The 102,483-nt window shown below is 37.5% G+C and overlaps 1 protein-coding gene across 1 annotated transcript; it reads right to left on the minus strand.

The window, feature by feature from the left end:
* Positions 1-501: 501 nt before the first annotated feature.
* Positions 502-88,208, minus strand: LOC114135329 (plexin-A2-like). The gene is made up of 32 exons (XM_028002540.1): positions 87,818-88,208; positions 73,316-74,663; positions 70,559-70,741; positions 58,678-58,812; positions 45,584-45,684; positions 42,135-42,258; positions 41,501-41,654; positions 39,193-39,289; positions 35,077-35,191; positions 33,453-33,653; positions 32,727-32,823; positions 31,293-31,492; positions 29,843-29,994; positions 27,637-27,754; positions 27,108-27,244; positions 26,428-26,595; positions 23,160-23,253; positions 20,685-20,924; positions 19,648-19,791; positions 18,713-18,947; positions 18,068-18,210; positions 17,125-17,393; positions 14,800-14,866; positions 14,317-14,463; positions 12,124-12,283; positions 11,281-11,384; positions 9,088-9,184; positions 8,508-8,707; positions 7,424-7,593; positions 6,255-6,467; positions 4,619-4,769; positions 502-3,727 (listed from the first exon to the last, which is right to left on the minus strand). The coding sequence occupies exons 2-32, from the start codon at positions 74,537-74,539 to the stop codon at positions 3,632-3,634; spliced, it is 5,736 nt and encodes a 1,911-aa protein (XP_027858341.1). The 5' UTR covers positions 74,540-74,663; positions 87,818-88,208; the 3' UTR covers positions 502-3,631.
* Positions 88,209-102,483: the final 14,275 nt, after the last annotated feature.

Genomic DNA, 102,483 nt, shown 5'->3' on the forward strand with positions numbered 1-102,483 from the left:
GCAGAACCTTGACCAGAAAAGTGTTTTTTATTTTTAACAAATAATTTTTTTGATTTACACATGGCTTGCACTACATATGTTTCACAAAAAATAAGAATCTTCTGACTCTTTGCTTGTTTTAAACAAAGGCAAAAAATAAATCTCTACAGGTTTATTTGGGAATAGCACACGAAAGAATATCCTTTCTTGTGCTATTCCCAAATTTATGCCAGTTGGCAAAAACATCTGGTTTCCATTTATATGCTATATGTTGCATCTTTCAACCATGAACTAGCAACTAAAATCTTTATCACAGTGTTACTGTAATGAAGAAGTGATTATTATTATTATTATTATTTTTTTTTTTTACAAATTTCACTATTTCAATCATTGGTAAAGTTGTGAGCATTAAAAAAAGAAAGAAACAAAAAGTGTTATGAGCCTCTTGAAGGGAAACAAAATGTCACCCGTCCCCCCATTGAAACACAGACTGCAATAATAACTGAAGCAATGAAACAGAAAGAATTTTCATCAGCTGCGCATTTAATGTATAACAACAGTAAAAAGTGAATCTTTTACTTGCAAAATAGGAGTGTTTTTATGTACAGTATTTATACAGTTATAGATTGTTTAAAAAAAATTACAGTTTAAACATGACAGTTTATTGCACAACACATTTATAAATTATCGCTGTCAAACCACACATGAAACAGATGGATTCCATAATATTTTAACACTTAACATGAAATGTATTTGTTTTTTTTTTGTTTTTGTTTATCTTTAACACATTTTTCCATGAATCAAGGTCCTGTGAGGAGTGTAAAATCTCCTCTAAATACTGAGATGGTAAAACTGGCAGCAAAAGACTGAGCGTGCTTCTTAATGAAAAGCATCAAAAGGTCTTCATCTAGCATCATCACAATGGGTGAAACAATCAAAAGTAAAACTCAGAATCAGAGTGATGGCCAAGTAGACTTTTTTTCCTTCATGATGGTAATTGGCTGAAAGCTTAGAAATGTGTGCTGTAGCAACACCAGCGCTGAAACTAAAGTAGCCAGGTCAAATGTATGTATACTGGAAAGCAAAATGAAATTGTTGCCTTAAAAAACGCATTTGCCCCTTACAGATTTACACTGTTTTTTACACTTAATTTTTTTTTATATCAATCAACAGATTTTAACAGAAGAAAAAGACAAAGTGATTAAATACAAAACACAGTTTGTAAATGAATTTATTTATTTAACCAACCTTGCCATATGTGAAAAACTAATTGCTCCGCAAAGTTCATAGTTGGTTATATTAGCATTTGGGATAACTTGTAGTGAATCTTTAAGTTGTTGAGAAAATATGACCTACTCTTTGGAGAATTGATTTACTTCAGACATATTAGAGGATTTTTGAGCATGAATAGGTTTCCACCATGGCACGGCATTTTAATTGGATTTGAATAGAGCCTCTGACCAGGCCACTCCAGAAGGTGGACTCAGAGGTGGACTTGCTGGTTTGCTTTGAATTATTCCGCTGCACAACCCAAGTAGGCTTGAGCTTAACGTCAATAATTGATGGCAGCACATTCTCTGTCAGGATTTTCTGCTGGAGACCATCCTTGGTCCATCATTTGTACAGTGAAAATAATGTGTTTTCTTTTTTCATTTGTTTCTTCTTAAATAATGTATCAGTTTTATGTCCGAAATCTTCATAAAAGTACTACCTTTCGCTTACCAGTCTGAATGATAAGAAGTGCTTTGTGCCTGGGAAACACCTCATTTATGCCATTTTGGTCCAGTCTCTTTCTCATATTTGTTTTATAATAAATACCCACCCTTTATTGGGGCAGGCAATAAAACTGGGCATTATGAATTTTAGTTCTTTTTGAGATCTTTTACTCTACTTCATGTTGCCAGAAAGGTTTTGTTTGAGTGATTTCATGATCTCAACTGTAGGCAAGAATGTGGCTTGTAAAAATGAACCAACAAACAGGTACAGTAATTCATAATGTAACCAGAGGCTAACTATATTTTCACAGAGCTAGGGTTTTATTCTAACAAATGCAATTTATATTTTTTTTTGTTTCATTTTTCATTTTAATTTGATTATTTGAAACAATTAAGTGTTATATAGAAGCAAACACAGAAGAAAATGTAAAGGGCAAATACTTTTTCAAGGCACTGTGGGTTGAAACACAGAAACACATTGTGACGCAACAAACAGACTTGAAACGGATCAAAAGCTGATCCAAACACAGATTTAATTAATTAAATATTCACTCTGTTTACAAAATATAAGCACACCTGCTTTGCACAAATCTACAGCTCCTTTTCAGCTTTTCACCCACAATTCAGTTCGACGTCAAGCTCAAGTTGGACACCATATTGGAAAAAATCAATAACGCATCAACGGCTTTATCTACCTTAATCTATCCAAGTTACTTGACAAGAGCTGCAGGTGTTCTTAATATCCTGTACACCGGGTGCATTTCAAGTATTACGCTTCATGTAAACAATAACTGATGAGAAGGGAAGGGTGGAGGGTAGGGTGCTATGGGCCAAATTTAGGCTAATCTGATCCACGATCACGCTTAAAACATCATTAATCATGCTTTCTGCAACAGTACAATTCGGCCTCCACTTATCTTTGAATGGCTGAATTAGTGCCCTATAGATCACTGTAAAAATGTCCTATCTCAAATGAGATCTCTTCCGTACAATGTCATGTTTTATTAATAGCTTTGACAGGAGCATTTAACTCAAATGAATCACGGGGTGCAGTAAAATCCAGGAAGAGGACCCAAAATATCTCCATATATATTAAAAATTGTAGCGTTGAGATGTCTGAGTCTGGGACTCTTAGGAGATTTTACTCGCTTCAGAGTTTAGAAGTTCAGACAATCGTCACAGAGTGAAACATAACACTGCACTTCTTTTAAAAGCCCCTAGCAAAGGCTTAACAACACATAGTCACACATCTCTGCTCAGAATGGCTACAAATAGCAATGTCACTCCAAGTCAGTCACATGAATAACTGTCCTTCAACTTTGACATAAAATGTACTTTGAGTTGCGTCTCAACAGACGTGTCGTCCCATTAAATTGGGTTCTGTCTTTGTCGAGCTCCTCCGCTGGCTTAAGCGTTGAGTCATTCTCTTATTAAGTCCTGTTCTCTTCAGAGCTCACGCTGGTGCTTCGCACAGTTAGTACAAGCACCGTCTACAGAGGCAAACCATTTTCCCAGTGGATAGGAATTGGCAGTTAAATCTGCAATTGATGATGGCCTAAATCCTTTTGCTCTCCGTTTGAGTGTTTTAGAAGCCGAATGTTTTCTTGTTGGAGTTTCTTCAGGAAAAAAAGTGACACTGGTAGTAAAAGTCTTTGCTTTGGGATGCACTGCTGTGGTTTGTGTATGTACATTTGTATTTATGTGTGTGTATGTTTACACAGTAAGTTAGATAAATCTTTCTGTGTATGCTGTATCTGTATGTGTGATTATGATTACACATCCACATATGGAAGTGCTGATGTCCACATCTGAGGAACTTGGATGTTAAATATTTAATCTCCTCCATTACACTTTGATTTGTGGTATTAAACGCTAAAGTTTGGACACACCATATGTGTATTTATCTTGGGAATTCTTTATGTTTTGGTGTGTATATCTCAGCTTTCTGGGGACATGGCAAATATGATCTGCTCCACTTTGTATGCCAGCTTCTGCTTCTGGGCTTGTTCATCTTGCTCCAGTGCCTCAATGATCTAGAACAGACAAAAAAACAACACACAAACACACAAGATGAAATAGCCAGGTAACCAAGGACACAATGTGTGTTGTCAGTCAGCTGAAGGAATCTGATTTGCACATGCAGGGTTTGAAATGAAAATATTTTGCAGCAGCAAATTTATCTTTAGGTACATATGTGCTTAAATTATTTATTCCAGTTTTATTTATTTGGATTCAATACAAATGTAGTAACTTGTAAAGTCCTAGGGTTGGACTGATGAGCTGATTTAGGTTGTAATTTTGAGCATATCTAAGTATGAAAACCAATACATTAAGCACTGATTAAATAATTTCATTACAGTTTATGGGATCTGATGACCACATACAAAAGTCTTCATCTTATTATTTCTGACTTTTTCAAGAGAAAAAATAATAAGCTAATTGCCACAATTAACTGTAATGTCTTTTCTAGCTGGCAAATGGAGAGTTGTTTTTGAGATATTTAAGTTTCACATCAATTCTCTAATCAAGTTTCATCAACTTGTGATGGGAAATAAGGAAATAATTGGCTCCTCAGATGCTAAATGATTCAGGTTCAGCTGGCGCAGCTCATTTATTTTTTCTTTCTAAATCTAAAGCCTGTTTTGACTGGAAACAACACTATGAGCGCCAAGTGAATCAGCAAAAACACTAAAGGTTCCAAGTTGTATACCCAAATTAATTACAAAAACAAAATGACCAGAAAAAGCTGCAGAGAAAAAGAATTGGGCAAAAACTCCACAGTTCCATAAACAGTAAGCAAAACAAAACAATCCACTCTCCATACAAAATGTTTATCATATAAATCAGTAGAGCAAATTGTACTTTCAGTCAACCAACTACTAACTGAAGCCAGTTTCCACTTTGTGATGTGTTGAGGGCCTCACCTCTTGGCTGTACTTGCTGACGTAAGCGTAGATCTCATGCAGGGCACTGAGTACGTTGAACTCACTGGAGTGGAGGCGAGCCTGTTCAGCCAGATAGGCATTCATATCCTGATCACTGATGGCAGGTAGGCGGTTGATGTCAGCGTAGTACCTGAGAGGACACACACACACACACACACACACACACACCCACACACACACACACACGCATGGACTCGGTGTCAAGGACACAGCCATGCATACTGGAGCTTTTCTCCTAATTTGAATTCAGACTGATGTGAAAATCCAGAGAATGTTCAAGGATAAAGGATTATGTACATCAGAGACGTTTGTGCAGAAAAATAAAGAAATGCGTCAGTCAGAGGTTTGGACTTTCAGTTTATATAGATGATGAATTAAAAGAAAATTCAAATTTTTTAGAGCGTTCAAAATAGATGCCCTTACACTGTAGGAATTAGTAGCTTAGCTGATTCCCATACATTGTTATTGTTGCATTTAACTGCATCTAAAGTTGCAGAAAGACATATAAAAATTGTCTTGACACCAAACAGGAAATAAATAAATCTGTAGATTTAGAGAAATTCTGGTTCTGCAGGTCAACATTTTATTAATGTCAACAACTGAACTTGTTTAATTTGATTACTAGCTCGAAAGTGAAACCAAGTTATTGTAAAGGTAATCTAATTTACTTAGTTTTTATAACGGTTCTGATATTGAGACTTACTAAAACTTGACATGAGTCTATTAGAAGTATCAAGGAGCATTTTAAAAAATTACATTTTAAAAACCATAACACTTTTTGTCATACTGTTCCTACTGTTTAAGGCTATTTTAATTTTAATGTGCCAGAGTGCGGATTTATTTTGTCAATATGAAGTAGTGGTGTCAGCACCTTTTGCCACAAGGCCGTCAAATTGCCAGGTTCAGAGTATTCAATAAAAAATAGACGTTTTTTTTAAATGAAAATACAAAACAATATCAGAATGTTTTTACTGGCTGGTTTATCTGCTCTGACTCAAAATAGTATACAATATTTTGATAACGTGAAATCTGATTAGGGATTTGTAAAATATAGTAGACCTGAAACATAAAACTTATCATACACAATTTATTACTGGCACTGAGATATAATCGACTTTCCCGTTTTTGGAAAGTCAATTTCTTTATTTCCTTTGTCTTTTCTAAGCAACAAGAATGGCTGCTGATGTTGCTCAGCATTTATTGGATGCTGAGCAGTCATTAGCTTATCCTTCTAGCTAAATGTTAATCTGTTTTACTCTATAAGGAGCATGATCAAAAAATACTTTGTTCTCTAAAACGTTTAATTATTGATCAAAAACTGCTACTAAATTTAGATTGTTTTCATACTATATTTTTATGTGTTTGTAGCAAAATAAAAATATCAAATAGTTTAGATAACATTATTGTAAATGTTTTAATGAATATGTTAGATCATTTCAACAGCAGTATATAGAATAGTTTCTTTCCCGTTTAAAGTAAAAGCAAGTAGATCATGTTGTAGATTTGTTAAAAATTGTTGGTTACATTCTTGTTATTGTGAAATTGGTAAATTTATTCCACCTTGAACATTTCATGCTTAATTGTAACACAAATTACTTTTTTGATTTATATTTACCTTTCCACCCAGCTCTTATAGTGTGGAATATCCTTGGCATAGAGCAGCTTGGTGGAGGGCGAATCTTTACCCAAACGATGTTCAGATGTTGAGCAAGAGTCCATAAAGGTCTGTGCCACCACTGACAGGCAGGCGTCTGTGATGCTGCTTTTATGGATGTCAAACACAAACTGGGGATTTTTGATTACATTCACCCAGAACCGCAGCGGGAGACTGGAAATATGGAAAGATATTGACAGAGTAAAATGAAAGAAATAGTGTAAACACTGCAAGACATGTTTGCAAAGAGAAATTAAATACTTTCCAAACATCAAAAGCTCCTTTTGAATCTGAGTTTAATTAATCCCATGTTGACTTTTATGCTTGACGTTAGTTATGAAAACTAGATGGATATTTGAGCTCTGGTAAAGTCCCACATCTACAAAATATTTCCAAGAACAACATAAAGCTAGGAAAATCCTTGAAGCATGAGGTAAATAATAAATTCCTCTTAAATTAGTTATTCTAAAATTATAATTAATGCTATCAGGAAATGTGTAAACAGGTACATTCATATTGGAGGTTGGAATGTGCTCTGAAGGCAGACAGTCTTAATTATAGGTCTTCGTTTAGGAACAATGGATGTTTTTTTATTTTTTGTTTGACCCAAACCTAGTTGGAAATCAGTAAATTATTTCTCAGAAAGACTTTAGTTTCTACATTTTTTAACATATTGCATGTTGTAGCCCATCAGCATTTATTAAACCATCACTAAATCAATGTCTTCAAACTTGAAAAATATTTTGTGCCAACATCAGACCAATTTGTGTTGTGTAGCTGCTATATTCTTGCATTTAGCCAGCAAGTTTTGATCATTATTCCCTTCTAACACAGAGCTTATATCCTTTAATAAAATTTAATTAAAATTTTCAGAAAGACTTTTCCAAACATGGGTCTAGGTTATAATTAGTTAATAATGTGTCTTTAAGTTGATAAAATGACTAATTAGATTTATAGCAAATCACTGTTGTAAATCAAAATGATGGACAGTATCCAAACACAGCAAAACATCTGGTAACATATATAAGTATTAGTTCATAAATGAGGGAAGCATTGAAAGAGAGTTGGTGAATATATTCCTGGCTGTTTAATAAACTTTTAATATGTCTTAAGTGGGAAATTTTTCTCACCAGTTACTCTTCCATGTGTGGCGAACGTCCATGTCATGGATGCCATGTCTGTCTGCCTGCTCATCGAGGAAGTCAAACATATATTTGATGGCGAGAGGCAGAGCAGTGCCTCGACATACGGTGCTGAACAAAGTCTCAAAGAGATCATCCACAAACTTCTGTAACGTGCCCTGTAAAAAAACACGAAGAGAAACTTAATGAAGCAGTTCAGTAGTTTTGCTTCTGCTGGTAATATGTTTATCTTACAGAATAGGTGCACGATAAGTTCAAATTCACACATGGATAAGAAAAACAAAGTAACGGGAAACGTACGAGAAGCTGAAAAAATGTAATCCATTCCAGTTTGCTCTTTCCATAGATACCACGCTATCCCAACAGAACACGTAATTGCTGTATTGGTCTACAGCAAAAAATGTTGCACAGTAAATGACTTAAAAATTGTACATTGCGCTTTTGCTACTGATTATAGCTCTTTTTTTTAAAGCAAAGGGTGTACATCCTATTAGCTGCATGAAAGTATAGCAGGTTTAACTGTGAGCAATATATTTAATCACAGTTTTCCCTGTTATTGCTATGATGATATAAGTGAAGATGAATATATGTTTTTTTATTTTACATAACATTTTTATCTTTAAATCTACCACTGAATACCATCAAATGCAGGGATGGAAAATTATTTTCCCACAAGGGCCACAGAAGTAACTATGAATGTTTCAAAAATAAGTCCAGTCACAAAATAAGTATGATTTGCAACAGGAATCATTGCAACGAAAAATGTAACATGCCATACTAACAACTTAAATGTTTTTTGTATCTGGAAGTAAACATCATTTAGACAAAACTATTTAAAAAAAATCTGCTTGTTCTTGCATTTCCTCTACACCAAATGACAGTCATCAGCTTCAAAATAAAAGCCCTTTATGCAGATTTCATGCAGAAATACGGTAGATCTTCAAGTGGGTTTAATATCAGCTGTTCTATTTACCATTATGGCCAAAATGTTCCGGACTTTACAAATAAATAAGAGATTAAATCACATGCTTAGGAGAAAATGAACATGGTATCTTTATCTTTTGAGTGTCACCTTAGTTGCTAGGAGTCTCGTTAGGTAGATCTCAGACACCATCTTGCTTCCGCGTTCGCCCTCTTTCTGGTCACCGTGGTCGTGGTTCTTGACTAAATGCCAAACTTTGACACCACTCTCCAGGTCAGGGGTGAGCATAGGCACACGGGAGTGAGGGCTGTCAGGGCTGGTGGGGGTGGAGCGGAATGGGACGTCCATACCTAGGTTGGCAATATGGCAAAAGATATGTTCCAAAATAAACTTAAAATAAACCAGCTAAGCAGGTGGGATATGCATTGAGACTGTATAATCACATAAAAGCATATTTGTTAAAGAAAGTGTCCCTACCCTGCAAGTAATAATGCAAATTAAAAAAACAAAAAAAAAACAAAAACAAAAGAAGCAAACAAAAAGAAACACAAACTAAATTTTAAGGTTTATTTACCTTTAAATCACAAAAATTAAGCATATTTGACCCTTTTGAGGCATCTTATTGTTTATGAAATCTGCAAAAGTAACAGTGGTTTGTCCATCTTTAAAAAAACACGCTTCTATAAGATGGATGAACATTAGGTAGTTGTATTTGTTTCACATTGCTGACCGTATCTGCTGATACTGCGTGGGAAGCTGGCTGAGGAGGGAATGATGAAAGAGGACATCTGTTTGGGCACCAAGGCCACCACACAGCGATCAGATACCTGAGAAACAAAGGTGCAGCTTCATGAAATGTTTGCCTCGCAAATATTGGTCAAAAGCAGCAAGAAAAATTCAAAGTATCATCAGTGCAATAAAACCAAGGAGCCGAATTTTTTTAATTTATTTATTTTTTGACAATTATGATTCAAAGGAGCAAATAGCATAGCCATCCGTGGGTTTTAAGAGAACTGGCCTTCAGTGACAATGACCACACCACATTCACAAGCTATTGAAGAGACCAAATATTGTGTGAATGGGATACATTTTGTGCATCCCGTTAAGTACAGCTGCAAAAAATTTATGTAATATTATGTAATACAGTATTGTCAATAATACACAGTACTGCAGTCTGACTCAGCTGGGCGAGAAGCAATGTTCCTTCAAGTCTAGCATGAAGCACTAAAATAGGACTTTACCTGAATAAACCGATAAATGTTGTGCTGCGTGCTATCCTAACGTTTTTTCTTTAAGTTAAATTAATCTGGCAACAACAGCACTAATATTTAATTTGCGTATGCAAGAGTTCCAGGAACGTCTTAAAATGTCTGCCAGAAAAAATGCTGTTCTGCATGTGTTACAGATTTGGCTCACGTCGCAAAAAGCTTAGCAACACGTCAAACACTTCTACACCTCACCTGAGTATTGAAAATGAAGGAATTCTTTTCTCCTCTTCCTCTCTTAGGAGTATATAACTTTAAAACCCCTTGAAGAAAAAGTTTCATTGTTTTTGTTTGTCTATATTATAATAAATAACTTGCTGAAATGTCAGCTGTGTGAAAAGGCCTGAAGGTGAATCATACCACTGGCAAGGAAGAATGAATTGGCATTTGAAGTCAGTGACCTGTGTGTTAACATTCAAGACCTAGGAAAAAATGGAGGCTAAAAATGACACACAAGTCCACGTTTCTTGTATGAATCAGCTGGTTTACTTGTTTTGTATTAACCCAGATTGCTTAGATTGTGATGCTGCTACAGTTGCAGCTAAAATTCCTTGAGTCCCACTGCAAATTTGGTTCATTGGCAAAATGTACTGTACAAACTAGCAGCTGTGCAATACACATATTAACTAAGAACTAATATTAAGTCTGGAAATGTAAGAAATCTTAGGAAGATTATCTGTTTGCTGATATAACCTGCTAGTGTGATACATCAACTCGTCTCATTTTATCCCAGGATTTTCTGACACTTGATTGAATCCCTCTTGGTGTTCACATGGTGCAGATTTCAGCACCAAAGGAAGCAAAGCAGGTTCTGAGGATCACTGACCCTCAGCCATGCTTTACTGCACGCATGTTGTTCTTTTCAGTGTATGCCTCAGTCTTCCTGCAGACGTATCACAGATCCATTGACCTGAAAAATTCTAGTTTTGATTCATTGCTCCACAGAACAAATCCCTAAGCCTCTTTGACTCATTTTTATAGTTTTGAGCAAATTGAAGCTGACTTTACTTTTGCTTTTGGGTCAGCAGTAGTATATTCCTCAGTGTTCAGACAAGGAGTCCTTCTTTGTTTACTACGTGACTTCAAGTAGTAACAAAGCATCAGTAGCTGTTCCTCCCAAGTCTTGGTTCAAATGTATTTTGCCAACAGCTGAGGATTTTTCACCACCTGCCTCCTCAGAAATCTGGTGTTTGGAGAGCTTCCAATCCTGCAAAGTGCAGATAATGTGTCCAAATTCCTTTAAACTTGCAACCTCGACTTTCAATTGCATCTCTTGGAACCATTACGGTTGTTGTTATTGTGTACTCTTTTCCTTCCTTTTACAAGGCAATGGACTACTTTCTGAATTTTGTTGGCAATTATCTTGGCTTGGTTTTGTCATGCAATGAAAATTACATTCAACAGTTTAGTTATTTAAAGTGTTGTACCTTACGCACGCAACCATAGGTTTTGTTGCATCAATTGCTTCCAGAGACTATTCAGGAATTGAAAAATTTGGAGCCGTTGAACAATTTCAAGTGCAGAAAACAAATGTCACTTTAACTGGTGCTTTTGATGAGCATCCTTCACTCAATTTAGGAACGTAATGATTTAAGAAAAAGAATAATCAGGAGAAGATGACCAATTTTGTAATGTTGGTATTAATTTTATTCCCTCACCTGGTAGTGCATGAGTGTATTGAGTCTCTTCCAGTCGCCTTCTATCTTTGTTGTAATGTCTTCATCCTGCAGGACCACACGAGCTGTTCTGCCCTGCCGCCATTCTGTTGGAAAACACATTTAAAAGCAACAAATTGCTGTTATTTTGTGTAATGTTTACAGTATTTCTCACATGTCTCAAACCTATGTTCTCCCTGTCTGACATGAATTGTTAGCCTGCACTACCCCTAAGGTTATATTATCCTTGTGTGTTATGTTTATTCTTTACAATGTGCAGGCTGTCAAGCGAAACAGGCAAAATGTCAACGAGACTGCTTCTTGTCCCTGACAATTACAAGTCAGGGGGAGTGAGAACAAAATGAAAGGACACAGTATCTTTCTTTGAGCCACCTGGGGCAATGAGACACATCCTCCCTAAATCCCTAACCTGTAAAAGCCCCTGAAGGTGTAAAGCTACATGCCCAAAGCACTATCAGGCGATACCAAGACGGTGTTTTATTTACTCTGTGTGAAGGTGCATGCCACCTAAATTTGTGCCGCATCACTCAGTATCAGATGACATGCCGTGGGTGTAAGCCTTCCTGGAGTAGTCCTGTCAAAAAAGTTTAATGTCACTGTTGGGGTGTTGCTGTGATTGCAACTGCAAGCAGGTTTGGGGAGTATGCGGAAACAATGGAGGAGCTGATGTCAAACATTCTCTGTAATTTGTGTTAACATGGCCACTGTCAGGTGAATCTTTGCCACTGTGACATTATTCCAACAGGTTGTTATGCAGTTGATTTTCTGCCAGAATATAATGCATGAGACAGCTACTATGATCAAAAGATTGTCTGACTCGCTCACCCAGGTCCATGTCTGTAGCTCGAGGTCGGGCGGAGTATGGCATATTTTTGTACACAGCATCCAGGATCTTTTCCTTCACCTGGGTAATTGTGTCACAGTTGAGAGCCTTGACTGGGATCTCTGGGCTGTTCTCATTGTCGGGGTTCACACAGCTCAGCGTCTGGAGATCCAGGACAGAGAGAGAGAGAGAGAAACCCAGAAAAGGAGAGAGAGAGAGGTGTTGCTTGGGAGGTCCTTTCATTACCTGCTCTTCACCAAGATGTCCTGGTGGAGAGCATCTTGGCTTGAAATGTAATTTCACACCTCCAGGATGTGACTGTGCAGCTCTGGCAACAGCATTAAACACGTAATGAGACAGAGCCTCTCACACTCTCCGACGTGGCGATCAGAGAGGTGTCATCTTGTCGCTGGCTGGCTCTGCTCTGCAGCTGAAGCCAGAGGGGAAACGGATTCTGATGGGCTGCTGGAGCATCCCAGCCAGCTCCGTTTGAATAGAAATGTAAAGGACAGAGACGTGTAGTTGGCCCAAATGCTTGACTTTAGTAATTAGGATAGACAAAATTAGCAATTTGGCAAAGTCTCTGCTCCTAATTATATTTAACAGTTTGAATGTATAAAGCTGCCTTTTTGATTTTTCATTCGCATATGAGTGGACACGTGAAACAAGGAAAAGCCTGTATGCAGGATGAAAGCGGGGTATTAAGAGGCTCTGTTGTCCTGCTGTGGACTTTCTGCTGGTGTGGTTGGTTGATTTGTCTTAGAGGAACATGATTTCTACAGATCAGTGTCCTTCTGATTGATAATCCTCATTTCACATTAGTCATGCCAACATCCTCATCTGTAGGACACAAATACATTCATATACCAGTTTGATTTTATTCTGTATCCCCTTCACACATTACAGTGCCTGCCACATTGTTTCGTTTCCCTGCTAAAGAATTAAACAAAAACATGGCTATGGAAAGACCATAGGTTTTTGAAATGGCCATAGGATATGTTTTGTGTCAAGTGAAATATCTCCATATTAATTTAGTCATGTTTTTTTAGATGATTATCATTCTGAAATATACATTTTTAGTTTTTGGGTGAATTTTATTCAATATTTTCTGGTATTTTATAAAGGGAGCTTTACGTCTTTGAACAGAAGTATGCCCAAAGCATAACTGATTCTTCACCGTAACTAACAATTCTCTTGAAGTGCTTTTCACTGTATTATTTTTCCTATGTTTAACACCACATCCTTCTGGAATGTTTCCTGATGAAAAGCTAAATCTTTGTATTATCTGACCAAAGGAAATGGTTCCAGGCAAAAACCCATCAGGGCTGCATAAACTCCACATATTTATGTTTGTGAGGACTTTTCTTGGCAAGTCTCCCAGAAGTCTGGTTGGTATATTGATAGTATCTTATGGAGACTTGGTCATCCCAAGAGAAAATCTTAGCAGCATTTATCCAACAGACAACTTTGGACGTTTCTCTTCCATCCCTAGAAACTTTCCTTTGTAAAGATAAACTTGAGCATTTATCATTTTGGTTTTGACTGTAGAAATGAAACATTTTCTACAAACAGTTATTTTTTTGCAGATATTTCATGATTTTTAAACATCAGCACATATTTTTCACTTAAAATTACATGTTTTGCTGTGTTACACATTTTGAACAAGTAAAGGTGTGAACAAGTAATTATTTATAATTGAAAAACAGGAATTTGTGGATTGCAGTTTACAGTTTAGGTCCTGGATTTACTGATCAGCTTGTGCTCAAGTTTAAGGAATGACTTTTCTTCAAATACTTTGAAAGAACAATCAAGGGCAGATCAAATTTAAGGTGTTTTAGTTATGAAAATAATTGTGGAGTGCTTCATGATTCCAGTCAGTAGCTCTCAGTTTGGTAAAAGGACTTCTCTTTGTATATAATAAATGTTTGCTTATGAAGATTAGAGTTCAGTTCATTCATCTTTCAGCTTGAAGAAAACATCAGAATGTGTGTTTAGACTGTAGATGCTCATAGAGCCCCAAACATTGTGTTTGCATCCAAGTGCATTCCATATTTTTCCTTTAATTTGTCATGTGTTGAGACATTTTCATTTAAAACTGCGTATGAAACTGTGAGGGTTCTCTTCTAATAGCACAACATATTAATACTGACTAAATAGAGGACTTTTTTTCCTTTATGGATGCTTTTCTTACTCACCAGCATTTTGTATTCAATCTGCTGCCGGATGAGTTTGTCTTCACTTAGGGAATAGCGAGCCTCCCCTGTGATGGAGTCTATGGGTCCCTTTTCCATTTGCTGTTTGATGGCACAGAACAGCATGAACAGAGGCTCCCCAGCACACTCCTTTGTTTTGGAAGGAATCCAAGCAATTGGATTGAAAAATGAGAGAAAGAAGGGATGAGAAAGAAAACAGATTTCTATGAATGGGTAGATGACACGTGACCTGCTAATGTGAACATTATGAATCAAGAAAACTATAGAGACGTTCAACCTCACTGGTAACATAACCCTTCAATAGTGTGGAAAAGCACATCAATATCAGGAATTCATAAACTCAGCCACAACAAGAATTTAGAGGAGGCTATTTAGGAAAAAAATCTATACAAAACATTTTAAGGAGCCTGTAGTACATCACTGTGATACCTGTAGCAAAAAGAACAGAGAATGACTTTGTTTTACCTTGAGAAATTTGTGAAGCAAGAAGGCAAACCAATTTGTCAGCATCTTCTCTGCCACCGACTCTGTTCTGCAAGACGAGAAAGAGGCACACTCATTCATTATCAGGAGGCGTCCTGCAGAGAGCTGGAGTGCTCTGATTATTTTTTCATTATTTTAAGACTGCCTGTGTTGCGACTACAAGACCTAGACAGAACAGTTTAAGAAATTTGCGCTTGGCCGTTTATCCTCAGTGGACACACACTACACTGTAATGTCAGGTAAGTGCTGCCAGTGCACAGCACTTGTAGATTATGACATAATTGTCCAGACTAAATGGCTACTTTAGATATCTCACACTGTTTTTCAATGACTGCACTTTACATGAGTTCAGATTGAAAGATGTCTCGATTTTCAGACACTGGAAAAAAAGCTAGAAATTTTTCCTTCAATACCAGGCCTAAAGCTTGCTGCATTATAGCCATGCTTTTTCTCCACAACTTTTGGCCCTTACCTGCATTACAACCTTAACCTGCAGTGACGCAACTGTCGATGAGACCTTGTTCAACATTTTGAATGTGTGCAGAAGATTAATAGGTTTGGGCAAACAGCTTCTTCTACTGGCTCCTATTTGAACTTAGCCTTATATATAATGAGTGTCAGAACACAAGTTTTCTCCCCACAAACGTCTCATGAAACATTCAGCAGGCTGGTGTCAGCACAGCAAAAAAAGAAAAGAAAAAAGAAAAAAAAAACAATCGCCAGATAACTCGAGGTGGAGGGAAGAGGGAAAGAGGGAAAGAGGAGAGAGAAAGGAGAGGAGGAGAGGTGACAGGAGAAGAAACGTGAGCTACAGTTGAATGTTTCATGAGGGGGCATACAGAAGATAAGTCAGACTGACAACAACTCTGCTACCACTGCACTCACTCTTCCCCATTAGGGTCTCTTCCTCTGCCAGTCCCCCCACTCTCTATCACTTTTAACACTCCTGTCTTTCACCTGTCTGCTCAGTCACCCTGTTCCTCAGACTTGCAACCAGTGTTTCACACGGCTGCACAAAACGAAGCTGAAGAGAGGTGGGCTTCCCTTCACTGGCCTAGTTACTCAACCATCAGAAGGGTGGTAACTGGGCTGGAAAGAACAATGCACTGAGGAATTAGCTATGCTAAAAGATAAACAGCGCTGATCAGGACAGGTTGGCTTTCTGTCAGAAAGGTTTTCTAGTCACTGCAGTGGAGCATTCGTGCAATTCTACCAAGAAAGAACACAATCCTGGTGAACTTTCTTTCATATTTTTCTTTGCATTTTTGCAAATAGACTTAAGTGATTTCTTTGACTAATGTGAGAACAGATTACATGAAGAATAAACTGCAAGTTACAAAGAAAAAGGGATTCATTTTTCTGCATATGCATGTATGTGAACTTTAACCAACACCTCTGGAGGTCAATCCCAACCAAAGAAATACTATTAATTCTGTCGAAGAAGTTTCTTATTCACGCCAATGGATTTCAAAACATTATAAGTATATGACCTTGCTAGTTGTACTACCAAGCCATTTATGTAAACGTCTTACACAACATGTGAATATTTCTTATAGATTGGACTGGATAAAAGCTTTCATAAAAGGCTGGCAATATTATTTTAACTGTTTCTGAAATCCAGAGCTTTAAAATAATTCATACCTAACGGTACATTTAAATACTCATTACTAATTGGGCTGGGCTTGGAATACTTTATAATTCAATGACAGGATTACATATTTTGAGATACAAACTTATATAAACGCACTTGTTAGAGCTGGAGTGATAGAATGTTGTACTATTAGGAGCTTAGAATAGGCTTTTTTATGTCATAAGGGAATCATTTTTAAGTTGTAAAGATAGATTAGTCTTCAGTTTTCCTTAGTCAGTTTAAGTTCCCCTAAATATACACTTGATGAGTCAATCAACTATCATCTGACTCATCTACCCTGAATTGATGTCTTATGAGGAAAGACATCTAGTTTTCCAGTTTGACTGTGTTAAATGTATTTATTAGCCTTTTATATGTTGCTTTGTCTAACCTCTGTGCAATGTTAAGTTTCTTTTGAGTAATTTAACATTTTTATAACAAATGAAGCATTGAGTAGATATTGGTTAATCAAAAAATAATTTGATTGCTGAATTTTCTGGTTTTCAGCTCTTATTAATTTATATGTTTTAAATTAAAATATTAATGGTGCAGTCAGTGGGAGATTTTCAATAAATGTATTGTGGAGAATACACAAACTCTTCCTGATTATTTTTAGTGTAATAGAAATTGTTCAATGATTTTTGAACAAAGCATCTTGATTTAAGACAAAATAATACCTCCGGAGGAGCAATTTGGGGTGGTTCTTGCTCTCCAGGTTGCGCTCTATAAGGTCGGAGAGCAGGTGTTTGAGGATGTCTGTGGCATACTCCAACCGTCCTTGCAGGGAGGTCATGATGAGTGAAGCGACGTAGCCACGGTCTCGCATGGAGAAGGAGCGCTGCGTCTCCAGTGTGCGGATGAATGTCAGCAGGAAAACCTTGTTATTCACCAGCTGAGCAAATTGCTTCAAGGCTTTCTCCACATTCGCCTGTCCACTCCCAGGAACCTGCATGCATCACGCACAGTTGCACACACACAAAGATGCGTACACTTATTAAATAGCACTTGCAGAAGGATGAGTCAGAATGTATGAAAAACAAAAGGAAATTGACACGACAGTTCTCACAGACCACCTCCAAGGGCAAAGTGAAAACCAGAACAACTCATGTGTCTGCAGTCTTTGCACGATGTGCTACTCTTGGACTCATCTGTTCTTCCCTTGAAAAGAAGGGTCATATTTTTTCTTTCGATGTATAAATTCAAATTTTTACACTAATTAAGGGGCTTCGCTTTAAACAAAATGAGATGCAATCAGTGAGTTCCTAGAGAGTGCATGTCATTGTGAACGTAATATTGACTGATTAAGGCAATTGTAATTTAAGCAACTTACTAATTTTGACCTTGTGGACGTTTTCCCGCAAAAATATTAAGTGGCATTTGATTTGTCATCAGGGTTTATTCAAAAATGGATATCTAGTGCATTCAAATTAAACCCTGAGATGTTGATAGCAATAAAAAGTAAAATTTTTCAACATATCACTATGACTACAGAGATGCAGGGTGGCAGAAAAATATTTAAGATGTTGTACAAAATGATCTAAAACTTTCATTATTTTGACTTGTATTGAAGGCAAGAGGTCAACATATTTAAGTTGCAGCAGTGCTTTAAAGTCTCCTCACCTCCAGCTCCCTCAGTACTGGATGATCATCAATGCCAGGAAACAGAACCCTCATTGCATAAGTGCGATAGTCCAGGAAGGGGATACCAGCTCTATCCAGATCGCTGGTTAACTCATTGATGTCCGTCTGTAGCTCAGCGAAAGCTGTACATGACAGATGACAGAGGTGTTAAAAAATTCTGCAATAATTTCAGAAGAAGTTGCTCTAATTCAAAGATCCAGCATGCACGATGTGTGGACACCAGTAGTTTGAATTGTGGCTTGCAAACAACTGAATATTCTCCACTATTACTTTTGCCTTCTATGGAAAAAAGCTAACGCTAGCTGCTTGTTAGTTTATGGTTTCTCTTCCTTCTGTATAAAAGACACACAATAGCTGCAGGTTGGGGGTTGTTAGTGCGCTATTTACCTGGAATTTTCAAACTGCTAACCAATGATGTTTAGTTCTACACTAGCTAAGAGCTATGCAGTTGAGTTATATTGCATTTCTACCAATACTGTACTTTCAGAAGTCTTTACAATTACACTACTTTCAAAATATTGAAACATTGTTGGTGCAATAGAGGAATTGCAAATAAAAATTTTGTTAGGAAACTGACCAAATTAACCTTTGCGAAAAAGGTTTTACATCTCAGACATCACTGACCCTCTTTACACTCCAGAGCTACTCTGGATTCCAGATTGTCCATCTGCATCTGCAGGCGCTTCAGAGTGAGATCATTCTCATGAGACTTTCGTCTGTAGGCGAGCAGGACGATGACGACGATGATGAGGAGCAATCCTCCGCCAGCCGCAATGCTGAGAATAGCTGGCATGGTGAGCAGGCTGTCCGACCGGATGTGAACTTCTCCAGGAGAGATATGCAGTCCACCTACCTGCACCTGATATAATAATACAAAACAACAACAAAAAAAAATCATCTTAAAGGGGTGCTAAAAAATGGAAAAAATATTTTTAAATGACTAGTCAAACTGTAGTTTAGTTTTTCATCAGTCAAATTATAATCTTTTCAAAAAGCATTCCAAACCGTTTTGAGTTCTTGGACATCCTTATCAGCAAGCTGACATCTCTATATTAGAGACTTTAAAAAAAAATTATCTTATACATTTATTTTCTGATTAAATTTAGTACATTTAGCATTTTGTTAGCTGTAATCAAAATGAACAGATGAAAAAATGACACACTGTGTGCAATATGAGTTTCACTATTTGAATAAATTAGTTGTGTGACATTCTAACTTTTTGAAGTGCACCTGTATAGTAAAAAATTATCTTGTCATTTTTCGTTTGTCCTTTTTTTAAAGGGCAGAACAGCTTGCTCTTCTCTTTTCAGCTCTTTTGTCATTATTTGCTCATTTGTCAATAATTCCAGAGGACAATGTGCCGTAATGGGGAACCTACCAGACCATGAGTGACAGACAATGACAGAAAGCCAGCAACTAACTGAAAGCCAGCCGTTGACCCAAAAACAAAGTGACGTAAAGAAGACCACTGACCTACAGACAGCAGCCCACATTCAGGCATGCCGACAAACAGAAAAATAAAAATAAAATGGTCGTATGAGGATGACATTAAGACTCACCAGGACTTTATGTTGCCCAGTGAGGTTTGGTGGCTCACAGAGTAACTGAGTGTCTGACACAGTAAGAGAACATGGGGTATCTCCGATCAGCACGGTGTAATTCAACCTGGCTCCCCCGGAGGCAGATGGCACCAGGTTACGGCCCTGTTAAAACAAAGAATCAACCAACACTTGATCGCAATTATTTGAAACATTTTGTATTTTAAGAACTACTTTTAACAATGAGGCTATTTTGATCAAAGTTAATTTCCTTATTGGAATCGAAAAGTATGTTTAATGTTCACTAAGTGACAGAGATGTATAGTGACTAATTACCTTTACTTGAGTAACACTTATGAAATTTTTATTTTCAGGAGTAGGCTTCCTACACCATAATTTTTTACTTTTACTTGTGTACAATTACTATGAAGTATCATTACTCTTTCTGGAAACTCTAGCTACTATGAGTAACTTAACTCACAGTGAAGAACAAGCTTTTTTTAAAAACCAAAAAAGTGTCACTCACAAACACACACCTGCATAATTAAAGTTTCAGAATTGATCTAGAGGACACTAGCACCCAAAATTCACATTTTAAATTGTAAACTGACACAGAGTCAAAATGCGCAGGGAAGATTAGCTTGTTTACACTGAAACTCATATTCTATGCTGTTCCTTCAGCCCAAGCAGAGCTAACAATTGCTAACAATCTATTAAAAGTGTAAAAAACACAAATCAGAGAGACATCTCTGACAAAATATAGGATTGGTCTTCCATATTTAACTGGAATTGTTGCATCACAGAAGATATGCTGTTTTATAGACTTAGACTTAGACTTGTACTTTATTGATCCCTTGGGAAGACTCCCTCAGGAAATTGAAGATTTATATCAGCAATGGTGATGTTAAGAAGAGCCAAGAGCTCAGTTTAAGAACTTCAAGATACTCTATGTTGTGTGCCTTTCTTAAAGTAAGTAGTGTGTTAGATCAGTTGTTTTACAATGGCATTGAAAACAAAGTTCTGTAAGTCTATGATAACCCAGAACGTCTCCGACTTACTTTGAGAATGATGGGAGCGCCAGGTTTTTGCTCCAGAACACCTGAGAGGCTGAGGGGCTCCAGGTAAGGGTTTGGGTAGTAGACAAATCCTGTGTTGTTGTATGTGAGAAGAGCTTGGACGTTGTTGAAGACAAAGCCAAACTCCTCCACATGTTTTATTGTCTCCTGGTCGGCAGTGTAATCCGCCTTCAGAGAAGGGGCGAAGCAGCTGATGGTTGTTGTGTTCAGAACTTTGCAAACCTGCAGAAGGATGAAATCTACGTTTCCATCTTAAACTCTCCACAACATATCAACCTGATCTAGAATGTGTGTTATAGAAACTAGTCATTCGCTGAAATGACCTTACATCTACTAACTGATCTACCCCAGGTCATTTCAAAATGTCATCGCTGGGCATGGATAAACAACTTCATATCCTCACCGACAGGATCCCGAGGTCAAAAACATGATTAGTATAATCCTCAAAGGTTGACGTGCTCAGGTATGAAGGCTGGAGCGGCTGGTAGAAATGCATTCAAATTTCATCTGATGTTGCTGTTTGTAAAATTCAGCAAGTTTTGAAATAAATTGGATAAAATAATTTTTAGCTGTAAGTTTTGTAAATGATGGTGTCAATCGATGTGAATTTGATTTTGTTCAAGGTGAAAAAAGTTTGAATCTTAAGACAACAGATAAGCTTGATGTCTAAAGTCGTATCATTCTTTGAGGAGCTTGGAGGATTTGCTGATGCCTAAAAAAGATTTTACGCACCTAGTGAGACACTTGTGCCAAAGGTCAACAGCACCTTCTCATCTGTTATTGCCTTTGAAGATCATAATGTTACATTACATTTTCTGACTTTCTAACCGGGTTTATATAAATTTCAGGTTCCATAGGACAAACGGTTCAAAGATAGTTAAGTGTTTTTCTTTTATTCTACACATTTTGAAGCTTTCAAAGTTATGCTTTCGAGAGGTATGCAAAAAAGAGGCAATCAACTTTTTTTTTTCTCCCAGTGGCTATTTTCTGCAGGTTATTTGCTTAAAAGTTCAGCTTTAATCCCTTTATATCTCCTTTTTGCCAATGACACAACAGAACATGCAATTTTAATTGACTGGCTCAAATTCTGGGCTGGCATCAATACCACACCACTTAATTAGCTCAGGGCATATCTCTAACACACAACATTTTCTGCATTCTGGCAAGAAAAGAAAAATCGTTTTTACTCGCATATCACCGCCAGCTCCAACATTCCTGTTTTGAAATTGTAAAAAAAAGAAAATACTTCCTTTGTTGTTTTTCAGGCAGTCTCATCAGATACCTGTTCTAGTATTGATTTTTGAGTTTTTCGCCTTCAGACCTCTCTGGCAAATCCCTGAGTGGTCAAAAACTACAAGCTGAGGGTGCCTGAAATTTTGCCATCAGGACTGCAACAGTATAAAAACAATCAATCACTTTGAGCAGCTCAGACAAGTAATCTTAACACCATATATAACCTTCCAAAACTTCATTTTTCCAAGTCAGTTTTCAGAATTGAATTTTATGTGAACAGCTCCAATCTCTGACTCTTTTCTTAGATGTCTTTTGCTATGTTTGATCTTATATTTTGCAAGGTCTCTGCTATGTAGCAGAGCAACATGCCATCAAAGACAACAAACCATCAGTTAAATTCAGTTACAATTAAATTAACGACATGGAGTTTCAAATATATTTATATACCTTGAATTTAATTATGCAAAGAGCAGCACAAAACTGTCAAGAGAACCTTTTAATAACAGAAATCTGAAAAATATCTTTACTCTGAAACCCATGACAAATTCCACCACTGCGAACTGACTTCAGAGGTAATTAGAAAACAGAATCCTTATGTGTGCAATTTAATAAAAGCAGCCAAAACGCCCATGGTAACATTTGAGGCGCAAGATAGATCAACAGCCCAGGTAGATCAGAAAATAATCTGAAAATAAAGTTGATAAAAAAAAGAATCTGAGCTAGATTAAAAAAAACAACAAAAAAAAAACACTTCAAAGATCACAACTGAATGATTTATGGCCCAGTCAAAGTTCCTGCCAAACTACTGCAGTGTCTGTAGCTGGACTTGCTGTTCACAGATGCTCTCTATCCAGTCTGCCTGAGCTTGAATTTTGTTGAATTTTGTCGCAAAGAAAAACATACAAAATGTTCAGTCAAGATGTGCAAAGCTAGTAGAGCCTTGCTGCTGGGAGAGTAAAAGCTGATTCAATCAGTAGGGATGGATTCTAAGTGTATTCCACACTTTTCAGACTTTGTACATCGTACATATGCACTACGTGGGTTGATCTATTACATATAATCCTAATAAAACATGTTGACGCTTTTGATTGTAACACGCAAAAGAATGAAAATGTAAAAGGAGCATGAGTGTTTTTGCATGGCACTGTGCAAATCTACTGTGCATTTGTGTAGATGCAACATCAATTTGTATAGATACGGTGTGCTAGAAGTTATCTTACTCACATTGACAGATTCATGACCAGCATATTTGACTCGGACCCGAGGTTCTTGAACCACATCCAGGTTTGTTCCAGTCACCGTCAGGGTGGTGTGCCCGCTGTTTGGATGAAAGACATGCAGTTAAAGCACTCTGCACAAGATATGAGCTGCTGCCCATTTCTTCATGTGTTGCTTCAAAGGAAAATGAAATTCTTGTAATTTTGTCAGAGTGCTCTTTTGCTGTAGCTGTCCAGGCTTTCTGAAGGTCTTCTACATTTTTTTTTCTTTGAACATTGTTGAATTTTTCATTTCATTTCAGTCTTGTTCTTGTACCTTACCATTTTGAGAGTACTTTTGTATTTGGTCATACCACTCAACGTAGACCTACGAATCCTTCAAAGAACAGGGATGAAATGTAAAAGATGACCCAATGCTTACAGAACCCACAAAAACCCATTTTAAATTGCACCAGTTGTCACTTTGAAAGCAGCTGTCGGGGACGATGGCACAAAATGTTCCAATTTCTCTGGATGCATCTGCAAAACTTACCAAAGTTAACAGAGTTTTACAGGAATAAAACAGTATTTTTTAAGCTATTAAATGATAACCTGGGACATAGAGGATGAATAAACTGAACAGGTAGTTCTTTTTATAAAGAAATTCTCTCCTTAGGATTCATCTACATTTTCAAACATTTTCAACAAAAAATATTTAAACTATCTTGAGCAGAAAAATGGTTCATTCTTAAATTTGTATTTTCTCCCCTGGATACTTGAAAATACAAGCATCCAACACCAATTACACTGCAAATAGTAAAGTATTAGACTGATAAAAAAAACATGTTTATTAAATAATTTAGTTTCAAGACCTTCAAAAAGCCAGAAAAAAAAACTACTTTACCTTAGGACATGTTTAGAACACACGAAACTCAGTTACTTGGAAGGAAAACATAAAAAAATAACAAGATTGGGGGGGTTTTACACACCACTGAATGTCAAAGGAATTATTGCTTAAACATGTATGCATACACCAAACTCCAGGTAGCCTGCACATGAACACAAGCTGCTTTTTCTTCAGTGATTTGATTAGAGCGGCAACCACAGAGAGACCAATCTTTTTCATCAACATTTCCCAGATAATTTGCATTAATGCATGTTTGAGGAGGTATAGCTGGTAGCTCGCCCTTTGTTATTGGGCAGAAAAAGAAGATCAAACGGAGAACCAGCTGGCTGCTATTTTATATTCAGCATTGAGTGTGAGACTGGCATAGCATGAATACAGGTGCTACTTGTTTACATATCTGAGTTGGATTGGATTAAATTAAAAAAACACGCTCTAATCTTTGCACAACATGTGCTGCAGTGCAAACTTAGAAAACGTTTGGAGCTAGGGCGTACACAAGCTGAAAAGGATGGATAAATACAGGGAGAGAAATTGGACAAAAATGCTGTTAAACCGTCCAGCATGGTGAAACCAATAGAGTCCAAGCCCTTCTCTTCTCACACTTCAAAGGCCACCTAAGCTTGTAGGGCCTCATAGTGGGAATGCACATTATGATGAGAGCTCTTGATTGCAGCTCCACAAAGCTCCTCCTGTCACCAGGCTGTGGGCCAGGGTGACTCTCTGAAGCCTAATCTGCAGGGACGTAGTGCTGCGTAATTCCGCCCAAACCCAAATTAAGTGCAATTTACTGTTGGTCCTATGAAGGCAATACAATCTTCATTTGTGTTAGAAATGTTTGTCTGAAAGATTTTTACGTTTGCTTTTGCTGTTTTCTGCTTTTGTCTGTCCATCCATTACCAATGTCAAAAGTTGCTTATCATCTACTACGTTGACAGCATTTAAGGTTTAAAGGCTTTATCATTCTTTCAAACTTATCTGTTCTGCTTGGACTATAGATGATTGTTTTGACTTTTTGAATTCTTGTTGCCTGTTGGACACATAAAAAAAAGACACCAAGTGGCAAAATTTTACCTGTTCCCAAAATAATTGATGTCTATGATAAAACATATTACTCTATTTGTTTATGGTCACTTGAAGAAAAACTGCATCTTCCCAAAATTACAAAATAGATTAATAAAAAACACTGCAATAAAATATCAAAGCAGCAGCATTACCCAGTAATGAAGATTTATTTCCAATTTTTGTCATTATGGAACAATTATGGAAAAAGAACAATTGAAACCAACCTGGGCTCATGCCAAAGCATAACTGCTTCCCTTGTTAAATTACAACTTAATTTTGATTAACTACATATTTTGCAACGCTGGGTTAAATTTGACAAACCAGACTGCCAGACATTTTTGACAACATGAATCAGGCTAAAATATTTTTGAAAGCAGAACATTACTATGAAGTTCTAGAACTGATAAGAGTCCAAGTTATAAACATCTGTAAGTCTGTGAAAAGGTGTACACAGCCATTTCTGAGGCTTTGAGATGCCATTGAACCAGTGGGAGTCAGTAAGAATTTTATATTCTCTAGATTAACAAGAAAAAAGTGATGTGCAACGAGTCACAAATGGCGTATATCTAACAGCATTACAGAAAAAGAAACATCATCTTGACAACGAAACATGATGGAGAAAATGTGATGGTTTTGGGTTGCTTTGCTGCTTTAGGAAACTTAGACATCTTGCTGTAGAAACTTGATCTCTGGCAGAAAACCCAGAGGTAGAATACACAACAACAATATTTTGTGTGTAAATAATGTAGTTTGGAATGATGAGTGATCAAAGATTCTAAACATCAGATCATTCCTCTGTTTCAATGGATAATCAGTTCAAAATGATTCAGATTAGTATCTGATCAGTTCAGTTCACAACTCTTTGCATGCTGCAACTCCTGCACAGAACTTTGCGGTATCTACTGTACATATGTCCAAGTTATTGTATTTTTAGTGAAGCGTCTTTGTACCTCGCACTGCCTTTTGGTTTCTGATGGTTTACTTCATCTCCTGCCTTGATGACTGCAGCTGACAACATCTTAGCTAATGTTGAAACCATAGACATAAATATGTAAATGCCTCATTCATGTCTATGGCTAATACAGCAAGACAACTACAGGTAACCGTGACAACTAGTGAAAGTTTAAAGGCAGGCTGGTTTTTTTGCAGTCAAGTTGCACGTTCCTCTGCTGTGTTTACAAACAAAAAATTCCCTCTATAGTACATAAACTGTAGTTAAACAGCTCTGAATAATTTACTTTAAAATAATATCTAACTTGACCGGTCAGATGACTTCATTAAGTGTCAATATAACATATAGAGAAAGCAAATGTTCCCAGTGTGGTACCTCGCAATGCTCCACAGTGGTTCAATGCGTTGGACTGTGGGGTCTTCAATGTACTCAAAGGTCAGACTTCCAGGAGCTCTGGTCCAGTCGACACTCAAACTGACTTGAACCGGTCCCGCGCCCATCAGTGATGGAGCCACAAAGCACACAATCTCTGACATGCTCCTCCTGGTGAGAGAAACAAAAGAGAGAATTATTCATGCTTTCGATTGTGTCTGCCCAAATCCCTGACTTCATATAGTTATGAGCCACGCATGAAGGGAGAGGATTCATTATAACCTGTCCCATCTCCTGCTTGTTGCAGTCATATTGGGGATGGAAACTGTAATTAGAGGGTGCTCTTGCTAATGGCTCTTTTGCTTCACCTACCTGACTGCTAAAATGTGCAAAATTTTAACTTAAAATAGATTTCTATAAATACATGGAGAAAGAAATATCTTATGCGAGTTTCATCACTTCCTCACCAGTCATTACTTATTCCTAATTTAACATGCAAGCACACACTTGTATCTAATGTGCACGTTTTTGAATAAATTGACTCATCCTGCGTTTGATTAAAACAAGAGAAGGCTAATTCGTTAATACTGTGCAGAGGCAATCTTACTCAAGTGCCTCTCCATCTGGGCTCCAATAGAAAGAAAGATTACCATAACATCAGGGGATATTATCGTTAGGCTCACCTGTACAGTTCGCAGGTTTGATTCCCAAAGTACACAGTGACAGTGCTTCCTGCGCTCAGATTCTCTCCAACAATGGTAACCTTAGTGCCCCCAGACTCAGGTCCTCTGCCTGGGGTCAGAGCCAAAATGGTGGGTATCTATGGACAAACAAAATCTGTTAATGTTTATGGCAAAAATGTATTCTCAAAAAGCCTTTTTGCTTTGGACTTTGTCTTTTTCACCATTTGTTTAGCTTTATAAGAAGAACAACGAAACCCAAATAGTTGAATTACGTATAAAGCTGCCTTTTTGCAGAGAACAAAATATATTGTTAGAATATAAATATGAAATAAATATATCATGAATTATACATTTCCCCTGTGAAAAATCTCCTTGATATCTATTAAATCCACAAATCAAGCTGACCTGCTTTCTGTGATATCTGCAGTCACTAGCAAGATGTTCAGATCTTGTTTTCTCAATGCACAGGATTACAAAGAATGTTTTAGTCAGAGCAAACTGACAAGTGTCTCTCTCTTTTGTGAATTACCACAAATGTGTAGATCTGTGAGGACTGTGCGCTCAACTCTGGTCTGCATTCACCGACACATAGCTTGACTGGACCTGGGGCGCTTCCTTCCAGAGCCGCATCCATCTCACATACAATCCTGTCAAAAGCAAAACATATAATGATACAACGATATCCACTCCAAACCATTGCCTTCCGAATTTGGCTAATAATAATAACACAATCCTGACGCACAAACACACAAGTGTGACTGCACTATGCCATACTCATCATGAGTCTCACTGGTAAAAGATGCTCTCTTTTGGTCAATGTGATTGAAGCAGACGTTCATAGAAGTTGCGGGTCAATACAGAGGCTCATCTTTCTTCCTAATAGGAAACCTATAACAGCAATATAACTCAAATGATAAACTACACCCCTCCCCATCACAGGCATGACCGCCATCAGCCATTACCTCCCGTTGCCATGACAACATGGGGGTTTCTCCAATAAATCAGTATTGCCTGTCAGGCCAATAAGATAAAGCATGTTATGTATAAGTCATTACAGCAACTGACCCGTTGGTGAAATTAATGGTTGTAACATCTGTAATGTCATGTTTTAAAGCGCTGTGTGAGCTGAATGAATGGCCCTGCTAAATCTGCTGCTTTGCAAAAGAAACCATAAGTCGTCCGCACAATGGGAGCACTCAATGAATCGTCCCGGCCCATCTCTTCTTCTCGTAGATCACGTGGGGATTCCTATTTACAGCTGGCATGCTCCTTTCTTTTTCTGGGGTTTTTTCTCTCTCTTTTTTTTTTTTACAAGGGTATAAATAAAGTCGCTGCAGCTTGGTCCCAATCGCATTACATGCCTGTGAGAGAAACACATGGCTAACAGATTGTCCCTCCAGTCAGCGACATGCAGCGCATTTCAATTACAGCTGTACCGACAGCCTCATAACACCAACGACACAAAGACTGTCTGCCTCCTTCTTTGGCTGTGACAGCACCAGAGCAAAGCGAAGCCCCCTACAGCCTGAGGAGGCGTGTCGACTTTTTACTTACACATCAGCCATGATTCATGATCTTAGAGTCATGGAAAAAAAACCTAACTATGTACAGTATACTAGTATGAAAGAAATTGCATGAGTTAATTTAATTTTCATTGAGTTTTTGGATTTGTGCAGTATTGCATTGCATTCAGTGCTTTGTGGAAGTATTCATACCAACCATCCATCCATCAATCCATTTTCTAACACCCTTGTCCCTAGTGAGGTCGGGAGGTGTGCTGGTGCCTTTCTCCAGCTAACGTTCCGGGCGAGAGGCGGGGTTCACAGTGGACAGGTCGCCAGTCTGTCGCAGATGTATTCATACCCCTTTAACATTTTAATATTAAGTCCCATTAAGACTACAAACATCACATTGGATTGTAAGTGATAAACCAGCACAGAGTAGCACAACATAGTGAGTTAGAAGAATGACGTTTTAGTGGCCATTTAGTTTTTGTAACAGACAGATACTGATGATTAAATATATATTTCATTCCTAATTTGATGTTTAATTAAACTCTAAGTTTACTGAAGTCAAACATTTTTTTACAAAATAGCTCAAGCTCAGCCACACTGGATACCCCGCATATTATGGCCATCATCAATTACAGCACGTTTTGCAGTTCTACAGAACTTTTATTCAGCAAGAGCTAAGTCAAGAATGTCACAGATTCATACAGCGATACACTACTTGGAGTTAAGTGCTTAGGTAACTTCCAGAAAGCTGGAATTGAACCTCCAACCTTCTGATTGCAAGACAACTATGATGCCCACTGAGACACATTTGTCCCATGTCTTGGTTTGATTGTAGTTGTGCCTTATTCCTCCTATTGTGCGATGATGGGTTGAAAGATACTGTCTGAGGTAACAGCTGTATTGATACTGCAATTAAATTACACAAAGCCGTGCTCTACTTACCAGTCAGATGCAGTCTAATGACAATTAGTTGTACTGGATTCTACTTAAGAGTATCAGTTTCACATTTTTTAAAATTACAATCTATATCCTTTTTTTTTCTAATTCATAAATATGCTCTACCTTGTATTTGCCTATTTTTTTTCTATGAAATACTTTAAAGTTTGTGTTTCAGCATTATAAAATGTAAGTACTTCTTTGGTGTGAAAATAAAATGTTTGCAAGACTAGTAAGCTAAAATATAAAGCATTTGTATATGACAACGTAAGGATGGTCTCTTACTGCTCTGCAGTGACATATCCTTCCTGCTGCGGCGTGCACTCCACTCCTGCCACCTCCACGTTACCCACAAGCTCAAAGAAGGAGAGACCCAGGTTCAGGCCCTGAATAGTGACAAGCGTGCCCCCCTCCAGAGGTCCTGCTACTGGGCTTATCTTATATTAGAAGGAGACAAAAAGTACAAAAGGATTTAGTGCAAAGATTTCTAGTAACAGCTATGGACTCTCCGTTATTTCCATTTGTCAGTGTTAAACTTACTACATTGGTTTTCATGAACCAATGTAGTAAGTTTAACTTAAATTTTTACAACTTAAGTTAAAGTGTTCATCTTAAAGTTTACAGTCGAAGCAGTCTTAAAACAATAAATTCCCTTCTGTACGATTTCATTTAATTTTTGAACTGAAGTCTTTGAAGGATGCAACTCATGCAGAAAATGAAAAACATGCTTTTTAAGACTTATTCAAAAAGCTTTGACATTGGCGATAATTCAAAAATAAACTTTCATAAATAATTCAGAGAATAACAAAGCCTTGAGAAAACTATTGACTGCACATTCCAGTGAAAAAAGCACACCATGCCAGCAGGGGAACATTCGGACCTACGGAGCAGAACAGGAGCAATGGTGAAGCAACTCTGCCTGTGCTGTCGAGCAGCGCTCGGCGGTTGATTCATTCTGCTGCAGCTCCTTCAGAAACACTAATAATGTGACAGGGACATCAAAGGCTGCCGGCTCTTTGAAGTGGAAGAGCCTTGCATCTTTGTGCATGACCCACAGTGCCTTATTCAAGAGAATGAACAGGGGTTTGGGACATAAAAGATCCATCACTTCTTTCTAAACAGACTGAATACGTTTAGCTGTCAAGAATTTAAGGTATTCAGCTGGCATGGAACAAAATGTCAGATAGTCTCAGGTAAACAGACATTGCTGAGAATTTTCTGCATTTTGTTGCTGTTTAAAGCCCAGACAACGACATATTCACATGATGTCCTGAAAGTTTTTTTCCAATACAGAAGCAAAAAATAGTTAAATATACTTTTAGATATTTTATGAGGAATTCAATTTGAAGTATTTCTACACTTAAATATTTGTATTTTGAGATGATTACTCATCTACCTCAATAATCTTTTTTCCACCTTGATTTCTCTAAGTCTTTTTGTTGACATGGCATGATGTCAAAGCACTTTCCTGCTCTCTGCCATGATTTAAACTTTTTGAACAAACTGCACCAAAGCCAAGAAGTGTTTTTATTGTTTGTTTTGCCAATTATACAGTTTATAAGTCACAAAAGGAGAAACCCTATTTTTGATCAACCGCCAGTCGACTGAAAAACAGCTAAATACGACACATGCGAGCCTATTGAGCTAATCATAAAAGCGAACATGTCTGATTATGCTGGTAAAACTGCACACATGTTGTGTCTGCATGAGTTCAAAAGTTGTGCAAGCAACAAACCTCTGTAATGCGTGGGTTGGTACACTTGACATTCCTGGCAGAAAGGTCCAGCCAGCGGCTGGCGTAAGGGGAGATGGGAGGGCAGTGCTGCCTCATGGTGCACCGACCTTCACCGCTACACCAGCCACACTGGAACTTCCTTTCAGCACGCAGACACATGCCACAGCTGTCCCGCTGGGCACTGCACTTGTACAGATGCACTGCAGAATAACAAATAACGGTGCTTTTAGCTGATAAAAGCCAAGAAACTGCACTTCTTTTATGATGTTTGAATAGCTTAAAAAACCTATAGAAACTAAAAATTGATGGCAAACAGTAATCAAAAAAACACAGTCAATACATATTGCCGAGCAAAGATGCCACAGAATTTTCCCCCACATTTTGTCATGTTATAACCACAAAATTATTGTGTTTACTTTATTTGCATTTACTTACTGTTTTTCACTGAGTTTTTATGTCAGAGTCATACTCAAAGTAGTTCGTCCTTGTAAAGTTGAAGGAAAACAATAATTTTCATTCAGGTCCATTTGTCTTTTCATAAACTTTGACCAGACCCTTATGTAGATTACATGCTGAAGAAAATCATTGCACAACATGATGCTGCCAACACCATATTCTACCGTGGGGATCATCGTTGCAATATGATGTGTCATGTTAAAACAAAGCATTTTACATATTGTTCATAAATATGATTTTCTTCTTATACAACCAGAATTTCTTCTTCTTCATGCTTTCTGTGTCCACTAAAAGACTTGCAACATACTTTCAACTGAACTTAAGAATTTCTTTCAACAATGGCTTTCATGTCACCACTTTTCCACAAAAGGCAGACTTGTGGAGTACACAACTAATAGAAATTCTCTTAACAGATTCCTCCACCTGAGCTGTGGATCTGTGCAGCTGATCCAGAGTTACCATGGACCTTACCATATCTCAGTTAAATACATTGAAGTTTATTGTTGTAACGTGGCAAAATGTTGAAATATTCTTGTGTCATAAATATTTTATATTAAGGCCAAGTATTAGGAAAATTGCCAAACCTTCTTTTTAGTTCCTGTTAGCCTGATGTAGCCCACTCAAAGTGACAAAAAAAATCACCAATGCTACAATCCGTTGCCATTTTTAGGAAATCCTTGATTTTAATTTTGGTGTTGTGAATATACGTATAAAATATTGAAACTGATTTATCTCAAAAATTGACTGAGAAAAAAAGGAAACCAATCAGGGATGCAAGTTGAGCAAATATGAAGATTCACCCATTGCCCCCCTGAGCATAGAAGTGATTTGGTGCTCTTTGATAAAATCCCGCTGATAACGTGAACTTTCTCTCAAGGCCTTTTGGGAACCTTGAAGTGTTCTCTATAAACCATATATCGCCTCTGGATTGAGTGCTTTACACTCCTCTGGCTTGGCAGTGATGGATAGCAGAGGCACCTTTAATCTTCTCAGGATTGTCGATGATGAAGTTGCCGTTCCATACGATGGAGAGGTCCACCGCCAGGTCACTGATCTTCACACCCTCGTACATGTACTGAAAAGCAGAAAAAACAAGATTGAAAGGGAATAGGCTTCAAAATGGAAACAGGGAGAGAGGAAAGTCAAATGGAGTCAGAGGATAGAGAATATAAGAAGACACAGAGAGACTGAAAGGGGAAAATCAGAGAATGAAAGGCCAGCTGAGAGACTAGGCTTTTAACCATCTGTTATTTTCTGCTATGGTTGTCTGCTCCGCTCCTCTTTGACATGTAGGGACACAAATCTTGGCTGGGGTGACCAATCATCTGAATTTGAGGAAAATGGCCTTTTCATACATTGTCACAGCGTTGCAGTATATGCTGTGCTTCAAAATGTACCTTCTGATTTGCATTATGTAGGAAAAAAAATCCCAAAAAATCTACGGGGTGCCTCTGAAACCCTGATGATTCTGAATTGCTTTCACAAAATTCAGAGATGGAAAATTATTTTTTTCCTTATGTTTTGCACTTTTTCTCATCACCTCAACTTTTTCTTTCCTCCCCATTCATGTCTCTACGGTGCAACATCTAAGGCAAAATTCATTGATGCTGATACACCATACACAGCTTGACAATAGAGCGTCTGAGACGCTGTCTCTGGTTTGACAGCTGAGAGACTCCCGCCGAGCAATGTTCAGGGTCATACCGAGCTGTTCTGGCACTGAACGCTGGTGCTGTTGAAGCGCAGTGCCGTGACACGGTGACTGACGCCCTGTACGTTCACCACGCATTCATAGCCCCGCTGGCCCGACTGCGGCTGAGGGAGGTTTCGGGCCCTCAAGGTGATCGGTCGGACCTCGCCGGCCGGAATAAGAATTTCCCCAGAGTTGAGGAGCTGAGGGCAGTCCTGTGAGAGCAAATGAAAAAAGTAGTTAATAAGAATATCCCCCCTCATACTGTTAGCACATGTACATATAAAAGCAACATTTACATCTTTTTTTTTTCTGTTTGGCATTAAACCAGTCTAAACTATTCTTCTTTGGGTGAGGTAAGATTACCAAAATTATTTATAATTGCAGGATACTCCGAACATATACAGTATATATATATATATACATACACACAAGTTTATGTACATTTCCTTAGAATTTGGTAGAAATAACTTTTAAACCAGATGAATTGGGTCAAATATTTCCTTCCACATATTCAAACCTGAGTTATTTTTAGAGGCCATCTTGCTCAACCATGTTTTTTCAACTCTGCCCACAAATTTTCTAGGGTATTAAGATTAGAACATTTTGATGACAAATGCGAGCAATGGCTTTGTTGCCTTTACGCCTTTTAAGAATTAACTGGCATCTTACTTTTTCTCCTGAATCTAACAATGCTTGTTTTAGCCAAGCACATCAATTTTAGTTTTATCCTACGACAAAACATGTCTCCAAAAAGTGAGAACATTGCTCTTGAATGCAATTACAAACTATGATCTGGTTTTGCTATGTTGCTTTTGGAATATTGGATTCTTCCTCTCTAAGAGGTTATTCAGCTAATGTTGGTTCATTTCTTGTTTCAGTTGTAAGCAATGGTATTGTTGCCATTGCTGTATTGGCATTTGTTCCACATTCTGAATGAATATATATATATATATATATATATATATATATATTTCTGACATCTAGCTCATACATGTGATAATTTTAACTGACCTAAAACTGGAAGGGTTTAGTCTAATTTTATGTTTCTTACTGACAAAAAAATTTGTAATTTCATATTCTGTATATAAAATGCATGGTTACAGCTGTGAGTGACAGCAAATCACTGCACCACATTTCCAAAACCTCTTCTACATATTTGTGTGTGTCTGTATTTATAAGCTTATGCTCTGTTACATAAGCATAGAGACCAATGTAGAACAGGGATTAAAAGGGTGTATGGGGCAAAAGTATCAGTATAAATATAACTCATTTTCATTTGGTGCATGGGCTTATGCAATGCAATAAATAAAGATTTTTCATAAATACAGATTTAGTTTACTCCTAAAAACTAAGGATCAGCCTCAAATGAAAGTTTTATCCGATACACTATTCTAAAAACTAAGATCATGTCAACAAAAAGTATGTAGGCAATGTTATTAAAACCTCAAAATATCCCTTTATGATCGCTTATAGTCACAAACGCAGCTGTAAGTTCTCAATCTTGTTTATTCTTTGCTGTGGAGCTTCATTTTCAGTTCTTTTCAGGTAAAAACTGAAAGGTAAAGTGTCACTCACAGATTAATGATATATCTGAAAGCACTGTTTAAATCAGGTGCAGTATTTCTGTTTCTGTACCTCTGATGCATTGACTCTTCCTTCCTGGAAAGAACAGCTGCTTGGGTCGTGTGTGCAAAGGTTGCGGTATTTACACCAGTGGCAGCGAAATGTGCTGTTTACACATGACAGACACCTGCACAATGAAATAACCACATATTACTACATACCATAAATAAATATGGACATCTTTAAACTATAAACACTCTCTCAGACTCATCTTCAGCAACGTTTTGCCAGGCTTAATTCAATTTAATTTCTTTCCTCAAGATTTATATACACCAAAATTGAATGTCTTTTGTCATTTTGGAGATGATTAAAAATGACCATGAGAAAGCAGACTCGCTGGACAAACCTCTGCATTTAAAGTAAACTTTAATTATTATTTTTTTATTATTTAATTAGTAAAGGTTAATTACTGTACCAAACAACTATGAAGCATCAAGGACATACAATGTCCTTGTTAGATGTACTGTGATGTGAACTTGTCAACATACAGTTCACAATTATTGCCAACCCTTTTTAAGACCCTTTTGAAAATTGAAAATGGTTGTTATGGAGACTTAATGACAACATAGTGCTACTGTTTTCTGCACTTTTCTAGCTCACAGCCTTCAATATTAACATCTTTTACAATCTCCACACCGTGCATAGTGGTGGCAAGGTGAACTTTGGTTGTTGCCCGGCTTTCTTGTTTGCCAAAGCTCCACTGTGCTTTTTTAAACCTTTTGAAATATTGCTATGAATGTAGAGTGAATGATTTGTCCTGGAATATAGAAATAAACTTCTTGGTTGAATGAAAAATAACTCTGAATCTGAACCTTGAAGGGGTATGAATGATTTTTGGCTGAACAATACATGGAACATCATTACTTTTTATACACTCATCAGCACCCATATTGTTTACAGCAGTCAGGGCTTCACATCAGACTCTGACTTCCCCATTTCAAATTCCGACTTCTAGAGGTATTATTTCCATATTTCCAACTGGAAAGTCAGATTTGCAGATAGAACATCCCATAATTGTCATTTATTTTATGGGAATTTCCACATGTGTAAATAAGCATGGCATTCAGAGGTTGGATCTTATTGTAATACTTTTTACAAATTATCTCCAGAGGGTGAAATAATATTAGGGTATGCTGTATTCACCTGATTAAATTTGTTTTTACAGCTGCTCACATAATGTTCTTTATTTTCAGGTGGTACTTTTATTTTACCCATTCATCATCTGATTATGTAGAACATGGGTTAAAAGTGGCAGCTCATTATGTGAAGGGTAGGGTTGTGCAACATCCTTGGCTCAGATTCAGTTGCCTCTAGCATGTGGTCAATTGTGGATTAAAGTTGTTCCTAAACAACCTCAGCCAACTCGATTAAACAGCAAACACGGAGACAATTTAAAGAAAATTTCCAATGGAAAATGTCTACTTTTCCTGATGAAGTAAAAAGAAAGAGCAATAAATCTTATTTAATGGGATGCAGCCACGAGAAAGACATAAACCACCACAAGTCTTTTGATACTGCAGCTCATGCCGACCAACAAATGGCAATAACTGTAGAGCTACATAATTAAATTTTGATAATAATTAGCTGCCCAAGGCTGGGACGGACATTAAAAAGTGCTACGTGAGGAAAAAAAGCATAGAGGGTGGGAGGGGCTGTGTATCGCCACAGTGTAACTACAGCAGGGTGCTGCAGACACTGGATAATTCATTAAGGAGGCTGATGTGATGCGGCGGTATAGTAAAGAGGGAGATGGGAAAGAAGGTGCAGGGTTAGGAGCATGTTTTGTGTGAAATATTTATCACACAAGTATACAGGGTCACCCTGCAGCTAATGGAGGCCATATTGGTGTGGAGCAGATGCGATGAGCACCCAACTGTTTATCACTAATGATTTATTATGGGTATGTTGTGGCATCCATGTTTCAGTTAAAATGAATAAATGGGATGTCTGTACATAGTGGACTAATTCCCAGTCAATCAAAGAAAAAAAAGCACTCTGCTTCAGCCAACTCCTGTTTACTCTTTGTTTAGTACGCGGAGTAAGGCTGATAAAGAATACATTGTATGAAAGGTTTTCATGTGACCTTTTAGTTTTGTGATTTGGCCTCTTGACTTTAACTGTCTTGTGTTTCTAACAAACACACATAAGTTTGCTTGTTTCTAAAGAGTGACACATACAACTAATTAACGTTCATCCTAATAAGATCCGCTATTGTTCCTGCTTGTAATTGTTATGCAAAATGCAAGCCTCTTGCCATAGTTTACTGTTGTGATTAATACAGTTGACATTTGCAAAATGGCTCATAGTCAAAACAGCTTCCCGGACCCAGTTAGGGAGCTTATATTGGTTGGCATTTAAATAAAGTGCTCTTTAATTTACACAGTTTTACCTGCCCTGAGGCACCAGAAGAGGACAAAAAAAAAATAGAGTCTTATGATTTTCCCCTGCAGACTCCCCTGAGACAAAGTTAGGTCAGAGGGGGGTCTGTGAGTCTAATGCTTATCCATTTAGCAGCCCGAGGAGAATGCCAGCCTTCAAGAAATAGTTTCTAGCAGCCAGACAGCAAAGTTTCACTGCAGGAAAATTTCACATTGATTTGAAAATATTAAAGTCCAAAGTGGTATCCTCAAATTGCACCATCAAAATCACACTAGGGCTTGATTTTGGTATTGATTAGATGGCAACTGAATTTCAGTATCATGTCTGACTGAGTTCATTGTTACAAAAGACCTACAGATCAGACTTTTGGTTTTTTGTCTGCCTGAAACTTCATTATTAACCATTTCAGCACATAAAAATGATTAAAATGCTTTTGTAGTTTTGAATCTAAACTAAAATAAGAAATTATAACATTATCCCCTAATGGTACAAGTATTATGACCCTAATTTTTCACTGATTGTTTTCAATTTAAAAACCAAGTTGGATTAAAGCAAATTTTGTTTGAGGCTGTAATGACACTCAAAAATCATAGTTCATTCCGTACTTTGGTTTTAAGGTTACAGTTCTTTATGTTTTTAGGGTTTTTTTCTGTAAAGAAGAAAAAGTGTCAATTATGGAGATTAATTGAGTTTTGGGAGGATTTTCTTTTTCAACCAAAACACAAAGAAATATATATATATATATGTTGGCTTTTTTTAATAATAGGATTGTGATGACATTTAAGAATAAAAAAGCTATAAGTAATTTTTACAGTACACCAGATGTACTTGAATCTGGTTATTGCAATTGTTAAAATATTTCCTAAATATTTTAGCCATTACAAGATTTTCTAATATTGTCACTTTACATAGGACACACACCTAAACTGTTGGTATGCATTTCAAATAATAAGTTACTTTTACTGTAAGTGAAATTAAAACATTTTTAGAAAAGCAACTGGGTGGCATTAAAAACAGCCCCAATATTTTTTAAACATCTGAAAGTTTTATATAATCACCAGCAACCACTGCCATGGTCAGAACCATCTTGGGACATTTTCTTCAGAATTTATCTGATGTGCCGCAGAAAAATTTAAAGTCATAGTTATTGTAAAAACTGTACTTAAAAACTTTAACTGTGCAGATAAATGCAGAGGATGATAAGCAAACATATAATAAATAAAGAAAAGATGAATTATTTTGTCTTGTTATGCTGTTTCTTATTTTTCTTATTACTGATCCCAATTGAATTATATCTGCATCTCTGTGTTGTGGTCAGAGACACAGTGGTGAAAAATAAATTTGTCTTTACACAAACAACGGGAGAAACTGATGTCAAAAATTAACTTGCCATGGTAACAACCATTCTAGAAATAAATCTCAAAATAATTTTCATAGTACTTACATGATAAGAGCAAGAAAAAATAGCTATTGAGTGTGTACTACCAAACAGAAAACTTGTCAGCTGTATTCAAAGCTGTAAGCAATAAGCCCACAAACTACCACTTAAAGCAAAGGCGAAATAAACAGCCCATGACAAATTCATCATGTTGATTTAAATGAAACCTGACAGATAAATTGAACTCTGAGGTTATCTAGCAGCGCGATCTTAAGTGGGGTTGGAAGCATCAGTACATCATTGCCCTAAATTAAGTTGTGTTCCTCCATCTATTGAACAAATCAAAGGTGGGGGAAGGGCGGTCCACTCACATCTGATGTGTGCTGCAGTTGTAGAACTTCACCTCTGTACTGGCGACCATTTGACCCGTCTCATTTGAATTCAGACGAAGCTCCACACCAGCCCAGTCTGAAAGAAAGTGTTTGTACACAGAATACAGTTAGTTGAAAAAGGGGGAAGAAAAAACCAGACTAAAAACGGATGAGTAGAAGAGCCAAAACAAAGACGGGATCAAAGAAGTCAAAATGAGGAGAAATTTGTAATACTTTTATCATTTTATTGCAAAGAGCCACCTGGTGTCTGGGCTCCTGGAAGGGCTGTCAGGAGAAAGCCTTCAGTCAAAAGCTTCAATTCAAGGATTAGCTTAAATTGTTGGAGGAAATCCTACAGCACTTGGTCCTCACCTGACTTAAAATATATACAAAACTTGAGGCACTAAATAGAAAGGACGTCTACTTTGGCTTAAAACCTTTCATTTTTACATTAACCCTATTTGAAGTACTGTGTAAGAACTACAAGAGTTTCAACTACATTGCTTCATGCAGCCAGACTTTATTGTAACCTTACAAAGTGGTTTTGATCAGTAGTTCTTCAGGCTTTCTATGTGTAATAGGATTTTTTTACTCGTTTTCTGTACAATTCAGTAAACTGTAAACTTGGTAAAAATGAAGTAAGTAAGGGGCAGAACAATTGTCCATCTAAAAATGTTCAACAGCAGATGAATAGTATCTGAAAAAGGAAAGTAAAATCAAGCAAAACCCAATTAGAGGACTTGAAAGATGAATCATTATTTGTTTAATCTAGCCACTGCCTTAAAAAACTGTCATTATTTCTTTAGAAAGTTTCTTGTTCATTCAAAAATGTAACTCTAGGCTAGATGAAAAAAAATATTTAAAAATTATTTTGCCACAGCAGCAAATTCCTTGAAGATCCAGTATAAAATTAATTATTTCCCTAATTTGGTTACGTGCAAAAAGTGGTACATCCGAGTCTTTTATCCCTAAATGATTCACTGGTCAAACTTAACAAGCATGACCAATAAAAAGCTAACAGTTGCAAATAGTTAAATAGGAACTGGCAATAATTAGAGGTTCTAACAAAAACCTTCATACCGAAACCATCAAGGAACATGACTCAAGACCACTTTAAAAGATTAAAGCAAAGTCTTTCTTTTTTGAAGCAAAATATAGATAAATGAGAGGTAACTTAAGACCTTTAATGGTTTTGAATTTTTTTTTAATGTCGGGGTTGCTAAGAATTTATTTCAAAAGAATCTATAGACTAATTTCAGAATTAGTCTAAGCTATTGATTTTTCTAATAGACCCATTTTTTTTTACAATTAATATTCATGACATTTATGATGTATCATAAAATGTGAACAAGTCTCAATTTTAAAGTAAATGGAAAGGAAATTAAAATGTTTTCAGTTCCCCTCTTACAACATTAACTAAAAATAATGAAACCCTCATTTATTAGTTCAGACTGAAGCAGAAGTAAATAAAAACAGAGTTCAACTCTCAAGAAAAACAAGTTTGTGTCTATTACAGCCTTTAATGAAATGTATTGTAGCATGCAAAAAATTTGTATTTATTAGCTGTGTGCATTGCATGTGTTAGCATAGCTTAAATTTTATTCAGTTTTATAATATCGACGCTGTTAAATGAGATTAAAACAGTAAATAAAGTATTGACATGAACACATGCAGGCACAGCACTTTTCAGTCAAAGATCCATCTAAGATATATTATACAAACACTTATTGAGAAAAAATGTAACAGACAAACAATTTGTCTAGCTTTAGAGACCATTCAGCAACTTTAATAAATTTAAGGGTTTTATCTTTGTTGGCTCATTTGTAGCCTCTGGGTGTTGTCTCTTTAGCTACTCATCATACATTCTGCCAGTGCTGCTTTGCTTCACAACAACACCTAACAGAGCATCTAAACACTTAATTTATCATTAGCTAACATGGAATACTCTCATACTTTGAACTACTTCAGGCTTTGATAATTTAAATACTCTTCTAACTCAGCTTGTTTGACAGTGAGACATTTGCCTTATTTGCTATGTTTGTTTTGAAACTGTAGCGAGACGCAACCAACTCATGACCCTCTAGACAAACACTACTGTATGTGGGGCACACACATGCACAGATGCAAAATCATACTGCTCCTTACTGCACCCCGAGGACTGTCTAGGCTGTCTAGCAGTTTGTTACAGTTGTAACATTTAATAAAAGTTAATGCATTCATATAAATAACGGATCAATCTTACTTAGAACATCAGTTAGGATGACAAATCAAGGCACCCCTAGTTTGCAGATTTAATATCTTCACTCACCTTGTCCCTCTGGGATCTGAGGAACTTCCTTCCCCGCTGGTGAGAGACACATGACTCTATTCCCATTGACGTGACCCTCTGCTTGGGCCTGCTGGCCAAATGAACAGGTAATTCCAGCAGAAAGGTCTGGAACATTATTTACCTCCAGCAGGAGCTAAAAAAAATCATAATTAAAGTTAAAAATGTAGATAATGACACAATGCACTGCAAAAGAGAAAAGTAGCATTAACTAGTGTAAGTAGAGAATGGATATCTTTTACTCTACATTGTGTGTGAATGATAAAATGTCAAAAGACATTTTAGATAAAAGCCATTTTGAAAAGGTGTGCTTAGTTGTTTTTATTGCATGTATTTTTATTAATTTAATTTGTCTAAGCATCTGGCTACATCTCCAAATTTATCAAGCATCATGTTAGTGTTCCAATACATCTAAACCAAAACAAATCCAATAGATGCCCCACAGGGAGAGTCCAGCTCCAGCCTTACTTCACCTCTCACAAAGCTAATCTCTGTTGGGTTTTCACTTAACTCTCTATGTGGCTCTAAAAGGCTACTCAAGGTGATTGCTCACAAACACTAGCATTTTTAGTGGAGTGACAGTGCAGTGATTGGTTAGAATGATAAGTAGACTCACAGGGACGCTATGTGCTGATACAGCGATGCTGTCCGGGTGAGCAATAACCTTCACACAGTGGTCAATGTCTGTCGCATAGCGAAAGCTCTCCTCTGCTCTCAGGCACCGATCTTTTTGTGAACACCTGTTGAACAAAAAAACTTTCATTATGCTTTCTCTTGCTTTCAAAATCTTAAAAAAATGTGGTGCATGTTTATTTTGTTTTCATGCTCAGAACTGTGTATTTGAAAAGTGTGGTTGAAAATAAGTATTGAACAATGTACAACACAACTATGTTAACGATGCATCACTCTTCAAGAGTACATAGTGTCAAGAGGATCAGTTTTTACAAAACAGACCAACTTCAACATGATACGCTGACGTAAGCATTAGTATTGCTTAATTACAACTTCACATTACCAATAACATAGTTGTTGGACACTGTGGCCACCATAAAAGTAAAGCTTATCACCACATCCACACAGCAGTGGTTAGTACTGTCGCCTCACAGCATGAAGGTCCTAAGTTTAAATCCCAGCCTGGGTCTTCCTGTATGGAGTTGGTATCGTCTTCCTATGCATGTGGGGGTTTTACGTTGGCATCCTCTCACAAACCAAAAACATGCAAGTTTTGTTAGCCACTCTAAATTGCCTTTAATTTTTTGCACACATGGTAGTTTGTCCAGTGTCTCTTTGACCTCTTAACCAACATGTTGGTTTCTCATTTATTGATTGGCAACAGCAGATTTTCACCAGCACCCTATGCAAAGATGAACTGGGTGTAAAAAATGCACGGATGGGCAAATATCTTTTACTCCATCCATTTGTCCATCCACTTCCTAGAGGATGGACAAATTCTGTCTATTTTCAAGCCTATTATGAAAATGCCGGTTCTAATTCTATGAACACAGATGTGCGCACCAGAACACCCAGTCCAAATTGGACTCTAGCAGGGCTGCATTTCTTGTAGTATTCTTCAGGGTTTCATCTTTGCATCTCACAGATAATGTGATTCCCTTGGAGGTTCCCTCTTCTACTTCCACTGAAGCAGTTCACAACCAAATGTTACACAGACAGGACAAGAGTCAGCTCCTCCAAGTCTGAGGCCAGTGTCTTCAATTGGAAAAAGGTGGATTAATCCCTTAAAGGTCAGGGGTTAGGTTTTGCCTAAGGTGGAGTAAATTGATGTCAATACTGACGGCAGGATGTAGAAGGAGATTGGGGGTATGTGTCATGATGAAGGAAGAGCAGAGCCAAAAAGTGGAACTCAATTTTCACAGCACTGTGAATAGTGCAACCCTAAATATAGTCAAAATGTGAATCAAGACAGAAAGAGCAAAACCCGAGTAACAAGAACTGAGCTTCCTCTGTAGAGTCACTGAACTCCGCCTTAGAGATAGGGTTAGTAAATTGATCATCTTGGTGTTGTTCAAAGTCTTCTCTCCATCAAAAGAAGTCTGCCGATGGAGGCTTCCACTGGCAGACCCTTAAGAAATGTGAGGTGACCGTATATCCTCTCAAGCCAAGGTACAGCTTAGTATCCCCCAGAATAAACTGCAGAGAGTTTCTTGGGAAAGGGATGTCTGAATTTCCGTCCAGGATCTTTAATCTCCACAACCTGATCTCATGCAACTGACAGACAATTGCCTGGTGTAAAGAGTATCACTGGAACCAGTTTCAAAAAGCCAATTACTTTTTCATTTAATCATCACAAATAAGAGAGCATGTTAATCGGACTTTAGTTTTGGCTTGTTTTTCAAGTAAATTACAAAGCTGTAAATCCTAAATCCTAATATGCAATTAAAAGTAATGAGTGAAAGGATGGGTAGCACAGCGGGACATCACAGGGATTTTTATACGAGACAAAAGCACACTGAATATACAGTTAAACTACAAGTGGATATTGAAAATTTCAAGCAGTTTGTCCAGTCTTGGAAATGGGGATTAGTTGCTAAGATACTTTTTGTTCCAGCTGTACTTATTCATTTGAAAGGCAAACTCCAAATGGTTCATCTCTCTGCGTGTTCAGTTTGAAAAGGCAAGAGTATCAGCTGTAAAGTTGACTTGTAATAACAAACCCAGGGAGCATTTTGGCTGTAAACCATCATGTCTTTCTTTTAATGCGTACTAAAAGGAGACAGTAGTAATACAGGCTCAGATGCAGCTGAGGGGGTGGCACCTCCTGAGAGAACTCAAAGAGCACTGAGGCCTCTGCTGTAATTATGGCTCACTATAAAGGTGGATTGGAAACGTGGTGGCAGCTGTTGCTGGCTCGGCTCCTTGAGGCAAACAACGGCTACGGGAGCACGGATCACCTTCTGACCGCTCATCAGCTGAAGTGTCAAAGAAAAAAGGCACCTTTCATCTCTGACTGTCTTTCATTGCCTTTTATTTTTGTTTCTTTCATTCACTGTGTTTTTGTCTGATCAAACCATTTGTTCTCTTTTTTCCTTCAGGCTTTTTACATGTGCACAAACACCCCCTACCCACTCTGTTAGATAGGTGCTTTGGTGCAAATCACCACGGGTGGGAAAGTGAGACGCTGAAAGCAGTCAACATGACACTGTGAGTGTCATTCAGAGAGCTGAAAAAGAACCCAATCTGCATTTAATAGGGCAGAAAAACAAAGTAGTTTTACTCTGCAGTGTGGGACTTTTTTTCTTTTCAAAACTGGAGGGAAACAGCAGCCTGTTCACTCCGATAAGTTTAATTCAAATAAAGAGTGTAATGAGATTTGCAGACAGAATTAGCTTTGAAAAAAAACAAACAGTTACTTAATGAGGTAATTTGGATTTTTAAACAGCATTATTTTTTCATTCCCCTATCCTTTGAGTTTGATAATATAGAGAGCTGTAATTTAAATAATGCTGATTACCATCAAGATATAGCCAGCTGAAATGCAGACGTGAAATGATGAGACAGGGATAAATCTCCGACTGAGGTCAGCTTCAAACACTGCGGCTGGTGCCGAAAAGCAGGCTTTTAATCTTCTGAATCCCCTTTGCTCCATATCGAAGTGTTATGCAAGCTAACCTGGGGTCAGATAATTAAGATGGAGGAGATAAAGCTTGCTCCGTCAGGTCCAAAATGTTTCATGGGTATGTAAAAAGTGCATCTGCTGCGCTCGCTGTGGCTAGAAGGCTAATCCCTCTTTCCTCCATTAACACCCGTTATCCTTTGGTTCGGCAGACAATGAAATCTGGTGATCATGCAGCTTCTGTTGTCCTAAATGCCGCTACTTATGAGGGATCACAAAGTCCAGCAACCACTTCCCTGGTTTTCCAATTTTCGTGCCAGATGTTGATAGTGGGGAGCTCCAGAGACTATAATAAGAGTGCTATATCAAATCATAGGACTGCAGGCTTAACCCCGCTCAGCTTCTTTGTGAGCAGTTTGGTAAAACCAGTGATGTTGTGGTTTTAATCCGTCTGCTTTGGTGGATGTATGAGAAAATGAAGGGAGTAGACTCACATGTTGTAGAGCACGCACCAGCCACAGTGGGGATCACCAGCGCTGAGGCACTCAGCACACGTAGTGTACTGCTCACAGGACTCCACAGGGACCTGGACCACCTGGAGCAGAGGAATGACAGGAAGGCAGGAAGGCTGGCATGTCAACAACAGCTGAGAACCACGAAAAGATTTTAGAAAAGCAATTCAATATATCAGTGTTCTGTTTTCAAATATGTTCTAACCTTTTTTGGCCATAAAAAATTTAGAGTTTGAAGATTAGTGGACCCCAAAATTAGTGAGATAATTTGTGATTCATTCATTAGGGAAAGCCACAATAACAGTTGTGGCTTTCTTACAAACTGAAATCTGAAAATTGTAGCTGCATTTGTACTGAATCCTCTTCAATCAATTCAGTTCTACTCATCAGCTGTAATCAGTTTCTCTGTCCATGCTGAAGAAAGGCATAATGCTGCCATTGCCATGTTTCACTGTGTGGAAAGTAGTCCTCATTTCTGTGTGCATACAGTGAAAAAATACATGGAAAGATCACTGTCATGCTTTCTGTTTTTATTTTCTTTGGCATGAGGGTATTATTTGTGCAAATCCCACACCAGCTCAAGGATTATAAGAGCCAGTTAACGTCCATGTGGACTTAAGGCACAGGAGAGAAAGCTATGCTGTATCAGAAAATTCTTAGCAGAATGGTATAAAATTTTAGGGAATGTTTACTGTATTATCTGAATAATGACTTATCTTCATCAGATCACTTTTGCTCAAAAACAAACAAATATTCTTAACCACTTGTGATTGTATTAGGAATCTTTGTGATTGTATTAGGAATTTGTCTAGGGATGCACTGATGGCAGTTTTTTTTTCTGATCACTGGTCTTTTAAAAAGCCTGACCTGTCAATTTTGATTTTGGTCAATACCATTTTTTTTTGTTTTAAATGTTGCTAAATATAGCAAGAAACTTGCTGACTTGGCAACAGTTGGGTGACTATTGTTAAATGCAAATGGTCATGTTTGTAAATGTGCAGACATGACCAGTTGGGCTGGTCTGTTCATCAGCCCTCTCACAAGAGAGCAGAAGAGGACAGTGGGCGAGTTTTGTACCCTTGCTGAGACAGATGAGATCGGTTTCACATGTATGGATTGGCTGATCACCGATCTCCCAAAATTAAGAAATCTGCACTGATAAATTGGTGCACCCTTAGATTTGTCAGAGAGATGCTAAAAAAGCTTTATCTAATGAATCTGCACTTTGTATGAATAGCATACAACTTGCAACAAACATTAAATAGCACAAGTTTAGGACCAGCACATAAGGAAATTTAAACACTATGTGGCTCCAAATGTTTCCTGTATAACCATATGCTGGAGTTCAGTTTTATTTAATGAAACTTTTTTCTTTTCATTCTAAGTGATGAGTAGCTGTTACAATTACTTCTTCCAAACTGGTATCCAGAATCAGCTTCATTCTGGAAGTGGATTAATGGCAGAGAAAACTAGAACTCCAAAACCAAAATACATCTTTGTTTAGGTCATTTGGACAATGACATTTTTAAGTGGGAGATCTGGGATTGTACCTTTGGACTTGGGCCACAGTAGTTTGTTGTATTGAGTAGCTAAAGAAGAACTTATCTTAGTGTTTTTAGACTGTAACAGAACTCTTAATATCTCACTATTGAATATTTCTTTGGCAAGTATGCCAAGGTAGGATAAGATTAGCCTACTGTGCAACATTTACCAACACTTTATTTTTTAAAGAAGTACATAATTCTATATCGGTGTGTTGAGAAAAAACTGCAGCTACAACATCTTACACCCACTTTCTATTTTCATTTGCTCTAGCACATGGAAAAACATCTAAACAAAACCTAGCATGTGAGCTTTTAACTATGTTTCAGTACACACAAAAGAACACAATCTTATCCTGTAGATAGCCACATACTTGCATACCCGTCTGGCAAAGCATTAGCTCTCAATTAACTGCTTGAAGTCCTTGCTGTTACACCATCCCTGCATACCAAGCCATTTGGAGAAGCAGCCTGAGCATGCCTGGTTTCTACTTGGTTATTATTCTGGGTCTGTACATATGACGCAAGCAATTTCCTGATGTAAGCAATCAGAAATGAAGAGTGGATTATGGATTAGAGTGTCTCCGGTGCACTTGATAGCATAAGTGGGTGCTCTCTCAGGTCTGTGTAGGCAAAATGGATTATCTGTTGCTCCCTACAAATAACTGTCCTTTTTTTAAAACAGCAGTTCAGAACCCATTCGTGGCATTCCATTAGCAAAATGATTTAGCAGTGTGGGAGGGGCCGAGGGCTGTAATCCATGAAGAGTTGTGGTCCAGAGCTCATCCAAACTAACATTGTTGGTCTGTGAATTGCAGACAGCATGACCTTTACAAAGAGAGAAGAATGGATCTGCTTTCTGGTACCTTACAAAGAATACAATGCTTGCTCTAAATGTAAAGCAGTATTTGCTTTGTGGATCAGTTTTGAGCAAGAGCTTACTGAAATAAACCCAGAAATGCCTCCTTAGAACCCCTTCAGAAAGATTAAGAACACTATAATGTTAAAAAAAACAGACTATAGATTGTGCAGAAGGTTTTAAAGAGGTCTTTTTATGCCCAGATCAGAGTGAGCTCAACATTGTGCTTAATAGTGAAGGTTCTCACAACTTTCATAGAGAGGTTGTAGTGGTTTATTATCATGTTGGCAGCATGACAAGGTCCTGGGTGAGGAACAGTGGAAGCAATATTAACTTCTTCTGGTGCACATCTGGATAGATTACTCCCAGGTGAATTTGAAGCAGAACTGCCTAAGTTGGCTTCATACAAAGGCCTCAACTTGTCCAAACCAAGTAAATTATTATAACACTCATACCTCGGCTGCAATGCTTATCAGATCCAGCAGCTGTTATGGCTTCAACTATTATGATGTTACCAAGGAGGTGCAACAAACAGTCCACGGTTTTGATGCAAATGAATACCACACCTGGTTCATGCCCCTTACTCTTAAAGATCAGTATGCTACAGTGAGAAAAATGTCCCACATCTATGAATTGTTTGCAATTTACATGTAAAACATACCTGTGTTTCATGCTGAGGAGAAGGAAAAAGAAAGAGCAACAGCTCATAGGGCTTTGGAGAGAAGCCCTTTGATGATTTAAAATGATCAGAACACAAATAAAAATTAATTTCAGGTTATAGAAATCTATCCACTGAGCCATAGTTTTGATTTCAATTTTGAATCTACTGTTAGATGTCAATCAGATAGTCAATGGTACATCTATTTGTAGTTCTAATTTAGACCCAGTAAAACTGCCCATTACAAAAGTGATCTACGTAAGTTTAGACTTAGAATTAAATTTAGACCCACAAAAAAGACTGTAAATCAGGCAAGTATATTCAAAACATGAACTTGAACTTAAATACCAGGGTTTCGACCTCTCCCCTGAAGTCCCGAAAGAGGGTCAAAAGACCTGAGTCCAAACTGACGATTCTGATGGCTCAAATTAGCATCCCTTCTTCAATTGTAAACGTGGCCATTGACCGTCAGGCCAGAAAGGAGGAGTGGAAAATCATGCAAAACTGCTTATAGGATGCTAAAATCTAGCTAAAATCCTTCAGGTCAGTCGACCCGTCTCTGGGCTCCAAAGGTAGAAATGTTAAAATAGGACCCTTCTCTGGTACTCAGAGTTAAAGGCAAATTCATGTGATTCATTAAGAAGTAATTTCATCTATTTTAAGTTGTGTATTGCAGCAATAACACCTAGGTGAGGTTTTTTTTAGTTTATTTAAATGGATAAAAAAAATATTGTATTATGGTGGATGAAAACAAAAAGTATTTCAGTCGAAAGTGTAGTTAAATGTTTGAGCTGCATTGGAAGTCTTCTTGATACTATCACTCATTTTCTAAAGAATTAAAAGTCTTAAGTTTAGCATGCAACCTAATTTCCAAACAGACCTTTCAAAGACAACCTCACTCTAAGCACCGAAACTGTGAACCACAATTTCACTTAATCAGTTTTAAAAATAGGTTTTTCACAAAGACACTTTGTTTTATTTATTTAGCTGAATCTGTTTACAAAATGACAATTCAGCTATGTTTGGCATAAAATACTATATATACACTAACAAGAATTTTGGAGAATTAGATGTATATTGTCCATAAAAATCTTGACTTTTAAATATAGCTTTTGTAGTAGATAGTTTTAAGCATGGAACTTTAACACTTTGTAAATTTTTAGGCACATAATGAACAATACAGCATTGTGATCAGGATAATTGAATGGTGGAGTGAAAAAGGAGCAGAGGGTCAAAGAGAAATATTTAAGAGCCTTTAGACACCTGAAGATTGATCAAGATTACTTTAAGATTGTAAGAAAATATGGCCTCCGAGAAGCAAAATCAAAAAAAGCATTGGGAAATGTAGACGCTTAACACAGTAATGCAAATAACAGTATGTGTAAATACTCATAACATTAGCTTTAATTAAAAGATGGTGTAATAGTTTATTGTAATGGTTGCAGTATTTCCACTACACAACAGAATGTATATGCACACTGCTGTCTTTTCACATTTTCAGTTCAAAAACTTTTCCCTTCATTAATATTTATTGCACTGTATCTATTTATGTAAATGCACTGTAAATCATTCATGACTACACAAAATATTTAACATCTATTTAACTTTTGTTTGGAGATTTTTGTTCTTGTAGAAACTAATCATTTAAAGCAAATACAGAACAGAAAAATCATCAGGCTGCTTCCTATAAAATAATTGCTGGCAGTGTCATTCACAGCAGAGCTGGAAAAGCACAGCATTACATTTAATTTGTAGCTTTTTGAATGAGAAAAAGTATTATTCACAACATCTGGACCATTTACAAAGTAATGTGTGACCCTATGATCTACAGTTTGCCACCACTTTTCCCTTTTATCCGGATAAACTGAAAGTTTATAAATGAGGCCAGATGAATGTAGAGGCCTTTGGAGCTCTGCAATTTTGAAATCCTATACCCTCAGTCTGCTATGGAAAATCCTTTAAAATAACATGTCATGTGTCATGTGTCAACTGAGTATTTCAGGTCATATCAGGACTCCCCATGATGGAAACTGTGTCTCAGATTAAATTAAGTTATTTTAATGCAGAACATGTAAAGATTGCTTTTCTAACATTTCTAAAATGAATGTTCTTGTGCACAGCTGTATATTTTTGGAAACGGTGTTAGAAAAACTTTGCTAAAATGTATCAGAATATGCAAAACTGAAAAACATGCATCATCATCCATAAAAATTAAGACGTTACTTTGCAGCAAAATCATCAATAGTCTTGCATCCATAAAAGCAGAAAGTTTTCACAGCTGGACTGTCATGGCGTTCATGCACACGTTGACCTAATGACAATCAAATATGCTCTCAAGAGGAACAGCTATTTCTCTAGGTTTAATAAGACTTATAAAACCATTCAAGTATTTTTGATATTTAAATATCTCCTTAAATAGCATGATAACTACTGCATGATAATAACTATATTGTTGGGTAGGAAATAATATTATAATATAATATGAAGCTCAAAAATTCAGATCTTGTGAAGTATCTCTCCTTCAACACACATGGGAATAAATAAAATGGGTAGCAGTGAAAATGCATTTCAACAAAACGTGACATAGAGAAACACTTTGAGGTACAAGATGTAAATCGCAAGCTTATTTTTGCACAATACATTACATGTTAAATAAAATTTCCCAGAAGTGATATTCATGCTGTAAGATCAGATGGGTGTTGCAAAACTGGTAGAAAGGTAAATAATGGAAAACTGAGGTAAAATACGCATCATCATCATCAAGACATCAGAAAGACAACAAGTAAACTCATGCTTTATTTCCTACAGATAAATGCTTGGTTGTGTTTAGATGTGCAGATGGAGAATGGCATGTTGGCTGTTTCCTCTGACAGACTTTGAAAACCTGAAGCTTAGAAAACAAACAACGTGAGCCAGAAATTTAGAACAATCTGTTAATACTTAGTCTCTTCTCCAGGTCCCACTAGCAAAGTTTTTCAGTCTGGTTAGAGATAGATTCTGCATGTGCATGAATCTTAGGTTTCCTTGTTTTTAATGTCACAATTCAAAAAGAGTATAAACCACTGAAGGAAAACCAAATGAGATAACAACTTTACAAAAACAAGATTGTGTGAAGGAATATGTCTTTTTGTTTAAGGGTGAAGAGCTGAGTTCTGATCTTCATGTTGCTTTACAAAAATCTAGCATATACCACATTACCACATTTAAATTAATCCTGGCAAATGTAATTCAGTTAAAAAGCATCTTTTAAACACCTGCAAAATTGCTTGGAATTATTGGGCTTATTAAACCAAGATAAGGTCAGCGGCACTGGTCACCAATAAGAGCTTAATGTTTGAAATTAGAATCAGCAGCTCTACAACTTAATTGGCAAAAATGTTCACTTCAGCACAAGCCTTTACCAAAGGGCCTCAAGGTAATAAGTGAGATTACTAATGCTAAAACATTATCAAATAAAAGCAGCAGAAATGAGTCAGGAAAGGACAAAAGAAACTGCCCACAAATTAGGAATGTAAGTAATGCCACAAATAATAATAATTTAATTGCAAATACTGCTTTGCTACAGAGCAAGCAACTTTTCGGAAACCACAGCCTAAAAGACAACATATAAAAGAAAGCGTAAGATTAGTGGAGTAGAAGGAAACTTTAGAAGCACAGAAAGAGAAAAAATGAAAATGTCACTGTTAGCGATTTCCTGCCAACTGCACCAATAAGCCTGTTATTTTTTCAATTATTCAAACCTAAGGACATTGGAAAAGAAAAAAGGAAACACTTAAAGTGTTTATGTGGCATATTCTTTTATTTGAGATGGAAATTGCAAAATATATATTATATATATACAGTATATTATATGGTCAATCAAACAGAAAGAGGGCCTTATTTAGTCAGGAGATACTGGAACTGAGCTAACTGAACTGCTAATGTCTTGACAATTTAAACACAAATATGAATGTGTAGCTAAATTCAGTATAAATATATTAATAGTACAATTAGAAACACAAACAGAAGATTGCAGCATCAGTGTGATAGGTGGTGATTTAACATGAGAAAAAACCCATGAAACTGCCAGGAGACAGACATGTGGCCATGCCCAGATCTAGAGAGGCACAGAATACTGGGATTACATGGCATATGAACACTACAGAGTCATTGTGGTTCACTGTGAAGAACATTAACAACCACAAAGGTAGGTCCCATGTCTGCCTGGAGGAGGAGCTCCTGCCTCAATCTCTATTTTGTAGGCTTTTCACAAATTTCCTACCAGGACAACCCATATTTAACTCCCTCCATTCCCTCCCTCCATTCCTGTCTCTACTAAAGATCGCAATGGCGTAATGATACCATCGCATATGGGAAGTTTATGTAAAATCTCCTTTTTTTTAGATTCATATCCCCCACACAGCTACTTGAGATTGGCAGCAGCAGAAATTTGGAAACAGTTGGTGGAACTGCACATCTGCTGAGCTTATGATAGGAACTACTTCTCAGTCCAGTGCTCCTAAGAAAGGTTGTAAATTGGATGAGAAGCATTGTTGTGATGACATGCTGAAGGCTGAGTGTCAGAAAGAGAAGGAGCATCTTAAAGAGAAGGTGTTACATTGTGAAGTCAAATTCCGTTTTAAGTTATGTTTGATATATGTAACACTTTCATAACAACTGAAGCTAACATACTGTGGAAGATCTACTTAGATAATTATTGGATATTTTATTATAATCCACTAAATGCACTAATACTTATTACTGGTGATATATTGTGATTATTTTTGATGATGGGGGGCTAATTATTCGCTCATGGTGTCAAGAAAATCCGAGCTCATCCCACTTCCCCATGCTGGAGATTTTAGTTTAACAGTAATAATAAATAAAGTTATCTTTAAAATGAATCACTTAAGTGACATCAGGGCCCAACAGTAGACTTAAGTGTCAATAAAGTTAGTTTAACAGTAATAATAAATAAAGTTATCTTTAAAATGAATCACTCAAGTGATATCAAGGCCCAACAGTAGACTTAAGTGTCAATAAAATAAATCTAGTTGTGTGTGTTGTTTTTGTCTCATGCAAACTTTGCTTTAATTCTACTTTTTTCTATCTAATCATAAAAAATCATAGTCAGTCAGAGAGAGTCATTAAACAGGAAAAGCAGGTTTCCTGGAAAAAGAGGAAGTTTCCAGCCTGCAGATTTATAAAAATAGTTGAGACTATTTTAAAGCATGAAAGTTTTAAAAAATTAAATCTAAACATTTTGAGTAATTTGATTAGATTCAAAGTAAAATACTTATATTAATATTGATTTACTTGTAATAATACTTACACTTATATTTGTGAGAACACTTATAAGAAAAACAAGCAAATGTAACTTTGGTATCAAATAATTAGAATAATAGATTATTCTTGGTTTCTTTTCAGAAAACATCTGTAATAACTCACATTAAGATTATAATAAGAATAATTAATAAGTTATGGTTATAAAATTATAAATGAATGCTAAATCAGAGAAGCTAAAGAAAATAAATGTGATATAAATGTGATTTTGACATTGAACTTGAAATGGTGTAAAAGGTTATAAAACTGCAATTAAACATCACTGATATGTTGGAGGTAGATGGTAGGTGAAAGGTGACAGGAAGGGAAAAAGGGGAACTAACAGGAGAGCAGAGATGATCAGCACCTTATATGGAAACAGGAGGTTGAGCAGCCCTGAGACATTGGCACAGACATCATGACATGATGTCTCTTAAGACAGTGACGGATATGAGATCATCTGTCTAAGCAGACAGATGAACCCTATATAAGGTGGGTGCAAAAGAGGAACCGTTCGTTGGATCCTCCGGGCAGCTTCGAGCCAAGATCGAGATGGACAAAGAACTCTGCAGCTGAAGAAGAGCCGGGGCCACGGAGCCGGAGACTGTCCTGCACATGGAGACCAACCCGTCTGGCCCACAATCTGTGGCTTCGAATCGCACTTCTCTCATCGGCTGGGTTCTGACCCCAAAGACAAAGATGAAGACAAAGACAAGGAAGAAGAACTGGTGCCTTTTTTCCTGCCAGCACCAAGTCCTGTGTGACCTCAGCATCCATGCGGAGAGGAGGCTCATCAGACCTGCGGAGATCCTGGCCTTCGCCGATCAACATCTTCCTCCTGCTGCCACACCTTCTTCATCATCAAGCCAGGTCTGGGGTTCGAAACGCCAAACTCCGTCCGTCTCTCTCAAAGGTTCCCTTTTTTAGTTCTCAGTATCAGCAGTAGGGAAAGATAGACTAGATGACTGATTTTACTTATTTGATTATTTCTGCTACTGAATTAAGCTGTACTGACCCTTGCAAAAATGCCTTACTAATAAAATATTTAGCATAAAGAAAATCTAAAAGATGTTGTGGACATTCAGTTAATGAGTCACCTTAAAGTTCTTTGATGGTTGTAAAATAGCTGTGATGTTTGATTCTGGAGAGGAAGAGGTGGAAAATGTTTTTAGGTTGCTGGTAGCCCATATTTAAAACCTCATCCTTGGGACTCGCCCGAGTCACTAAAACCTACCTGGTTCAATAACAAATGCAAGTTGCAAAATAGAGAACGAGCGACCGTTAACAGGTGTGCTCTGTGAAACTAGTTGGCTGTAGGCTGCTCAGTCTGGCTAATTCACAGGGGGAAGAAGGGTGGGACACCTGGATGTAGGCCGTCAGATAACCAGGCGAATCGTTTCTCGAAACCAGCTTAAACAGAGTTTACTTCAGTTCTGGACAGGGTAAATCCCAGCAGATTTAGGAAACTCAACGGACCCGTTAGACGGAGAGCTGGTAGCACATCTCCCCTCTCAGAAGAGGAAGTACGAGAGTGAGAGAGTAGAGACAGAAAGGAGGGGGGGGGGTGTTGCGCAACAACAATGGTTGACCGCTACAGACAAAACATGTTACTGCAAAATCTAACCCACAAACTCCAGAAAACAGCAAAAATCCTATAAACTGTAAACAAATAAATCTTGGTAAAATATGACAAATAAACCACAGGGACATAAAACTAACCAGGAACGGGACTGGAATGATAGAAACTATCCTCATCTCTTTCTCAATCTGTGAGTTGGAAAGCACCAAACTTTGCAAACACTAAGCAAACATAGCAGCTTAATGTGCTGTTATTTTGTTCAGTCAAATTGAAATTTTTATGACTGAGCGTTAGCAATGAAGAAGTTGGGTTTAAATGGAAATTAAGGCAAAAGTCTTTTGAAAACTTTGAAGAATCTAGCCATACAGTGTCTTACCTCACATGAATGTTGGTCAAATAAAATGAACAACATTCATTTCATTTGAAACATAATTCAGACACTTTACACAACTCATCTGGCAGGAAGTGTGTAAAGGTAACACTCAGAGTTAATAAAAAAAAAAATAGTATAGAGAAAAAAGAGGGAGGTGGAGAGAAACAAAGATGTGCATGGTGGGGGTTTCAAGGAATGATTTAGCATTTTCTTGAGAGGCACTCTGAGGGATTTCCCTGGAAAAAACTTGCAGCAGCTTTGTGTTTACTCCAAGGCTGAAGGCCTTAGCCATCAGTTCACAGACAGAGGAAGAAAACTCTGTGAGTCATGTGTTTGGATTATAAGCATTACTGTACTAAAGAATGATCAAACTAAAGACACATAGTGAGTGAAAAAAAACTAAGATGGCTGTGAAACCTGTTTCACATCAAACATTGCTCCCAAATGGTCTTTAAGAAAAACACTTATATCCACACATAAATACTGTGATTTGCCTTTATTTTGCCTCACTCTTCATCATCATGCTAACCCTGCGTGTTTCAAACCGAGAGTAGATGGCAAGCCTTATTGTCATTCCACATGAGTTGGCTGATCTCAGCCAAATCTTTATGTGCCTCATTCCTCATTCCTCATCAGGGCTGCATTGTGTGGTTTCCACCAATCTGAAAATCCTTCATAACTGGGATCCACTGAAAATGTGGGAAATCTGTAAGTGAAGCTCTGTCTCTTGGGGGGGATTCCTTACCAGCGCTGCGGGAAAGTCTTTCGGGGAGCGCTCGGGCAAAGATGGAGATGGAGACAAACAGAGGAAGGCTTTACTTTCCTCAAAGCTTGTGAGGGCTACAAAGCCAAAGCTGTTCTAATATTGAGAGAAAAAGCTCGGTCAAGCTGGGATTCTGGTTTCCTGCTTGGTTATTATGCACCACTGAGGGAGATGTGAGGGGAGAAAGTAGCTGGAAATCTCCTTGAAAGAAGCTCGCATCTCTCCTTGAACAACCAGAGCTCATCAATAAATGATGCTGTGTCTCTTCCAGTCAATCACAAACACAAGAAGTGCCTTGATTTGTTTTAGAAAATGGTGCTCCACACAGTACTGTCTTTATTCTCCCGCCTCCTTCCTTGATGACATTCCTTGTTCCCTTAAACGTCATACTTTTAAAGATAGATGGCTTTTAAAGTTCATTTTCATGCTCTTGAAAAGAGTGAGCCACCCTGTAATAACTGGTGCTGCCGCGATTGCCCCTGCTGGCCTTTGGCTCTCCGTCCTGTGACTCTGCTTCGGTAGATTCCAGCAGAGAGCAGTGATAGGGGCTTTTTCTGGCCACAGTGAAACCTAATCCCATTTCACAGTGGCAGGCCATTGCGCCAAAATAATCACTTGATGGGAGTTGAAAGTGATTACCAATGTTCTCTCTTATCCGCAATGAGTGCAGAGAATACCGTCCAGCAACAACTATTTGCCTCTGTGATGGCGGGCCAAGTGAAGAGCGCAATAGGGGGGCACATTCATCCAGGAAAAAAAACCTTCAGTGGCTTTCCACGGTTTGTGTGTCAGGAGTGCTCACAAAAGATGCACGCACTGTAAGTTTATTCGCTTGGATAAGTAATTAGAGCAATGGTCCATCCCCTTACACACAGCCTACATATTTAACAATCCCTCTGTAGACGTGAATTTGAATTTCCTCTCTGTGTTTTGGCGATAAGCCATGATCATTTGGTTGTATTCCAAAAAATATAATATTCATTAGTCATTTATTGCTGTTTTTGATTTGAAATTGTGTTAGCTGCTAATTTTTAAACTGTAAATACTTGCTCCAGCAGGAATTATTATTTATGCAGAACAAAGCAAGCAGCCTTATGTGCAGCATCCTGATAAGTTCAATCCAAGCAAATCCCTCAAAAAGAAGAGTTATTTATTTTTGTGCCTCAGCTAATGCGTCATTTTATCAGTTTCTCTAACCCAACACCAAGAAAATTTTACAAATAAAAAATAATTTCACATCAAATGAAAGTTTCAGCTCCAAATTTCCATGCTATGCATTCAACGACTCGCTCAAGGGCTGTTACGGCTACTCTTGGATTTTAGCAAAAATCAAAAGGTGCCAGAGTAGTTTCTAGGAGGAGGGTTTTCCGACTCATCCAAAACAAAGCACTCGCGGAAAGTTTTCTGGTGGCAAACGGTGACTTTCTCAATGTACAAAAATAACAGAAACACTCTCCGAGTTGACTTTCCAAAAAATGTAAAATTAAACTTTATTTGGTGCGTTTGCCACCAGAAAACTTTCTGCGAGTGCTTAGTTTTGGATGAGTCGGAAAACCCTCCTCCTAGAAACTACTCTGGCACCTTTTGATTTTTGATTTTTGTTAAAATCCAAGAGTAGCCGTAACAAGTGGAAAAACTATTTCACCCCTCGCTCCTTAACCAAACAATCAGATGCCCTGCAGCAGCTGCTTCCGCTGCCTAATCACAGCAGGAGGCCACCTGATAAGGAGGAGGGTCTAAACAAAACAAATAAATAAACAAGTTACAATAGATATATTATTTATATAAATTTAGATCTGTAACCTTAATACATTAGCAAAAATAAATTAATCCAATTCTTAATAGGCTCCAACAAGGGCACATCAGCATGCTGAGGGTTCGCTCTCAAAGTGACTTGAACCCGCAGGCGTCCTTCAGATCTCAGGCTTTCGCCTGTCGCTACATCCCCACCCTGCTCAGCAGCTCTTCTGACAGAAGCTCCAAAATAAGGGTGTTTCCTCACCTGATAGTCAGACATGACATACAGAGAGTTCCTGTCCAGGGAAAAGGCCATGTCCCGTAGGACTGAGCTGCTGTCCTTCATCACAGTCAGCGTCTCATACAGCACTCCTCCCTCCTGAGCGCCGTCCACCCTGATCTAAAGAGACGTCAACAAGCAGAAACAAAGAGATACTATTTATTTTTTATCAGTAAAAAACAAATTTAACCTTTACAATTAACAAGAAAATGAAGATTGCTTTCACTATCGTGAGCAAAAATGTTCACCTACAAGAAAGAAAAGTATAGATCAATGAATTAAGCTTGTCTGTTTATGACATTTTTAACAATTTATACATCAAACCTTTTTCTTTATTCCCAAAGAGGTTCATCCGATCACAGCTGCACAGCTATAAATTAATTATCCTCCAGTGGAGATGTCAAATATAGTAAAAACATAAAAATACAATATAATTTACAATGCTGAGGTTGACCCTTGAAGGGATTTTAAATAAAATTAGAAAAAACCCATATGCAACATAAATTTGATAAAACGACCAGATTTTATACCATTGAGGCCATCTATTCCTCAATCATGAGCAAATAGCTAAGTGCATTTTGTCTGCGTATTGGGACCATGTCCCATACATGTGCTGTGCATTTCTCCATCAAATGAGTAGATGATTTACAGAACCTTGGATCTATTCAGGCTGGATTCTTATAGATTAAAAATTATGTTTATCTTTTTATCACCTTTCAAAAACCAAATTAAGAAAATTTCCAAGATGTTTGCCTCCCAGCTTTGCCACAATTTCCATTGCACTCAAACAGTTCCTTGTGAATTCATGGCTTTTAAACAGAATTTCTTTTGACTGCAAACATAACAGATGCCAAACGGTAAAAGGTTTTCACTTTTCCTTTCCACTTTGACAAACAATGTGTGCTGTTTCAGATAAGCAAAATAATAAGCAGGTGAGCCTTTGTTCAAAGTCTGTCGCTGATGCACACTCTGTCAATAGGCAGCTTATTTTTGTAGAACTACATTTACGTACTAGTTTCTGCATAATGAAAGTGTTTCTGCTTTTCATCTGGTTTCTACTTTTTTCTATGTGCATTTCTTTACAACAGTCCTTAATCTTATTTCCAGAAAAATGCCTGTATTTGCAATCACAAAACCTATGTTTATCTCTCCAGGAATAATGTAAACTGCATCAATATTAATAATAACTTGACACCCTAAGTAAAAATCAAAAGTGGGAAAGAGGCAGCAAAGTCGGAATAAAAGCAAACACAGCAAGAAACAACCGTTATTAGCAATGCAAACCCAAGCTGAAGCTCCTTTTAAATTCCATTGAAAGTGGATCATTTGCTGTGTGATGCAATTATAGTAAAGCTGAATTAATTTCCCAATCATAATAATTAAAAGAAATGCAAGATCATGAAGACACGGAGTGGAGAATTGTGGAATTGTTCTCAAACGACTACAGCGTGATTATGCCACATCTTCCCAGCATGAGTCTGAGCACGTGGCCTCGGCACCCAAATCAAATTTGACTGCAGATGATTTTGAGCGTTTGCCAGGTCTAGCTCGCACAATATGGCAGAGCCTCAGCATTCTCTCAGTGGGGACAGTCAATCAATACAAACTGATTACATGATTGGATCCCCCAGGCACCAAAACTTCATCAATCAATCACGGCTCCACCTTCCAGGCAGTTGCGCCTCACCAACAGTCAGCCCAGGCAGCCAGGAATGAAAAACAGAGAGGGGGATATGTTTGCTAAAAGCTGTGTGTTTTAGATCAGGTGGAAAGGAGGATAGAAATAGAAGTAACGTTAGGACATAGCTGCAGTTTTTCATCCAATACCACCCAGCCGCAATAGTGACAGGACCTTTTTTTTGTTGTTTTTAGATCATGTAGAGGGCACTATCCTTTCAAGATTGTTTGTTGGCTTATTACCATGCATATTTTTGTTGCAAACGATACTTAAAATATAATACTCTCATTAGAGGTCTTGATTCTCTTTTCCTTTTTGGAATCCCACATACACACAGATTTCAATATGCTTTCCCACACTCTTCTGTTCATAAATAGCACATGAGAATGTAAGCATTTCTGCTGGAAAACAATGTTTAAGTATAAAAAAGGGAAACGCACGCACACACACAAAGAGGACAGATATATTGAGCTTTGTGGCATTTTGGCAGGAATATCATGAGAGTGGCCAAGGGATAGAGGTGCTAAAATGAGCTCTGACAAATATTGCCCCATCATGACTGATCCGAGTGGTTTGATTTCAGCGCATTCACACATGGTTTTATTATCTGAAACGGGGCTGACCAGGTGGACGCCTTCTGGGAGGACCAGGTCTCCTTAAGCCCTACAGCTTTATAATGAGAGTAAGGCGGGTTTAATTAGTTTTATAATGAGCCTGCTTGTTGAAGGTGACACACATAGTTGCCCACGTACACACAAGACAGGAGTTGCAAACAAAAAAATAATTAAAGTAAAGGAACTCACTCTCCTGTTGGTTGCACTCATAAAATTTGTAATTGCAAACTGTAAACATGATGGCTTATTTGGACCACCTTTGGGTGTGCTGTATTATTAAAAGGACAGACCAAACATGAAACAATAAATGTTGGCCAAGTCACTAAGATGTATTAGCTGCATAATAAGTTTTTCACGTTTTTGCACCCAGAATCAGCATCTTATTCACTAAGCAAATAGAATAAATTAAATCGTGATAAAATTTGGTATAGTTGTGAGTTACCTGTGTTTGATGGGTCGATTACTCCCACCTGCCCTGTTAAAAAATGTATTCTTTCTATAATTAGTAAGTAGACTACTTAGTGTAGTTTTCAGACTTTAAGGATTTATGAGATTAATTGATTTCTAAACATTGAAATAGCTTAATATATTTTATTTCTGTTACAACAATATGTGCTGTAATTATTTGGGATATGTTGTCAATGGAAAAAAAATTGCTTTCTTGAACATCATTGGAAACAGGGCTTTGTAGTTTTAAAGTTGCAGTAAAGAAGCTCTTTAAGTCTGGGCTTGGACTTCGCTGCATTAAGTGAATCTCAATGTTCAAGTAATCCCAAACATGCTCTATTGAGATCTGGTGACTGTGGAGGCCATTGGATTACAGTAAACCCATTTTCATGCTCAAGAAACCAGCTTGACATGATTTGAGCTTTGTGAAAAGGTGCATCATTCAGCCAGAAGTAGCCACTAGAGGATGAGTGCACCGTGGTTATAAAAGGATAGACATGGTCAGGAACAATGCCCTAATAGATTGTGATGTTTACATTACTTGTAATTGGTTCTAATCGTGCCCAAGTGGTGCCACAGAAATTATCCGCTGCACTGTTGAGCCAACAGCACAAGTCTACAATGTTGACACCAGACAGAATGGTTCAATATTTACAGTTATGTTGTCTATGTCATATTATGACTCGACTATCACAGCTGAAGTTGAGTCTTATCAGACCAGGCAACATTTTTCCAATCTGTTGTTGTCCAATTTTAGAGAGTTTGTGTGAAATCCACTGCTGCCATTTTATCATCTCAAACCAGCCTGCACATTTTCCTCTGACCTCTGACATCTTTAGGGCATTTTTATTAACAAAACTGTTGCTCACTGGATATTTCCCCTTTCCTGACATTTCTCTTTAAATTACATAGATGGCAGTTGATTAAAATCCCACTAAATCAGCAGTTTCCACAAAAGTAATTCCAGATTCAAAATCACTTTTCCTCTTATCTATAAAAATGTTCTCCAGGTGTTTATCTTCAGATCTTATCAAGTGTTCTTCAATGTAAATAGCTGAATAACTATTTGTGATAACAAGCATTAAAACAGTTGTACCTAATAAACAGCCCAGCTTTTCCGGTCATGTGACAGTCATACCAATCTAAAATAATTCTTAGCTAAACATTTTTTAATATAAAAATACTACTCATCTACCTCAGCTACACTGCATAACAGTGCACAGGGAGCTTTTATTTGAACAGGAGCCTAATGTCCAGATTTTTACTTTCAGAAATCTTCTACTGTAGACTTCCCTGTGCTGTCCCTTCCATATGAAATAAGACTTGTATTGAAACTGTTTTAGTACACACTTATTTGACCATCTGTGTGTCTTTAATTTAATTCCTTTTTCCCAGCATCAAACAGGAAAAAAGGACATATATTTAACTCGAAAATATGTAACCCAACAGCAGCAATATCCGTCCTGCTGCTTAAATTATCTTGCAGGACCTGTGGTGGTTATAAACAACAGTTTGGCTTCCCCAAACAAATATGCAACCTGAGCCTGTGCTTAAGAAAAACAGCCTTCCTTTCTCATGGATGGCTTTGCATCTTAAGCACAGTCTAATCCCACGAGAGCCAAAGAAAACAAGAAATGACTTCTAAGATATGACTTGGCTCGAGTCTGGTTGGCTCTGCCAGACCTTCTATGATGGAGTCGCCTACCAAGACGTCTCTGCGGTGACTGTTTACATATGGGATGGATTATAAACGATGATTTATAAGCTAGGGATGTTTGCATATAAAGGTCTGTCTTTTCTTACCACAGTTAAAAAACTGTGTAGATGACTTTGTTTATGGGTTAAAGGCAGTTTAAATTCAAGAGACATAGTCCATGTCTTGCATCGCTGGCCAATCTATGTCCAGTTAACCTAAACATATGGATGATGACCTAGGAGGCAAGCAGCAATCTGTTCAATGATTCATTCCCAATCTGCCACGCTGACAAGGTTTCATCTGTCCCTCAAGACCTTTATGTCTGCAATACTTTAAATCGGACATGGCAGAGTCTATGTGCTTTTTTCTACAGTAAATTTCTGTTACTATTCTGAAAATTCATTGGTATGCCTAAATGAAAGATACAACACATTTGAGCTAAACTAAAAGCTTTTCATGAATATCTAAAGTTTAGCACTACATCTTGTATGGCTTACAGACAGGCTGCAGAATGAAACTACATGCAAGACTAGATCTAAAGAAGATAGATATGGAATGTCAGGAAAGCAGACTTTGGAGCAGACTTCAGAGAGGTCGCTTGCAGGCTTGAATCTCTACGATGACACAGGGCACTCAGGAACATAAGGGTCCAACAACTGTTCACCTTTAAGCTTGAGTGGCTGTGCATATGGTCCGATTGCGGCTGACAACCCAGGAGAGTGTGCATTGATTAACCCATATATTCATGATGCCTCTGTGAATGCTAATGAAGCATGGCCCAGGACCGAGCTGAGCAGCAGTTAGCATTTAATGACAACAGAGAGCATCGCTGATGTGGAGATCTGTATCATCGGACTCGGCAAAGAGAGAGATATTGATCATTGCTATGAGACATGATGTATTAGTAAAACGTAGCATGTGTGTGTATGTGTGTGTGTGTGTGTGAAAGTTTGACTTAAAAAGTTACAGAACCTGCAGAAACCTAAATTTCCCTCCACCCTGGCCTTCAGCTGCATGGCAAGCCTCCAATCTTCATTTTACTGTTTTTGCAACTTGACCACAGTCTCCTCTCCATCTGTGCATATCCACTTCTTTTCTATCTCCTTCAGGACATGATTTCCTGCTTTCTGTTTCCTCTCCTCCTCCATGCTGCACGCTATCCCTGAAATCATTCCCATTGTTTGTCCGGTTCTCATGGCCCACCAACAAAAGCAGTGGGAGGGGGACAGTGGAACAATTCATGGCACCCGTATGGTCTTCATTTTCCTTACCGCAGTGCCGTCACAGTTCTCTTGTGTATTTTCATTTGTGTGAGCAAACAGTAGAAAGAAAAGCAAGAGAAGGAAAAAAAGAGGACAAAGTGTTGGAGGGGAAAAGATGGAGCAGCTCAATTAAAGTCGGTCATGAAAAGCAGAAAGATGGACACCTCCCTGTGTTATCACAAAATTGCCTCTCTAATACCTTTTACAATTTCAGCTGCACTAAGACATCCAATGACAATCCACTCTGCAGAGTTTTACCCTCAGGTCCAGCTCATGCAGTTATGAAAATCCTTTCAGTTTAGCCTCAAACACACCTACTCTTTCCTTGCTTTGAAAGCCCATTCTAGTGATTTCAATCATCGAATCAAATCTCCCCTTCCCAGACCACGCCATTACAAACCGTGACTTTGAAAAGTTCAAGTTATTTAGCAGTGCACCAGAGAATTTCCCCACCCGCTTAACGCTCTCAATAAGCCATAATAAAGCCACTATTTGCACATGAGAGAATTTGACCAAGGCTTTATTTGCCATAAGCTTAACATTTCCAGTCATTTCAAGGCAAATATGGTAGCCGAGTCGCTAGAACCACAGAGATAAGGCGGTGGGAGGTTTTTATATTGTTCAACACTGCTTCTTCCTTCGTGATAGCTTTCTTCTAATTTTATGTGCAAAGACTAAGTACTTACTAACCTGTGACTCTAAGAGTAACTTTACTCAAATAGTCTTGAGGCATGTATTCATGAAATTTGGTGTTGTCTTTTTGTTTATTATAAACACCAGCAGCTATGACATCATTGTTGTGCTCCTTAACTCTGATGCACTTAAAACCTTGTAATTATTGCTAAAAGCAGGGACCATTTTGGCCCAAATTGCACAATATTTAAAAGCACTCCCCGTGTCAGAGCAGCATCCTCTTCCAGTGTGGTATTGTAGTTCTTCAGAGCACAACAGAGCTCTGCAGAAAATCAATTCTACTCAGCAAATGTAATGTGTTTGAAGCTGCCACAGGGCTTGTTTGTTTAAACCTGCCACAGGGCTTTCAACAAAAATGCATAATGTCATCATAGTGTGTCTGCTGCTTATTTGCATGAGGGAAAAAAGCTTAATATCCTACATACAAATACAGTAGTAGGATGTATGACATTAAGTAATTAGAAATTTATGCAACATAGATGTGTTAGTGGGATGGTGTAGAAGCTGAACAATGCTTGGTTCAAAAATACTTGACATTTCATTTATTTGACATCAACTTAATGTAAGTTCCTTTCTGTGACTTCAGAAATTACCCAAACACATATAGCAGTGGAATAATTTGGCATAATGCCCTGCTTTACAGAGGAATCTGATCTGTTTGCAGCCAAACATATATGACTAACTCAATCTCTTCATTTTCATGTTTTAGTTACTTTCATAACCATCGTAATATGTGTTATCTCACTTTAAAACCCACACATTACACTTTTCCCAGGGAGTTTACTATTGAACCAAATGTCCAGTTTTGTGAAAAATGATCTACCCTCGTGTGCTTTATCAAGAGCAGATATGGCAGTTCCAAAAGCATATTGTCACATAAGTTGTTGTTTTTTAACCGTAAATGAATGCCACAATACTGCATTCAGATGTGCATCAGTATTGCAATAAATTAACAACTTGAAGTCACACAATTGAATAAGGTGCTCACGTTGGGTTTTTCCTATGATGTGGAAATGTGGTACTGAATGCATTCATCCTACTGAAATCCATTTAAATACACAACAGTGGAAAATAATTACTTTTTACCTTATTAGTGCATGCAAGCTGCAAAAGCTCCTTCTGTTTTCAACCCAGAGTTACCCAGTAGGATAAAACTACTCAGTTTAAATGAACCACCTGAGGCTACAAAGCGGTGTCACATGATGATAGAAATGTCCTGTTTTATCAGAAACATGAGCAGTCTAATCAGGAGCTGCCAATGAGTGCATCCATATGTTGCACCAACCTCAGTCGGTAAGTCTGTGGGTTGTCCTTGTGACCTTTCACCCTGCCGACACCTTTGCAGTGACAGACCTGACCTTTGCTACTAACATGATCTGCTGATGGCATTTATAGTCATGCCCCATTTCCACTGAACCTGTCCATTTGGGTGTGATGGAATAGGATTGGAGAAGTGACCCTGTGCTCCATGGAGGCTCTTGGGAGTTTGAGATCATAGCTGCTCATTCAGTCTGTGTAATGACTGTAACTCTGGCCTTTAAACTCTGGACTCAACTACAGACATGATGGATGCCTTGCTGTGCTCACTTACCGGTCTCTTTGAGAGTTCATAGTAAGTCAAGATTTTTTTTTTGCACTAACTATTTTTCTGCTTCAATTTTTTGTCACATTACATTTTTTTCTCTGTCTTTCTTCTTTGGTATTTGTTGTTTCTCTTCTTTTCCCTTGGCCATTAGACTGACTTTGCCTTACACTTCCTCGTCTCTCCTTCTCTTCCTTTCCCACTGTCAGGCTATCTTGTCTTATTCCCCAATGGCTCATCAAAAGAAAGAGCTGCAGTGATGCTATCTGTGCCCCTAGTCTGGACCTGTGTGTATGTGTGCTTCTTGTGTGTCAGACAGATTGCTTCTCATAAGACTGAAACCCCCAGGCTAATGTCACAACAGTCCTCTCACACATTTCCTAAGTCAGCTGCATGCAGTTCCTCTGTGCAATAAGCAGGGCCCAGCATCCTTTAAAGTTAGTACCGATGCAAAACTGACTCTTATAGAAGCTTGACCGTAATAAAGCCAAACAGGATGCACTTGGAATGACCATGGTGGACAATGAGCTGAATCAGCTTTATCAGCCTCATGGAGAGAGCTCATCAACTACACGATAGCTTGATGGCCTTGCTTCGTTTGCTTGCCTCATATTATTGAATCAATGAATGTGAATGAGTTTCAAACTCACCATAAGAGTTTGTGTAGAAATAAATGTCTCCAGGCGTTGAGACTATGCATACTGATTTTAGCATTTAAGAACGCAGTCACATCAACCTTGTTTATTCTGTTTCTGGCTGGAAAGTCTGGTTCGTTTGGGGAGGAGTGAAACTCTGAGTCGGACAAAAGCAAACTCTGGTCCGCCTACAAACCTCGGTCGTGTAAAGGTGGTAGAGACATATTGCAGAAAACTTTAAGCTATAATTTATGCAAGTGGTGGTTCTACAAAGTACTGACTCAGATTTCAGATTTTTATTTGAAAAAAAATAATATCGAAACCAAATATAATTTTCTCCTCCATTTTAAGTTCGCATTGTAACATGACAAAACATAAAAAAGTTTAAGGGGTTATAGTACTTTTACAAAGAGCATTTCTACTTTATAACACAGCATGTCTCAAAAAATAATTTGGGGTCATTAGCTGAGGTCTGCACCAAAGAAATAAAATGGGTTTTAAGTAATAAAAAAGAAGTGCTCATTACTCCTCTGAGCTTTGCCGCAGATTTATTCTTTCACACCTTTGATGAAGTGAAAAATAAAGTTGAAAGAAAGAAGAAAACACTTTTAACTCATTGCATTTTCATTAAGAACAGCAAGTTGTCTCCACACCTGCCTGGAGCTATGTATTTAAATGTATAGGAAGACATTAGAAATAATGTTTTAAATCTCAGAAGTTGTAAATGCAGTCACTTTTAATGATAAATCCTGAAAGAACATAATTTTACAAATGTTTTTACAGGTGCATAATGACCTCTTACATTTAATTAAAAGAAAGGAATAAATGAACATTTATGCACTTTGGATTTGGCTCAAGTGGCCATACACAGAGATTTACATCAATTTGTCACTGTCTGAAGGATGCAAAAACATATCTGAATTGTCTGGTAGCAGCATCTTTGTGCAAATGAATAATGTCCCGACATAATCATCGTAATGTTCTTGACATATCCAGTTATGCTAAATAGATCATAATTAAGAGGATTATTGCATTAATTACAGTTAATGGATTAAGAATCATGTGACATCAGAGAATGTGAGATACAAATGAGGCAACAGATGTGTCTGTGTGATGAGCATTTCTATATTAACTGAAAAATATTTCTAATGTTTAATACAGCAATTTTTAAATTGAGTCACAGCAGAGGCATTTTCAATTAATTTTAAGTATCAAATTATACACATTTGTTAACTTGTTAAGGTATTATTGTTTAGAAGATTAAGATGAAATATTAGACCTCATTCTTTTTGGGGGTTTTTTAAGAGATAATTTGATTATAAAAGTCTGAAGAGTAGACCTTTATGAGGCTGAGAAGGTTTAATACAAAGAATAAATCATTCTCTCAAAACAAGATGTGTCAGGATCTGTGTTTTTCTGCATATTTATTTAGAGTTTTCTGTGTCTCTGAGTGTTCGTGTTGTCCTGTCTTCCCCTTGATTGTTTCCCAGGTGTGTCTCGTTTCTGTGATTACCCTCCCGTGTATTTAGTGCCACCTGTGTCTCAGCGTCTCTGTCGGGTCCTTGTCAATGTGTCTTGTCTATGCGTGTAGCCTGTTGCTACCAGTGCTGAGCCCTAGCCTTCTGCTTTACTGTGCTGCCAGATTTTGTGGACTTTTGGAATTATTTAAGTCTATTTTCATCATTAAACTTCCATCATTCATCTCATCTGGGTCTGCTGCGTCTCCCTCACCGCTTCCACCACAACAGTTTATGACAAGATGTGTAAATTTAGTATTTTTGTACGATTCCTTTCATGGTCTGTCTCTTACACATCAATAAACTTTATGAAAGTGCACTGCTAAGCCACTGAAGTGTTCCTTTAATCTCAAAGCATCACAGCTATGTTGTCACTGTCTCAGATTGATGGCTAAAACTTTTTATTTTGTCTGTTTGTACAGTAGCATGCTAAAGTTTAAGAGTGAACAATCAAGCATTCTCCAGATATTTTTGGGCTCACAATTTGCTTCATTTGACCACTTGCCTGTCAGCTTTTAGTACCATGTTCCCAGTGATGACATGGAAAGATCAAGGTTTTATTGTTTAAACAAATAACTTGTTTGATACTCTGAGTAGAAGAAAGTTAGAAGTAGACAGCTGTACCTTTTCATGTAGATGACTTATTTAATACAAAATAATTGCAAGGGATCAAAAGGGATCAAAAGATTAGAAAAAAAGTCTTAGTGATTTGCTTGTTGAAAGTTTTTCAAAAGTACTAAGAAAAAGTAAGACTTTTGGGAACAACTAAGAACATAAAGTGATGCTTCAGTGTGACACCGGTAGATAAATGAAACAAAAAAAGTGCAAAACATGAGACAAAAAATTCAAACGATAGCTTCAATAGCCAAAAATATCAAAACTTACAACTGAGTTTATTAAAAGTTTCAAGGTAAAAGTTTCCTAATGATCATGGCAATTCTTCAAAGAAATAACACCCAGTGAAACCGGCGAGTGTTTTAGAACCATTACACATGGAAGGAAAAGCAATTATCGACTGAACATAAGAGGCATTGTTAGCACCTTTTAGAAATCAGGTTAAATGTTTTTATTTCTTCAAATTTTCAAAGAACTATGCTGACTTTGCTTCATAAACTTGAAGATACGGGTTCATTCACCTCTCTGCCTTTCTCTCTGTCCCTTTTTTCAGTTATAAAATAATTCTATTAAATCCTTTTACTTACTATTATTTATGCTTTTTAAACCAATCAAGTTGGCTCACATTGAAAAAGGCTGTTGTGACCCAGTAAGTGTTAAACAACACGGGACAGGATTAATTTTAAAAAAAACAGTTAAAGGTGTTTTGTGTGCATTTCTTTGTTGTGTCTTTTTCATTATGTATTTAATCTATTTTGTTTTGTTGATTTGCACTCTTTTACTTACCCTCCTGAAAGAAGAAATTATAAATAAATGACATTAATGATAATCTATTTCAAATTTCCTAACTGAGATTTATAGAATAAAATACATCAAACTTGTTTTTTTGGAGGAAACAAATCATCCCTATACTGTCACTTCATCAGCCCAAGAAAATATTTTCTCCTCCATTTGTGTCTGCCTGATGAAAAAACTTTAATACTGGTTTAGCTACAGTCAACATTATTGAATGAAATACAGAATAGACATAAAGAAATCTATCCTAAGCAAACATAAATAATCCTCACAGGTGTAATACTATAACTATGCTTGACAGTAAGTATTTATTGACTTATGGCTGCTCTCACCTTTTTCAGGCGTCCGCTCCTTGTGCCCAGAAAGACCACATTGTGTCGGTTGTAGATATAGGAAGTGACAGAGGTCAGCCTGTCCCGTCTCTCAGTGAACACCGTCTGACCAGACACCAGCTGAGAGCCACCCAGGGGTTGGTTGATATCCAGGCCACAGAAGTGATCATCAATGGGAACAGGCTGCAGGGAGACAACCAGAATGTCAGGGTGAGTATAAGAAAACCATAAATAAAATAAAAGACAGACGAGAGCAGCATTTTTAAAGGCGTGGCATGGAGAAAAACATTCAGGAGGGGAATGTAGGGAAGAACAGAAATGTTACTGAGGAGAAGAGATATAAGAAAGGAGCTAGAGATAGTTACAGAGGGAGAAGACTATTTGTGAAATACTGAGCTCAGCGTAGACACGTGAATATAGGATGTAAATTCAAACTGATGTATGGTAAGCCTAACAAGCATTAAGTACACAATTTTCAGGGTTAAAAATGTTACATCAAAAGGGTATGGGCTGCCGGGCTTTTTAACAAGCCTTGGAGCCAGCAGATTCATGGAGCAGACTTAATAGCTTATGGCAAACAGAAGAAAACGGTGCATTTTGTGCCTGTTTCTGTGATTTTCAGATTGCTTGATCTGACATCACACAAACACATAGCACAAGAGATGTCGAGTTTTGATTAAGCATCAAAGAGAGCCTGAACGCTCAGCAGTCCTTCCAGATCTTCTAACATGCACCTCAAGCCTTCGCTAATTGTCTGTCACTTAGTGTAAAAGACACCTTTTAAGCCTGCTAATTTCTTATTTCACATCTTCTACTTCTTCATGCTCATGTTAGGCCATCATGCGATTTTTTGTCTTTCATCAGATCATGTGCCTGAGTTTTACTAAATTTGATTTTTGCAGCAAGTTCAGCATAAATAAACCTGATGTCTTGCCCCATCCAACTAATTTCTCTTCTGACCTCCATTTTGAAAAACATAAATGCATTTTAAAAACCATTTCTTCTTCTGATCTAAAATATTGAGCTTATGACTGTTTCTATCTAAAGGATAGCATATAGCTATCAGTTTTGGTGTAATACAAATGAAATCAACAAGAGACGAATTAATTAAACCATAAATTATCAATTTATCCATCAATCTATCATGTTTTATACATTTTAGATTGGGTTTTGGGGGATGACTATATCCCCCTGTCCAGCAACATTACAGCTTACTCTGGGGATCCTAAGGTGTTTTCAGGCCTGAAGGGATTTATAGTCTCTCCATTCTGTGTTCTGGGTCTTTCCCAGGGGATCCTCCCAGTAGGATGAACCAATAAAACCTTTGAATGGAGGCATCCGAAGTCATCCCAATCTAATGCTTGAACTACATCAACCAGCAGAGCAGCAGCAGCCGCTCGACACCCATTTTCCCCAGACAACGGAGCTCCATACTATATCTATGCGACTAATCCTGGACACCCTTTATCGGAATCTCAGTCCAGTAACTATGCTGGATCATGCCATACCTTCATTTCATAATAGATATTTGCAGATTTTCACCAATCCAACAAACTGCTGAAACATTTGGCTGTTTTTTTTTTTTTTTTACTTATCTCCCATTTTGCAATAAACATCTTCTTGTTACTACAGTTGAGCTTTCAAAGTACAGCAAGAAATGTAAGATCATTTATGGTTATTAGAGAGAAAACAAACTGCTGAAGTTGGCATTGGCTGCTCAGAGCTTTACAAAATCAGTAATCAGAAATCTTTGATTGGTACATGTCAAAAATGGGTCTACGGCATGCATTCTTAAATTCCCTTTGCATTGTACTGCCTTAAAGAAATTCCTAAATTTTTATCAACCACTTAACTAAAAGGTTTTAAAACTGTTGCTTTTGTATCTCCTTACTGGTCTGGAAGAAAATTACAATACTCTTGTTTTTTCCAAGTATGTGTGTTAATGATTGCTTTTGATATCAGTACTGGCATTCAATTCATTCTGCAAGTCTAGTTTCACTTTAATGTTCATCGATTTTGATAATTAATCATGTGTTCAAAAAACAGCAGCATCCAATCGTTTCTTCGTAAAAGTCCAATTATGATACAAAGAGTGTCTTGCTTCACAGTGGGAAATTATTGTTGAATTACAACATATCACTTTTCCCTATCAGTAGCTTTTCTGAAAAACATCACATCTTATTTAGACACACTGGAATTAATGTTTGAGTTATGAATCATCAGAGCAATTCATGTGACGGATTTTAATGTTTTATGGTTCACTTTCAGCTTATTTCCATGAGAGGCGCTCATTATGCAGAATTCCAGCTTTCACAAAGACTCAGACTTGGGCATTTACAAGAAAGGCCTTTTTCTCAAGATCAAGAACAGGTCTCGAAGGGCTCAAGTACTGCTGACAGTGACAAGAGCAGGAGGAAGAAAATTAGGGAGAGAAAGGCAAAAAGAGAGGTGGAAAAGGAGGTGGGAATCAATGTTCAATCCCCTGAATGAAATCAAAGCTCTATACAAAACTCCCCTGATTAGCATTGTGGAATTTATCTCCCCAAGCTATACTACTATAATAGGATTCTCAGACCTGAATGCTTTCTTTAGCACAGACCAGACTGACTGCCTGTTAGCTGTTAAAGTTACAATCATAGTTATGGTACACCAAAAAAAATCTTTTGTTAAGTCTGAGCATTTTTCTTCACACCTGCTGAGTTTACGTGGCTGATCTAAAGATACGTGTGATATGAGGTCTCTCTATTGTCCACTCACCGCCTTTGTGCACTGTACGTCCTTTCCCAGCAACCAGTGCAGCTCCAGGTTCCCCTCTCCCTGGTAGCAGGACTGCAGTCGCTCCTTAATGCGCATGTTGATGTCTTGGATAGTGAAGATGCAAAGAGCAGAATGATCTGAAGGATCATGGTACTGCTTTTGTCCTTTAGAGAACACAGCAAAGAGGACATCCTCCTGGGCACTGATGTTGAGTGACTTAGCCAGCACCCGGCCGGCCTTAGAGAGGTAAGCAGCCTGCAGCAGACGGTACTCCTCACCTCTGTGCATGCACCCCACAGGAAGAGAGACATATGAATGGAACTTCTTGTCACCTTTGCAGAGGCGGATGATTCGAGATGTGTAAAACAGGTCACCAGGTGAGCCGCCTGCAGGCATCCCATTTTCTGGAGTCTCTGGCTGGACGGTCATGAAGTAGACAAAGCTTCCGCTGGAGAAGCCATAGATGTAGTAGATGTCAAAGTGCGGAACAAGAGCCAACGTGTCAGAAGGGATTTTAATTAGAGATGAAACAAAATCAGTGTGAAGCTCATAGTCCAGCATGGCAGAGGACTCTGGGTCGCGAGGAAGCTTACGGCTGGAAATAGTTGGAAAGTAATCCTGTTTGCCGCCAACAGCAGTGCCAATGTACAGAGTAGCATCCTGTCCCTGGGAAGGAACGACAACCCCATACATTGTTCCTGTCTGGTTGTCGCTGGACAGATAATGTTCTTTCTTGTGCGTGGGCTCTACAAGAATAAATAAATCGTCTAGCCTCATCAGCTTACAGATACCCTGATAGAGACTACCACAGGCCAGCAGCCGGTTGTGAGAGTAGTCGATGAGCAGCAGTTTGTTGACATTGTCCATAGAGGCCAAAGGCTCAGAACAGGGCTGAACTATCAGGGGAGGATAACACGCTTTATTATCATATTCTGGGCCTGTGTCATGAGATACCAAAAGTGTGAGATTAGCGGACAACTTGTAGATCCGGTTGATCGCTCCAATGTACAGAGTCCCAGTGGACTGGTGCACTGTCAGATGGTTCAACGACCATTCCCTCTTCTCAGACTGGAAGGTGTTCATTGTCTGTCCAAGAGTCGTCTTTTGATTCAAAAAGACTAGAGTCAATAGACAGAGGGCCAGAGGCCATGACATAACCTTTGGAGGGTGGTGACCTTTCGTAAGGCTGTTGTAAGTCCATCCTTTATCTGAGCATGTCCCCATCCCCACAGGGCTCCACTGAATGCCTGGCTGAAATAAATGGTGTTGCGTACCAGCAAATGTGAGGATTAGACTGCGGAAAATTGAGCTCAGAAGTGGCCTTGTCTTAAGGAATCTTTACATCATTCTGAAACAGAAAAGAAGAGAGAATTACTTGTAAATATAAAAAATCCTTGATTCTTTCAAGTGAGAAAATTTTGTTTTCAATATATCATTAGGCACTTCACATCAAGACCTAGAAATGGATCAGCTTGTGTTTTCCTTTATCTCTGCTTAGTCAGATGCAAGAAAAATCAAAGAAACAAGTAATCATGTGTTCTAACTGTCTTCCCATATTTACTGAACAGCGAGACGGTCTAATATTCTCTCTTTCAACAAGGATTCTCATTATACTCACTGCTTTGTAAGACAACACAAGCCAGGCTGCCATTCGCCACTCAGACAAAGCGATGACACAATATAACTGTGCATTTCTGTTTGGGTGGCTAATTAAATGATCTGAATGCATTAATTAGGCCTCCATATTTTGGGCTCCATGTTTTCCCTTCTCCCCCATCTTGTTCATTTAAATGGTTGAATCCAGGAGGAATTAATCACTCTCCAATGCGGTTGATTCCTAAATTAAACAGGCTTTTTCCAGGGATGGCAGGGAGTCATTAGAGATTCGGGGCCAGCCAGCATCAACCTATACACTTCTCTGTTTAATTTCATTACCATATTTTATGTGGGTATTTCCCCAGAAAAAACAATGTCTGGCAAACATATGATTGACTCAAAGAAGGTTTACATTACATATGTGAATGCTTGGTTTAATTCACATATTAATTTATTTAGGAAGTTTCTTTTTGTCTCTGTTATTCAGTCAGTTGAAGATGTTTCTGGTGAAGATTAGATAATTTATCACCAAAATGTGTTTTTTAATCTCAAGATGTTTTGTGAAAGAGATGTAAACATCCATCAGTAGAAATTATGGAATCTTTATTCCTGGTAATTATTGAGTCATTTATTTATTTATTTTTCTTCTCAACATTCAGTGATTCCACAACTTTGCCCCTACTTCAATCTTTCACAAACTATTCTATAAGTACTACTGTGCTATAGTTGATGACAATTAATCAGCAGCAAGTGTAGGTGTGGGAGACTTGTAATTATGCAGTGTCAATGTAGAATAACAATTTAGTTTATTGTTTCTCTTTTCTTTTTTTTATTTAATTTGTTCATCCATCCTTTGCGTGGGGAAATCTTTGTATTTACTAATTTGGTACTTGTTACAAAACAGAGAGGGAACCACTGCTTCACTTTATCTCAAGAAAAAGCAATACAATCAATTGCAAAATATTTTCACTTTTTTTCTGTAAAACTTTTGCTTGAAATAAACAAAAATGATGTCAAAACAAGTTTTTGACATCAGCTTCTTTCTGGTCGCATGCCACTATATGATCACATTTCTCTTTGAGTTAATTTGAAATGATTTGCTCAGAAATACACAAAGGCATACATAAATTCTACCAACAATTGGTTGAATTCATGTTATGAACAACTCTTTCATCAACCTCTGAGCTTCTTGGTCTTGCTTGAAGGCAGATTTTACAAAGAAACATCTTTACATTAAGACCCTCCCGTCATATGATATGCCAGCTGTGCTCCACAAGAAGCTTCTCCAACCCAGAGCTGAAAGACTTTCCTAACTTTACTTTGCATAACCCCTGCAGAAATACATGAAAACTTTTCAACTGCTTTTCTGTTTAAAAACCTGTACATTTCCAGCCAAACGCTAGAAGACTTAATCTCAAACCCAACTGTTTTTTTGGCCGGTGCTAACCTAAACAGAGTGTTGTCACAGTTAGACTTATAAGTAAAGGTTAAATGAAGACAGCCATGTCAGATCCTAATATGGGGGTCTTGATGCGTTGGGGGCTCTCCATTAGCTGACTAACAGGATGTCCAGCTGAGTTGAGCTGGAGCCAGGGAAGGAGCGGATGGACTGTTACTGAGTAGGCTGGGCTGAATTAAGCTCCACTCCAGCATCTTCTGTCCATCTGTCCTCACAAAGCTCACGCAGCAGGACAAGTCACTCAAGTGCCTCGACCTACTCTGCTCAATTTGGCAGCCTCAGTATGAGCAACCCCACCGGTAATTGGCTACTGAAGAGTAATATCTGTCACACCTTTTACTGAAGCATTTATATTTGAAGACAGTGTTAGCTTTACCATATGACATTTACACAGACTTAACTGAATCAATTTTTATTTCTAAAATAACAGAAGGAATTTCTTGCTTTTTCTCTATTTCCATTGACTGGACATTAAATTTTGAGTTTGCTTTGATTATTTCTCTAGGCGCTGAGATTTGGAAGAACATCTTGGCTCTCAAAATTACATTTTATCTGTCTTGGTCAAAACGTCATCCAGAAAATTCCAACCAAAAAACCCTCAAATCATCAGCTTTGAAGGCCGATAAGTCTCTCTCTGCAGTGTTCTAATTTATCTTTTAATTCTAACATTTTATTGCAGGATATATTTTTGAATATATTTCAAAAGCAAGTGTGTATTTCTGCTGTCTTTTGTGATGATTTTTAAACAAGCTGAAAGCCCAAAGTGTTGGTCAAACAAAGGCCTTTGGTTCATGGTGAAATTCCTTTTTCTGAATCTGCCACAACAGAATGCCATACAGTGCTGTAAAAAGCCTTTTGAAAATTAGATCATAAAAATCTGACTGAACCCTGGGTGCTTGTTCTTGAGCTACTATAAAATAAAACAGCTGAATGCTTTTTTTTGTCTGCCTGAGTCATCCCTGCTTAGCAGTGTCAATGAAGAACCTATTGATTTAAATGTTTTTTCAAATAAATTTCCAATACAGATCTTTTTTTTGTGACTTACACTTTGAACTTCTGCAAGGTTTCCAGAACTTTCATTTACTTAGCTTGAAATAATAAATAGGCGTTTGCTCTTGAGATCTGACAGTAAATAGCAGATTAACTGATATTTGCAGAGCGAGGTTTGAGTCTGGTGTGACCTTAAACAGTCGACACCTGCAGTGCCTTCCCGAGGTTAATTTAGTGTTGAGAATCTACCTCTCAAATCCTCCTAGGTGTTACAAAACAGGGGCAAAAACTGGAGCAAAAGTGGCCAGGCATGCAGGGGAGCGGCAGCCTCATCATTTCATCCATTTCTGTTCTCCTGGCTTTGGTCACGTCTGAGGCGTGCAGTCATGCTGCTCAGTGTTTACCCTGGATTATGGAGACAGCTCTTCGCCCTGCGCAGTCCTCCCTGCTGAATTCTCCGCCTCACCACTCACAGACACGCTCCGGTCCAGACGTGACTCATGAACACACATGCAAAACACACAATTGGAGGAACATGGGTTTGCCAAGGCCTCTGGGGGGGATGCGGGCTCCCGATGGTCACCAATCACAATGCAAAAGAGTGAGAAGCCATGCTCTTGTTCACCATAAACATAACTCTTTGACCTGGATCAAGATGAGTGGAACTGAGTCTATCACTTAGACCAGCTTTTAAAGCATTGAATGCTATAACAAAGTCTTTAGCTCAGTGTTAGATATGTTTTACTTGTTCTCAGAGTCACTTATTAGTTTATAGTTAGCATTATTTTAATTTTGGTTCCTTCAAATGGAAAAAAAGGGGCTTCTTTCATTCACAATTTTCATTACAATTTTTGCAAAGAAGTTGTGGATTTGTAGGGACAAATCTCTTTATCATCTCTCAAATATCAGATTTAGCACAAACAGCATTCACCTCAAGTTTGCCTTGTTGTTTCTTCTGGCTGCACATTTGTGTGAGATCGTGAGCGCCGCCGGCAGACTGTGCCGCGATCCTTCTAAAGGTCAGAAGCTGGATCTCTGCTCTCACACTTAGTCAACAATGGGATTCATTGTCACTCGCATCAGAGGTGATAAAAATTTTTTTTTGCTGTTCTTGTTGATGTTGTTGTTACACTGGCCTAGATTTATAAGGCTGCACAAAGGCAATAACAGTATAAGACCACGGGGGCGGAAAACTGTCTGAATTACAGTAGTCATAACAACTTCTGCCCTCATGATTATAATCAGGCTGTGCTGAGACATGCGTGGTTCCTAAGTCTCTAAGTTTGTGGAGAAAAAAAAGCTTAAAATAAAGTTTCCTCCAACAAATCATCTTAGATTTCAAGAAAAGAAATCAGTAGAAGTATTTATAAATGGAATTCACACCTAAAGCGTGGAAACTGACGATAGGACGGTGCTGGTTACATTGCACCTACATGCTATGTTGTACCTTTATAGCTTTGGAGCTACATTTCATACAAACCATGTGTCTATTGATATTACAATTCTATCATCGTATATAATCTACTTCATGGCTGTCAAAATGTTGATATTTCATTACAATTAAAACACTGAAGAAAAATGCTCACCTTTGTATCAAAATTAAGATAATTATCAAAATACATCAAAATGTTAAACATGCCTGACAGTATGAGAAGGTTATCTGTTTAACTTGTTATTGGCCCTATTTCTGCTTTATTCCCTTGTAGGTGAAAATGAATACCAGTCGATATGACCTGTGCATCCACCATATACCTCCAATTTATACTGGAAAATGTTGGATATTAAATGACCAGCATAATGGATATAGTTAACAATTACATAAGTGACATTAAAGAAAAACTTGCATTTGCTACAAAGTTCTATGCTAACAAGCCAAGTTCATTTTAAGTTTTGTGTCTAAACAGTGCTATGTTGCTGTTTTTTTTAAGACCAAGATTAAAGCTGAGAAATGTTGACCAGAGACTAGTCAGAACCCATAGCAACCTACCCCGCTGACTCTTTGATCACTAAAGAAAATCTGATGCAAAGTTGACCCAAACACAAAAACTGAACAGAGTTCTTGCTGTGTATTTGCTTTGATAAAATACAAGAACTTGCTTTTCAGTTGCTTGTTTATATGAATCCAAAGTACAGATCAGATCAAAAATATTAACACCTATAACAGATCTTATCTTCTGTTTTGCTATACAGGGAATCAAAAACTTTACTTTTTATTTCTACTTTAATCTAAATGACTGCTGACAAATGTACTTACCAATCTTGCACTAATTAAAATGATAAAAATATTGACATACTCTTATTGAGAATAAAAAATAACAACACATCTTCTTACTCTATGACTATTTATCTTCATAATTCATAAAAATTATTATAAAGACCGGGGCTGGACATGGATAGTTTAAAAGATTTTAGAACATTTAACTCCAAAATTGCCTATGAAATGGATGTAGTACGAAATGAAATGACAATGTGTAGATACAAAATGGCCAAGTGACCTAAAGCTAACAAGACGGGATTCTTTTATTGGAGCAAAAATACATATGGATGTCTATGGGGAAGGGGGAACTAGTGTCTTACACATTACACATGAATGGGCTGGGGGTGTGCCAATTGCAACCGAGTTTGACTTCCAAATGAATAAATGAAGGCAATTAGTAGATCTGTTTACGATGTTGTGAAGACAGAAGTAGGTCAAACGTGGCAGACAGGAGGGAGGAGGGAGCCAGCAAACCAGAGCCAGGGGCTGTCGCTGGTACCTACAGTGACGAGTCGAGGAACTAGGACATAAAAAACCGCCGTCTTCATTAATGATGACTTTTAAATGAATGTCATTTTGAATCACGGGAGACCAGTGGGGTTTATTAGAAAAAGCAATGTTTTGAGATCAGCACACCGTATTTTATGGAGGGGAAGCCGAGGGCAGCCTTCACAGGCCCCAATTATAGAAACACAGAATCAGGCTTTATATAGTATAATGTGTAGCAAGGATGTCTACACTGCTAATGGCCAGAGGATATGTTCACTTTGATGCCTCAATGTGGAATCTTGTGACAGTTAGCCTGCGGTTAATTTTTATCATTTTGTTCAACAATGAGAAGTCAAGCAGCAAGACGGTTTTTCTCAGTTGGGGGAGAAAAGTCACACACATAATATTTAAATTACTCATACTGATGTTCTGAAAGCCAGGCCACTGTGAATTCATAAAATTTTATTGGCAGCGCTCTGTGCATCCCAGAGTTATTTTTATATCACCAAACATGACCCCTAACTGCCGTTTCTGCATGCTTGTTGTTTAGTTTATTGGTCAGCTGCAGATATTGCAGGCTTAAGGGCTCTCTAGCCAGCCACTAATCTTCCTGGTAGAGTAGAGGCGGATGTCTGCGGGGAGCAGTAAAACGGCACTATGTCATCACAACGTGCTCGGCTTGTATTAAGTGCAGGATGCTGCAGGAAACCTGGACACAGGCAAATGTGACATAGGGGACTAATTCCAGCACATCACCACAACACCATCAGGAGAATGCTCTGCAATCTGTGTCATTATCTCAGAGCATATGCAATATACGTGCTGATGCACCAATATACCCGAAATTGCTATTAAGAAGAGAGATGAAAGAAGCTGCCACCTCTGTTCCTGTGCATACATTTTTACTTCTTTCCTTCTTCTATAAATCTTATTGTTTTTTTTATCCCTTCCATTGCATATATGATGAGCATAGGGGGAAAAGTCAGGGTGACCTCCAGCGTCGTGATGAAAACCCGCGCAGTTCGACTGCAATAGAGGGTCTTCTATAATTCAGTGATCACAGAAGAAGACAGAGTGAGCTGTGTTTGCTTTGGAGCCATACAGCATGTGTGCTGCATCGACCACCCGGTACCTCCTTTCCTTTAGCGCCACTAAGGTGCAAAATGAGAAAGAAGAGAGGAATAAAAATGGTCAGGCTTTGTAGTTAAAACTGGATTTTACAACTGAAAGAAAGTTTAACATATGAAGATGGTAAAGTTAGAAAACATATCACTGTAAATCTGGAATAGCTGTAATTTTTGTGTTCTTCTGAGTTTTTTTTATCTCTACACATGAGGGGGGCTATAATGCTTTTGCATGCATAAATCATAAGAATCTGACAGGGAAAACACATTACATTTGGCAGACACTAGACTCCAGCAAGCTTCAAAATGAGAAAAATAATCAGAAACCGAGGTGCAGGGTACCTGTGAAACTCAAGTCCACAATTCTCAGGATGCAATCTAAGGACTCGTCCCAAATAAGACTGCATGTTTTTCTTTGGGGCCTCAGTCTTTGACCATATGGCTTCATGGAGTAGAAGATGCCACGGTTAGGAGCGGCTGGCATGAATGATTAGGATCAAAGAAATTACAATGCAAAGGAACAGCTGCTACTTCCGCTGCTGACAAATCACTCTAAGCAAGAGGAGACAGTGATAGACGGCGAGGGAGGAAAAGGGACCAGAAGACAGAGACTGATGTTTTTCTGTTTCACAACTTCTACTTTAAACTATATGTGTTGGTACAAAAAAATGGTCAGGATTTCAGCCACAGTGAAAATTTTGTGACCATTCTTATAGTGCAGCAGCACAGAAACAAGCATTTGCTCAGTTTATACTGGCCTGTGTTCATAATCAGTATTGCTTGTTATTTTTAAGCTACTCAGAAATTCTACTGTTTCAAAATCTTCTTTTTAAGGAAATCAACAGAAATACGTAGAAGCAGCTTGATGAGTGGATAGTTCCCTTTTTAAAGCAATCTACCAGGAATAGACACAGACTATGTGTTCAATAGAAGTTACCTGAAAGGGACTGATTTACTTTTTTTCCACCAAAACAAAATCCTGCAGAAATAACACATAATGTTCTGCGGAAAAAAGTCCAACAAAGAAACCGCAGAGAGCTTGGCTTGTCGAAGCCAACAAACAATTATAGTACAGCAATCTAAAAAGTCCAGGTAGCTTTCAGGTATATGTAATCTGATGAGAGCCATTTTGAAGATGTTCTCACTGGGCAATCACACAGGCTTTTTTTCTGGAAATGGCTCCCTGACTTTCTTGTAAGACTAGCACGGGTAATGCATTCAGCAGGTTCCAGCAAATGTCTTACCTTCCCAAGTTACAGCAGGAGAAAACTAATTTTATGATGTCCTCTAATGTCGTAGCTATGATTTCTTAGCAGAGGCAAAAGAGCTAGAAACTCAAAACCTTAAACTCTGTCTTTTAATCTTCAGACTGCAGGTTTGGGAAGGCTTGATTGTCCAGGTACAGCTCATTAAATTAGAATGTTATTGAAATGTTTATTTATTTAAATAAATGACTTAAAATATTGAAACTAAATAGAGTTTCATTACACCCAGTGATACACATAAAATGTTCATTTCTATTTATCCTCAGTGTACGGCTTACAGCTAATGAAAACTCGAAAGTTTGAATATTACAAAAGAGCAATAAAACAATGTATAGCCTATGACAGAAATGACATGTATATGTACTGGACTGTATCTACTCAATACTTAGTCACCGGGTCTTGCATTACATGAAGGCAATCAGCCTGTGGTTCTTCTGAAGTGTAAGGAAGTCTAATTTGCTTTAATAGCAGCCTTCAATTTGTCTATATTAGTGGTTCTGGTGTCTCACCTGTTCTACTTGACAATAACACACAGGTTCTCAGTGGAGTTCCCATCTCAGGAAGGTTTGCTAGCTAATCAACCACAGTCATACCATAGTAATTAAGCCCCAGGCGTGGTAGTTTTGGCAGTGTTGTCAGCTGCCAGATCCTGCTGGAAAATGAAATCAGCATCTCTGTTAAGCTTGTGAGTAGAGGGAAGCATGAACTGGTGTAAATTGTTCTTGTGGAAAGCTGCGCTGACTTTGGATGTGACAAAAACACAGTGGACTTAGAACAGCAGATGAAGCTTTAACGTCATTCTGGAGTTCAAAGAATTTGGGTTCTGTGCCCCTTCACTCTTCCTCCATGCTCTGGGACTTTAATTTCCAAATGATAATAGTATAATAATATAATGCAAAATTGACCTTAAATCTAAAAAGAGGGCATTGTAACTCTGACCATCCTGTGCTATTTTGTGACAACAGACTATCTTCATTTGAAAGATTTCTTCCTTTCCTTATCTTGATTTGATAGTAAGTAGTAAGAGATAACATTTTTCATCTCATTTTATCTCATCTTGCAGCAAAGAATCTCTTGTCTCTGACTGCCACAGTTTACAGCTGCTCAGAAACGTGACTCTGAGTAAAAAAACTAATTCTGTGGCATCACTCCAGTTGCAGTGCCATGGTATCGTATCCTCCAGGGTGGCTTACAGGACGTTTTGCAAACACGTGATATAAAAAAGAGGTAATTTGAGTAAACTGACCCATTCACTTCTATTAGATATTTAACATTCAAAGCTGACATTCAAATTAAAACTTTTTATTATCTTAAAGTTTGAAAGTGCTATTTCTGGACGTAGGAAGAAGTTGAGAGAAGAAATCCCTCAACTCTGTCTGCTTCTTTCAGAACCATATGCTACCAGCTTAACTCAGTGCCAAGGAAAATCTTGCAAAACTCACACATCAGCAAAGTTATTGCAGTGTTTGTATCAGCAGTGGAGTGACAATCTGGAGGCAGCGCACCATATTGCACGACCACCATCACTGCATGCTGAGTGCTGCTGCCAAGAGCTGCCATCTGGCAGGTGAGCTGCACTCTTTCCACTTGTTCCTTTTCTTCCACTTACCTCTCTCCACCACAGTTTGTCACCACCTCTTTCTTTCATCTTCTTCCTTTCTGTTTTAGCCTTCATAGCTCCTCTTTACTCTCTCTACCTCTACTTGTTACTCTGTCTTAGTCTCCTGAGTACATGTGAGGTTTCTGTCTGCATTAAGCTCCCTTCAGGCCTGGATAAAACATTAAAACAAAGAGAAGCGCACAGATTAAAATCGAATAAAGGTAGCACAACAGCGTATAATTTGTGCCTAATGAACTGCAGTTTCACCATATTTCTTCCCCCTGACTGTTTTCTGGCCTCTCTTTAGATGTGTCTTTGCATACAAAGACACATCTAAGGATATATCAGGATATATCGGGCTATATGTACAAGGGCACACGTTGAGCTCTTGACATCACCTCTTTCCTCTGACTTTAGCATCTGAACAATCCACTTAAATTACTGTCTCCACGAGCATCCACAGTAGAGGAGGGTGGAAAGGGCGAGACTCAAAGTTAGGAGGTGGAGGGGGATCTCCAGCTACGGAGGATAACATTGAGCTGCTGCGCACTGTGCAGTTGTGTTACATACACTAATGCATTATTGCAGTGACCGTGCATCGCCTTTCCCCCTGACCCACATTTGCACTCCCTGTTCTTTAAATTACTCAAAAATCAATGTCACATATTCAACTGGTTGTTCAAATTAAGATTTTTTTTCTATGCAGAAGAACAGAGTGTTCCTTCATTGTTCTTTCCCTCTCTCTTTCAATCCTCTCAAACCTACAGTAGCTCATTAATCTCTGCAGAGGTCTAAGATAACACTTAACTTCTCGCTTGTGGGTGAAGGTGACAGAGACAGATGTTCTAAATTACTTCACCTACACCGGTCCAGCGTTGCCTCCGGGGGTAAGAGACTCAACAATAATGCGGTTTCATCCGCAGTTCTTCTCGAAAATGCTCCAAAGAGCTCTGTTACAGATGAACACAGAAATCAATGGACAATTTATAAGCCCACTGTGTATAAAATCTTGAAATTGACTGAATTAGAAACTCTTGGGCAAATCTTTACAACATGTGAAACACAGTTAAAACCTGATGTTTCAAACAGTGAATAAAAAAATAACACTTTTTCTTCATTGTCTGACATTAAATCACACTAAACTTTTTTTTTCTTTTAGGTCAGTTAAGATTTCCATTCTATTTGCTAAATACCAAAATAATAAACATGTTTTTAGATAACTTTTTTATTTTTTGTTATAATGCTTACAAGCTCCCCCTTTTTCCTCTTCATGTACCAATATCCAATAACAAGAGCGCAGCACTCGATATGCATATTATTATTAGCTGATCGGACTGCAATAAATGTTAGCTCTTTATTTAAGCGCCATGTACTGAAACTTGCCTGTAATATATTTGATGACACACATTGCTTATCCAGAAAAAATTGTGTTAGAAAGTAAAGTGATGATAAGGTGGTACAAACCAAATCTTTGTCAGTAAAACTTGAATTATTTTTATTTCAGCAGCTGGATACACCACTCACTGTCTGGGATCTATGTTTTCAAAGAACCCAAAGCAAAATAAATACTTTTTAATTATTTTTACTCAACAATTCATAGTTGTTCTAAATATTTATTAATATGATCTGATATCAAATATTATCTTATTATTGTGCAGCCATAGAAAAAACAATTAGCTTTTGTTCATCGATGGAAGGACATGTCTAAAAAAAATTACTTTACCTCTGAGGATGTTTAAAAACTGTAACCTGGCTTGTTATGTTGCTTTTCATGTGAAGGCTTCTTCCCTGCTGAGTGGTCTTTCAGTCCAGGACATATTTTACAATTATACTCTCTTACCAGCTTCATGCATCATCTTCACAAAGTCTTTTAATTTTGTTCTGGGATTAATATCTGCATCTTGCAACAAAAGACTGAGACAAAGAATCTTTCTGCCTATTGAACAATATGAATATGACACCTTCAGGCATCTGAATATTAAACCAGGAATGAATGAGACATACGGAGGTCAACAGTTCTCCTAATATCTTGTCTGATTTATTTCTAGTTTTCCATGCCTTCACACAAGGACACAGTGTGTTTGAAGTGTTGTCTTGAAGTTGATCCTTACCAGTGCTTCAAAATAACTTAAATGCTATGAAATGAACTATCAAAAGACAGCAATGTTATGATAATATCTTCATCTACTAATCTTAAGGTACTGAGAATTTAAAGAACTGATAAAAACATTGTTAAAGTGATTTTATGCCTTGAGACTTGGTACAAAAGCCTTCTTCCTGACAGCGTCCCAGCATTGAATTATTTTATTCTCTGGTTTTTTCTTAACATCTCGTTGAAAAGACTTTGAACCACAGCAACTGTATGACAATCGATATTAGCCGTTTTGAAACAGCAACTATTTTAAACCTGATTATAACGTCATTTTATCTAACCTGTGCCTATTTTGAAGCCTAAAAAAATTAACTCAGCAGTAACTCGGCTTTCTAGAATTGACAATATTTCCTTGTGAATACATCCTTTACTGTTTTTCTTGGAAAGATTACTTCTTATTCCCACAAAAAAGGGGTTTTTACATCAGCATGTTTAATCCTGAGGTTATTACTACCACAGCAAAAATCTCTGATATTTACTTCACAGTGAACAAAATAATTCATGACTTTTATTATTTGGTAAAAGTGGGGCTTTGTTGATCATCTAACTGCTACATCACAGACCTAACCAACGTTTAATTTACTGTTATCAATGCAACAGAGAGAGAAAAGATAAAATGAATGTGAAGATTCGTTTAAATCCTAAAATTAGCAGGCAACTGATAAAATGCTGAAGCACATGACAGGCGAGAGCATGCCAAGAGAGAGGCCAATTTTTTTTTCCCTCTGTCTTTCTCTCTCTCCACGAGAGGCTTTACTCACTCTGGAGGGGCCAGGAGAATAAAAGCTAGTCCAACTGGCTGGCCAGATAAGCCAGATCAGAAAGAGCACACAGACAGAAGAGAGAGGTTCATCTGCTTTGCATGAGGGGTGAGAGTCAAAAAAAAGATGGAAATCCAACTGCCCCCCCCTCCTCATCCTGTCTCTTCCACCAAACACACACAGGGACAGTCACGTACGGGGGCTTGAACAAAGATGCACTTGGTCAACAGCATTGTCGAGGCTGGCACAGCTCACAGCTCTGTGCTCTTTAGGACTCAGCCTTCATCATCCCGGCTCCTGCCCCGGCTTATCAGCATCCCAGTGGCTTGCACTCTGCCCTGCCTGCCAAGGCTGCAGGAGGAGGAGATAGGGCAGCAGCAGTGGAGGGCTGACTGACTGACTCTGTATCTCCAAGCTTAATACTTCACTCTATTTTTTCTCTCTCCTGATGACCACTGGTCTGATGCGCTGACCGGAATAATCCACACGCTTAGAGAAAAAAATCCTCACAAGCAGGCTGCTGCAGTCTTTGTCTAATACAGCTGAAGGAAATCTATCCCCTGATGGTGTCATTATTTTTCATCTGACCTGACCTGAAGAGTTGACCTGCCTCTTGTCAGTGAATTTGATGGAAAGCATTCACATTCTTCTAAGAGCATCACCTGCTTCTTGTCACAGGTGGTCAGCAGAAATGTTTTTTTAACAAGTGCACCGCCTCGTTTCAAGGTTCAAACGCTGCGTAAAGTCATGCAACTTTCCGCTTCTGCACAATGATGGGTGGAAAAAAAATCAAAAGGTTAAGTACTCACCTTGAAACAGCAGGAGACTCATTCATGAGGGGGGCAGAGTGGACGATTTCTCTGGGGTTTGAGCGCAGCGTCCGGCCACCACCTGTCCGTCAGTGGATCAGATATGAGCAGATGAATGAATTTATTCTAAGTGCTGTCGCGCCGCGGAGCTTGGAAAGTCATCCGGATAACAGTGAGCATCTCCCGGTGATCCGCTGAGAAGGAAGCGGCATTGAATGACCCTCTCGTCTCGCTCAGGGACTGATCATTTTCTCTAAAAGGCTGCCACGCTTTCTCTACTCTCTCCCTCCCTCTGTCTGCCTGTCCGTCTGTCTGAGAGTGGCTGTGAGCTTCACAGTGAGGATGCCGGTGATACATGAAGTCACCCATCAGTTCACTTGCACCTCACGTACGGTGTGCGTTTTTTTCTTTCTTTTAGACCCAACCTCCATCGCGTCATCAAGTGGCCCAGCACCAACGCTGTCCTATGGGCTACTACTTTATTTTATTACCTACGTAGCGCAAACAAACTTATTATTCATTATGTTATTTAAAATAATATTTTTATATAAATATAGCAAAACATTGAATACATTTAGAAGCCTAAAAAGTTTTTATAAGACCAACTTGGTCTCAGATTAAATATGATCAGGCTTATCCATGGGGATATGCCAAAGGATTACAGTATTGCTATTAGGCAGACACATCTTCTCCGAAACAAAATAAAATTACTTAGTAGCTCCATCCTTACTGCAACCAACTGTTAAGATACCTGAAAGACGCGGAAAATATATTTTAATTCTGTATATATCAACAGATATTCCTATATACCCAGCGTTTTATTTTAAAACAGAAGACAAGATGCATGTACGCTGCAGTTTGGACAAATGACTTTTAAATACCGCCATCTGTAGGAAGCAGAACGTAACTGCAACTCTTCGGCGCTTGAATCACCTTAGCTGTGAATGAAAAGCTTCTTTGGGGACGAATCTCGGCTAACTGAGGGGTAATTATTATTGTAAGAGACCAGAGTCAATCCTTCAGAGGGAGATTGATGTTTTAAGAAATTATTTTGAAAAAAGGAAAAGAAAAAATTTAACAGAAAAGAGATAAGGTAAACAATGGTAGGATATTCTGAAGGACTTCGACAATTGCAGAATTCTGGATCAGCTGAGGCTTTCTGATTGACTTTTTAGGCAGACCTGTGAAGACACTGTTGTGGTAATCAATTTTAATAAAGATAAAAATATGGATGAGTTTCTTAAGATCTTCTTGGGACATTAATTCTTGAATACTGGAAATGTTCTCGAGTGATAGAAGGCTAACTTTGTAATTGTCTTTATGTGTCTCTGAAGATTCAGATCTGGGTCCATCTCTATGTCCAAATTGTGACATGCAATGAGGGCCTTTGCATGATGCACGGATGTCTCTGTTTTTAATGAAAAAGTATTCAGCATGCCTCACAAGCACATACTCATTAAACTCACCACTTCCACAGAACTGCTTACCTAGCTAAAAAGCTCAGCAGGCAGATCTTATTTGTGTGTGTGTGCTGGAAGGAGGGTAGCAGGGCCCACTGCCCAGTTATCCCTCCTCTTTTCATTTTCTGTTTGGTGGGCAGGAGATGAGTCAGAGATTTCAGACGGGCTACCTGTTTGGGGTCCATGCTTCCCCACGGCTCAACAGATGGGAGCCACCCCTCACTGGGACTTGGTCAGGCACAGGAGCTCTTGACCCACTGTAATTTCCAGTCACTCACAAGCATACCACTGTTTGAAAGCAGGAAAGCCTGCAGACATACAAACAAACCCAAATGTTAAAATATATTCTCAGGGAAGAGTATGCACATGAAAGGTGTAGGCAGCATGTCCACAGATGCATCCATGGCATGCACTCCACAGCTCTAAAAGAGACATTTATTTTGTCTTTTGTTTTTTTCATTAGTGCTGTGATGTAGTCCATTTTGAGACAGAAAATTGAATAAAATAGTTTAATGTATTTAGTCTAATTCAGGTTTTATCAGCATATCTATCCAGAAATAAAGCTCTGTTGTCTAGGTTCAACCTTAATGTGTAAGTTATTGTAAAACCATTACCAGCAGGGTGCTTATATGAAAGCAATGCAGTAGCTGTGAGGATTTTTAGTGCTAGGTTTTCAACAGTGAGCATGTAACTGATTTGCCAGGAATTGTTATCTGCAACCCACAGGTCTAATTTCAGGGCGGTTGCAGTTTTGAATTAGTTTTCAAGATGCTGTGCAAACTCCTGTAATCGTTCCTTTAAGAGTGCCACTTGTGCGGTCATAACTCTGGAGTGAATTCACAGATAACAAAAGCCACAGGTTAGCCACTCACGGGAAAAACACTCCAAGGAGGCCTGCAGCAAATAGTGGGAACACAGTCTCTTAGAACAACCTTATTATATTGTTGTAATTGGAAAGTGCTTGTTGAATCTTAATTTCCAATGAAATTACAGCAAACAGATTTTTGATCCTGGTAAAAGGAAAGCTCCAAGCTCAAAATAAACTCACTGAAATTACTCCTTTTAGTTATTTATTGTTTGTTTGTTTGTCTTTGTTCTTGTTTATTTTAGGATTATTATTATTGCAGCACATGATGGGTCATATAATTATTGCTAAGAAGCCCATGTTTATGAAATACTATAAATATTTTTCTTAAGGTTTGGTTTTTAACTTTAGGTAATGCATAACCTCCCAAATAAAAAAACACAGACACATTCTATGCCCTCCATATTTGAACTATTCGGTTCCTCCAGAGTGAGTGAAGTCATCCTACAGATACAGTATACCGTGTTTTACTCTAAGTGCAGAATTCTCAGCCATATTAGGTTTAATTTGCACCCTATAAGAAACAGACAAAAAACACTTCCAGAATTCTAAAATAAATGGTATGCAGTACATATATTTTTTATGTCTAGTTAATTTGAAGTCTCATTCTTGGTTCCCACTCACGGGTTCCGATTAGATTTATTTTGTCATGCAAGGCGTTGCTGAAAGTGCCCTTCTATTGAATTAGGGCAATCACAATCAGTTGCACTGTAGCTTTTGGAATAATACCTTGGCATTTTCTTTCTCACATTTTGTTCCAGTACAGCAACTACTCTTAGTGCAGTTCAAGAAACTTTTAGTTATGGAACAAGCTAAAGTATTGTCAAACTAATGAAACATTGTTATAAAAATGTTTACAAATAAAAACCAGAAAATGTTGTGGTTTAACTTAGTCCACTATACTCTAATAAATCCAGTTGAATCCACTTTCAAATCTACTTCAATATATCTATAAATATATAGATATAAGTACCTATAAATGTCACCAATAAAGATAAATCAAATGGCTCAATTACCTTCTGATTATATCAACAGGTTGCAGAAACGCACGATAATAATTCATTTGAATCAGGTGTGTTGATACATGTAAAGGTTGTAAAACAGGAACTGTGAAGGTCAGACTTGAGTTATTGGTTTAGACCATACTAATTTGTGTGTTAAAATTGCCCAGTCTAAGATCAGATATAAATCCATTGAAGTATGTGTAGTAATATTTACAGAAACTCTACATCCTTTCAGTCGGAGTTTCAGCTTTTCTTATCAAGAATTTCTGTCGCTCGACTGCCAAATTTGGTTGACAATACCCCAAAAGACTTGCAACTACAGAAAAACACAGTTCTACTATTTACTCAAGGGAATAAGTAGAGTGCACTTTACAGTTTTCAGGCTTTTATTTGTACAAAAAGAAAAGGAAAACCACTATAATTTATACACCTCTTTGCATCAGACTTTTACATAAAATCCCAGTGATAAAAGGTTTTCATGATGTGAACAAATGGAAAAAGATGTGTAAATACTTATAATAGATACTGTTGATGATGATTTAATCCCCTTTGTGTGAACCCAGAAAATACCATCAATAGGTTATGACCAAAATTTAAGTAACAGGCCAGTGATATCTGTGCCAAATGTGATTTAGTAAAGAGTCCATTTTAAGTGGAATATTTAATAACTCTTTTATGAGAAGACTTTTTTATGAGACATAAATTACTTCTTCTGATTAATATATGGAAAATGAAACCGTTCAACACATACAGTAGGTACCATTTTAACACCATAGATACCCTAAGTACCATAGGATGAAAAACTGGTATAGAGTAGATGGTCATCTGAAATCTCTCTGCTCTTGTGTCAGAACAGACTTGTTCTGGATTATAATGATCCTATTTCTTGGATTCAGTTACTGTTCATCTGCTGAGATTTGGCCATACTTTTGCCTGTCCTCAAAAAGCCGGCAGAACTACTGATCAACCACCATTTAAAAAAAGAAAGAAAAATCAAGGAAAGACTGACTCCCTACAAGCACAGTATAATGACATCAAAGTTACTTTATTTTTTTTTGCTTTTCATCCTTCCTTTTTCCTTTTCCTTTAGTATATGTTACACTATCTGATTATTTTACTGTGTTTGTCAATTCACTGTGGCACAGTTTTATCAATCTAAAATCAGTAGAAGGAAACCAGCATGCGTCAGACATGAGACACGAGAAATAAAAGCTTTATAGTTTTCCCTTCATGTTCCAGAAAAAGGGATTTAAGCTGTCCTGAGGAGATCCAAATGGTGGAAACACTCCACTACTCCAGTCCAGTTGTAAAACAGTCTCCAAATTTAATTATAAAACTAGCAGTAAATCTTCACTCAACACTCAGTAAAACTGCAGCCTTTGCATACATGGAAATGAGACATGAAAGTCCAAAGAAACCCCAGCACCTGGGGGTAATCATTGCCACAGCTTCATCAGCATTTGCAATTAGTTACTTTGGTAACCGCGGTGGTCATTTGCACAGCCCCAGCGTGTCGACATACATGATATTTAGTTCAGCCATTGTTCTGATGTGTTCATTATGATTATTACGCTGTTGCTCCAGGCCTTTCTCACAGACAGGACCCAAGTGGAGCAGCCAGCGAGATGCAATCTACTTCATGCAAATTACCATAACAACACAAAGCTCTGGAAGCAAGAAAAGAGAGGCGCATGCAAACTGAGCAGCAATGAACGACGACCACAGGTCCAATCAAACTGTCATAACACTGAGAATAATAACAACCAAAAGCCATTAAAACCATTCACTCTGAAGCATTAACACCTCAGTTTATAAAGAATAGGACTGAAAGGACCCTTATATTTCTTTCTATTTTGCTTTAACAGGCACATTTTACACATCTCACTTCCATCATCTCCAGATTTTAATAACACATTCATCTACGGGAAGCTGCTACTGGAAAACAATTATTTATTCACTTTCACATGATTGTGTGTGGTTTCTCCTGAACATTTTAATTTCTGTTGAATCCTCCATATGAACATTCAGAGGCAGATGTTTCAATTCAACAAAAGCCAGACTGGGTGTAATTTTTAGGTGAGGTTGTTTTTATCCAACTGCGTAGCTGGGAACATAAATGAACTTCTCTTGTTTTGAAATTTGATTTGGGAAATTTCAAATTCAACATAAGTACGATAACACTGAGAGTTTAAGTAGTGAATACTGTACAGTTTTCTGCTTAATTGTAGCTTTAATGTTAAAAAAGAGCCCTAACATATCAGTGAAATGCTGACACTTACCTTTACAGTTGAATTTAGATGTCTGTATAAAAATACATTTTCTTTTATACTGTGTTGTCAATTGGTTGATTCTTCCTTACACCAGAGGTTTGTGGGTCCCCTCAGTTGCATACACTTTTTCTATAGCATATTTTCTATAGGACTGAGATCATGATTTTGTGATGGACATCTGCAAAACATTTAAGCCACTTATAGATAATCATCTGATGACATGCTTAGGGTCATTGTTAATTTGGAAGACCAATTTCTGCAAACACTTTAACTTCCTGGCTGTCTTGAGAAGATGTTTCAATACTTCTGCATATGGTTCTTTTCTCATGATGCCATCTTCTTGTGAAATGCACTACAACATGATACTGCCAGCATGAAATTTAAAGTTGGGAATCTTGCAAGCTTCTTCCACCTTTTCTTGTTCTTCCATCCTAGTTTCATCATTCTACTGGACTCATCTCCAAAACTTTAGGACTTTATCCCTGAGTGAATTTGCAATCTGTGTGTCTATGGATTTTTGATGTTGCTTTTGGAGTAATGGGTTCTGCCTCACTAAGTGGCCTCTCAGCCCAATTTGGTAGGCTTCCAGCTTCAGCCGCTTTTTCCCAAAGCCTTTACTTTTAGTTGTGAGTTTGGAGCAAAGCACATTCATGTGGACAAATAATCTGTTTTCCTCCTGTGAAATAGGTGTTTGGAAATGTCCTTTGTGTTTAGCTCTGTTTGAACAGACTTTCAGGCGTCTGGAAATTGTTTCCAAGGAAAAACTAGACCTGCAGAGGTCCACAATTCTCCTCCCAACATCTTAGTTTATTTCTTTTAATTCCCCAATGATGCTACATAAGGTAGCACTGTGTGTGTGAAGTAGAAATGTCTCCAGAAGTCACCTGACAGCAAGTTGCCCTTCCCCCCAATTAACAAAATTAATATGAATTAGTTTTTTTTGCTGACTTGTGCAGCTAAAATCTTTGCAGCGCAGTTAACTGACACTAAATTTGCTTGATTTTGTAAATGTGGGGGCAACTGGTTGACATTTGATGACCTCTGGAAATATTTATTAATATCTTTAAAATGATAGAACAAATTTTTTTGCAGTACAAACCAGGACAAACTTTTGACACCAATTGTTGAAAGAAATAGCATGTAAACTTGATTTGAAAGAAAGTAATTATCCGAAAACATGTCTGCCACTTTTTTGATTTAAATTGTTTTGGTAACCTGAATTGATTTTGTCTTATTTAAGGTCAGACAGCGACAAAAAACAAGACTCCTCATCTTTCAAAGCCCTGGGACGTAACTCAGTGCAAGATGATGCATCTAGCTGCTGCCTAAGGAAGCTGCAACTGTATTGGCTGTGAAATATGAAGTGTGATGGAACCAGGTAAGCTGTCAAGATAACTGTCAGACACAGTGTGATTACAAAAAACAAAAGCAGCCTAAATTGGCAACAGTTAAAGAAAGCCCATGATGGTTTTTATAGATGTCAAGTCAAACACATGCAAGAGTTTCAAGTTTAACACCCTAATAAAAAATAACTATCAACTTGTTTATAGTGTGAATACTGGCTGCTCAATAGCTGCTTACAAATTATAAATAGGCACTGGTACAGCCTCGGCATGCTTGGGATTACTGCAAAGTCTTGTCACAGACTAGTTGCAAAAAAACATTTTGTTACATCCAAAAGGGAAATGCAATTACCAAATTTACAGCAGCGAGTTTTTTACATGCAGCTTTACTGAATGTTTTTATTGGTTGAGGCAAAGCCAGTGCTTATAAATTACGATAGATTAGCATTGTAACTTTTATATCATATCATTATTGTTTGTATATTTTTATTGGTATATTGTTGGTTATTGCTTTATAGTATAAGCAAACCAGCCACAAACTGTTAGCAATTTGTTTCTTAAAGAAATGTTATTGTTCAACAAAGCTACAGCTACAGCTACACAGTGTGAGGTGTAGATACATTAATTAGGGCAACAGTGCAGCTTTTGATGCCTGGGTCACTAAGCCCAGATCAATAAATCAACTAGTTTAATGTTGCACTGTGTAAAGAAAATATTTTGTGGCAAACTCTCTTAATAAAATGAGCCAAGTAAATATTTCTTGTTTTGGATTTCACCAAATGCAGTGTCAGGGATTTTCAAAGCTCATTGAACTAATGTTAATTTAATCACTGAAAGCGTGTAAAATCTGCTGGGCACAGTTGCTGTTTTTCATAGCTGCTGACTAGAAATGGGTTTATTTTTTCTCTATATCTGCATGTGTTGTAAAAGAACAGATATAACATGAGATTATAATGAATTTTGAGTGCAAACGTGTCCGTCATGTTTCTCATGACTCCTGAGTGCAGATTGTGAAAAAAGACAACCGCTAATTTTAAGAGAATATAGAATTGCTGTAAAATAGGTCTATGCTTTATATTGGAAGAAAGCCAATAAATCCTTTTCTCACTTAGCTGTGAATCTGTTAGCAATAATGTGGTGTGAGCCTGTGAAACAGATGGCAGAATAACAACATATTGAAGGGGTAGATGCTCCCAAAACAGCCTGTGAACTTCTCACCTTCGTTTTGCAGTGAATAAAACATAAAAGAAGAAAATCAATGAAATAGTCAAAATAATCATTTCAACATATATCATTAGAGCCTAGCATGTTCCAGTAGAGCTACTGAATCTGGACTTACAAAGTAAGAGACAGCAACAGCGAGGTAGCCATACAGTAACGTACAGCGATATATTTATAGTTTTCTCCTCGTACCATAGCAATCACTTATTAATAATCACAAAATAAACATTAAGCCTAAAACCATACTACTGCAACAGACTGAATGTTCTGCTCTTTGTGTGGGAAATATTTCAGTGTTCTTTTTGTGGCGTTGTTGTCTGTTGCTATGGCAACGAGTGCGCGTAGCCTGGTAAATGCAGAGAGAAAGAAGTAGTTTTGAGTTGTACTTTAACGGTTTTTCACTTTGCTGTGGAACACAGCACAAAATTAATAATATCTACATGTTCAAGCTTGATTGAGTTAACAGAATTATTCTACGGCGGCAGCGCGGCTGTGCATGTAGAAGAATTGCAGGGGATCTATATTTGTAAATTTGATTTTGATTAAATCAGTGCCTATTTAATCAATGTATGATATATATATATATATATATATATATATATATATATATATATATATATACAGTATATATATAGTGCAGTGAGGTGCAAAGCTGGTGAGGCACTGATTTAATCAAAATCAAATTTACAAATATAGATCCCCTGCAATATATACAGTATATATATATATATATATATATATATATATATATATATATATATATATATATATATATATACAGTATATATATAGTGCAGTGAGGTGCAAAGCTGGTGAGGCACTGATTTAATCAAAATCAAATTTACAAATATAGATCCCCTGCAATATATACAGTATATATATATATATATATATATATATATATATATATATATACAGTATATATATACAACTACCCTTTCCTTGCTGATGAAACACAAAACATGATCCTGTCACCACCATAGTTCACAGTGGGCATGGTTTGTCCAGTGATTCAGTTTTCTGTCATATGTAGATGTAGCACAGAAATTGTAACTGGACTTATCAAATCGGTACCGTACATCCTTCCCCATTTTATTTTTCAATGGATATTTTAACAACACATTTGCCACCTCTGTTTCATGTTTCAGAAGCAAATTTTATATCCATTTGCTTATTAATAATAAGCAACTATTAATCTTTACTTCTCTGTTGTGATTGCATGCTTTTGTCTCTTATTTTAAAGGTGACTTTATTAGTCATATGAAAACTGCCTTTGGTGCCCCTCTCCTCTGGGATTTTTTATTCATTGTTCATAAAATCAAAGTTTGTACATTGTCACATCTCTCCACACAATTATATGAAAGGGTCTTTAAAGAGATTTTCAATTTATACTCCTTAAAAATGGATTTGACGTGTTTTGTCGTTTACCTGGAGTGAATGCAGCAAAATGTCAGACACTTTCATGGAGAGCACACCGAAACACACCGTTTTTGAATTGAAATTAAAAGAGTACCGATTGCTGTATTCTAACCTGAAACATGCAGAGCACTTTAGGCGTAAAGTCTCTTCAACTGGTTCAAGGAAATAAAGTGTGGTTAATTAAGGAATATCAAATTTGCATTTATATTGGGTTTTTGTTTTTGTTAAATATCATTTGTTTAGTAAAAAAGGCAATTATACCCAAATAACTAATTGTGCCTGTTAGTGTCTGCATTATCAAGCACTGCTTTCTAATTATCTTCAGTGAGAGGTGCTACTGAACAATAAATTTCAGACGTGTTTTGCAGACATAGTTGTTCATCAAGTGATGATAGGATGAAGTTCCTATCCTGCTGCAAGAAGGTGTAAGAAAACATACGTTTTACTTTATTCTAAATATCAATACTGTGCTATCCTGCTAAAGAGTACTTTGGCAATTGGATGTGGAAGGCCAACCATGAAATCATCACTGTGTTTTTAAATTCAGGTTATCTGATTTAACAATTTGCTTAACCACCTTCCCCTGAAAGTTTGGCTGCAGGTCCCTTGATGCTCATTTCTACCAGTTCTGCACATGAGCAGTAGAAATACAAAATACATGAAATCCTTGTGTTAATCTAGTCTTTAATCTAGTCACTAAAACCAGACCTGATTCACAAGTTTCCCAACACAAAGAAATCGGGTCCAAAGTTTCTTCATTTACAAAATAGAAATTGCCTAAATTAACTAAATTAGGAGAAAGGTGCCCCTTTTTCTCAGTTATAACAGAGTGAAAATTAAATTCTCTGATCCATTTGTAGCAGCTCTGTTTATCACTTGCTTATTGCTGTCATTATCTCACTGCAGGAGGAGGCAGACAGTTAGAGTCAGTTGTGTGTGAACATGATACGAAATCATGCGGTTCGACCAATAAGTCATGCATTTTTATCAGCTGGCATTTGCTGACATTTTGTGGCTTCTGTTTCTTTCACATTGTTATACCAAACTGTTGCAGGCCAACAGTGTTGTAAAACTCTGAGGTATTTTTAAAGGGGTTTACTGTGTTTTATATCTATTTAAAACTTCTTTGGAAACCAGAAGCTGTGTTGTCTGATTCACAAATTATATGTATGTGTTTAGAACTGAACTTCGCTAAAAAAAAAAAAAATTTTAAAGACACGCTTATTAAAACTAACCCTAGCCCTGATTTCATAGAGCTTTGAAAAAACAAACTGTTTAAAATCAAGCTTTGATTATTTATTTGGGTATTGTCATGATTAATTAGAAATTTTATAGAAGAGTTTATTTGTGAATAGCTGAACTAAGACCTTCATCACAGCCAGAAGGTCAAACACAAGATCACGTTTTTATGAAATATTTGTGGTTTCACTGATATCCTTTCTTACAAAATAAACATGATTATTATATAAAGGTACTTTTCAGAAAGCATTTTACTATAGTTGTCAGGTATTTGAGTGTCAGGTATTTGCTTGGCATGTCAACAGTCAACAGATTTGAATTTTATTTTAACTACTGCAAATCTTCTCAACCCTAAAAGTGACTCTATCTTTTCTTTTCTTAATTTGTATTCAGCAACGGTTTGATAAAATCAATGTGCACTTTAATAAGGAAATGTTGCACATCAATGAAAGCAGTCCAGCTATGGGTAAATATATAGACAGAAAAGCAATGGACCTCATTGAGGCCAGATACCAACCCAATCAGCAAAAAGACAACATTGAGGTGACATCAGTACATTTATCCTGCTGTCCCTTAATAAATCTGATATGTGTGACAAACACCAAAAAAGAACAATTTGGAAGACAAAAACTATTTTATGTTTTATATTCTACTGAGGAAATTAAAGTTTACACAGTGTATCATTTTCCCTTTTGTGGCTTCATCAGTCAAATACACCTTCCCTGTGTGCTTGGCTTGACAGTAAACGTAACCTGCTGGGAAGTCTACCTGCTCCTGGAGGTCATTCACTCTGCGAACAGGTGGAGAAAATGTGACCAGCACACTCAGCAACTCCCACATGCTGCAGAGTAGGATGCACTCTTCATGCCAAATCACTCTGGTAACCTGCCCACTTCACACATTAGAGCCTTGTGCATCTATATGTTCTTCAGAAAAAATGTAAAGCAGGGCAAAAATCAATTTTTCATTTCTTAGGGATTTGAGAGAGCCAATTTTGTTATCAACAAGGCAAGTGAAAAGCATTAGGAATGTCTTATAAGCCATCACTCAGGACACAGTGCATCTCATTTTAAAAGCACTTAAAGATTTAGGGAAAAAAGCATTTTGGCATTAAAAGTCTTGAATATGTTTGACCTTCTTACTGGAACTTATTTGCATCTGGCTTATTGGATAAAAATACTTGTCTGCATAAAAATAATTATGTTTTCCTTATAGGCAAAATAAAAATGGCATATAAATATTCTGTAGAAATAAATTGAGCATATCCTGTGGCTGCAAATTGGTGTGGTTAAATATAAATTTGGATTCATAAATAAAGCAGAGTGAATAAAACCACAGCAAGAATTCAGAGTTGCCTGACTGTAGATATTCCAGGGGTCATTTTTAGAAAGCACAAACATTAGACGTTATTTTGGTTTATTTTGCAGAATAAGAAATGAGCCACTGACCTTGATTAATAATAATTCTTAAATTGGTTACTGAACATGTCACATCAACATGTTAATAAACATGTTTGTTAATAAACATGTTGATGTGTCCTTCTCAGGAAACTGGCACATTAGTGTGCAGCACTGATTACATCTCTTTAGCATTTCTTTCTTTTTCCACTTTCAGCTTTATTATTGATCTCCTTCACAATATACGCAGTAAATGGAGTCTGTGCTCAGAATAGAACATATGCAAATTGTTGCACAATGACTGAGCAAATAAAGCCAGTGAGAAAGAAATGTTGACTCACTATCTTCTAAAAGCAGAGTAATCAAATTAATCCCTTAAAAATAGATTTGACTGGCACAAACTCCAGATTTTGTTATTATTCACCTTTATGTTCAAGTTATTTTGAGTTATACATTTGCAAATAATCTGTTTATATTGATGCCTGCTTTCGTAGAAACGAGCTAACTTTAGACTAAATGATTAAAATTGAGGTTCTGTCAAAAGAAACTTAAAATTACCTGCACATTATTCAACAAACTCTATCTTACTTTGTAAATGAGGATGTTAAAAGACAGCAGGGGAATATAAAAAAATATATTTATACGTTTTTGGTCCAGTAAAACATCTTTACTGTAGATTAAATACAAACTCAATCTCTTTTAGACACATTTTCATTAATCTTAATTGTGAAGAATAAGTTATGTTTGACTTATTGAATTATTTTTAATTGATTGAGAACAGAAATGTTGAAAGAGCCAAATGTTGTGGTTGTTGAGTACGTTTTTATTCACTTCACTTTCAAAATGCAAGGAGTTTAGTGCAGTCTGGTGTTAAAGTGGAGACAGAATAAAAAACAACAGGAAGTCAAGATCCACATTAATTCTGCCTCAGTGACTGAGATCAAGTTCTTCAATTGCTTGAGACATTGGATGCTCAAATACAAAACACTAAGGACAAGGGATTATTTCTGTATGTGTAAATTAAATTTTAAATCTTTTTTCAGGACTCAGGCACTTTATTATGCCAGTGGATATAGAAGAGAAATGTATGGCTTTCCTGAGCCACATATTTAGTTTAAGAAAAATCTGGATGTTTTTTTAATCCCCATGGAAAACGTATTACCGTACATAATTTTTTTAGCTTGAGATTAAATTAGGTTTAACAACCTGGTTTCCTTCCATGCTCCATTGCTTCTAAGAAACCAAATGAGCCTGAAAAAATGTGGCATGTGACCCTCAAATCATTACAATTCTTACTATTTGTGAGTCACATTTTTTTTTTTTTTTTTTTTTGGCTTACAGATAGTACATTGGTTGTTTCTTTGAATAGAAAGTGTTTGAGGAAAAAAAAAAGTAAAAATCACCACCAAACACTGAAAATTATTCCTTTTAAAATGTGCTTGCCACTGAATATGGTTTTAATATGATACTTATTTTGACATGACAGTTGTGTTTGCATTTAGTATTGTGTTACAATTGAACACTACACCACCCTCCAACATTAATCCTACTTTAACCATTTTTTACTCTTTTGCTTCTTTTCTCCCAAAAAATCACCAATTTTAATGAATAAGTGTAACCCAGCCACTTTTTAAATTTATACTTTATTTTTTTAAGGTAAACAGTATCCAGCAGTCAAGGATCTTTCAACCAATCACAGCCTGTGTCTCTGGGACATCAACACAATTTAGGCCAATTTTCAAAAGCAATTTTCAAATTAGGAAAAACAAGACAGCATTGCTGTCTTAAGGTGAGGCAGACCTACTGTATATTGAATTACATAAGTAGGATAATGAAGGGCATTGTTTATAACATTTTAAGCAGTTGGAACTCTGAGTAAGAAAGCCAGACAATAAGTTTAACTTACCACCAAACGTACTGAGCAGGAGTTTAAAGATTTCTACCTCCAAGATGTAACTCTTTTGTCTCTAAAAGTGAACTCTCAAGATTTTAACCTTATTTAAACACTGATAGTCATTAAGTTTGAATGTTATTGAAAAATTAATTTATTACAGTAACTCAGTTCACTAAGTGAAGCACATTTTATAAACAAATATATACAAACTAGTATGCTAAAGCCTTTATTTCAGCAAATTGTGATTTTTGGGGGGTTACGGTTAAGGAAAACAAAGCCTTTTTAGATTACAATATTTCATCAGACAGAAAAACATTTTGAAACAGAAATAGGGGCTTAAAGAAAAGCATATTAGGCTACCTGCTTTGACAAAAAATATTATGACCAATATTCACTTCTAAATTATTAATTAGGACTCTAATTGCCTATAAGTTTGTGAGATATGATAAGGAAAACACTTTTTTGTCCCACCATTACATAGCAACTGTTTATTTTGGTCAAATGAGAGTAAGATTGAGCTTTTCAGCAACAAAACACTTGAGGTAGACTTTGGA

This window comes from Xiphophorus couchianus, chromosome 20, assembly GCF_001444195.1.
Source record: "Xiphophorus couchianus chromosome 20, X_couchianus-1.0, whole genome shotgun sequence".
NCBI lineage: Eukaryota > Metazoa > Chordata > Actinopteri > Cyprinodontiformes > Poeciliidae > Xiphophorus > Xiphophorus couchianus.

Coding starts and splice junctions, on each gene's coding strand:
- LOC114135329 (XM_028002540.1), bottom strand. CDS start 74,539: ATGGGGACATGCTCAGATAAAGGATGGACTTACAACAGCCTTACGAAA. Junction 27,755..29,842: donor GGATATGTCACTGCAGAGCA/GTAAGAGACCAT, acceptor TGCTTTTGACAG/GATTGTATGTGAGATGGATG. Junction 4,770..6,254: donor TATAAGAGCTGGGTGGAAAG/GTAAATATAAAT, acceptor GTGTCCTCTCAG/GTACTACGCTGACATCAACC.